The 143334-nt window shown below is 38.0% G+C and overlaps 13 protein-coding genes, 1 long non-coding RNA gene and 2 pseudogenes across 17 annotated transcripts; 9 read left to right on the top strand and 7 right to left on the bottom strand.

Annotated features, from left to right (window-relative positions):
- The first annotated feature begins 3680 nt into the window (after window positions 1–3680).
- LOC116198934 (cytochrome P450 78A7-like) lies at window positions 3681–5775 on the top strand. The gene is made up of 2 exons (XM_031529208.1): window positions 3681–4900; window positions 5008–5775. The coding sequence occupies exons 1-2, from the start codon at window positions 3905–3907 to the stop codon at window positions 5623–5625; spliced, it is 1614 nt and encodes a 537-aa protein (XP_031385068.1). The 5' UTR covers window positions 3681–3904; the 3' UTR covers window positions 5626–5775.
- Window positions 5776–24598: 18823 nt separating this feature from the next.
- Window positions 24599–30375, top strand: LOC116200369 (annotated as a pseudogene).
- A 6423-nt stretch (window positions 30376–36798) lies between these two features.
- On the top strand, window positions 36799–39887 carry LOC116199160. 2 transcript variants are annotated; one of them, XM_031529449.1, is made up of 5 exons: window positions 36799–37076; window positions 37430–38294; window positions 38622–38780; window positions 38965–39219; window positions 39556–39887. In XM_031529449.1, exons 2-5 carry the CDS (start codon window positions 37458–37460, stop codon window positions 39568–39570), a joined length of 1266 nt encoding a protein of 421 aa, XP_031385309.1. In that variant the 5' UTR covers window positions 36799–37076; window positions 37430–37457; the 3' UTR covers window positions 39571–39887. The 2 variants fall into 2 exon arrangements, with proteins under 2 accessions (XP_031385309.1, XP_031385310.1); XM_031529450.1 differs by having other exon boundaries at window positions 36833–37081.
- On the top strand, window positions 36944–50252 carry LOC116199161. 3 transcript variants are annotated; one of them, XM_031529452.1, is made up of 5 exons: window positions 36944–37076; window positions 47830–48694; window positions 49021–49179; window positions 49368–49622; window positions 49961–50242. In XM_031529452.1, the coding sequence occupies exons 2-5, from the start codon at window positions 47858–47860 to the stop codon at window positions 49970–49972; spliced, it is 1263 nt and encodes a 420-aa protein (XP_031385312.1). In that variant the 5' UTR covers window positions 36944–37076; window positions 47830–47857; the 3' UTR covers window positions 49973–50242. The 3 variants fall into 3 exon arrangements, with proteins under 3 accessions (XP_031385312.1, XP_031385313.1, XP_031385311.1); XM_031529453.1 differs by having other exon boundaries at window positions 36951–37081; XM_031529451.1 differs by lacking the exon at window positions 36944–37076 and adding an exon at window positions 47198–47454 and having other exon boundaries at window positions 49961–50252.
- A 2613-nt stretch (window positions 50253–52865) lies between these two features.
- On the top strand, window positions 52866–53672 carry LOC116198579 (S-norcoclaurine synthase 1-like). The gene is made up of 2 exons (XM_031528763.1): window positions 52866–53121; window positions 53211–53672. Exons 1-2 carry the CDS (start codon window positions 52941–52943, stop codon window positions 53519–53521), a joined length of 492 nt encoding a protein of 163 aa, XP_031384623.1. The 5' UTR covers window positions 52866–52940; the 3' UTR covers window positions 53522–53672.
- Window positions 53673–61168: 7496 nt separating this feature from the next.
- Window positions 61169–66132, top strand: LOC116199623 (developmentally-regulated G-protein 3). Its single transcript, XM_031530061.1, has 10 exons — window positions 61169–61412; window positions 62224–62277; window positions 62629–62802; window positions 63043–63114; window positions 63200–63259; window positions 63741–63850; window positions 63935–64234; window positions 64881–65072; window positions 65401–65452; window positions 65580–66132. Exons 1-10 carry the CDS (start codon window positions 61371–61373, stop codon window positions 65628–65630), a joined length of 1107 nt encoding a protein of 368 aa, XP_031385921.1. The 5' UTR covers window positions 61169–61370; the 3' UTR covers window positions 65631–66132.
- A 374-nt stretch (window positions 66133–66506) lies between these two features.
- LOC116199622 (probable 20S rRNA accumulation protein 4) lies at window positions 66507–69093 on the top strand. Its single transcript, XM_031530060.1, has 8 exons — window positions 66507–66667; window positions 66912–67014; window positions 67104–67187; window positions 67276–67373; window positions 67475–67776; window positions 67876–68110; window positions 68507–68714; window positions 68853–69093. The coding sequence occupies exons 2-8, from the start codon at window positions 66922–66924 to the stop codon at window positions 68973–68975; spliced, it is 1143 nt and encodes a 380-aa protein (XP_031385920.1). The 5' UTR covers window positions 66507–66667; window positions 66912–66921; the 3' UTR covers window positions 68976–69093.
- Window positions 69094–69185: 92 nt separating this feature from the next.
- Window positions 69186–71361, bottom strand: LOC116199624 (DNA-directed RNA polymerase II subunit 4). Its single transcript, XM_031530063.1, has 7 exons — window positions 71202–71361; window positions 70847–70896; window positions 70580–70688; window positions 70151–70228; window positions 69901–69934; window positions 69700–69768; window positions 69186–69442 (listed from the first exon to the last, which is right to left on the bottom strand). Exons 2-7 carry the CDS (start codon window positions 70893–70895, stop codon window positions 69365–69367), a joined length of 417 nt encoding a protein of 138 aa, XP_031385923.1. The 5' UTR covers window position 70896; window positions 71202–71361; the 3' UTR covers window positions 69186–69364.
- Window positions 71362–76015: 4654 nt separating this feature from the next.
- LOC116199215 (alkane hydroxylase MAH1-like) lies at window positions 76016–78374 on the bottom strand. Its single transcript, XM_031529499.1, has one exon. It carries the CDS (start codon window positions 77768–77770, stop codon window positions 76220–76222), a length of 1551 nt encoding a protein of 516 aa, XP_031385359.1. The 5' UTR covers window positions 77771–78374; the 3' UTR covers window positions 76016–76219.
- Window positions 78375–79589: 1215 nt separating this feature from the next.
- Window positions 79590–80926, top strand: LOC116201603. The gene is made up of 2 exons (XR_004155906.1): window positions 79590–80375; window positions 80483–80926. It is a non-coding gene; the product is annotated as an uncharacterized LOC116201603 (long non-coding RNA).
- Window positions 80927–83136: 2210 nt separating this feature from the next.
- Window positions 83137–84933, bottom strand: LOC116201602 (alkane hydroxylase MAH1-like). The gene has a single exon (XM_031532885.1). The coding sequence runs from the start codon at window positions 84876–84878 to the stop codon at window positions 83355–83357; it is 1524 nt and encodes a 507-aa protein (XP_031388745.1). The 5' UTR covers window positions 84879–84933; the 3' UTR covers window positions 83137–83354.
- Window positions 84934–95145: 10212 nt separating this feature from the next.
- LOC116199203 lies at window positions 95146–97211 on the bottom strand (annotated as a pseudogene).
- A 4002-nt stretch (window positions 97212–101213) lies between these two features.
- On the top strand, window positions 101214–101979 carry LOC116201283. The gene is made up of 2 exons (XM_031532458.1): window positions 101214–101523; window positions 101641–101979. The coding sequence occupies exons 1-2, from the start codon at window positions 101267–101269 to the stop codon at window positions 101825–101827; spliced, it is 444 nt and encodes a 147-aa protein (XP_031388318.1). The 5' UTR covers window positions 101214–101266; the 3' UTR covers window positions 101828–101979.
- Window positions 101980–102024: 45 nt separating this feature from the next.
- Window positions 102025–105750, bottom strand: LOC116201282 (small GTPase LIP1). The gene is made up of 7 exons (XM_031532457.1): window positions 105152–105750; window positions 104548–104639; window positions 104292–104433; window positions 103368–103672; window positions 103056–103109; window positions 102809–102939; window positions 102025–102475 (listed from the first exon to the last, which is right to left on the bottom strand). Exons 1-7 carry the CDS (start codon window positions 105240–105242, stop codon window positions 102277–102279), a joined length of 1014 nt encoding a protein of 337 aa, XP_031388317.1. The 5' UTR covers window positions 105243–105750; the 3' UTR covers window positions 102025–102276.
- A 4853-nt stretch (window positions 105751–110603) lies between these two features.
- LOC116201422 (probable WRKY transcription factor 75) lies at window positions 110604–114322 on the bottom strand. Its single transcript, XM_031532664.1, has 3 exons — window positions 114045–114322; window positions 113773–113922; window positions 110604–110934 (listed from the first exon to the last, which is right to left on the bottom strand). The coding sequence occupies exons 1-3, from the start codon at window positions 114269–114271 to the stop codon at window positions 110772–110774; spliced, it is 540 nt and encodes a 179-aa protein (XP_031388524.1). The 5' UTR covers window positions 114272–114322; the 3' UTR covers window positions 110604–110771.
- Window positions 114323–125089: 10767 nt separating this feature from the next.
- Window positions 125090–126102, bottom strand: LOC116200370 (cytochrome P450 71D8-like). The gene is made up of 3 exons (XM_031531219.1): window positions 125905–126102; window positions 125609–125710; window positions 125090–125212 (listed from the first exon to the last, which is right to left on the bottom strand). The coding sequence occupies exons 1-3, from the start codon at window positions 126100–126102 to the stop codon at window positions 125090–125092; spliced, it is 423 nt and encodes a 140-aa protein (XP_031387079.1).
- Between the last annotated feature and the right edge of the window lie 17232 nt (window positions 126103–143334).

Consider the following 143334-nt stretch of genomic DNA (forward strand, 5'->3'; position numbering starts at 1 on the left):
ATAACAATTATAGTACGACGTCAAATTTTTTATTATTTTGGACGGAATCGAGGTCGCACAGGGTGTCGATAATCCCAATCGGGAGAGGGCACCGGCGACCCCAATTTGGAGGTGGTGGCCAGAACCGAGGTCTCCACCTCTCGGGATCGGGAGAACCCTCAAATTGGGAATTCTCCCGATTCTGACGAGGTGGATTCACGACCCCAGCCATCACCCTCCGATTGGAGTCACCAATGCCCCCCCACCGATTGGAGTCACTGGCGCCCCCTGTGGCCCCAATTCTGTTCATATTAATGAAAAATTTGACGCCATGTTAAAATTATTATCAAGTCGAAAGTTTGTACATTTTTAGGTTAAAGGGAAAAATTCGTGTTAAAATTATTAAAATGTGAAAAGTTTATGTTTATTTTTTTTGTTATTAACCCATTTTATTAAAAGAATCATTTGGGTTTAGTTTAGTGTATAAAAAATCAGCGTGTTTTTTTTAATTATATTTTCTGGATAGATTAGTATCACATTACAGAAGGACTAGCAAAACGGGGATACAATTCTCAACAATGGATTGTGATTTTTATCTTCTTCACATGTCAAGTCACTCAAATTGTGCGAAGAAGCATCCTTGGCAAAATTGGAGTGGAGATGATATATTGGAGGTTTCATCTAAAGTTAATTGGGTTTGTTCTTTGAAAGGAACGAAAGTGGATGTTATCATTTTGAAACTTCTATGAACATGTATAAAGAGAAATGTTCAAGCCTTTCAAAAGAACAAATCAAGTATTTCCGCTATCGTCAATCATATTATGCAGGTAATGTAGATGAAGGCTGCTAATTTCCCAAATTTAGAGCACAAGGGCTACAAATTCAGTTTAGGCGTGAGCTTTTGTTTTTTTTTTTTTGCTGAATAAAAGGGGTTATTAGGCTGCTGTGACTATCCCAACTAAGGGAACCTATCCGTCACGGAATGTTCCTTTCGCCTTACTTCGATGAGATTTTAGCCCAACTTGATCATTGCAGCCCCATCAACACACTAGTGAATTAAATCCAAGGTCCACTGAATCAAGTATTGTGGGCTGGTCACTGCTATCCCGTAATACATCCACATAGTGACGAGCTCTACATCCTCAGTAAAATTCGAACTCATAATGTTCAAGTGGAGTGCTTGATATTTAACCACTGAACCACCGTGCTAGTGGTGACGGGAGCTCGTTTGATTTGTTCTGAACATGTTTTGCATTTTCTGCTATTGTACAATGGACTTACAATGAATTATTTTTTTATTGAACAATTTATATAAAAAGGTACTGTAGTGCAATTTTTAAAAATAGTTATACGCAGGAAGGACAAGAATCCCTGGTGGCCCACTTCCAATGCTCCCTAATCAAGATGTACATATCATATACGCATATATACACAAATAATATAATATATATCTATGCATAATATATATCTATATTCATGGTGTTATTTATCATATACACATATAGAAAATGTCAGCCGCTGAATTTATCATATTTTTTTGGATGAAACACTGAATTTATCAGTTAGATTTTCTTGTTCCATGCTTGCATGAATCTGGAAGTCTTTATTTGATATACAAAGAACAGTTCCCAAATAAATTTTCTTCCTAGATATTGCCTTTATGGTCCTCCTGCTCCAGAAGATACGAGAAAGTCTGATAGATAATTAATATATCACAAAACAAATTTTACAATTCAATGATTGCAGTATAAGTGGTTACAAATCTGGTACATAATATTGTTTATATAAATAATCTTTTTATTGAGTCTTGTGAAGCAATATTGAGTGATATATTCGTTATGCAAAAGACCGTTTTAGAAGATATAGAATCATCGACACTCGAGAGTTATTTCCTCAGCAATCAAAGTTATTTGATTTATATGTAGCCACTTGCATGCCAAGAAATAAGCAATCTATCCGATCACTCAATCCGAATAGTAATACATGAGACAGATTCCGTGAAATAATATTAACATGACATATTATATACGGTAAAATAATGTATTTCAGTATAATAAATCGATCCGTCTAAAATTATTTCTTCAGTTGGTGATTATGTGAAATTTAATCATCCTTATCCGTATAGATTCGAGCTGAATTGACGTCTTCATGCAAAGAGTGAGCTTGTATTTCTTCCCTTCTATTATTTTTTCTTTTGTTGGTTTACTTTTCGGTTTAAAAAAAAGACATGGATTTAGTAAAAAAATAAAAAAATAACTAAAAGAATACAAATCATTTCACGAAAAAAAAAACTCAATTTTGAAATTTTCTTGATTATATGGCACCATGCATATTCCATTTTATTTGTTGGGTTATTTTTTGGATGGTGGAGGGGGAGTTGAAGAGAGAGACAAATATACCGCCGAGCCATCTTTGAATGCTCCCCCCAGTTGCACATTAAAAGCACACCTTTAGGGTCACAATTTAATTCGATGTCGTCTCATGAATTCTTATTTAAATACATATAACGGTAGATGATAGAAATCAATATAAAGACTTCAAATATTTTCTATGCCAAACAAGCCCTGCTAATTAATTTTGCATGTCCATATTAGATCGATCTCCCAACTGATATATTTACGATAAGATGATATTAATATACTCCACACCCAGGCCATCTTGCTCTCTCATGAAACCTATTCCTGAAGATTCGTTCGACTGCATCGATATTGTATGTATATCAAGGTATGTACATCGATTAACAGGGGTTAATTTCTATAGTTAGATTTCGTTTGGACGAATCATTATACACCTGATTAAGGTTAGAAGTTTCCGATATATACACCATCACACGTCGGACAATATCTTGACGTTGTAATGCGAATCATATGATGCACGTATCCTAGCTACTCATAACCATGCTCAGGTTGTATTATCTTCTCCTCCAGCCTTTAATTGAACCAAATGGCATGTTCTCTCTCTCTATCGAAGTAAATTGCTATTCAATATTTTTTTAGTGTGCAACATTGATATCTCAAAGTTTAATTAAATATTTAATTGAATGCTATATGTCAATTATATATATATATATATATATATTCTGCCCAGCTCCCTCGTAGAGTAAGCATGCACTCTTCATTGTCTTAACGGCCTTTCATTATCTTACCACACATTCCTCATTTACTCTCACACTTGAATTTTCTCGTCTCCCAGCTCCCTTCCTCCCTCTCATGCAAAACCCACGATCTTCCTCTTCCTCTTCCTCTTCCCACTAATTCATACCATATAGTCATATACCCTAGACCTATAACACGCGTGATAGGCCTAGTTTGCAATTTAATTGAATATCACACCATGACATTTTTATTTAGTGTGGTAAGTATGTATATTATGATAAGTCTATTTACATAAATGTATATTGATATATATAAACCATAACAAGTTACGAATCTCAGAAAATTAATTGTCTTATCTTATAATTAGAGCCTCGTGGCCGATATTACTATATATATCATTGATGATTACATCCCATCTATCATGACCTAAACTTTTGCACATATATATATATATATATATATATATTGTTGTTGTTGTTCTACACACGACAAATTCTTTTACCCTCCTTCCCTCCCATTGGTTCCGACCCCTTTAGTTACCCTAACAGCCCGAACAATAACCGCTTCTCCCCTTCCCCTATATATACATGATATATCCCTCCATCATCTTCTCTCACTCACGAACCATCTCTCTCTCTCATCCACTTCCATAACCATTAACAAATCCTTCCCAAGAAAAAAAGGGGAAAAGGAAAAGAAAAAAAAGAGCCAAAGACTGCTAAGAGAGAGGCTCTCACTCACTCCATCACTTTTATTTCCTTCTACATTCTCTACCAAACCACTCCCCCCCCCCCCCCCCCCCCCCCCAAAAAAATCCGAACTTTTTGGTCATGGAGATGGCCATGGTCTCCAAGGACACCACCTGGTGGATCTTCACCCTCCCCGCCTTTGTCGGCTTCGACAACTTGCTCGACCTTTACGTGGTCGGCTCTCTCTTGTTCGCCTTCCTCTCAGTTGGGCTCCTCGCGTGGCTCCTTTCCCCCGGCGGCCCCGCCTGGCGGGACGGTCGTGTCCGGGTTGGCCGTGTCGCCATACAAGGCCCCAAGGGGCTCCCCATCCTCGGGAGCCTCCTCACCCTCAGCCGCGGCCTAGCCCACCGCTCCCTCGCGGCCGCGGCCAGGACCCGCCCCGAGTGGCGCCAGCTCATGGCCTTCAGCCTGGGGTTCACCCCCGTCGTCGTGGCCTCCGACCCTGTCACGGCCCGGGAGGTCCTGACTTCGCCTCACTTCGCCGACCGCCCGCTCAAGCAGTCTGCCCGGGCCCTCATGTTCGGTCGTGCTATAGGGTTTGCCCCCAGCGGGACGTACTGGCGGCTCCTGAGGCGGATCGCCGCCTCCCACCTCTTCTCCCCAAGGCGTATCTCTGCCCACGAACCGGGCCGCCGGCTGGACTGCGCCAAAATGATCCGGGACATCTCGAGCGAGCAAGCCACACTCGGCCACGTGTCTCTCAGGCGGCACCTCCAGCTGGCGGCGCTGAACAACATCATGGGAAGCGTGTTCGGGAAGCGGTATGATCCGGCACGGGACGGGGCAGAACTCGATGAGCTCACAGGGATGGTGAGGGAAGGTTTTGAGCTGCTTGGCGCATTTAACTGGTCGGACTACTTGCCGTGGCTGAGTTACATATACGACCCGCATCGCATAACTGAGCGATGTTCCAAGCTTGTTCCGCGTGTTAGAAATTTCGTAAGTTCGATCATCGAAGAGCACCGGGCTCGTGGGTCAGAGAAGAAGTTATCGGACGGCTCTGATTTCGTCGATGTTCTGCTTTCACTCGACGGTGATGAGAAGCTCCATGAGGACGACATGATCGCCGTCTTATGGGTACGTACGTTGGTGCAATTTGCAAATATTAAATTTGTGGAACAAAGTCGTTTGACTGAATTCCTTAGGAAATTAATTAATTAATAAAAGAAAATTAATTATCGCAGGAGATGATATTCAGAGGAACCGATACTACGGCTCTATTAACTGAGTGGGTCATGGCCGAGTTGGTCTTACACCCGGAGGTTCAGCGCCGGCTTCAGTCTGAGCTCGGCTGCGCCGACCTTGGAAATCGTGCCCTGACCGACTCTGACGTGGCAAGGCTCCCTTACCTGCAGGCAGTGGTCAAGGAAGCGCTCAGAGTCCACCCCCCGGGCCCACTCCTCTCCTGGGCCCGCCTCTCCACGTCAGACGTCCACCTCAGCAACGGCATGGTGGTCCCCGCCAACACCACTGCCATGGTCAACATGTGGGCCATCACCCACGACCCCGCTGTGTGGCCTGACCCTCTCGAGTTCAGGCCCGACAGGTTCATTGATGCTGACGTGGATGTCCGTGGTAGGGACCTGAGGGTCGCTCCTTTCGGGGCGGGCCGGCGCGTCTGCCCAGGGAAGAACCTAGGCCTCGTGACTGTGACCCGGTGGGTTGCGGAGCTGGTGCGCCATTTTGAATGGGTCACGGAGCCGAATCACGGGGTCAACCTGTCTGAAGTTTTGAAGCTGTCGTGCGAGATGAAGCACCCCTTGCACGCGATTGCCTTGGCGAGAAACGGAGTTCCGTCCTAGAAGTGAAGGATGTGCCTTAACCATTAGGAATATATTATGTATTATAGAGGAGACTGTTTTTGCTTCACTTAATTATTAGGGTTTGATCAATGCTGAGCTTCCATTATCCTCTTAAGTTTGATATATTAGGACTAGGTTAATATTATGTTATATTATATATAATTTGGAGGCAGGTTGTGTATCTAATCAAAAATTTAATTAGCCGTAATAGTCACAAAATTGAACGATAATTCAAATAATAATTCGGACAAATAAAATGCTATAAAATTAAATGAATTTCACTAGTGTAAGAACTTGGAAATTCAAATCGAAACAAAGGCGAAACCGAAAAATACGAGAGAGTCGAGTCCTGTGTTAGACACAAATTCCTTGAAACAGAATTGTCCTCTTCTGGATGCTTGAGGTCACGCGGATAATCGTTTTCCAGAGTAAAACGGTAACAAGCGAAGCAGCAGCACAAACAGCAACGTTTCAGCGAACTCGAAGAGAAACGTGAACCCTTTTGAAGTCGAATCCTTCGTAGAAAAAATTGTAGCCAACTACTTGTGCAATTTCCTTTTGGTCTCAGTAAAATGAAGTTCTTCTTCTCTAGGGAATTGCAACTAAGGGAAGACTTTTCTTCTCCTTTTTTTTGAAAATGGCTACAGGAAGCAAATGGCATGAAGCTCTTATCTTTTTCCTTTTTGCCGTGTGCCCCTCTTATAGATTATGGGATCAATGCTTCTATGACTCTTCCTATTCTTCTTTTATGGGAAATAACTCACATATATTCAATATATGTGTTAATGGTATTTTGATTATTCATGAATGCAATCCATTCATTTCTTGTAACCACCAAGAAAATCAAGAGTCATTAGCTTGTGAATAATTTCCTTATTCACCCATTAATCTTATTTTCCAACAGTGTATGATGCCTAATGCTTTGATTATATATATTTCCACATATATTCTGTCTCTAAGGCTGAGGACTCCAATTTTGGACTTTAGGGGTTGTAAAGGAGTCCTATATATACATTTGTATTATTCATCGTGTGAAGCCTATATATAGTTCACTATAAATATGTGTTTTGGTCCTTATTTATAACTGCTTACTTTTTTACGTATAATTTTCATAATTCAATAACTTACACTGTTAATTATAGAATGTGTCGGATATGTATCGTGGATTTGATCATAATGTTTATGTTATATATATAAAAGAGGGCCATCTCTTCATATAGCACGCAACATTTCCCACCGGTCGAACCTTGAAAGGTCTACACCTCATATTTCATGGAAAAGACATGCTACCAGGTATTAATCTCTTGAATTTATTAGTGTCGTGTATCATCCATGAGATGGAGGAAGATCTAAGGTGCAATCATTTTAGAAATAATTACTTCATACACGTAAGTGAATTGTTCAAAATTGAAGTAAAATAGCGCAATTTTCAGTAAATTACAAACCTTTCAAGTAATGTATTTAGAGAAAATTTACTGGGAGTAAATTACTTGGTTTTTTTAGTAAATTACTTTCATTTAAAGTAAAGTATACGGATTTCGAAAAATCGTTACTTACATTGTTAATAAATTACATGAATTTAAATTCACCGAACAAATTACATGGATTTTAGTAAATTTCCCATGAGACTGATATCTTTCGGAAGTTCAAAACAGGAATTACGAATGACGATTTGGAAGTTTTATCTTGCGAATTAATAACGTTAGTTGAGAATGCGGCTGCAGTGGTCCACGATGATTAATCCGGCCGTAAACTTTAATGAATAACTCAAATTACAGGTTAGGTGTTAATTAAATGCTTGAGAGAGGAGAATGGCAGAATATTCCAAGTAATAAAAACCGACCCATATGGGAGAAGCTTGTTTGTTACTCGGAATTTGATTTATACCAAATTATTAATTAATGCATGGCTAGCCAAGAGCTTAGGAAGGTGGACTGACATCTAAATTTGCCTAAGCAGGATCAGCAAATAAAGTGAATCTTAGCTTTGTGGTCGACGAAAAAACTGCAAAGAATTAAATTGGCTTATTTTACTCAACTTATCACATCATCGCAGTGGAGAGATGCACATGCCATATCTTCTTTCTGCATATATCTAAAGGCTTAGATATATGTTGCTAGCAGTCCAAACGAATCATGTTTATCAAAACCAGGGAAGTACTGCCAAAAATTAGTTGGTTTCGCTAATTTCGTATCTCTTTCTCTTAATTAAAATTTAATGCTCGAATTTTAAAAATAGAAAAAAATTCATGATTAGAAAAGTTTTATTTCTTAGTGGTCAATTCGATTCGAGTACAAATAAGTATATGTTTCTTAATAGGTTGACCGACTTGAATTGAATTAATTGGATCATTGAGTTTTTGAATACGAACTTGCATACACACAAAAAAAAAGTCACTTATTAAACGATGATTTATAATTGAAAAAATCACTTGTTATAAAATAAGAGAATCTTACTATATAGTATAATTAGCAACATTAAATGAGGCTCAAATTCTAGGGCGTATAATTCTATGCTGTACAAAATCAATATAAAGTGTGTTTAGTTTTAGAATTGAGTTGAGTTGAGTTTTGATTTTAATTGAGTTGTAATGATTATTTTGTTGAATTATGAGACAAAGTGTGAAAAAGTAATGAATAGTTTAGAGAATTTAATATTAAAAATTGAATTGAGTATAATGGAGGTGTATGTGGATTTATATATGGGCCTCACCTTTTTTACTTTGAAAAGTTAATTTTTATTGGGTAGTGAGTATAATTAAAGTTAGAATTAAAATTTTAAAATTCGATTGCGAAACCAAACGGAGTTATATGAACTGTCCATTTTAAAATCTCTCTCATTTAATATGAACCGTCCATTTTATATAATTATTTTTAAGTATTTGTATTCTTTACTTTCCTATTTTTATCCCATAAACTTTCAATAGTATTACAAATCATCACTTAGTAGTTACACACTCTGCCGAGGAAAAAGAAAACCAAAAGAAAGAAGAAATTAATGAAGAGGAGATCGAGATCGGAGACATGTCAAATTGAATGATTATATTTTCCTTTCGGTCCACTCGGTCCACTCGCCCCTCCTCTTCCTCTGGTCGTCCCACAATCACCTTAAAAGAAGTTATTATTTTTCAACAATACATGTTTTAGATTTACCGCATAATACAAATTTATGGCTTGAAATTTCCGTGTTAATCAATCCTCAATCATGTTAATATGCACGCATTCTGACATTCATGCAAAACAAGTTTAGTCTAGTTTACGAGCAATTACGTACGAGGCTGATCTTACGGAGCACTGCTGTGACCTGACGATCACTCGCTCTCTCTTCTCTAGTTGCGATTAAACTGTATGGTTGAGAGAGTGAAAAACCGTTTCATTGAGCTTCTCATAAACCGATTTGCTTAACTAGTATTGTTTAATATTACACGTGGCGCAATAATAGGAATCCAAGTCATCAATCCGAATTTATGACGGGACTTAAGACTGATGGAAAAAATTGTGGGCAATAATCACATTTTATATAACAAGGGGACTAGATTGTGATTTTTTAGAGATGTTTTTGAAATTTTAAAATTTATAAAAATGGACGGTCCAAATTAAATTGAGAAGAATTTAATGGCTCAAATTATTTATGTCCGGTGTAGAAAAACAAAAATATATGCACTAAAGAAACAATCCTAAATGAGGGCACATTAAATAGGGTTAAAATAGTCAATTTGTACATAAATCAGAAAACGTAAATAATTGGCAAAAAGAAGAAGAAAATATAAATAAATTATTGCAATTAATCATTTAACAAGTTACAAAATTAAAGAAATAGCTGTAAGACTAAAAACACAAAATTATTATTAAAATATTTAACTTACTCTAATTTCTAATAAAAGATGAAAATTTATTATTTGAAATTAGTAATAATGACTAAATATTATTGATCTCAATAGAAAACTTGGTCTTTCGAGAAAAGCGTAGCACATAACTCCGAATTCAGAGTATCCATTTTCAGGGTTGATTTTCATTTTTCTCACAACTCCTCGACACCCCCAAACAAGAAGAGAAGGCACAACAGGTAATGAAAAGAAGACCCTATGTTAATAGAAAAATTGGTCTTTCAAAATAAAAAGATTATCGTATAAAAAATAATATAAAAAGTATATTAAAATAAACTTGTGTAACTTACGAAATAAAAGGCTAGAAAAAGGTTGTTTCAACCTGATAGAGTTGGACTGGTGGTTAAATGGTGTGACTATTAAGGGGAAGTTTCATGTTCAAATCACACATCGAACGTCATGCTGTGGCTGAACTTATTGTTATTAAAAAAAGAGAAGTTGTTTCATTGGGATAAAATTAAAGTCCATAGCTACAACTTTTAAAATATTTCTTTTTTTTTTCTATTAATTATTTTAATGCACTTTCATCCGATATATCCAATATTAAAGCAAAAATTGTGTTTGGTTTTAGAATTGAATAGAGTTGAGTTTTGATTTTAATTGGTTTGTAATAATTGTGTCGTTGAATTATGAGAAAATGTGTGAAAAATCAATGAATAGTTAAGAGAAAATAATGATTGTGTTGTTGAATTGTGGAAAAAATAATGAATAGTTGAGAGAATTTAGTATTAAAAATTGAATTGAATAGTTAAAAAATTTGAAGAAAGAATAAAAACTAATAATTGTATTGTTGAATTGAAAATAAATAAAATTAGAGTGGAGTAAAGTTGAAAATTTTTCTAAAACTAAGCATGCACTTTTATTGATTTAGACGAATTATCTTTTCATAATAGCTGTGGTTTCCCACTACAGTATGCCAAAGTATAAAACAAATATAATTATAAGACTCAGCGATCAATATTGTAAGCCTTTTATTATTATTTTTTTTATCTTTTCCGGTTGCATAAATTTAGTACAAATTAATAGGAACTCTAATAACCATTAAAGGTGTAAGAATATAGTTTTTTTCCTCTATTGGATAGACGCCAAAAACTCTTTAGAAATTACTATCGAAAAAAACTATATAAATTTTGAAAATTCTATGGTATATGTATGGAATGGACCGGTCTTTCCTTTCGTAAGAACGAACTATACATTATATGATCATATAAATATATACAAATTTTTTGTAACAAAATTTTTAATAATTATTCTAAATATACTATTACTTCTAAATTCATAATTAGTTGAATCAATCGCGATCATCTTAAGTTGATCGTTGCAAGTGGTCGTGATCCTTTGATCCTTCATCAAGGGCTAAAGATTTTGCTTCTCCAAGCATATAAAATGCCAACTGGAAAAGCTATAGGAAATGGTTTTTTGTTTGGTTAGTTTTGGTGGGGGTGGGGGGTGCTGCTCTAGTTGAATTGGAATGGAACGAGAACAGTCCATGCAAATATAGGGAAAGAAACGAAACGAATTGGAATTTGAGTATCAGACATGTCCATGCAAAAGGGCCAAAATAAAGAAAATTCATCATTGTTTCACCGTTTTTGTTTTTCTCCCTTAGGGCTCGCCCTTCAAGATAAAAATGAATGTCCAATTGCGCGTTTGTCACTTTGTCTGTTTTGTTTTGTTTGCTTGCCCTGCCATTTAAGTCCCATCAATCGGCTAATGCAGTGATACATGTCTTAATTTAAATCAACAGTCTTAAGGTATGATGATAGTCGGTAAAAAGTTCCTCTGGTCTATTTATTTCTCTTTATTTATTATTGTATTAGGTCTTTTTATTAGGTTAATAGGATTCCTTATAATTGCAAAAGAATAAGCCCCGTCAATCTTGAATGATGAGTGATATTCATTAATAATAAAAATTTAAGTAATTCGAGTGTTTATTCCTCTCAAAAAAAATTTTGAATTGTAAATAGAGAAAATTTTTTATTAAAAGCATTTTATCCTTTTATAGGTTGAGTTGGTTAGAATTAAATTAGTAGGTGTTTTTAGAATTTTCGAATATTAGAAAAAATAATATAATAATAATGAAAGAGATGGGAAAAGAGGGAAATAAATGGTCTGTGCATTTGTCCGTCTACCCCGACCGTAGGATCTGATCATGTTCAGAACATATTTGATGAATCATTTCTTTCCATGATATCAACCTGAGCTAACAACCTAAATGAATCCCTAGCCAGTGGGTGCGCGTGGGGTCTGTCAGCCAGTCACACGGTACAGACACTGAATATATTGCACGGCTGTGGACACAGCTGAGAAATAATAATCATGCTCTCTATGACGACGTATGTATATATATATATATATGTATGTATGTATACAACGTTAATATAAGTGATTATTTTTTCAGTGTGTATCCTGAAATCCGATAATTCAACGGTATCCATATGTATATATATATATATATATATATATATTTATAACTCATATGAAGTATCAATTAAGAAAATATTACAGAGTACACCAAAGAGATTAATAATGTGTTTAGTTTTAGAGTTGAGTTGAGTTGAGTTTTAATTTTAATTTATTTGTAATAATTGTGATGTTAAATTATGAGAAAAATTGTGAAAAAAATGATTGTATTGTTGAATTGTGAAAAAAATAATGAATAGTTGAGAGAATTTATTACTACAAATTGAATTGAATGGTTAAAAAAAAATAAAAAGTAATAATCATATTATTGATTTTTGTTGTGTAGTGATTAGAGTTAAAATTAGAGTTAAAATCTTAAAATTAGATTGCGAAATCAAACGAGGTTTAAGGATTTCATATTTTACACAACAATAAAAGTTAACATGAAACAATTGTGATGATAGCATTACATCCAAGCAACAAAATCCACAACTCTATTGACCCTAATCAGTCCGCGAAAGTATTCAATTCCTAGGAGATTGCTGGTGTTGAAGTTGAGCAAAGTGAAAGGAGAACAGGTGAAAGTTTTTGATGAAGCTATGGTATACCCATGGAAAGCCTGCTGACTTATTAAACCAAATCACGCTCTTAAAGTCAGATTCAATGATGAGAGAGGAGCTGAAGAGTGGAGGATCCGATGAAGAAACTTGAAGAACTTTTCTTATCGCAAGAAGCTCAGCTTGATTCGAATTAATTATGCCCGTAGCGGAAGAGAACATGCACATAATGCAGCCATCAGACTTCCAAAGAACTCCCCAGATACCAGAAGGATCGGGTTTGCCAAGAAAAGATTCATCAGTATTCCATTTGATCCAACTTGCAGGAGGAGCAACCCAAGAGATATGAAGGTGCATTTCCATGCTATTTGACCATCTGCAAATACCTTCTGATGAGCGGGACCGTAGTATTATGCTTCGTGTCTTAATTCAAGTGGCTATTGTGTAATAGAGCTTTATTGACCCTTTTTTTGGAGAAGCTTTTTACTGATACTTTGAAATGATACTCTCGTTCTTCGCCCGTGTCTGGGATATTGTAATTTTTCATGAAAACCTTCAAGCAAGTTTCGAAAACAACCTGAATGATGTTCAACCAATCTTAAGGGGTATGTCTTTTTTTTTTTTTGATAATTCATTCAAATTTCATTCATAAATGTGATCTTACAAGGCGAATATCACAAAGAGGTTTACAAAAGGATAAAAAAACAACCCCTACAATCACAAACAAGAGAAATGACAAGGAGATACTTACAAAAGGATACAAAGTAATCCCTACAATTAGACAATAAAATGTTAAGGCCTATCAATACCCGATTTGACTAAACAGTCGACAAAATCATTGGATTCTCTAGGAGAGTGTTGATACCAAATTAAAGTGAATTGCATAGTAGACAACTGAATGTCCAAGAGTATGCTCCGATATTTTCATTGTGAGTTGGTAGCTTTAGTAATCTAGGATAAAGTGATCTTTCAATCTGACATGATGATTAGAAGGAAAATTAAGTTTGAAGTGGAGATTTGCAGGGCACTTCTAATACCAACTCAGAATGTATAATGCTAGAAGAAGAAGAGAATATATCGATAATAAGACCTTTTGAATCTCTTAGAACATTTCTAATACTTGCGGGACCAGGTTTGCAAGAGAAGATATGTCGGTATTCCTTATTCTATTGTTGATCTTTATCGCTTTTCGAAGGGTATTCATAGTTGGTCCACTATGAGGAAGAGTCGTCCTCAAGTCTCCTAGTCAGCCCCACCTACTGACTCTTCCTCATAGTGGACCGGCTATGAATACCCTCCGAAAAGCGATAAAGATCAACAATAGAATAAGGAAAATCATCCTTGATTGCTTTTACCCACATAAGAAGAGCATACTTGTTATATTCTATAGCTAATAAGACCATTTATTGGGTATGCAAATGAAAACTGTTATATGTCACGATTTATTATTTTTTCGATGTGTACCCTAGTAAGCTCAAATATCCCGATTAATCCAGTTCCAATAGGATCAGTCTTTTAAGGAGTAAAGTTTTTATAATTTGAATTTTTCTATTAATAAAATTTGAATTCGAAATCTTATTTAAAGAAAATAAGTGTCGAACCACTTGAGTCAAGTCATCTTTATTATTAGATTTAATAACGGTTTCAAAGGGCATTGTATTGCTAAAATTACCATGTTGGCATTGAAACGTGATCAAATGTACTAAGGAATAGAAAATAACTATATAAAGAGGTTTGCATTCTAGTCATTTTCGGGGCCTTGGTATTCACCCAAGAAAAAGGACTAGTCTATGCAAGTTTTTATTTGATCATTTAATGGGCGCATTCCTTACATGATATTAAAGAAATCAATATCATGATCTATCTGTGTTATTATGAATACGGAAAAAGATACGGATTAGTTTCATCTGATATTTTCTCGAAAGTTAAAGCTCAGAGATCGAAAAGTAACAAAACCACGTGATAATGCCAATTATTTTCTGTACTCCGCATTGATTAATTCTGTCCTCTCTCTCTCTCTCTCTCAATTTTTCTTGGGGTTTGAATGAATATATGCATGAAATTATACGTCCCACAGATCATATTTACTTTCGACTTACTCTTTAAGGGATGGGGCTATGTCTATACATAGACTGGCAGTAGCAGCTAAAGGCTCTTTGCCAAGTGGCTGGTCGAGGAAAGCCTACTTGCAACGATCATTGCAACGGAATTCCAGAGTGATCAGGAGAGGGGGGAAAAAAATCAAAGAGCAAATTCTGGAATAATTCTAGAGCGCTAGCCATGATTTTTTTTTGATATTGAGGTTGATGGATTTGTATAATTATTGATAATATTTCGTTCCAAAAAAAAATATTGATAATATGAATATTCTAAAAAAATTTTCGAATATCTATCAGAGCACTTTATGAAAAAATAGTAATATTTCGTTCGAAAAATCTACAGAATAATATATGCTAGTAGGATATCTCTTACCTTTAATTAGGAGTGAAATTCAATAGAAAACTTGAATCCCCTCTTTCAGTGTTAGGAGGGTTTTTTTTTTTGACTTTTTTTTGGTTCGGTAGTAACGAGGATTTCATTCATTTCTCTGAAAAATATAAGAGAAATGCTTAAGAAAAATACAAGTTGTTTGGACGAAATTGATAACTAAATAATGGTTGAATGAGAATTAGTCTTATTACGTTGCAAATACCGACCTCACCGGAAAGAAAAAGGTCATGCACTGCTTTTATTTTCTTGGTTTTTTGTTTTTTGGTTTCCTGTAGTGTTTTGTAGGGTTTTATTCCTGTGAAGTCGGATAATATTAAACCTAAGGCCCACGTCACCTCTGAGCTTTCCATTAATGAGGGAGATGATAGTATCTGATGAAATGTGTGCCAAAGTTGTCGGGTTCACAACTACCGATTGTGCATGCAAATTATCTTCTCCTCTCAATGCCATTTTCCATTGTTTAAGTAAATTATTAAGAGCTCTTGTTATCAGATAAAATTTTCTGGCTTTCTTTCCCGTACAAAAATTTAAGTGTTCATGTTACTATCGGAAGCTTAACATAGATGACGCCCGCAATTTACCATATAACTCAACATGTTATGATTGGTACACCATCTTCATGTACGTAAAAGCTTTTAGGAAAATGGGCAATGCTTGATATGGTATTGGAACATAGATTTTGGTGTTGGCGCGACCATATATGCCTCCACTTTGAGTTATTTTGCACGTATTAAACTCGAACTGCATGTGAAAAGAAGCTTTAAAAGGACACTTGATATGTTTTATTGTTTTCAATCTTAATTAGAGTTGAAGGGAAACAGTAAATCTCAAAAGCATGTTCATACGTTATATACACTGCAGGTAATGAATTGGATATAACACGTAAGCAGTTTGCTTGGGGGCAGAGACATGCATGAGGAAATAGATTTAGGCATTGATGGCAGCCCCATCATGCGTTCACGTGAATGCGCATACGATCCCCTCAGTTGGCCGGACCGTTCATGACCCCCTTAGGACCGTTGAATCTATACAGGGAACCCTCCAAAAGTGTTAATCCAACAGTGTAGAGAAGATCGAGATTAGTTCGGCTAAGAGACGAAATAAATTATTTCTATTTCTCGTGTTTCCTCTTTGGGTAGGAAAAGAAAAAAGTAACATCCACGACAAAATGATTTCCAATTCCATTTAATAATCTCTATGTGCATGTATGAGGCATCGATACGGTGCACTTATTTATGTATTTATTTATTTTGGTGAAAAAGAGGAGTGCAGCACGAAAATTTACATTCTATTTATTTATTTATAAAATACATTGCACTTAAGAAGCTAATAAATCAACTTGAAGTGATCTTTTTCTTTTCCAATGACATTATTGATTTTTTTTTATTAATTGAGAGTAATCTCGTTCAAATCTTTCACTTTCTACTTAAGGGGATCTAACGGCTGACCTCTCTGAGGGATGACGAAGTAAGTTTTTAAAAAGATGGTCATATAGTGGTTTCTTTCCTTGAAAAGTAATTTTGAGATGGCCATACAGTTACGCACCGTAGACATGCACGTATAGTATTATTATTATTATTATTGTATTGATTGGTCTTTGGCATTCGCCCGTTGAAGAGGGACAGCAGCTCAGAATAGCACGTGCGTCAATGAGGCGATGTTTCGTGGCCTGAAAGTTATGGTTTTTGGTCCTCAGCTGTAATAAATAGCACGGCAAGCACCAGAGAGACGATTGATTGAAGAAAAGCTGCCAAAATGCAAACACGAGAGATACGTACATAGATACACACACACACATATACATAAGAGAGATACGTAAATACATACATATACATATGTATTAGTAATATAGATATGCACTTGCACGGACGCACGTTCATACAGTTAATACGGTGGTTTATTAATTTGTGAGTGAGAACTTTGTGCAATTGGTAATATAGATATGCAAATGCACGTACTCACACAAATGCACGCAGCACACACATCACGAAAGAGAGACAGGGCGACTCCTTGTTCTTGAGGGGTCTCTAATGCATATTTGAGAAAACGATAAGTTCGATAATACAATAGATCAGTTTTCACTTGATATCAAAGTGACCTAATTTCATATATATGTATCATGTGTAGAATCGGCAAATGTATGGAGGGAGGGAGGTAGGTTTATGACAAACTCGAGCATAACTACATATGATCTTCATTTATTTTCTTTTATTTGGAAGAGTTTTTTTTTTTTTTTCCTTTTTGGGTTACTAAGGGGAGACCAAGAGTTTTTAAATAGAGAGGGGAGGAGAGATAGGGGTGTTTGATGTCGTCCGTCAACTCAACTCAAGGCCAGCCAGCCAAGCCCAGGTTAGGGTTTGAGCTTTTTGAGACTGTGACCTCCCATGCAGCATGGGGAGGAAGAAGAAGTGGACAGTGGATCAGTACGTACAGTTGATGTTGCTTATCGTCGAAAAAGCAAAGTGAAAAGGAGATTGAAAATTTGGGGAAAGAAGAAGATGTCACTGTTTGTTTCCCGGTCAAACTATGTTTTTCTGACCATCCTTCATTCACCCATGGTTATGGTTGGTTGGAGTTTGGACCCATCCATTGCTGTCGGATTTCTGTTGCATTGCTCCCACTCCACTCGGTTTTGGATTCTTTGACTGCCTGGACTCTGAGAGGGAGAGAGAGAGGACATCCCATCTACAGTACTTCCATCCCAATAGCAATAGCTATGCTGCTCCCCCTTTGCCCTAAAGTGTTGGCTTCTGTGTCAGTAGAGAGAGGAGTAAGAGGTGAGAACTCCATTTACCCGCAGAACATTAACGTTTGCTGTCTCCCATTTTCCCATTCCATTTTATTTATATCATTTAGTCATTTAAAATGAAAGATACAATATTACAAGCAAATGGTAGATCCAGCCAATGGCCCATCAAAACATGAGTTCCTTTCTAGGCAAAATATAGATAGATATATGAAAAGTTTCTCAATCAACAAAGACATGCCCATTTTGAATTTTCTTCCCTTAAGTTTGAAAAAATATCCAAGAAAACACCAAAATTAAAAAAATTAATATGAATTGGTTTAAACAGTTCAACACTTGGTATCCTTACATAAACTCTTGGGTTTGAGTAATGTAAATGAAGAAAATTCATAATTGGGGGGCTTTTTACCTTTGCAGTCCACCCGACTCGAACTGGATTAGTAGTGACTGATTGTATTAAAAAAAAAAAACTGAGAAAGCCTTATTCAACCAGATGATGCATCTAGGGTTACAAGTTATAGGTGGTCGGATTCATGTATTTATTCAATAAGTTTAGATTGTGGAATCCTTGCCCCTTATATATGACAACTAGGTATATTAACTCCCTTGGCTGGTGTAGGACATGGCCATTGATTGCCTCTCAACATAAATGTCTTTGAATTTGAGCATCATCATTCATCAACGACAGAAAGAAAAGTTTTCGACAAATTGATATATAAGCGAATGTATATCACGCGTTGGAATAGATATTGGATTGTTCTCAAATTTCTTATTCAAGTGATTCTACATTCGTCAATTTGTCGAAAACTTTTCTTTCTGTCATTGATGAATGATGATGCTCAAATTCAAAGACATTTATATATATGAATTGTGATCAGTCAAATGAATCGATACAAATATGGGACAATAACAAAAAAAAAACATTTTAATAGTTCTAACATGAACTTTTTTTTCCTTAACGTAAAAATGTACCACCTGTCTATTTGATAATAATTCTAGTACATCGTCAAATTTTTCGTTAAATTGGACAGAATCGAGGTCACAGAGAGCGCCGACGACCCCAATTGGGGGAGGATGCTGAAGACCCCAATAAGGAGGTGGTGGTTAGAATCAAGGCCTCCACCCCCCAGAATCGGGAGAACCCTCAAATCGGGGATTCTCCCGATTCCGACGGGTGGAGCCAAGACCTCGGCTATCACCCCCCATTGAGGTCATCGACGCCCTCTGTAGCATCGATTCCCTCCAAATTAATGAAAAATTTGACGCCGTGTTAGAATTGTTATTAAATCGAAAGTTTATGTATTTTTAAATTAAAAAAAAATTCGTATTAGAATAATTAAAATGTGAAAATTTTGTTTTTTTTGCTATTAATCCTATAAATATATATATATATATATATAAATATAATAATCCTCCCACTCTTCCATAGTCATCGATAACCCGCAATGCAGAGAAGCTGTAAATGGATCTAAAGGCATCCATTGAGTAACTACCTCTGTAAAAAGAGAAATTCTAAATCTGACATAAGATCTTCTCTCTTCCTTCAAGAAGGCTTATACATGCATTCACTTTCCTCTCATTTCTAACGGTCTACTTGTGCTTTGTTTTTGGGTATGCCGATCACATGTTCTCTCCAATTCAATGAATCAGATAGCTAGTGGAATTTAATAATTTATCTACATATAACACATATAACATACAAATACATAAACTATACGAGAAACTTATGATTATTAAAAACTCTGTACGGTGCGTGCATGATCTCATTAGATTCATGTGATATTAAATAGCTAATCCAAGATCGTTTTAAAATGATACCACTTGTGTGTGCACACATTGTTGTGATAAATTTAATCGATTTACGCAAGTGCACATATCGAATAAGTAGAGTATCATTCTAAGGAGGACTGAAGACTTTTGCTAAATACTATAATTAAAACAATTGACTTTTATTCAGACAAATGACTTCTGAGATTTTTTTAACTAAACTAAGATAAAGCATAAAATTGATAAAAATAATATCCTAATGGTGATAAGATAACTAGAGCATACAACTTCTCTTAGGGCTATTCCTAATCCGATCACCTATTTCACTTACTATTAAATGATCCATTTTCTTGTTAACCTAGGATTTCTATCTTCTCGCACGTTTTCCGCTAGCTACAAGAACGTATCTTCATGTATCAAATAGATTACACTATTCCTAGGCAACCGGCTAGTGAAGACCCATTAAGATAGAACCCTAATTGGCTACCTAAGACGAATGATTATTCCTAATCCTCTCGCAAATTAATCTCATTTTCCAACTTGAATTAATCTTAGGCTATCCTATCCCGAGCCCAAACTTGGAATCCATTTCCCAGGTTCATCTAAGTTGCTAGAACAATCTAATTGGTGGCCAATCAATCAAATAGCATTAAGAGTGGAATAAAACAAACACGATCAATCAATCAATAAGCAAAGTAACAAGATCACAAATTAATATTAAACTCTAGGCTCCATTGATACCCTAGCTAGGCAAAATAGATTTAGCTCATGATAATGGAGTTCAACAACCAAGAATTCGAAGAAAACATAATAGAACGTAAGAATGAAGAAGATTTGAAAGAAAACACGGCCGGTCTCAAGCTCGGGTCGTCTCCGTCTTCTCCTTGGTCTAATGACGCTCTCCACGTTTACTCTTTTCTCTGAATCAACTCACTTCCTCACATTCAGCCAAAAGGCCTTTAAATATCCCCAAAAGAATCCCAAGAAATTCTCCATAAAATCTCCAACTCTAATATCCTAAAAATCCAAATTTAATTTCCTAATTTGAAATGGAAGCAATCCCTAATATATTATTCTTTAGACTTGGTCCACAAGGTATCTTATTGCACAATACTTTCCACGATGTTATATGGCTTGAAGTTGCCTAAAATACTCAAGAGAAATGAGATATGCACTCAGCTCACATTGCTGCTGCAAAACAACAATATTGCCACGACAATTTCACCTGATTCGGTTGAACAAAATTACTATGGCAATTTCAGAATTTTGCCACAATAATAAATACTGAGATGACTCCATGCGGCATCTCGAACCTCGAACTTAGTCCTCGAATTCTTCATAGCTCCATAATCATTCCTAAAATACAAAACTTGACATCAATAGAAAATATTGGCATAACATTCTCGAAAACTAACAAGAGACGATAAAAAAGTACCTAACCCTACTAAATCCAAACTAACACTAAAACTACTAAAAACTAGCCTAAGACACGAATAACTCAAAGTCCTAGTATGCAAATATAGCCCAAAATGTGGTCATTTAACTCGGTTTTCACCGAGTTATCACACATATATACGAAAGCGCGAGTATTTTTAGTTTCTTTGATCTTCATGAAGCACCCAATCATTCAAGGGGCAACATACATATATTATGTTACCCTCCTCGTTTCCTTGGATATGATTCAATGGAGCTTATGAGTGTCATAAATAAGTTGTTTGGCACAATTTTGAAAGCCCGTCTTCTCGGGCTCACCAATAATATAATTTTGTAGATGTATCATTCTGATGAGCTCTAGGTGGATGGGAATTTGCCTAGAATGACCCCTTTTCATATCTCGATTCCTTCTACTGTTGGTTGTTGCTACAAATGAAATATCATAAGAGACATCTGTTAGGTGTTGTTATATCATACTACAAATCAATGGGCCCAAAAACGAACTTAAGAAATCAGATTAATGGAAATTTCATGGAGACATTCACTGGGTCTTCCATCCTTGCTAGGGATAGGCCCAAAATAGAACGAAAATAGAAAAGTAAAAAAAAAAGTCAAACCAAAAATATAAATTAGAAATTTATTTTATTCAAAAAAAGGGGGAGAAAAAAAAGTTTTGGGAATTGAACCTGACGTGAATCGAGCACATAATCTTCTGATCCGGAGTCAAACATGCTACCATTGCGCCACCGATCCACTTGTTGCTTATCGATATTTTCTGTTTCTTATATAAAAGGATATGTAATCAAGCTTTGTGTTTTACACCTATTTTCCGTAATATGTGAAAATAGCCAAGCCATGATATGTGTGTGATGATTCAATAATTTTTCCCGAGTCTCGGAGGAATTTCGGGTCGAATTTGGAGGAAGTAGGCCATGTGGCCGAACCAGTCAAAGCCCAAGAAGATAAAGCCAGCCCGTTGGAAGATCAAACCCAGTTCTTGGAGCCCAATTGAGGAGAGCCCATTATGGAGGTTGTATGCATATACACATTCATCGGGGGAGGGCAGTGGAATATTTTAATTTTCCTTGGTAGCCGATTACTTAGTGATCAAACGAACAATATTCATGCGATATCTCGTGTAATCTCGGATATATGACTCGGAAATATCTCTGATATATTTTGTTATTTTATCTTTAGGTAGGCTAGGAGATAGTTTCATATTTTGATAATATCTTGATATCGTATATTGTGGCGTATCTGATTTAGATATATTCTCTAAGGTTTCTATGTACACGCCTATATATAAGCGTTGTCTAATTTGTTGTAATTCTCTGCATATCAATCAATCAAACTCATACTTTTTCAATCTTTAGTTTATTGCACTTTATTTATCCCGCACTTTCAATTATTCGCACTTTTGTTTATCGCACCTTTCAATACCCGTACTTTCCATTCCCGTATCTTTATCTTCAATTGATTCCTCGTGAATCAAACTATCATCATTTTTGGAGCTTCTGGGCACCGAGGCGGGATCCTATCATCCTTCGGTACCACTTGCCGAAGCGTGTTTAAGGTTCGGGTTCACTTGTATGGTGCCCACCATGTTTCTACTCGTCATTTTGGTAGAATGGTCTCGTTAACTCGACGAGTAGCGTGCCCGTGATGTTGACTTATACTTCGGCTAGTACTAGTGCACCTTCAACATCGGTGTTTCCTTTAGCTTCGCCATTGGTAACCTCAGCTAAGGTCCCGAACACATCCTCCGTACAACAACAAAGTGCGACAAGATGCTTATAACATAAGATGAGATAACAAAGAAAAATAAATCGAACACCGCATATACGTGGTAAAACTTTTAACGTGGAAATATCCATGGACAGAACAAGAGAATTCACTAGATCGATAAATAGGAGATTACGGCCCTTAGAGATGTCTTTCAATCCCAGCCCTCATTACAAACCTCAATCCATTACAAACCTCAATCTCTATAAGAATCTGACTCGATCTCTCAATTTTCTTAATCCTCTCATTTTAAACGGATACTCCAAGAAAATAACCAAGAGAATTTCTCAAGAAGATCATACCATCACCGATACTATGATTGCAAGCTCTTGAGTCTTCTAGAACCTCGTGAGCTCCCTCCAGGGGAGGCACTAGAATATCCTATTTGCTTCCTATCAATTGCGTTGATACACAAATGCTAATAGTATCTCCGACGCTAACTATGTCAAGGAGGACCTATCCGCTTTTTTCCTTTTCTCTTGATAAACGGAAACCTATAGAGTTTCCCTAACACATGTTACTAATAATGAGCGACATTTTCTGATAACTAATCGTGTTGAAGCAACCCGAGCTTATCTCTATTTTGTAGCTTTTTGCTGTTAAAGTCTGACTGAAGGAGAAGATATTGAGTGGTCTAGAGAGGTAAAGGATGTGTCCATGATATGATCGTCGAAGGGTTTCAACTATTGAGTAGATGGACCTCGCGCATTGGGAGCAAGTGCGTGGAAATTTTCTTGCCCTTGCATATCCTTTGGAATCAAATGAAATGAAGCTTTCACATAACTCTCCAACTAAGAGAGGTATTGTTATTGACAACTCGAAGTTGACGATCCTGAGTGGTGCTAGATGAACTTGTTAGTTAGAGCAGTCTGATTATACTGGAGACCACTGGCTCCTAAAATAGAAAAAAAGCTGGAAGATGAATACATTTGCGTCTAAGCTAAGCTTAGCTTTATCTATTTATGTTGGTGAATTGCTTATTGGTGCCACTTTGGCTAGTTTGGAGCTAGTACCTCTTATTTCTCTGGTCTTTGAGGGCATTGATTCCCCTTAAATTTACTTATCTTTGTCTTTAGTTAATGTTCCGTTGGAGTTAGACTTGATCTTGCAAGTATATAATATATATCCTTCAGGTATCGGGTAGTCAAGGAGCCTATTTATATTTTAGTTGATGACATGTATCATTTTGAACATTTTCGACATTGCAGGTAGTTCGTTATAACGATAGTACAGAGGAAAGGAAAGCACTTGTTGAGTAGCTTGTTAGCTACATAAAGAGCATCGAGTCAATGATGCAACCAACGATGTGATGCTTTGTCAGCTGATGATGCCTTTGTGGGGAACAATTTGTGCTAAGGTCCAAATTTCGGCTAAAAACACCTAGGTAGCAACTATGTTGAGAACAACATTACCTTTCGGAAGAAAGAAAAAAGACCTGTCAAGGCTAGAAGCGCACGCTTCTCTGATCTCAATCTTAGTTCCAATTTTGATCCTTTGGCAGCATAAAATCTTGATTGAAAATCTTGATTAGTTTGCTGCTGATAGGCATTCTCATCATATTTTTATCTTTACTTCTGCAGGATCCTTTCAGATACGAGAGCTCTTTTAGCTAATCGGACGGCAAATATACTAGCAAGCCTGAGACGAAGTTGCAAGCTCTACAGTGTAGAGGTAACGAAAGTAGAGCATATTCCTTGTAGTCGCGTCGTTGAGAAAGTTGCTCCATCTGTTGGGATAGAAGGAAGGAAATAAGGAGGGAGCCCGAGTTGCATAACTAATTGAAGAGAAAGCTAACGGGATTGATATATATGTCAACGAGCAATCTGACGGTTGGAAAGCGAAGTGCCTGGAGATACTGCAGCACAAGTCTATAACAGGGAGACCAGGTCTTTTGCATCGGAAGGCGAGATGCTTGAAGCTCTGAAGCTAAGGAGCGTAGGTCAGTACTCTAAGCGGCTTCAAGGAAACCCGAACGTTGTGTTTACCATTCTTGAAATTCTTGAAGGGCAAGATCATCGCTCCCCCGTTTCAAGCTCCGGATCTCGAGCTTCTGTTTGGAGATATGGATGTTTTCCGAGAGAGCCTGGATTTAATCAAGAGGTAAATCGGTCTTGAAGAAATTGAAATAGAAGTCTGCAGCAGATCCTGATGTTGTTTTGGTAGCCTGCACCTTGGCTTCAATGTTGAATCTGAAACCCTCGTTATTGGGAAATCCAACTGCTATCTTCATCACAATTTGAATAATTTCTATGTAGGAACTTCTGACATATCACTAGCTCGAGAGACCATGATGTCATCTAAAGGTTTTGATGCAAATCTAGTTTGCTGGTTTGATTTTTTTATTTGATAACGTTCCCTTATTGATTAGCGGATGCTCGTTGAAATTGCACGCTCACGCTCCAGTGACATTAAGGCATGATCTTAGAGTTCATGCTTTTCATGGTTTGGAACATTTTAATCAGAATACTAGGAATTTGTCCAACTTCAGGAATACATTCTCGATAAGTGTGACATCCATCGACTTTGCAAACATTTCAATTGGATTATGCTAGAAGTTTTGTATGCCGCAAACAAAATATCATTCCAAAATCCAAAAGGATAAGTATGATATCCAAGATTGTAATTGCTCCCAGCAGAACAACAGAGACGATATCATTCCATAATCCAAAGGATAATACTAACAGTTACTCGACCAAAATGAAAAAAAAGAAGAAGAAGCTAATACGATGTCTCATAAACATATAAGGATTAAACTAAAGTAGTACTATACTGATATGATAAAGCAGACTCACGAGAAGGGCAAACCATCATAATATCACTCATGATCAACCGGGAGGTAAGGAACCTTCCCCTGCTTGATCCTTGCCATGAGTGTCTGGTAATCTTTCTCTTCCAGCTTCACTCTAATCAGCCCACGGAAGCCATGCTTGGCTCTAAGTTTCTCTACTATTTCGATGTGTTCAAGGTTATTCACGTAGATGATCCCAGTCGAGATCAAGTCTTCGCAAAATTTCTTCATTTCAGCTCGGAGCGCAACCTGCTTCCGTCTGAGAATTCCATATTCTATGCAAGTCTTCCTGGCATCCGGGTCAGTTTCCTCATTCTTCTCTTTATAAATGGGGAAATCCTTGATACGTTAAATTCCATATTCTATGCAAGTCTTCCTGGCATCCGGGTCAGTTTCCTCATTCTTCTTTTTATAAATGGGGAAATCCTTGATACGTCTTTCAAAAGAAGCTGGCTCTTGCCGCTTCTTTTCTGTCTCAATGGCGAGGTCGATATACCTGTTAAGTTTGCAGGCCATCGAACCTGCGGTACATCAATTGCTCAACTCAAGACAAGACAGACACCATGGAATTAATGAACCAGTAACAGAATAGAACAAGGAGAAAATGCAAAGATAAACTTAATTCAAAGAGATCAGAAGAGGGGAAGAGTTCAATGACAAACAAATAAAAGAAGAAATTGGAGAGAGGAGACTAGCTCAGAATTCTCATTAGTTAGAACCCATTCCACCCATTGAGTCTGAGATGATATGGCATGTAGCATGAAGAATGACTCATCCATTATTTTAGATTTTGTTTCCCTCCCAATAATCAATCCAATCCCTCATAACAGATACGATAAAAGTTTGATCAGATAAAAGAGTTTTTGAGAGGAATGAATAATCAATCTCACGTTACTTAGAATTGCATTTGTTGGTATAGATATTACATACAAGTTACTGTATATACATTTTATACAAGTTATTGGAAGAAAAAGTAATGCTAACTCAACTGTCCACCCTATTTCCATGGTCGATTAGATGATTTACAGAATCAACATAGAGATGAGCTGTTTTAAAAACTAGGCATTGATTTAATTAAATAAAGGGTTGTTTCAGGCCAACTATATGCGAATCTAGATAATTCTATAAGTAAGATGGAAGATATCACTCATATAGGAACTGCAGACCATAATTGGCATCTTTAAAGGATTCTTTGTAGTCTCATCATACAAGGATTTTGGGGAGTATCGTAAGAGTGACATTTGATTTCTATAGTCACACTCTAACTGAAGCAATTCATTTGAGATTGTGTGGAACTTGTAGTCTTATAATGTTCAGTTTTTGTTGCACAAAGGAATTTGTGTTTTCATCATATCTATGATATGACTGTTAATCTATTCTTTGCTTCCCCTACATGTCCGTCCTTTCCAAATTCAAGGAGAAGTTGTTTCCCTTACTAATCTATTACTGTAATGTTAAGCAAAGAAAACATTATAGTTTCTATATAAGTAGTATGTTGCATGATACAGCCGATATTAATTTAGATTACTCAATGGTTCCACCATCAATGTTCTTCTTCATATTATTTGAGCAACTTGGATTTAACCTCATGCATAAGACCCTATTCGTTGTCAACTGCCAATAATATATCTAGACGCTGTCAATGCCTTCTTATATCTGCTACATCGAGGTATGTATGCAATGCTCCTATCTCACATGTGATAGGAGGATTCTTTGATGATTACCAGAATTAGTCATTGTTTTCCTTACAAACTACTTAAAAATGATCTACATATTTTAGATAACAGTGTTTAATGAAACATTACAACAAGGGCTCTTGGGAAAACTAAAAAAAATAGATTGTTCTTTTTTGTTTGCAAATGATTGTGCATGTATATTCTTGTTTTTCTAATAGTAGTGTCTACATATTCTATGATCTGGTGTATCTATTCGAAACATGTTTTTATGATATTCTTGCCATTGGCAATGCTGATGTTGATAAACTAAAGAAGTTGATTCTTCACAACCTCGACATATTGACATTGCCAGAAGTCAAAAGATGTCAAAGATGACGTGATACCTAAAAATGTCGAGCAATTTTGGGTAAATGTTCTTCTCATCTTCCGTAAATAAAATCAAATACACCATGTGCTTCACCCTTTCTTTTTTGGAAATTTGATTGTTATAATATGGCTAATTACTTTAAGTAATTTCTTGTGGTTTAGATATCATGTGATACTCATGACAAGTTACTTTCCAGGGCTCTTGAAGCTGGATTTGGTTCAAAAGAAAGTGTTGATATTCACTAATAGTATAGACATAGGCTTTCGGTTCAAGTTATTTTTGGAGAAGGTATTCTCTTTCCACTTGTGCTCAGATGTACATTTAGATGTGCTTTCTCCTCTTGATTTTCTTTTTCCTTGATAAGTTCTCCTCCTCTCGGGTTTGCATAATTTGATCTGTAGAGATCGTTGTGGAAGAACTTGTGAGATTTTAAAGATGCATCTTTATATTTCTCTTTCTTGTGTAAATTCATTTTTTTATTTTGTGCCAGTTTGAAATCCAATAAGCCGTTTTAAATGCCGAATTGCCACAAAATTCCCGTCTTCATATGCTAGAGGTATGTTATCTAGAGATTTCTTAAGTGATAGTTTCTACTTTTGCAATTGACATGTGAATACTTCACTGGTCTAAGAAGCCTCTCTCAACTATCAAGTGTAGTTATTCTGCATTCTTCTCTTCGAATCTTAGGCAAACTTGATATACTTTTGATCTACTCAGAATAAGTTTGTTATGTATGGTCTTCTGTTTTCATCAGGAATTCAATGCTGGACTTTTTGATTATTTGATTGCCACATATGGCAGTGAAATAAAAGAAAATGAGAAAGCTAGTGGGGAGAAAGATTCAGACCTGAAAAAGTCACGCAAGTATTCAAAGGCTAAGTTAGACTCTAAATTTGGAGTAGAAGTGGGAATTGATTTCAAGAACGTCCACACAGTACGAGGAATGCTCTATGTTGTAGATCTGCTTAGGCTTTTGTAGTTCGAACTAAAGTTTAGTATATGTTGGACTATGTATCCATAACTGATAGCACCATTGGAATTTCAGATTAAATGAGGAAGTTATTGCATCATAGGGAAAAGCTCTTGCTTTATATTATGATGATTCAAATTGTTGTTGAATCATTTAAAAATTTGTAAGGGTGCTAAGTTGAAGTCCTTAACTCTGATAAATTCCAATTATGTATAATGATCTAAGTCCCTTTTGGACCCTCTTTTGGCTTGAAAATTTATTCTATGGTTTTGAGTATACATTCATATAATTTTTGCTTCCTGCTTGATTATATCTTGGTGTATTAGCATAATCTAGCACGATCATCTGTGAAACCTTCTCTTGTGCTGTCCTCTTTAGAATGGGGGCCTTGGTGCAAATTGTATTATACTGTCATAATGCAACATGCCATTTCCATCATCTATGTATTCTGAGAAAGATTACGCATATAATTTTTTGTAGGTTATAAATTATGAGATGCCACTAAGTGTGGCAGGTTATATTCATCGGATTGGGCATACAGGAAGAGCATACAGCAGTGGTTCATCAATATCCTTAGTATACTCTTTCTAATAATCTTTTAGCATAATAAATATATATCGATCTTCTAGCAAGGCTGTCCTTTTTAATGAGGATTTAATCTTCGCTATCTGATTGTGACACCTTTAACGGTTGCAATGACTTTTTGTTGACAGGTTTGTTCTGATGAGATGGATATTTTGGAAGAAATAAAATCCTTCCTGGAAGAGGGTGAGAACAAAGAGTCAAGCTCAATTGTCCCATTTCCACTTCTAACTGAGAAAGCCGTGGAATCCTTACGTTGTAGGGCTGCGGTGATCGACTCTATTCTTTGATAGTTTACTTCCTAGTTTAATCCTCCTCTTAGTGAATGGAAGAATATGTTGTTGGAAATTAATCCAAAAGAGATTCCTGTTTTAGATTAAAGTGATTGTATAATTTTAACTAATAAAGTCACACTTTATTTGACCATTCGTCGGGAAGAATGCTTTGTGTTCCCTCATAATATAATGATCCCGAATTTATCACCCTAAAACCTCAAAAACCCTTAAATCTCTTAAAAGACAATTAGACCTTCCTTTTCAAATTATCGATGGTCAAAATCCGGATGCAGGATGTTGCAAAGAGTGTGACAAAAGTAGCCGTAAGGGAATCAAGAGCTCAGGATCTAAGGAACGAGATTCTCAACTCTGAAAAGGGAGTTTCTTTGACTCTTTGACTTTTATTTTATCAATTGTTACCCTTTTCTGCTAAGCTTTTAATGGAATTTGCTTATTTGCCATTTGGGTTGAAGGCTCATTTTGATGCGAATCCAAAGGATTTAGGTATTGAGATCTCTGCTCGAATTCCTGTTGTTCTCATCATCCCCTTGTTATTCAATGTGCATCATTGAAGAGTTTAGAGTTGTAATTGAGCAGATCTATTGAAACACGACAAGGTCTTGAGCAAGGAGCCTCCCGCTCCTCACCTTAAAGACGTGCCTGAGTACTTGTTGGACCCAAAAACCCAGGAAGCCAGCAAGATGGTCAAGCTTGCTCGGGCTCCTATGGGGCAGGACAAGCCAGCTCGAAAGAAGGGACCGAAGAAAAGGTTTGGGACAAGCAAAGATCCTCTCAATGTTAATATATCTCTACTTTAGTGGAGTTGAACATGCATCCCTTTGGTTTTTAGATGCTTTTACAAACCACGGGAGAAAGAACCGCTTTTTGATGGTATTATCAGGATTTGCTGTTCGTAGTGATTAAGACAAGGAAGAGAGGTCAAGGGGGGAAGATGAAGGGAGACCAAGCAGCCGGCAGTGCTGATTATGCCCATAAACGGAAGAAGAGAAGAGCTAACTTGATATGAGTGCTGATTGTTCCCTTTTAATTTCTGTATGTGAAAATCTTTTGTATGCCTCCCAATTTTGTATTCAAATATTTAGTCAGATGTGAGTTTATCATCATAATTTCAATTTCTTCCCTCTTGTGGAGATCGGGTGGATTTTACGTCTCCGATTAAGAAGGTCGTATACAATCCTGAGTCGCTGGCTGAGCATGGTAACCCCACATGTCGGCTCCGCCTTTCTGCTATGGCCGAGCCTAGCTCAGGCTTGGCAACAGGGGGTTGGATCCAATGTCAGTTGACCAAGAGGCCCAAGACATGCCTCCTCAAGGGATGAATCAGTCCAAGGCTGAGTCCTACCTTTGGCGGCCAATGCCATGGTCGATGACTCGATGGTCGATTCCTTGTTCAATAACAAGGTATTAGTTGGTTGAGTTTGTGGGGTTCAGCAATGTCCATGCTGTATGTCGTCACTAGGGGAGGCGGAATTGCAAAATGCAGCCACTTTCTATCAAATAGGGAATTTTAACACGACTTCGAGTGATTGTATGTAACACACTCGGTATATCAATTCAAGTATATCAATTCAAGTGTTGTATTTTAGTTCAAGTATTTAGTATTATTTATGATGAATTATACGAAATACTAGGTATTTAAATTAAAATACTAAACACTTAATTAATCGTGTAGCATGGAGGGAATTGTCTTGGAACTTGTTTTTAGATAACTTTCCAATTATCTCTCCAACAACCATAGTTTCTTTTATTATTCAGCCCCCAACTCAGCTGCTAAAAAATTGCATTGATCCTCTTATCTTTCTCAACTTACGGAACTATTGTGCTTTATACATTGTGGAATTTGAGAAATTCTTGCTTATTTTCAGGGGCTCGGGCAGATATTGCTTGTATGTTACAACGGATTATACATTCTTTTTACGAGCAAAGGGGAAATGCACAGCAGCTCATTACCAGCCCTGGCCCAAGATATGTTTCACCCCCACGACCATGGATCACACTCAAGTTCATGTTTCAACCCCAGAATGGAGGAAGATCAATACAGATGCAGCATGGCGGGATTTCAAAGCCTACGTCGCGGGGGTGGCACCAAATCAAAATGATGACATCATTAACTCATGGTGTGCACCTGTCTTCCCTGGAACACCTCTCAAAGCCGAAGACCAGGCAGTCCTCCTTGCTGTTTCCTTAGCTCTCAACTCTGAATGGTCGAAAATTTGGTTAGAAAGCGATGCCCTTATTGTTGTAGAAGCCTTAGCTCATTCACGGCATGTTCAGTGGGATATAAGGACTATTATCTTGGACGTTAGGCACCTTCTTTTATTTATTATTTTTTTTTTTGGAATGGCGTTGTACCTAGATCTCAAGGTCCTCTAATCCCATGTCCATGCTCTAAGCCAGTTAGGCTTCTCGGCAAATTTTGAGTCCCTCTGTTGGTTTGACGGCCTACCATTGTAACAATGTCTTGTATTAATAATATATCATTATTCATCCAGGGAAAGACCATCATTCTATAAGCTATTGGCAATAAACATAAAGTTTATTTTCCTTCTATATATGTTGCTTGTATCTGCAGCATGTATTGTATTCAAGGGCTCCAAATCTCGATGAGCATTGTTCATCAGTCTTGCAAGTTCGCTATGAGCATCATTCATCAGTCTTGCAAGTTCTAGAACAAATAGGTGTTTCTGAGGATAAACTTCAGAACATGATTAGAGTTTGGAATAAGGTACAGAAAATTAGTCCTTGCTCTTTTCCTCTTTACTGTTTCCCGGAATTCTCAGAGTTTGAAAAATAAAAAATTGAAAGGCTTGCTTGGACATTTTCTCCTGCTAGCATTGAAGGTCGAGAAACTGTCCTTCAAGAGGGTATTTGCGAGATGGGTTTTTAAGTTTGGTTAAAATTCATATGAATTTCTAGTTCGGCGGTTTTCTCATAGTAGACAACACAGAAAAAGGTCTTAGATAACAGTTCAGAATGCCGCTATGTCTCCACACCCCAGCATGGTCTCACTGTTTTGAGAAAGACAGATGAAAAATTGGATAAATTCTAACTATTTTCTCGAGCAAATAACATCAACTACACTATTTTATTTATCATCAGCTCTCACATACGTGAATTCATTTAAATCTTGTTATTCAAAAACTACCCGAGTTATGTGCTCCGAATACAAGTTTTTTTTTCTTTTTCCTTTTTTTTGGGTTGGAGAATAAGGAAGCTTGAGTCCTGACATCTGTGGTATTCGGTGATTTTTTTCAGATTGATCTTCCAGAAGACGATGAGATGCATGCCTTACTTGATGCCGAAGAAGTCGAATTTGAGAATCTCTTAGGAGAAGCTGATGGGAGTGTCCTGTCTGAGACATTGTCTCAGGACAACAGTGGTGAGGGGATAGATCCCTCGAAAACTGTCTATGGTGATGATGAAGATGTTGCCGAACAATCAGCGGGAGAACTCGAGTGCGAGGAAGATCAGGACTATCTTTCTGAGCTGTCATCTGGAGAGCTTGATAATTTGGAAATCACCAGCAATTCTCCAGGATCATCTATTGGGCAGGCTCAGAGCGCATCCAGTGACGAACGTCATTGGTCCTTCAAGTGTGGACCTGATGTGAAAACTTATACAGTGACAGGAGTGGGCCTACAATAGCTTCTGGAGCTCATCGATGGAGGCGCAGCACGAGAGAGCCAAGTCCGAGAGAGTAGCGGAAAGGGGTGTTTTCGATAGAAAATGGAGACCACCCCGAGAAAACGATGCAGGCATTGCAGTTGAGTGGTAACTCCATTGGTGGAAAGGAAGTCAAGAGACGCTTGGCAACAGTGGAGGTGATCGGTTGTCTTCTCTTGAGGACTCATGACAGTGCTCAGGAGTTCGTCTCGGCCAGGCAATGGACAGAGGACTCATGACAGTGCTGGTTTTGGTGCTCGTGTTGGACTTTATGGAATGGTTGGGACATGAAATTCTGGCAAACTACCATCAGTTAGTTCCAGCTTGCAGTTGGTGATGACTCCGCACTTCCTGAAGAAGAGAAATCTTCTGGTTGTTGACAAATTCTTGTGGGAACTAATAACGATTCATAGGGCGACAGGTATAGAAATTTCAGACTGAAATCTCAAGGAGAATGTTGGATGCATCTAACATCGAACATCGATTGTGCCAATCATGGAATTTGACTGTATCCGATCAAGTGACAGGAGCATAACAATAAGCCTCATTCCGATGCCGTCCTGCTTCTAGTCATCTCTGATGTTTGATGTTCGATTGAACATCGTTTTTTTCTTTTTTTTAATGTTCATTCTCCAAGGATGTTTCAGAGAGGGTTCTGCAATCTACTCAGAGGTCGGCCAAAACATCTCATGTTTGTTGCCTAGACAATGAATGCAACGCCGATATTCCATGTTCCATAAGGTCCTCTTTGTACAAATTTGCAAAAACTGAAGTCCTCTCCTCTAAAGATCAAGTTATTAAGCTAAACTGATGTTGAAGTAGTACAGCTATTCAGTAATTACAGTATTGGAGATAGAGACATGCTTCGACTCTGCAAGATATAAGGTCAATTAATACCAATGCTTTATACTCGAACGTACAGTTCCAACTTCCAACGTCATCTCTAGCAAGTGCTCTTTGCATTTAAGCATATTAGTCGTTAATTCATGTCTGCCGATCGAGGAGGTTGGGTGGGACGACCTCGTCCGGTTGGGTGATGAAGTAACAAACAGTTCTCAGCTTCCGCGCCTTGTAAGATCCACTTTCGGACTTTTAAACATCGAAGTAGTCCTACTCAGAACATTTCTCTAAACCTGGCTCTCCTTTTATTTTTATGGAAAGTTAACTTTGCGATTTTGTCTTTTAGAGATAAATCAGGAAGAGTGCATGTCGCGGAGGTTCGATTCCATGACAGCGTTGGATGTGCACCAACTATCACAGCTGTTCGTAATATCTCCTTTTACAGCATTTGAAGCTTCCTTCCCTCCAAGGCCAGAACATCCAGTAGTGGGCCTCTCCTTGAGGCATCCCATATCTTCCCAATATCAAATGGTCAGCACACTCGAGGTTAAAGGATGTTCTCGTTCAGTTTGGAAAGGTATATTTCATTATTATATTATGTGAAGGAAAGGGAAAATGTTCATATCTTCCCTAACTGGTCCCGATCAGGGTCTAATCTAAACCAAACTCTTTTGTAGTAGCATTAGGAGAAGCTTCAGGAGTTTTGGTCGATATTAGATGAGACTGACAGATCCCTATGTTATGGCCCCAAAATTGCCATCACGCGCATCTATCAGCCAATCGCCAAGATATTATTAATTTCTGACAATTGCGGCAGATGTTGTTTTTTTGGGACTACATTTTCGCAGAAACAGCAGAAAGTGGTATTTCCTCCAATATCCTTATGCTCCTAGTCCTATGATAGTTGTGTTTTATTCATAGTGCCCGTTAAGTCCATATCTCCCTAGAGAAAATGGCTGCCATTAAGGAAATGATAGTTGTCGTCTTATGACCGCAACTAGTCCATGTGCTTTTGTCTCGAAACTCATCCATCGATCCTTTCTTCGAATCTATTTTCTTGAGATCGCGATCGCGAATCAATTTCGAAGATTATGCACGTACATACTCTAAGAATGAAACGAGAACAAGTTAGTTATTATTATTATGCAATTTTAAACCATTAAAATCTACTATATATGATGGTCGGCCATGACACTGGAAGAGAGGAAAAGGTAACATATATTACAATTTGATCGCGACTGGCGTTATCCTATCACGATCACAAATATTATGATGGGCCATGCCAAATATTCGACAGGCTCAAATGTTTGGGGGATGTGGGGAAGAGCAAGAACACCATTTAATTTGTCATTTTGTCGGAAGGAGCATTTGATATTTATGAGTCCCATATCTTTTTTTCTTTTTTTTGGTACTTTAGTATCCGAAATCTTAATGGATCCCAACTAATTTAATTCGAGTCGGATTAATCCATTATGAAGTAAAATTCTTCCAATATGGATTTTCTCTATTTACAAGACTTGAACTCAAGAAATGGAACAAGCATCGAACTTGCTTAAACCAACCTATATCAGTTATGCTTCCCATGTCTTAACTATATGCATATGCTTTACTGGACGGGAAATAGCTCTATACATATATACACACAGACATAGAAGCGGACATCATCCAATTTGACCACTGTTTGTGGTGCGCGCGGATTCTCGGCGCCAAGCAATTAATGCCTAGCTTGTCACTGTTTTGAAATTACTAACAGTGTCTTCTTTGCTTAATAAATGGCAAAAGCGATGACAATATATATCAAGATTTTTCCATGATGCTCGTTGAGAAATTATTGCAGGACCTTGAGGAAAGACTCCGGCTTAAAATCATTGCTAAAAACACGTAGTATTGACATCAGCCTGACCTGAATTCTTATGACAACGATCGACTCGGAGCGGCAGATCATTCGTGTTATGAGGGCATGCATGTCATGATATTTCCAAACCTTGTCTTAATTAAGCTTGCGCTATAGATACTATGAAGAAAGTTGTTATCGGGCTGGCTGATTTATATATATATCTCGTGGCCTGGGATGTCAGAAGACTCATCAGAACCTTGGGCCTCAAATAGGCCCGATTACCATGATAATCAATCAGTTCAGGGGAAGGACAAACGTCCCCTATATTTTTTCATTCTCTTGATAAGCGAGAACCTATAGAGTTTCCCTAACACATTTTACTAATAATGAGTGACATTTTCTGACAACTATTCGCGTTGGAGCAACCCGAGCTGAGCAAAATGATTTTGCAATTCAATTTGTTTCTTCACCCATCAATCGGGTTCTCCTCTTCTCAATACATAAAATGCTTTTTTCTTGCTTTATGTTTGTAGCATATATCGATATTGTTCGGTGGGCCTCGACCCCAGAGTAGGACATCGAGAGAAGAAGCCAGTCTGGGGTCTATGTGGGCCGGGCTGAGCCCCCTCGCCCTCCCTGATCAGGCTTTCCTGGAAAAGCCTTCTTGGGCTTTAAAGAAAACGAAAAAAGCCCAGAAGGATCGATACCTCCGTTTAATGAAGCAAGAATAGGCCAAGAGGGAGACGAACGGCAATATGACGGTGGAGTGAATTTTTTTTACTTCCTCTCCCCAAATTCACGCGTTATCCCCCCCTCGCAACTGCTGAAAAATATTGGTTGCGCGTTATGATGAATTATAATCGATCACAATATCTATAAACGAAAATTTGTGCGTCTGTCAGTAATTTCTCACTTTCGAACATTCTTATTAAGTAATATATTTACTCAACACCCACCAAGAGGCAAATAATGGAGTTTTCTTCCATGGTTGAGGTCATGGATTGCGTCATCCCGAATGATAAGGATAGGCGCGCGCGTCACTATCAGAGGAAAAGTCCACATTGAATTCAGGGGTATATGGGAGATAATGTTAGATTGGTTGATTCGAGGAAAGGAAAGAACAACGATGGTTCCTTCACTCATCGCAGGGGAAAATGATTAAAAAAAGAGGAATGAGAGGTGACCCGAGACAGAGAGAGGGAGAGAGATACGATCGAGAAGACCGCAGCAGGCTAATAAACACAAAACGCAAACCGTCCCTCATCTATTCGAGCGAGGGGACTTCTTCTCCGATCAGCTGCTAGTGTTACGAGATCTGCTCTTTCCCCCTAGCCTCCCGTCCCCGGTGTAAACCTCGACAAGATTCTGTCGGGTTCTTAATCTTCTTCTTGTCCTGCTTCTTTTATCTCTGTTTGGCCTGCTCTTGCTCTGTGATTGCCCTTGTTTATGTGTATAATGCGGTGTCTTCTTCCTGTTAATTAGTACCTGTTTTTCGGTTACAATGGAGACCTGTGGACTATATATAATGAAATAGAAATCGTAATAGTAGATGAAGAGTCACAAACTCACGAGTAGTCGTACAACGAGTATTGGATCTCTTGGTTTTCATGCTATTAGAGAAAATACGTACTATTGATTTTCCTGCTTTGAGGGAAAGTTCTTTGATACTCCGAGACTGCGTTATCTCACTATATATGTATATGAATAATCGTCCTTGCAGGGCAGAAAAATAAAAAGAAAGAGAGTGAATGGAAGCTCTCATGGCACTCCCCATTTGGTTTCTGCTGTCAGTTTCACTCTTAGTGGATTTAAGTAGTGGAAGGGCAGTAATAGAAGAAGGCAACGATAATGGAATGAAGTCTGCCACGTTCCTGTCACCAGTGTTTGAGCTAGGACCGGGTTCAGTAGAAAACAAGTATTACTTCGATGTCGACTTCCCAAGAGGCCATATTGCCATCAAGAACTTCAATGCTGAAGTGGTCGACGATCAAGGGAATCCCGTCCCTCTTCATGAAACATACCTGCACCACTGGGTCATGAGCAGGTATTATCAGCGTGACGATGAGAATGGGACTGCTCAAAGTAAGGAACATGTCTTTGCGAGAAACAGCGGTATATGCCAGGGGAACGCCCTTGGGCAGTACTTTGGCCTTGGTTCTGAAACAAGGAGGACGGCAACGCACGTACCCGACCCGTATGGAATAGAAGTAGGGAATCCTCCTGCTGGGTTTCAGGAGAAGTGGATGCTCAATGTGCATGCTATAGACACAAGGGGCGCAGAAGACAGGTTAGGCTGCACCGAATGCAGATGTGACCTCTACAATGTCACTTTAGATGAATATGGCCGACCCCTGAGGCCTGATTACAAGGGAGGCTTGCACTGTTGCTATGACCATACCCAGTGTCGAACTGCACAAGGCTTCCATCGCACCAGACGGAAGCTTTTCCTCAGATACACAGTAGTCTGGCTTGACTGGAATATCTCATCCATCATTCCTGTCAGGATTTACATATTTGATGTCACGGATACCTGGAAAAGACCAGTGAATGATTCAACCGAACCGCTTGCAGCACATGAGTGCCGAGTAAGTAAGATGGCTTCTTCTTCAGCTATTGCTTTGCTGCTTCTTCGCTCCTGGCACCCTATATTGAGTTAAAACCCATAGTGCTCTAACAGAAAGTTCCTATGCTACAATCGTTTGATCGATTCCACCAAATAGGCGACCCCAACCCAGTAGTGCCATATTGAAAATTCTAGCCATGAAAGTGAGAACATTGTTCCTTTGCTAATCTTGAGTTAGAAGGAGTTGCCTATGATGCACCAGCAGTTCATCATTCGGTTAAAGTATCTTCATGACCCGAATCTTTGAGACATGCTTACGAAAGAAATGTTTCAATGTGATATTTTTCAGGTTGAATACGAAATTAAGGCTTGCAGCAGTAATATCGAGGCTCATGGCAGTTGCATTGAGACAAAAAAGACTAGCCTCAGCCTGCCTGATGGTGGCTATGTCATATATGGTGTTGCCCATCAGCATTCAGGGGGTCTTGGATCAAATCTTTACGGACAGGTGATATTTAGTTTTCATCATAATAGCTCCTGGTTTGTTATGGCATACTTCTTATATTTCGAGAAACCTTTGCAATTTATTGTCTTTCATGATCTGCTAAATTACTCTCTCGGTACCCCCTAATCCCCTTGCCTTGTCCTTGGTATTGGGTAGTAATTCTATCACAACTTTGTTGCTATGTCAGGATGGACGTCTCATATGCTCTTCAGTACCAACGTACGGTAAAGGGAAAGAAGCAGGAAATGAGACTGGTTATATTGTAGGGATGTCGACATGTTATCCTCAACCTGGATCAGTCAAGATAGCCGATGGGGAAACTCTCGTTCTGGAATCCAACTACAGCAGCTCTCAAGGCCACACAGGAGTTATGGGTCTTTTCTACATATTGGTCGCAGATCACCTGCCAAGTTCCTTACCTTATTCACAAAGCCCTGTTCAGGTAATGGTTTTCCTCTTCCGGTTCTAGTGGTGATTGATGCCTTTAATATATATACAGCTTGCTAAACTACCGTGGAAGCAAGTTCGTTAAACTATGGAAGAAGGATCGACTTGATCTGCTAAAGCTGGTTAATGACTTATATGGAAGGCCATAATGTGAATGTGTAGTAAGAATCATGGATGGACAACCATTTCTTTGACTTCTCTGTTTCATCATAATTTTGATGGCCAAGGAACATAGTTTACTTATGGTTGCCAAAACGAAAACCTACGGCGGAGCTTAATGCTACCCTTAAATGTCGAAGTAGGTAATCACACACTTCTGGTGTGCTTGCAGGTCCAGAGCCAATGACTATTAGGTCTAATTCGCTGGAGTGGTGGCTTTTGGTCGGGGTAGCAGAAATGCCATCTTGGCTTACAGGGTCCATCTCTTGCCATGTGAAGTGGACTTACATATCACTACTTGTAAGCTACTGTGTTCTAGAGATGATATAATAAGGGAAAATCACATCATATCTCATGATGAGAACTTGTTTCATAATGGCTTGTACTTGGTGAACAATAGTTTGGTTTTCCGAACTATATTGTTGGTAGTATCAAAGAGTGTATTGTAACTGAAATGGTATGGAAAAAATAGATATCTATACAAATTTATGATGTTTTGTAATACTCGTATTGTTTGTGTAAATGATAAAATAATAATGTTAATATAATATAAGAAAGGCAAAAAGGCAAAAAAAGTTGAGAAACACTTTGGTAATATTATACTTTTATATAGTATAGATATAGATTCGGGTCTTTTTGATTTTTTGAGTAAATCGGAGGGCCGAAGCCCTGCTTTATTAGAAATGTAAATCAAGCAATACAAAGACGAGGCATGATGGCCATAGAAGATCTTCAAACAAAACAGGATGAAGCCCAGATGGGCAAGAGTTAAAACGGTGAACAGCAACGGAAGCGCATAATTAGCAAGTCAATCTGCACAACGGTTACCCTCCCCTAAAGACGTGCTCCACTAATACCGTCTAATCTCGATAAATCAATGCAAGAATCTCATGGATTAGAATTCCATTAGTGCTTCCATGATGCTTACGAGGTGATCGAAGGGACGGAGCTATAACCTTAGAATCTACCTCTAACACCAACCTTCTGATTCCAAGATCCCAAGCCAATTCGAGGCCAGTTCGAACTGCCCATAATTCAGCAGTCAGAGAAGAAGTAATCCCGACATTATGGGCAAAACCCCCCAACCGTCTGCCATCTTCATCCCTCAATAAACCACCCGCACCTGCTCTACCACGATTCCCTTTCGCTGCACCATCTGAATGGAGTTTGGCCCACCCATGGACCGGCCTGATCCAACCTACACATCTCCACACCTTCTGTCTCTAGAGCTTGCACAGAATTAATCTCTGCTGCTCGAACGAGCACCAAAGCCATTTTAACCATCAGGATAGCACAATCGGGCGGACCGGTGAAGTTGGGCTAAAAAATCATTTTATTTCGCCACTTCCATGCAAGCCAACAACCAACGGCAAAAACCATGGCCCAAGCATTGTTCTCAGATCCCTTTGTGGTAAGGGAGAGGTTGTGAATCAACCATTGCTCCAAGTTACTGAGAAAAAAAGACGACGATATGCCATTTGGTACTATCCTTCTCAAAACAGCCTCTGTGATTAGGCAATCACGAAGCACATGTAAAATTGATTCAGGTCCCGAGTTGCACAGAGGACAGATCCCCGTCTCACCCAAGCCTCGCCTCGCCTCACCTCAAACGTGCTTCATTCGCGAATAATCTCCCATGAGCAACAACAGTCCATAAAAAATTCCTCACCCTTTGCGGTCCTTGCCAGGACTATATTAATTTCCATACAACCTTCTCCTCATTAAGCTGACCGTGGGGAAGTAGATCGTAAGCAGACTTCACAGAGAATTGGCCATTTGTCGTAAGCTTCCAAATTGCACTGTCCTCACCCCTCTCAGCCGACGGTAGAGGGATCGCAGCAATGGACAATACCGAGCTGTGTGGCAGCAGACTAGCAAATAATTCCCATCCCCATCCACGCCCGTGCTCGATTCGGGTTTTTCAATTGGTACCTTCGGGTCGAGCAGTAAAGAGCTTCCACCTTGTTGGGGTTAGGGATGTACTCAACCAAACAATAACGCAGCGATTAATCTTCCTCCCCTTCTAGTGTAATCGAGATAGGAACTAATCAAATCAACCAACAAGCAGTAAAGTAAAACAACACCAAGAATTTTACGTGGAAAACCCCAATGTGGGGAAAAACCACGGGACCAACTCCGAATCAACGATCCACTATGAAGATTATACAATGTCTTTCATCAAGGGTAAACCCTTGGATCACCAAATTCAAGAGAAACACTCTCTTGGATCACCCAAATACTAAATTCGTCACCCACACCGGGTGGTTCACAAAATCAGCTGAAACAGCACCTACAGAGCTCGAATAGAAATTCTGACCGTTCAGAAGTTAGCCCCACGTGTTGTGAAGCTGCTGTCAAAATTTCGTCCCAATCGGAGTTCGTTTGATGTCCCGATCGAGGTTTGATCTCCAGCTGCGCGCTGCCCCTGTTGAGCAGAATTCTCCTCTGCTCTTCCTCTGTTCTGCTGTGCTGTTCTGCTGCCCCTTTGCTGCTGCTGTTCTGCCGCTGCGGCTGCTGCTTCTGCTTTTATACCTCAGCTGATTTGCTGAAGAATAAACCCTAACAAAAATGGGTTCTTGGGCCTATTAAAGCCCGATAAAAGCCCAATACAATTTGAGCCCAACTTCCTCCAAATTGGAGGGATACCCAACAAACTCCCCCTCCCGACTATTTGGAGGCTTCAAGCATACCGGCTATACTTCGGCAAACATGAAGTTTCTCCCTAGCGAGAGGTTTTGTCATCATATCAGCTCCATTCTCATCAGTGTGTACTTTGTCTAGCTTCACCAGCTTAGACTCCAACACATCTCTAATCCAATGAAACTTGATATCGATATGCTTCGACCTCGAATGGAAAGTGGGATTCTTGCAAAGATGAATGGCGCTTTGACTATCACAGTGTAGAACATACCTTTCTTGCTTCAAGCTCAACTCCTGCAAAAACTTTTGCAACCACAACATCTCCTTGCAACCTTCGGTCACCGCAATGTATTCGGCTTTCGTTGTAGACAAAGCGATGCACTTTTGAAGCCTTGATTGCCATGAGATAGCTCCCCCTGCAAAAGTCATCAAGTATCCCGAAGTGGATTTCCGGGAATCGATATCTCCTGCCATATCTGCATCCGTGTAGCCCACTAACTCCGGCTTACCAGTGCCAAAGTGTAAACACACCTTGGATGTTCCTCTGAGATACCTCAGGATCCATTTAACCGCATTCCAATGCTCTTTCCCCGGATTGGAGAGAAAACGACTTACCACACCAACAGAATGAGCAATATCTGGCCTTGTACAGACCATGGCATACATTAAACTTCCTACAGCTGATGAGTAAGGAACTTTCTTCATCTCTTCTTTCTCCTTCTCACTTGTAGGACATTGCTTCGAGCTAAGTTTGAAATGAGAAGCAAGTGGTGATGAAACTGGTTTAGCATTACCCATGTTGAACCGATCCAAAATCTTCTCGATGTACTTCTCTTGAGAAAGCCAAAGTTTTCCACTTGATCTGTCACGAGAAATATGCATCCCAAGGATCTGCTTTGCCGGTCCCAAATCCTTCATGGCAAAGGACTTGTTGAGCTCCTTCTTCAACTCTGTAATCTTGCTCATATCATGACCAACAAGTAGCATATCATCCACATATAACAGTAAAATGATAAAATCACCATTCGAGAATTGTTTCACGAACACACAATGATCTGAAGTTGTCCGTGTGTAGCCATGGCTCAACATGAAAGAGTCAAACTTTTTATACCACTGCCGAGGTGCTTGCTTAAGCCCATACAAGCTCTTCCTCAGCCTGCACACCAAATGCTCCTTACCTTTAACTCGGAATCCTTCAGGCTGCTCCATATATATTTCTTCCTCCAAGTCACCATGTAGGAAAGCTGTTTTTACATCGAGCTGCTCGATCTCCAAATTTAGACTAGCTGCCAGTGCGAGAACAACTCGGATCGATGACATCTTGACAACAGGCGAGAAGATCTCCTCGAAGTCAACTCCTTTCTTCTGGTTGAAACCTTTCACTACCAGCCGAGCTTTGTATCGAGGTCGCGAGTTCTCTGTCTTCAACCTGTAGACCCATTTGTTCTTCAATGCTCTCTTACGTTGCGGTAGCTTCACTAGGTCATACGTGTGATTTTCAGACAAGGAGTTCATCTCCTCATTCATCGCCTTCAACCAGTGCTCCTTGTGCTCATGTGCCACAGCTTCATCATAGCACTCAGGTTCTCCCCCGTCAGTCAGTAGCACATATTCATGAGGCGGATATCTTGTAGATGATCGTCTTATTCTATCAGATTGTCTAGGTAGATCTGCAGGCTCTAACTGTAACTGCGAGCCTGTATCATCCGTAGTCTCATCATCATCTACCTGAGGAATCTCACCCCCAGTCGTGGTTTCTTCATACTCACCAGGTACCTCTTCCATTGGATGCTCTACATCAACCGGTACAGGAATAGAGATCTCGTGAGGATTGCCTACACTGGCCTTCTCTAACTTTTGCAAATCCTCGATTGTTTGGTCCTCAAAGAAGACAACATCCCTGCTTCTGATGATCTTCTTGCTATCAGGGTCCCAAAGCCTGTACCCGAACTCTTCATGTGCATAACCCAAGAAGATGCACTGTTTTGCCTTGGCATCAAGTTTTGATCTTTCATCTCGAGGAATGTGAACAGATGCCCTGCACCCGAATACTCTGAGATGCTTGTATGATACTTTCTTGCCGGTCCACACCTGCTGGGGTACATCTCCATCAAGTGCAACTGACGGTGTAAGATTAATAAGATCAACCGCTGACCTCATTGCCTCGCCCCAGAAAGGCTTAGACAGTTTCGCCTGAGAAAGCATACAACGAACTCTCTCAACAATTGTGCGGTTCATTCTCTCTGCAAGCCCGTTCTGTTGTGGTGTCTTCGGTACCGTCTTCTCAAGTTTGATACCGTGAGTCCTGCAATAGTTCTCGAAAGGACCTCTATACTCACCACCATTATCAGCTCTGACACATTTCAGCTTCATGCCTGTTTCTCTTTCCACTGCTACATGGAAGTTCTTGAAAATCTCAGTCACCTGATCTTTAGTTCTCATAGGGTAAGCCCAAACTTTCCTGGTGTGATCATCTATAAATGTCACAAAATAGAGAGCACCACCAAGAGATCTATCCGACATAAAACAAACATCTGTATGCACAAGATCAAGTATATGATGGCATCTAGAGGGACGACTTCTAACAAAAGAAACTCTCCTCTGCTTACCAGCTAAACAGTGATCACAAGTGCTCAAGTGCATACCTTTAACGGGCAAAGACTGCTTTCTAGCAAGAATTTGAATACCTTTCTCGCTGATATGCCCAAGTCTCCTATGCCATAGCTCGATAGGATAATCCTCAGCAACATTAATTTGACCGGAATTGTGTCTGGCACGCAGCCTGTAGAGAGTGTCGGTCTTCTGACCCCGTGCCACAATTAACGAACCCTTGGAGAGCTTCCATCTCCCATTGCTGAATTCATTACTGTAGCCTTCATCATCAAGTTGACCCGTCGAGATTAGGTTAAGGCGAATTTCTGGAACATGCCTCACCTTCTTCAAAAACAACTTGCAGCCAAGCTCGGTCTCTAGACAGACATCACCAATACCGACAATCTTGCATGATTGTCCATTCCCCATTCTCACATAACCATAGTCCCCGGTAGTGTAAGATGAAAAGAAATCCCGATGAGGAGTGACATGAAACGAGGCACCTGTATCTGCAACCCAGGTAGAGTCCTGACATGTGAAATTCACATAGGCTTCATCACAAATGATGTAGGTCTCTCCATCAGATGCCACTGCTGTAGTACCTTCTTCCTTCTTGCTCTCACCGTTGCCATTCTGATTTTTCTTCAGAGCTCTACACTCCCTTTTGTAGTGTCCCTCCTTTCCACAGTGATAGCAAGTGACCACTTTCCTCGTCTTCGACTTTGATCTACCCCTCGATTTGCCACGTGAGTTACTATGCTTGGAAGAGAAATTTCTGCTTTGACTTCTCCCCCGTTGTTCAGTAACCAAAGCTTCAGACTGAATGGAAATCCCCGAGCCTTTCCTTCTAGTCTCCTCATTAAATAAACTGTCTGTCACCGTGGCCAACGATAGCTTCCCGTTTGGCGCAGAATTGCTTAATGCAACCACAAGTGTGTCCCAATTATCCGGTAGAGTCCCTAAAAGTAGACAGGCCTGCAACTCATCGGGTAATATTATCTCCAGATTCGTCAACTGGTTAATAATATCCTGGAAATTACTCATGTGCGCAGCCATATCACCTCCATCCTGAAAACGAAGATGAACCAGCTTCTTCACGAGGAATGCCTTATTTTGCGGCGTCTTCCTCGCATAGAGATTTGTCAATTTATCCCACAAAGCTTTTGCATTTGTCTCCTGAGCAACATGATGATAAATACTATTGTCTATCCACTGCCGAATCAAACCAATAGTCTTCCGATTTGTGCGTTCCCAAGCCTTGTCATCCTTATCTTTGGGTTTCGCGGAATCCCCTTCAATAGGATCGTACAAATCCCTGCAAAATAGAAGATCCTCCATCCGAGACTTCCATATAGAGTAGTTGGTTGCATTCAACTTGAACATAGATCCTGTAGATTCCTCCATCTCGAAAACACCGAAAAAACTCAAACTTCTCTAACCCGAAACTCTGATACCACTTGTTGGGGTTAGGGATGTACTCAACCAAACAATAACGCAGCGATTAATCTTCCTCCCCTTCTAGTGTAATCGAGATAGGAACTAATCAAATCAACCAACAAGCAGTAAAGTAAAACAACACCAAGAATTTTACGTGGAAAACCCCAATGTGGGGAAAAACCACGGGACCAACTCCGAATCAACGATCCACTATGAAGATTATACAATGTCTTTCATCAAGGGTAAACCCTTGGATCACCAAACTCAAGAGAAACACTCTCTTGGATCACCCAAATACTAAATTCGTCACCCACACCGGGTGGTTCACAAAATCAGCTGAAACAGCACCTACAGAGCTCGAATAGAAATTCTGACCGTTCAGAAGTTAGCCCCACGTGTTGTGAAGCTGCTGTCAAAATTTCGTCCCAATCGGAGTTCGTTTGATGTCCCGATCGAGGTTTGATCTCCAGCTGCGCGCTGCCCCTGTTGAGCAGAATTCTCCTCTGCTCTTCCTCTGTTCTGCTGTGCTGTTCTGCTGCCCCTTTGCTGCTGCTGTTCTGCCGCTGCGGCTGCTGCTTCTGCTTTTATACCTCAGCTGATTTGCTGAAGAATAAACCCTAACAAAAATGGGTTCTTGGGCCTATTAAAGCCCGATAAAAGCCCAATACAATTTGAGCCCAACTTCCTCCAAATTGGAGGGATACCCAACACACCTAAGCCTTTTGAGTAAATCTTCAACTTATGACCAGCAGGCCCTTCGCATTCCCTACATTAATATTTACATACATTTATATAATTACTCAATAAAAAATTTACATTATTTTCCCTCAAACTCCAAAGGTTAATGTAAAGTATACTACCAACAGTTTTATTTTCCTCGAACTCCAACGGTCTTTCTCGTATCACTATAATTTATTTCTCTCATTCATATATATATATATATATATAAATAAAAGCGTAAAGAGAATTTCATGAGTTTAATATAATAAAATAATTTTTTTAATATCTAATGAATGCACATAGGTAAATCCTCCACCATAATTAGGTCTGCAACCGCTAGATTATACTCTGTGCTGTATTCCTCTTTCTTAGTGGGCCCTTTTATTTTACATGTATCTCCACAACCCCAAATTCCCAATTGAATTATTTACTTGGAATGAGAAGCTGGACGGACCTGCCGCCAGGGAGATATTTGGGGAGTATTATCTGAAATTACTCTTACATCCGCCAATAATCGATGTGCATGTCTAATGCTTTGTTTGTCTTATTCTATGTTGCTATCATATTTTCAATTCAATGTACACCAAAGCTTTCTTCTCCGATCAGCTGCTAGTGTTACAAGATCTGCTCTATGCCCCCTAGCCTCCAGGCCCGGGTGTAAACCGCGACAAGATTCTGCCAGGTTCTTAATCTTCTTCTTGTCCCGCTTCGTTATCTCTGTTTTGCCTGCCCTTGCTCTGTTATTGCCCTTGTTTATGTGTATGTGTATGTGTATGTGTATGTGGTGTCTTCTTCCAGTTAATTAGTACTTATTTTTCGGTTATGATGGAGGCCTATGAACTTAATATAATGAAATAGAAAGTAACAGCTGATGAAGAGCCACAGATTGACAGAGTATTGAATCTGAAAACTCTTGGTTATTAAGCATAGGCGAAGTACCCGTTTTGATGCTATTATAGAAAATACGTACTATTGATTTTCCTGCTTTTGAGTGCCAGTTCTTTGATACTCCGAGACTGCGGTATCTCACTATATATATGACTAATCGTCCCTGCAGGGCAGAAAAATAAAAGGAAAGAGAGTGAATGGAAGCTCTCATGGCACTTCCCATTTGGTTTCTGCTGTCAGTTTCACTCTTAGTGAATTTAAGTAGTGGAAGGGCAGTAATGGAAGAAGGCAATAATAATGGAATGAAGTCTGCCACGTTCCTGTCACCAATGTTGGAGCTAGGACCGGGTTCAGTAGAAAACAAGTCTTACTTCGACGTCAACTTCCCAAGAGGCCATATTGCCCTCAAGAACTTCAATGCCGAAGTGGTCGACGATCAAGGGAATCCCGTCCCTCTTCATGAAACATACCTGCACCACTGGATCCTGGGCAGGTACTATCAGCGTGACGATGAGAATGGGACTGCTCAAAGTAAGGAACATGTCTTTGCGAGAAATGGTGGTATATGCCAGGGGAACGCCCTTGGGCAGTACTTTGGCCTTGGTTCTGAAACAAGGAGGACGGCAACGCATGTCCCCGACCCGTATGGAATAGAAGTAGGGAATCCTCCTGCCGGGTTTCAGGAGAAGTGGATGCTCAATGTGCATGCTATAGACACGAGGGGAGCAGAAGACAGGCTTGGCTGCACCGAATGCAGATGTGACCTCTACAATGTCACTGTAGATGAATATGGCCGACCCCTGAGGCCTGATTACAAGGGAGGCTTACACTGTTGCTATGACCATACCCAGTGTCGAACTGCACAAGGCTTCCATGGCACCAGGCGGAAGCTTTTCCTCAGATACACAGTAGTCTGGCTTGACTGGAATATCTCATCCATCATTCCTGTCAAGATTTACATATTTGATGTCACGGATACCTGGAAAAGACCAGTGAATGATTCAATCGAACCTCTTGCAGCACATGACTGCCGAGTGAGTAACATGGCTTCTTCTTCAGCTTTCGCCTTGCTGCTTCTTTGCTGTGGCACCCTACATTGAATTAAAACCCATAGTGCCCTACCAGAAAGTTCCTATGCTACAATTGTTTGATCGATTCCACTGAATAGACGACCCCGACCCAGTAGTGCCATATTGAAAATTCTAGCCATGAAAGTGAGAACATTGTTCCTTTGCTAATCTTGAGTTAGAAGGAGTTTCCTATGATGCACCAGCAGTTCATCATTCGGTTAAAGTATCTTCATGACCCGAATCTTTGAGACGTGCTTACGAAAGAAATGTTTCAATGTGATATTTTTCAGTTTGAATATGAAATTGAGGCTTGCAGCAGTAATATCGAGGCTCATGGCAGTTGCATTGACACAAAAAAGATTAGCCTCAGCCTGCCTGATGGCGGCTATGTCATATATGGTGTTGGCCATCAGCATTCAGGGGGTCTTGGATCAAATCTTTATAGACAGGTGATATTTAATTTTCATCATAATAGCTCCTGGTTTATTATGGCATACTTTCTTCTTATATTTCGAGAAACCTTTGCAATTTATTGTCTTTCATGATCTGTTAAATTACTCTCTCGGTGCCCCCTAATCCCCTTGCCTTGTCCTTGGTATTGAGTAATAATTCTATCACAATTTTGTTGCTATGTCAGGATGGACGTCTCATATGCTCTTCGGTACCAACGTATGGTAAAGGGAAAGAAGCAGGAAATGAGGCTGGTTATATTGTAGGGATGTCGACATGTTATCCTCAACCTGGATCAGTCAAGATAGCCGATGGGGAAACTCTCGTTCTGGAATCCAACTACAGCAGCTCTCAAGGCCACACAGGAGTTATGGGTCTTTTCTACATATTGGTCGCAGATCACCTGCCAAGTTCCTTACCTTATTCACGAAGCCCTGTTCAGGTATTGGTTTTCCTTTTCCGGTTCTAATGGTGATCGATGCCTTTAATATATATGCAGCTTGCTAAACTACTGCGGAAGCAGGTCCGTTAAACTATGGAAGAAGGATTGACTTGATGCGCTAAAGCTGGTTAATGACTTATATGGAAGGCCATAATGTGAATGTGTAGGAAGAATCATGGATGGGACAACCAATTCTTTGACTTCTCTGTTTCATCATAATTTTTGATGGCCAAGGAACATAGTTTACTTATGGTTGCCAAAACGAAAACTTACGGCGGAGCTTAATGCTACCGTTAAATGTCGAAGCTGGTAATCAAACACTTCTGGTGTGCTTGCAGGTCCAGGGCTAATGACTATTAGGTCTAATTCGCCGGAGTGGTGGCTTTTGGCCAGGATAGCAGAAATGCCATCTTGGCTTCCAGGGTCCATCTCTTGCCATGTGAAGTGGACCTATATCACTACTTGTAAGCTACTGTTTCATAGAGATGATATAATGATACCTCATGATGAGAACTTGTTTCATAATGACTTGTACTTGGTGAACAATAGTTTGGTTTTCCAGTTCCAATATACCTTAGCAACTCAATTCTGTCCTAATAAAAGAATTTTTCCTCGTGATAGTTTGATGGTTTTGCTTGAGGGTTGTTCGGAGGAGGGGACGCTGGAAGGGGCGCCCCCGCCACTTCTTCGATAACTTTTCTTTTAATATCATTTTATTTATATTTATATTATAATTTAAATTTGATTGCAATGAATTGTATTGTAACCGAAATGGTATGAAAAAAATAGATATATAATTGATTTTCCTGTTGGAAACGGATGAAAAATGTCATGATATTAAAATTTTTGATATTTAATCGCACTCGTATTATTTGAATAAATAATAAAATAATAATATTAATATAATATAAGAAAGGCAAAAAGGTAAAGAAAGTTGGAGACACACTTTAGTAAGATCATACTTTTATATAGTATAAATATAAATTCGGGTCTTTTTTTTTTTGGAATAAATGGGGGGTCGAAGCCCTGCTTTATTAGAATTGTAAATCAGGCAATACAAAGTCGATACATGGTGGCCCCTACAACATTTTCAAACAAAACATGATGAAGTCCATATGGGTGTGAGTTAAAAACGGTGAACTCCAATCAGCAACTGAAGCTCGTAATTAGTAACTCAACTCCACAGCGGTTACCCTCCTGAAAGACATGCTCCACTAATACCTTTCAATGTCGAAAAATCAATGAAAGAGTCTCATGGATTAGAATTCCATTAGTGCTTCCATGGTGCTTACGAGGTGACCGGAGGAACAGAGCTACAACTTCTAACACCAACCTTCTGATACCAAGATCCCAAGCCAATTCGAGGCCAGTTCGAACAGCCCATAATTCAGCAGTCAGAGAAGAAGCAATCCCGACATTATAGGCCATCTGCCATCTTCATCCCTCAATAAGCCACCGGCACCTGCTATACCAGGATTCCCTTTCGCTGCACCATCTGTATGGAGTTTGGCCCACCCATGGACCGGCCTGATCCAACCTTCACATCTCCACACCTTCTGTCTCTTGACCGAACGCACAGGATTAATCTCTGCTGTTCGAACCAACAACGAAGCCCTTTTAACCACCACGATAGCACAATCGGGCGGACGGGTGAAGTTAGGCTAAAAAATCATTTTATTTCGCCACTTCCATGCAAGCCAACAGCCAACTGCAAAAACCATGGCCCAAGCATTGTTCTCAGGTCCCTTTGTTGTAAGGGAGAGGTGGTGAATCAACCATCGCTCCAAGTTACTGAGAAAGAAAGACGACCATATGCTATTTGGTACTATCCTTCTCGAAACAGCCTCTGTGATTGGGCAATCACGAAGCACATGTAAAATAGGAAAATTCACCATATACCCTAACGTCGACATTTATTCTTAGATCTATCTCAACCTTGATTTTTTTCCTGAGGTATCTTAACCTTAATAGTTTGATTTTAAATCTATCCCGCCTTAAAAGTTCTATCTATTTTTAACAGAAATGCTTACGTTTATCCCAACCTTTTTGTTTTTTTCTCAATTTTATCCATTTTTTTATAATTTCTCAAATTTATCCCATAAAAATGGAAAAATATTAAAAGATTGTGATAGATTTGAAATCCACACTCTCTTCACATAACGGGCCACGTCAGCATTCTGTAAAAAATGGACGGAAGTTTTATGGCGGGATAGATTTGAAATCAAATTATTAAAGTTAGGATACCTCAGGAAAAAAAAATCATAGTTGGGATAGATCTAAGAATAAGTTTCAACGTTAAGCTATATAGTGCAATTAATTCATGTAAAATTGATTCAGATCCCGAGTTGCACAGAGGACAGATCCCCGTCCCTCCCAAGCCTCACCTCAAACGTGCTTCGTTCGTGAATAATCTCCCATTAGCAACAACAATCCATAAAAAATATCCTCACCCGTTGCGGTCCTTGCCAGGACCATAATAATTTCCATACAACCTTCTCCTCATTAAGCTGACCGTGGAGAAGTAGATCGTAAGCAGACCTCACAGAGAATTGGCCAGTTGTCGGAAGCTTCCAAATTGCACTGTCCTCACCCCTCTCAGCCGACGGTAGAGGGATCGCAGCAATGGACAATCCGAGCTGTGTGGCAGCAGACTAGCAAATAATTCCCATCTCCATCCACGCCCGTGCCGATTCGGGTCTTTCAATTGGTACCTTTGGGTAGCTTTCACATAAGCGTTTTGAGTAAATCTTCAACTTATGACCGGCAAGCCCTTTGCGGTCCCTCCATTAATATTTACATACATTTATGTAATTACTCAATAACAAATTTACATTCTGTAAATTATACTCCAACATTTTTTTTCCATTAGACTCCAAAGGTAATTGTAAAGTATACTACCGACAGTTTTATTTTCCTCGAACTCAAAAGGTCTTTTTCATATCACTATTATTTATTTCTCTCTCTCATATATATATATATATATAAAAGCGTGCCCTTTTATTTTTTTAAGAGAATTTCATGAGTCCTCCATATAATCAATGGGCCCTTTTATTTTACATGTGTCTCCACAGCCCCAAATTCCCAATTGAATTATTTACTAGGAGATATTTGGGGAGTATTATCTGAGATTGCCCTTACGTCCGCCAATACTTGATAATGTGCTTGTCTAATGCTTTGTTTGTCTTATTCCATGTTGCTATCCCATGTTCAATTCAATGTACACCACAGCATTCTATTATACAGCTGAATTAAGCAGAGAATAGGAAAAGCCTACCTTAGATTTTCTGTTGCAAGGGAAGAGAGACTGACTAAGAAAATATGTTTGGGGAGATGTCGCATGAGGTGGAGGTTCAAGTGCCGGCCTCCGAGGCCTGGGACCTCTTCGGCACTCTCCGCATAGGAAAGCTCGTCGCCAACCTCAAGCAGCTGCTTCACGGTGTCGAACTCGTCCATGGCGACGGTGGAGTGGGCACCATCTTTGAGCTGACCTTCGCTCCCGGTAACTTCCCATCACGGCCTGTTCTCTACGCCTTGGAATGATTACGCACGGTTCTTTAATTAGTTCTATACGACGGTCTCTGCTTGAAGGAGTTTCGGCATTAACATCTTACAAGGAGAAGTACACCAAGGTCGACAATGAGAATCGAGTCAAGGAGGCGGAAGTGATCGAAGGAGGGTTCCTGGACTTGGGATTCACCCTGTACCTGGTCCGCTTCCAGGTCTTCGAGAAAGGTCAGTCCTCCTGCTCCGTCAAATCCACTATCGAGTATGAACTCCCCGACGAGCTGGCTGCTAGTGCCTCTCTGGTCAGCATTGAACCGTTCGTGATGGTCCTAGATCTCGCCAAGGAACATCTCCTGAGCCTCCATGGCAACAACAAGGCCGGGCCAGTCAGTTAACTCAGCTCGTTGTCACACGGTGCATCAATCGATGAGTTCCCATAACTGAGACCTATTATAATGAATCGCTGGTACCTTGTACTCCTTTATCTCCCACAATAACATTAATTAACGCATCTCCTATCTATGAACAATATTACCGTGCATATAATATTTGTTTTTTTTTTCTCATACTGTTAAATCGAGTCGCGATACCAAATGCATTAATTAAATCTCGACGTCTATATTATGATTGCCAACTGGATTGTCGATCAATCCAATTGTTGGGGTTTTGATTGTATCCACTGTTGGAAATTATGGCTAATGGGTGAATGAGGAAATTGTTCACAAGTTAATGACTCTTAATTTTCTTGGTGGTTACAAGAAATGAATGGATTGTATTAATGAATAATCAAATACCATTAACACATATATTGAATATATGTGAGTTATTCCCCATAAAAGGAGAATAGGAAGAGTCATGGAAGGATGAAACCCGTAGTCTATAAAGGCACATGCATCAAATTAAATCAGGAGAGCCTCCTGCCATTTTGCTTCCTGTTGCCGATTGGAAAAGGAAAAAAGAAAAGTCTTCCCTTGGTTGCAATTCCCTAGAGAAAAACAACTTCCTTTTACTGAGATCAAAAGGAAATTGCACAAGTGGTCGACTACAATTTTCTACGAAGGATTCAAATTCAAAAGTGTTCATGCTTCTCTTCGAGTTCGCTGAAGTGTTGCTGTTTGTGCTGCTACTTCGTTTGTTGTCGTTTTACCCTGGGAAACGATTGTCCACGTGACCTCAAGCACCCAGGAGGAGACAATTCTGTTTCAAGGGGTTTGTGTCTAATACAGGACTCGGCTCTCTCATATCTTTCGATTTCGCCTTTGTTTCGGTTTGAATTTCCAAGTTCTTACACTAGTGAAATTCAGTTAATTTTATAGTATTCTATTTGTCCGAATAACTATTTGAATTATTGTTCAATTTTTGTGACTTATTACGGCTAATTATAATTTTGATTACAATCTTGAAACAGAATTTGTTATTTGAACGATTCGAATGGCGTCGGGGAACGATGGAGATACGACCAACAGAAGCCAGACTACTGGCTCCGGCCCTGCTCCTATCTTGCCTAACCATTTGGTTAGCCAAAACGTGGCTGCTCCCTCGATGGTCCCTGTGAACCATGTCGAGAAGCCTGAGAAGTTCAATGGGTTGAACTTTAAGAGGTGGCAGCAAAAGATGCTATTCTACCTCACAACTCTGAACCTTACAAGATTCTTGACTGAAAATGCTCCAACCCTATCTGTGGGGGAGTCAGATGTGCAGGCTCTCAGTGCAGTTGATGCTTGGAAGCACTCCGACTATCTTTGCCGGAATTATATCATGAATAATCTTCATGATTCCCTGTATAGTGTCTATCAGGGGTTTATGATTGCAAAGGAACTATGGGAATCATTGGACCGTAAATATAAATTAGAGGATGCCGGTGCGAAGAAATTTCTCGTCGGACGATTCCTTGATTTTAAAATGATGGATTCAAGGACCGTAATGAGTCAACTGCAGGAATTTCAAGTGCTCTTACATGAGATTCAGGCTGAGGGGATGGCTCTAAGGAAATCCTTCCAAGTGGCTATTGTCATTGAAAAGCTACCTCCTGGTTATAAGGATTTCAAGAATTATCTGAAACATAAGCGAAATGAGATGACAATGGAAGATCTTGTTGTCAAGTTTCGAATTGAAGAAGACAATAAAAACTCCGGAAAAGATCTCATCCTCCCTGCTGCTAAGGTAAATGTCATGGAGTAAGGGCAAAGCTCCAAGAACAAAAAAGGCAAGAAGAAGCTGGGTACGAATGGAGGAATCTTCAAGCCCAAGTTTCAGGGGAAATGCTTCAACTGTGACAAGAAATGTCACAAATCTGCTGACTGTAGGCTCCCAAAGAGGAAAAAGGACCATGAAGCAAACGTGGTTAATGAAATAGCTTAAGATGTGGCAGACATCAACCTATCTGCTGTGGTTTCAGAGGTGAACCTCATTGGGTCCAACCCAAAGGAATGGTGGCTTGATACCGGTGCCACTAGACATGTGTGCTCAAACAGAGACCTATTTACAATGCTTGAACTGGTCATTGGGGAGAGGATCTATATGGGAAACTTTGTCCATTCTGCTATTGAAGGTCAAGGAAAGGTGGTCTTAAAGATGACTTCAAGAAAATAGTTGACTCTAAACAACGTATTGTACGTACCTGAGATTCGGAAGAATTTAGTCTCCGAATCATTGCTGAACAAACATGGGTTCATGATGATTTTTGAGTCAGACAAAGTTATTTTTTCCAAGTCTGGAATGTACGTAGAAAAGAGATATGTTTGTGATGGGCTTTTTAAGCTCAATGTAATGACCATAATCAATAAGAATTCTGATTCTTCTGCGTATTTGATTGAGTCTCCTGATTTGTGGCATGGAAGACTAGGTCATGTCAGTTTTAATACTTTGCGTAGATTAATTAACTTGAATCACATACCTACATTCCGAATTGATTCACAGCACAAATGTGAAATTTGTGTTGAGGCAAAATTGAAAAGGTCACCTTTTCAAACGATTGAAAGAAACACTGAGCCACTTGATCTAATTCATAGTGATGTATGCGATTTAAAGTTCGCAACAACAAGATGGGGTAATAATTATTTTATTACCTTTATCGATGATAATACAAAATACGGTTATGTATATTTGTTGAAAAGCAAAGATGAGGCCATAGAGAAATTTGTTCTCTATAAAAATGAAATTGAGAATCAACTCAACAAGAAAATCAAGAGATTGAGGAGTGACAGAGGAGGCGAATACATAACTCCTTTCGGGAAATTCTGTGCACAATACGGAATTATACACGAAGTGACTGCATCCTATTCACCTCAATCGAATGGTGTTGCTGAACGCAAAAATCGCACGTTGAAAGACATGATAAATGCGATGATATTAAGTTCAGGATTACCTCAAAATATGTGGAGTGAAGCAATATTGTCAAGCAATTACCTATTAAATAAGGTACCTCGAAAGAAAGGGGAAAAGACACCTTATGAATTATTCAGAGGTAGGAGACCATCCTATGATCACTTGCGAGTGTGGGGGTGCTTGGCAAAAGTAGTCGTTCCGGCACCAAAGAAAGTAAAGATCGGTCCTAAGACAGTGGACTGGATCTTTATTGGCTATGCACATAATAGTAGTGCTTATCGATTTCTTGTGCATGAATCTAAGATTCCCGATATACACAAGAACACGATAATGAAATCAAGGAATGCATCGTTCTTTGAAGATGTATTTCCATGTAAATTGAATGAGGCATCGAGTTCATCGAAACGAACCTCACATACTATGAATGATGGACTTCATGACGTAGATCATGAAAAATCATTCGGGGATGATTTTCTGACATATTTGTTAGAAAAGGAACCACAAAGCTATGCTGAAGTAGTGAATTCCTCCGAGGGACCTCTCTGGAAGGAAGCAATCAAAAGTGAAATTGATTCGATTCTGCGAAATCACACTTGGGAATTAGGGTCCAAATGGATCTTTAAAAGGAAAATGAAAGCAGATGGATCCATTGATAAGTACAAGGCCAGGCTTATAATTAAGGGATACAAGCAAAAGGAAGGCTTGGACTATTTTGATACTTATTCTCCTGTGACGAGAATAAATTTCATTAGGATGATACTTGCAATTACAACACTGCGTAATATGGAAGTTCATCAAATGGATGTGAAAACAGCTTTTCTAAATGGAGATTTAGATGAAGAAATCTATATGGAATAACCGAGGGGTTCATGGCTCCAGGAAAAGAAATGAAAGTCTGTAAATTGGTCAAATCATTGTATGGGTTGAAACAAGCGCCAAAACAGTGGCACGAAAAATTCGATAATACAATGATTTCCAAAGGATTTAAGATCAATGAGTGTGATAAATGTGTATACATTAAAGAAACAGAAAAATGGTTACTTCATTTTATGTCTCTACGTGGATGACATTTTCATTGTTGGTAGTAATGATAGAATGATCAAATCTACGAAGAATATGATGAATTCGAGAATTGACATGAAAGATATGGGACTCGCTGATGTGATTTTAGGAATTAAAATCATGAGAATATCAGATAGACTAATTTTGAGTCAGTCACACTACATAGATAAAATTCTGGAAAAATTTACCAAAAATGATTCTGGAATTTCAAAGACTCCAATAGACAATAATCTTCATCTATCAAAGAATAGAGAATAGAGTATTTCTCATTTAGAATACTTGCGGGTCATTGGAAGTTTGATGTATCTGATGAGTTGTACTAGGCCTGATATTGCATACTCGGTTAGTAGACTCAGTAGATATACGAGTAATCCGAGTGGAGACCATTGGAAGGGAATTATAAGGGTACTTAGATACCTTAGATACACTCAAGATTATGGGCTGCACTATACTAGATATCCAGTTGTCATAGAGGGGTACAGTGATGCAAACTGGATATATGATATAACGGATTCGAAATCCACTAGTGGATATGTGTTCACACTAGCAGGTGCAGCAGTTTCATGGAAATCCTCGAAACAAACTGTTATCGCTAGGTCTACAATGGAATCTGAGTTTATTACTCTGGATAAATGTGGAGAAGAAGTTGAATGGCTGCGCCATTTTCTAGAGGACATTCCTAAATGGGAAAAACCTGTGCCACCAATTTGTATCCACTGTGACGGTCAAACGGCAATTGGAAGGGCATAGAGTAATATCTATAATGGTAAGTCTAGACATATACATCATAGACATAATATCATTAGACAATTAATCTCAGTTGGAATTATCTCTATTGACTACGTGCAGTCAAAGGATAATATAGCGGATCTGCTAACCAAAGGGGTAAGTAAAGAGCAGTTTGAGAAGTTGTCAAAGGGAATGGATTTAAAGTCCATTAGAGGAAATGTTTTATAGCGAACACCCAACCTAGCTGACTGGAGATCCCAAGATTTAGGTTCAATGGGACAACCAAGTTATAGAACCGAATTAAATCACTGTGGGGGAAAAAATTCCTGGACCATTCCTTGATGAAACAGTGATAAACGGATAAGGCTAGCAATCTAAAATTGCTTTAATGATATATGAAATCACCTATGTGAGAGAGAAGTGAGGCTGCTTTAGAGGAGAATTTCTATGGACTTAATTCTTCAGAAACTCTTGCAGAACCAGGACGGTGTTCCATGGCAAAAATGGACACAACTATGAGAACCGAAGGAAGTCAGTTGACTCCTGTGTGAGGTGTGTGATATCTTTACACAAAACAGCGGAACAATTCAAGGACTTCGTGTCTATTGGACTGCCAGTAAAGTACATGCATTTTCACAAGGGAAGGTTCAAGAGTGGTGACACCTACCTATCCTATACAGGTTCAATTGGTGAACACTATCTACGAGTCGAAACAAAACAATTTCCATTCATGTGGGGGATTGTTGGAAATTATGACTAATGGGTGAATGAGGAAATTGTTCACAAGCTAATGGCTCTTGATTTTCTTGGTGGTTATAAGAAATGAATGGATTGTATTCATGAATAATCAAATACCATTAACACATATATTGAATATAAGTGAGTTATTCCCCATAAAAGGAGAATAGGAAGAGTCATGGAAGGATGAAACCCGTAGTCTATAAAGGCACATGTAGCAAATTAAATCGGGAGAGCCTCCTGCCATTTTGCTTCTTGTAGCCGATTGGAAAAGGAAAAAAGAAAAGTCTTCCCTTGGTTGCAATTCCCTATAGAAGAACAACTTCCTTTTACTGAGATCAAAAGGAAATTGCACAAGTGGTCGGCTACAATTTTCTACGAAGGATTCAATCTCAAAAGTGTTCACGCTTTTCTTCGAATTCGCTGAAATGTTGCTGTTTGTGCTGCTGTTTCGCTTGTTGCCGTTTTACCCTGGGAAACGATTGTCCACGTGACCTCAAGCACCCAGAAGGGGACAATTTTGTTTCAAGGGGTTTGTGTCTAATACAGGACTCGGCTCTCTCGTATCTTTCGGTTTCGCCTTTGTTTCAGTTTGAATTTCCAAGTTCTTACACTAGTGAAATTCAGTTAATTTTATAGCATTCTATTTGTCCACATAACTATTTGAATTATCGTTTAATTTTTGTGACTTATTACGGCTAATTATAATTTTGATTACATCCACAACCAATTTCGGATGTCTCAGAGCTCCGGCAACCTAAGCTAGCTATATATGGGCTTGAGCCGGAAAATAAAAACTATTGCAAGGAATGGGAACAATCATCACAAATAAAAATTGATAAAGGATTGAAATACGACACATTATTTCTATCACAAATACCCTTGGAGACTTTATCGGTCGATGAATCACTGAAGCTCCTAATTAAAGTTAGAAGAGTACTCGTGTTCTTCGAACATTGGCAAATCAAGAAAATCGTAACACCCATTATAACCTAGTCATCTCAATGTCCTTAATTGTTTCATATATGATCAATGTTTACTTAATATTTTTTTAACTTTATTAATTTGTAAATATTACCGTGATATTTTCTAACGATATTGTTCGGCTCCAAATGAGAATACGTTGTAGGAATTCTACGGTGGTCTTCTAGCTAGGTAAAAAAAGCCATCCATAAGTGAAGCAGTCATGGAGAATTTTTTTTTTTTTTTAAAAAGCTTTAGGAAGCCAACTTTGTTGGGCACAAATTCCTATTGGAAAATAATAACCCAACCCCATTTGTCTTCTAACAAGATAAAAATAAATGAACTAGAATATATTTTTCTTGCCAAACAAGCCCTTTCGGGTCGATGAGAAGATAGTTGCCAAACCCCATGTCTATACATTTTCTAAGCTTTCTCTTAATGGACATGAGAAGCTACCCTCATCAAAAGCAGGCAACAGAGGTACAAGTTCAAGTTGAGACCGTCCACCAAACATATTGATTTCTTATAGAATATCAAATAGTTCATAAATTTCAATAGCGATTGAGAGACCGTATTTTCAAATGTAAATTCTAGTATTATCTCTTGATATAAAATATGTTCCTCGCACCAAACGTGCTGTAAATTTTCCCACTTTAGCATGTTCATGAGAATCTTGCTATCTCATGATGGGGAAGGATTGTTTGTTTTTCATTTGAGAGTGCTGCTATTGATGCCAATTTCAATATATGTTAACGTGTGTTTTAGACTTATTATTTTAAGACCGTTGAAAAGACACATGATTGATTAAAGTATGAAGAATAGGACAAACAAAAGTATTTTCATATATATATATATATATATATATATAACATATATAGCTATCGATATCTATAATACCTATATTTTTTTCAGTAACTAATGATTGATTAAGGCATAAAAAAGAAATCATAAATAACTTTTACATTAAAGAATCACTTGGTGGTGTAACTTTCAACTTCCCAAAGTATTCTTTAGTAAAATTTTTATAATTAATAACAACCATCAAATTATAAATATCCGCCTGTGGGATCCGGGCCGGGCCTAGCAAAAGCAATGAACTGTGATGGACTTGTTTCTTGGGCTAAAAGTAAAAGCTAGGCCCAAAATTATTACGGCTATAAAATACGGCCCATGAACAAAAAGACCAAATTGCCACTCAACTGGTCATCCCCATAGCAGAACACTGCACGGAACGAAAACCCCTTCTCTCTCTCTCGCTGTCGGGGCTTGTCTGTCTCTCTCTGGTACCTTCTTCTTCGCGTTCGACTTCCTGAGCAATCCTCACCACCACCGTCGCGGACCGGTCGCAGCTCGTCCGTCCGGCTAATCTCTCCTATCTTCGATTTGCATATCTGAGTGCGTGGGGCGATCCTTCTGCCCTCAGCAATGGCGACTGTGATGCAGAAAATCAAGGACATCGAGGATGAGGTACTGTGTGCTGTGTACTCTAAATGCCGCACGAAGTCCGTTTATGTTCAATGTGCTAGTATTATTGCGTGCCCTTTTGAGGTTTAGTCGATTGTGTTCTGGGGTGGCGGATGTAACACTGGCGTTCCTATATCCCGTTTAAAAAAAAAAGGAAAAAAAAAAAGAGCAAAGCTTGTTTAGAAAATGGGTTCTTGATGATTTCCTCAGCTTTTAATGGTCGAGGTATGATGTTGTCCCAACTTAGTGGAGTTTTAATGGTTATGAGACAGGACATGTTGGTTTCTTAATCAATTCATGTTCTGAAAGGAACGTTTTTGCTGAAGGGAGCTCAGCATGAGGTTTGGATATCTTCAAATATCTTCCCGCAAGTTAAAAAATGGGATATTCTTTCGTATAAAATTGTTCTTTGTGCGGGGTGGTAATCATTTCAGCCAGAATTGGCGTCCATGGTTTATCTGTGCAATGTATATGTAAAATGTTGAGGTTTGAGTTTCTTTCCCTTTTTGTTGTAATGATCAATGAATCTTTTTGGACTTATTTTGCCATTTATTTTGTCCCTTTTATCATTCGAGTGTTTATTTCTGCTAAATGTCCAATCATATGCACGAACTTCATCATGCTGGTTACTGAATGCCTGTTCTATATCATTCTTCCATATGGTACCAGGATGAAGTTTCAGTGATAGATTCATGTTTTCGAACTTAAACGATGCAATTCAATCTGGAATACTGTCTTTATGGATATTTCTGTTGATAGAGTATGAAACTAAATGATTTGTTATTCACTGTCTCGCTGTTATTCCTTTCTGCAGATGGCAAGGACCCAGAAGAATAAGGCTACTGCCCACCATCTTGGCTTGCTTAAGGTACTTTTGCCTAGTAATACATGCTAAAATCTTTTCAGTCGTTTGGAGAAACTTGTTTGTCTTTGACTATATTTAAATTAATATCTTCAGGATTATACTGTTTGTTTATCTCTTACATCGTACTGGTCTAGAGTTTTCACTGCTTCTAGCTAAGTTCTGGTGTCTAGGTCCACTTTCTTCCGTGGTTATTGAAAAACTAATTAGAAATAATGATTGTTACATACAGGCAGCGAATATCTTTTTAACTTAATCCATTTCAAAGAGATCTGACATGGACCTTTCCTGACATAAATGTTAACCATTAATCTCTTTAGGCGTAAACTGATCTTTTTGTCATTCCTTTTGTCTTAGGCTAAACTTGCTAAGCTCCGGAGGGAACTCCTTACACCTACTACAAAAGGAGGTGGTGGCGCTGGAGAAGGTTTTGATGTGACTAAAAGTGGAGATGCAAGAGTTGGTCTGGTTGGTTTCCCTTCAGTCGGGAAATCTACTCTTTTGAATAAGTTGACAGGGACATTCTCAGAGGTAAAGTTAGTGATATGAAGTTGCTGTATTCTCAAAAATAACTTTGATACAGATAGACAGAGACGTTACCATGGTAATGTACGTTTGCAGCCTGAATAAAAAAATCAAATCCCTAAGGGCTGGCCTTGTGGCTATTAATATTCCGAAACATTAGCAGCACTTATTGCAGCCTGCAGGTGCTGGTGTGTTTTGTATCTTGTGTGAATAATATCTTTTTTTTGGGTAATATCATGCATGCAGGTTGCTTCATATGAATTTACTACGTTGACTTGCATCCCTGGTGTGATCATGTACCGAGGGGCTAAAATTCAGGTATTTGTCCTTTTGTTTTAATGTTCACCAAGATATTCCAGTCAATGACAAGATCTAACTGGTTGCCTTTACGTTAAATTGGCAGTTGTTGGATCTTCCTGGTATTATTGAGGGTGCCAAGGACGGGAAGGGTAGAGGTCGGCAGGTAAAGTATTGCATTAGGTTTCCACCTTATTTGCCAATTATTCTCTGAAGGTCTTTCTCCAGCTCTATTGTCTAGAATGTGAAGGACAACTGGCTGGCCATCTACCTTTTAAAGCATGTTCATACTGTGGGCCCCTTATTAGTGATGTTCTGTTTGGGAATTAAAGGAACTTCTTTTTGTCGTGGAAACTGGAAAGAGTTGATAAGAATGACACCACTGATATATGAGACAATAAAACTAGATGAATGCATTGATAACAGAACTTTTAGATCAATAAAGACAGTGATGGTTGAAACTCGAGAGGAAAGTGCACGATACATCACTAATAGTTTCTTACAGTGATGCTGGTTTTTCAGTAGATGAGCTCTTGCTGTTTAAATAATCCTTCATCACAAGCATGTTTGTGGAGGCAGTCTTTGAGGCATTTTATAGAAGCAAGCGGTCTGTGACTACTGTTAACAGTGTGTAAATTGTCTTTCAGGTGATTAGCACTGCAAGGACATGTAATTGTATTCTAATTGTTCTTGATGCAATAAAGCCAATAACTCACAAGCGTCTGATAGAAAAGGAACTTGAGGGCTTTGGAATAAGGTAAAGTTTTACCCAATAACTTTCTTCATCTGTGGATCGATGTAATGTCTAATAGGGTATGTGATTCATTGCTTTCTATGACAGGCTGAACAAGGAGCCCCCTAATCTGACATTCAGGAAGAAAGATAAAGGTGGAATTAATTTCACATCGACTGTTACGAACACCCTTCTGGATCTTGAAACTGTGAAAGCAATATGCAGTGAGTACAGGATACACAATGCGGATATCACTCTGAGGTATGACGCTACGGCTGATGACCTTATCGATGTTATTGAAGGAAGTAGGATATATATGCCTTGCATATACGTTGTAAACAAGATCGATCAAATTACACTAGAGGAGCTGGAGGTCCTGGACAGACTGCCTCATTACTGTCCTATCAGGTAACTCTCTCCACACCCCCCCCCCCCCCCCCCCCCCCCCCCCCCCCCCCCCCCCCCCCTCCCCCCCACAACATTCTCTCCCTGAAGTATTTAACTATTCCTAGGTCTTAATTTATGGAGATATTTTATTACTTAAGTCGCACTTCTTGAAGGTGTCAGGCTGCATGAAATTGGGCATGGGAGTATTGTATACTGGCTGATCTTTGAACTTGATTTTGATACATTTTGCTCTTGGAACCGTATGCCATTAAAGGAAAACATTGAACTTTGTCTATTATATTTGGTGAGAAAAGGAATGATAGAGTATTTAAGAAGAAATCCTCATCCATTCAAGCTATTGCCCTACAGATTTCCCGAGGTGTAAGGGAGAGGGTTGCCTCCATCCTGAAGCTTGATGCTAAGTTGAATTCTTGTTGTTTTACTTCTTGTTTGAAATTGTCAGTGCTTGTATAGGTCTTTCACCTTTTTAGTCCCAGTCTCTTTTTTTAAAATTGGGGTTTCCAATAAACTGATGTACAGTTTTATGCACATGGTGGAATGATAGCTAGACACTTATTAAAAAAAAAAAAGAGAGAGAGAAAAATTGAACGGTGATGTCCTCTTAAGTTTCTTGGCAACCTCCGTAATCATTTTGATGGTTATGCAGTGCTCATCTGGAATGGAATCTTGATGGTCTTTTGGAGAAAATATGGGAATATCTTAATTTAACTCGAATCTACACGAAGCCGAAAGGAATGAATCCTGATTATGATGACCCTGTAATTTTATCATCGAAGAGGAGGACGGTGGAGGACTTTTGCCACAGGATACACAAGGACATGGTCAAGCAATTTAAATAGTAAGTAACCATTCTTGCAGAGTCTTTGGTAATTTATTTTTCTACATTGTGAATCGAACTATCATAGTTATCAGTGCCATGCATCACTGTTCGGTGTTTTGAAGTTGTCCTCAGTGTTCATATGCATGCTCTATGTTTCATTTTGTTCGGGTGTGATGGATAGATTATCCCTATAACAGTTGTGCATTTCATCGCATTTCCATTCCCTTGTCATTTGATCATACTGAATGGGCCAAGACTACTCGAGTTTTTATTCAGCAACGCGGTGATGAAGTTACTTCGCACTGTTTCCCACCTTATAGAGCCTTACTTTGTTTAAATGATGCAGTGCTTTGGTCTGGGGATCAAGTGTCAAGCACAAGCCTCAAAGAGTCGGCAAGGTGACTACTATCTCCTGAACTATCAAATTGTCATCCTCATAATTGTTATTTCTTGTTTGCCTTTTTTCCTGAACTATTGCCACTAATCTGGCTACTTCATAACAATTTGCATATATTTCTGAATCAGGAGCACGAGCTGGACGATGAGGATGTGGTTCAGATCATCAAAAAAGTTTAAGGACTCGAATATTCGAGAGGATGGGAACCTATATATGTTAGTTGCAGCTGCTGTTTCCTTGGAGATGGTTTCTCTGAGTTTCTGTTCTGCCCTTAAGGCACTTTTGAGTTACTATGTTTAGCAAATTTTGAGGGAGCATGCAGGGCATAGTAGTCTAAGGTACAAGTATGAGGCTTTGTAGTGTAAATCCAATCCCCACATGATGAAAAGCCCCTTCGAGCTTGGCTTTGGTTTCTCTCTGATTCGGTCTCCGCTGAACCTTTCTATATGGATATTCGAAATTCTCGAAGAGTCGAAATAAGGTCGCACTTTGAATTAGATTTTTCTGCTATAGTTAAAGAGTGATCTATCCGTTTGAATATATGTTCTCTGTATAATGTACAAGATGAAGTCGTGATTATTGAGAAGGTAAAACTTCCAATATGTATATGTCGGATTCGGGTTCCAGAATATTTCAGTTACAAGGGGTGTCTATGGAACTGTTGACCTCTGGAATTCAATAGATCATGAGTGCATCCATATGTTCATTTCCACTGACTAGTGATTCCGCCGCTCGTATTCGTACGGAACATATCCCTCAGCGGCTATGGATGTATGGAGCTCAACATGTTCAGGGCATGCCCATCACTATTGAGGGACTTCGAATCCAAAACTTCGATAGAAGGAAGCAACTTTTTGGGTGATGGACTTGTAATGTCACGATAAAGGAGCCATAATAACTCGATGCAACAAAAACACGATAACTACGCGGCTCTGACTACGGCTGATCTTCTGGGGGCAGCTATCAGATTCCGACCAGTACCTCGAGACTGAACCGAACAGGTTCGACGAACACAGATAACATTTCTCTCATGGGCGTGCCTTAACTATTGTTCCCCAACATTCAGGCCCAGCCCATATTTTAACCTTCTGCAAGGCCTAAAGCACATGTAACGCTGCTTCTCTCCTTCTCCGGCGTGCGGCGTGCTCTTCTTCCATTGCCGAGCTTCTACCCCCTATGCCGCTGCTAACGTCGTCGCCCGACTGAAACGCTAAAGGTGCCAACTTTCGTGTTACTGTCCCGTAAAATTCGTCGGTTTCTTGCTTAATTGCTGAGTATCGTAGGTTGGAGATGGTTTCTCTGACGGTCCGAGCAGCTTACATATGCGTCTGTGTTGATTTTGGTCTTCTAATTAAGCGAAACATTTGTCTGATATAGTAGTTTTAAGTCATAGGAAGCTGTATGAAGTAAATTTATTGTTTGCCTGCTCCAGTATTGACTGCTTGTTATTTGTTCTTAAGGTAATAAGGGATGGGTGGAGTCATTCTCGGCATGCCGGGATCATGGGCTAAAGTCTTCCGCGAAGCGTCTGATCACTATACCACGAAAATCGGGGGACTCCCTGTTAGTAGTTCTCTCCCCGTCGGTCATCGTTTTTGTCATGCTGTTAGAATTGGACTGCCACAGTTATTGTGCTTCTCATCCTTTCGTAGGACTGGCCTTTTCCTCGGGAAGCATTGGAGCTGAGCTTGCTCGAGTGCAGAGTTTGCGGGAGTAAACTCTCTCTCGTTGCGCAGGTTTTACCTAATAATTTCGATCCGTCAATTACTGGACTGAGGAACTTTATTTGCATTGAGACTGTTGATGCTGTGTTGGTCTTTTCAGGTTTATGCTCCCATTGCTAACGGGGCTTTGATGCTCGAAGAGCGTGTCCTATATATCCTTGGGTGCTTGGTGCCGACATGTGGAAAAACACCCTTAAGGTCTTTATTGATAGAGAATTAGTTCAATTCAAAAAGAATATGCAGGTAAAGACGAATTAAATTTGACTTGGTAGTTCTTTTTTGTTTCTTGTGACCTGAAGTTGGCGAGCTCTCCGAGTTCAGAAATCTTGCTCTCGAGAGGACAAATCAGATGCTGCTCGCGGGACTGCAGTACCTGACTCTGAACCATCAGGCTCAGTGAGGGGGAAAAACTGGTGGGAGGATTTTGATGAGGACGATGATGACGAAGACGTGGATTTGAAGCAGCTGGGAAGAGCACTTTCAGAAGCCACCATTGCAGCATCAAATCATAAGAAACAAAATGGCCATTGCGATTCTTCTACTGCTAAAAGGTCCTCAACATCGAACTCAAGTCTGCGAGGCAATGACTCTGATGCAACTGGTAAGCTGGTTGCTTCAAACTATTTTATGGAGATATTGCTCTCCTGTTTGTCTAGTGTACATCTACTCATGAGGCACACCCTCTCGGGGTTGATTGCAGTTGTCCCTTGCTTTTATATATACTCCCAAGAGGAGACCTCAAAGGCTGTCGCATCAATTTCCTTGAACTGCTCCTCTCTCTCCATCATGGAGGAGAGAAGCAGTAAAGATGATGATAGTGCACGGGAAGAAGCATGGGAGGAGGAACGTTATGAATATGATAAAGCCTTGACAGCTGATCGGACATATCTCAAGTTCAAAAAACGATTGGATGCTAATCCTGAGCAGTGTTTCAGGTACCATACCCTTTATGGTGTGCTAATTTTTGTTGCTGTATTGATAGTTGAAGTTCATCTTCGGTTTGTGGATAACTGAAGATGTTCAAAAGACGTGCTTTAATTTTAATTTTATGTTTTTCCCTTTGCTCCCCACTGCTGAAAGCTCCCAAAGGATAGTCAACCCGATATTGGTGTGAAAGCAGTACACATATGCCAACAGCAAAATCTTGTAAAGTATTTTTTCATAGCAGAACAGGTTTCGTGAAAGATCAATGGAGAAATGTGGAACCATAAAAACGCTCAGGAGAAAGCTTTATTTAGATTACCTGCTAGTATTACGAATGTCGAGTTTTCTCTGTTTCATTTTCCAAAATTCTATATTCATGTCTCCCATGTCTCTCTGATGTGTTTTAGATACTCATATGGAGGAAAGCCTCTACTGGCTGAAAAGGCAGACTTGAAGAATCCCGGCAGTTGTGGGCTTTGTGGTTGCCTGAGACACTTCGAGATGCAGCTCATGCCCCCATTGTTGTACTTTGTACAGGAAGAGGCTGATGGTCGGCTAAAAGACGGACTTGAGAACTGGAACTGGATGACCCTAATGATATATACTTGTTCGCAGGTGAATTTTCTTCTTTCCATGTCACTTTCTTTTGCGTTACGAGCTTTGCACTTGCCTGAGCTATGCTATAGTTTTACTGCTTCTCGCATCCCTCTTCTGTGTAGCGTTATATGTAACCCAATCTACTTACAATCACAGAACTGTCATGTTTCGCAAAGCAAGGACTCCCGTAGAGAGGGTTGGATCATTGCCGAGGAAACTGTCCAAGTACAGTACGAGAGAGCCATGTCTGAACCAGCTCAACTTGGTTATTTTTCATGATGTGTATTTGTATAGAAGCGAAACGTTCTGCACCTCGGGAGAATGAGCAAGTTCACATTTTTTTAAGCTAAGTTATTACTTGTATGATGTTAAAGAAAGTATAAAATTATTTGAGAAATCTGAAGTTTGTTCAACATTGCTCATCACGTGTTCTTTCAGCAACTACACAGCTCTCAGTAATTTTCCTGGAAGGGATAAAAAATAAAGATCTAACAACAATGATGGAACAAACGCACATCCATTAAAGAGGATGAGATGCCATCAAAGCATCCAGACAGGACTACAGTAGGAAGATCTTTAGCTCATACATGGCATGAATATTTGAACCCTCTAAGTGGTTTAAATTCAATGTTTATGCACGTCGAACTTTCTTAAATATCTCAAACACACTATTCAAATGTCTTGATAAGTGAGAGGTCATTCAGCATTTTCTCAATTGCCTCCTCATCGAGACCCCGACCTTTGGTCTGCACATTGATAGAGGCGTAAGATCAGCAAGATATTTTTTATAAATAAAAGACCAGACTCCCATGTATCTTCTACGATGCAATGACAAATAATGCAAACACGCAATTGTCCAATCTTGCACAAACCAAATTTAAATCAAAGAAGATAGTTAACGTCTGGATATGTTTGAAAAGCAAGCCATGGTAAATACCAACTATCATATGCCACTCATGGAACACATGGAGTGGGGTGAGTTTCAGCGAAAGTCCTCGTTTACCTTCATTGATGGCACCATAGCAATTGCTTCTTCCACAGTCTCAGGGCAAAGATTGCCAAGAACACAAAGCTGCACCGTAGAACATCATAATATTGTCAGATTTGCCTGTCAAAAAGATGACCTATAATTTTATAAAGCAAGGTGCAATATTTTTGGAAAACAAAAAGAGATAATGCACAAAAAATCAAGTCAGCACATTACCTCGAACTCAGTCAGGTGATATCTACTGAGGATTCTGGTCATTGGTTAAGGCTCCAACAAGTTTTAACAAGACATTCAATGTTCCCATTGGTACTCTCCATGATGTTAACTAAATAATTAACAAATAATGAAAGTAACGTGTTGATTGACATAAGGTTCAAAATACTAATGCCCAAGTTATCAGTACAACTTTTATGTATCAGACCAAAAGTTACAAAGACCAAAAAAGAAATGTCCAGCTACAGGATACTCTCGCACTTGTCTGACAGCATCGGGATTTTTATAGCGACTGAAGCGTTTCACATACTGCAATGACTTCTCAAAGACCCTGCAGGAAGGAGATTAGGCACAATAATGCGTCACATTAATAACAACCAGCTGGTCAAAACGTAGTATTATCTGACACAAATCCTACATGCAATTAACAATTTTTGTCTGTCTCACTGCAAGTAACAAGGTCTACATTAACAAAACCAAAATCCTGATGGGTGACCTTGGTAACCATTTTATTTGAGCTCAGACAAGTTAAAATTTTACTCAATACGCTCTACCATATAAGAAGTTAAGAGATGATCCATTGTACTCACGGAGCAAAGAAGCTCAAAAACATATCATCCTTTTCATGATAAAAGCAATTCCAAAATTTCAATGATAATATTAAAAGGATTTAGATACTCACTGGGAAACTTGATTAAGTGGATCCTCTGACATCTGCCGAAGCTGCTCATACTTGTGTTCGAGAATTAAGGATACTTCACAGTTCATCAGACATTTTGCCTTCAAAAACTCTGCCACCAAACAAGGTAAAAAAAAAAAAAAAAGAGTCATCGCCACCATTGCAGCACCAATCACGGAACCTTATATCTTATGGTCGCATTATTTGCAATAACCTATTAGATAAACACATTATTGAGCCCCAAAATTTGTAGCAGTAAGAGATAATTACCGTCCCCGATTTTGAGCTCAGCGGCATTTTCTTCCTCTTCTCCGGACATTCTGCACATCAATGAAGGAACCCTAGGTCAAATCGCCCAATGAAAAAGAACCAAAATTGCCGCAAGCACCAAACTTCCCAATCAATACATCAACTAATCCACTCAGAAAGCTCTCGAAACATCTCCAAAACCCCATCGTTGTTCGCCACTCAAGAAGGGGGGCCCGGGAGAGGTCGCGACACTGGTCGATCAGGGGACAAGATAAGAGTAATCCCTTTTGCTAGATTTCTTCATGAATTGCATCGGCAAGAAATGTACAAGGATCGGAGGCCAAGCTCGACAGGATCGCTAAGATTCATAATTTACCTGATTCGCAAGACCTAGGGTTTTGCGCGCGCGAGGGACAGAGAAGGAGCGCGCAGTACTGCTATGTGCCAAAGTCCGTCCACTGCCAAAGGAAGAGAAGAGACTGGTGCTTCTGGAGAATTTATAGGTTCCAGTTTGCCGGTCGGAAGCTTAAGAAGTTGGGCCCGAGCTCAACACATGTGGGCTGGCCCAGGATTCATTAACAATCCCGTATGCCTTGGCTTCGACCGGCGAGTCGCGACTTCATGTGCTTGATCAATCAAACTAATTTTTCAGCACTTAATTGAGTTCAACTTGATTGATAATACGAAAGAAAAACTGACTTAACTTGATGATCCAATAAAAAAAGTGCTTGATGATTAAGTAGGTGGGGAGCTACTTTTTTCTTTTTCTATTGACTTGCTTAACTGGGGCTTTTACACCATATTTACAGTGAAGCCCCTAAACGTTTACATGATTTGCAAATCAATCCACTCGGCTTTGGGATAGAGAAAGGGGAGAAGGAATTTTTTGGGGGGAGGGATGGGGGGCTCCGATTCTGGACACCATCACCCTAATAGAGGCGCTAGTGGCCGGTGGGGGCCATCATCGCCCGGGATCGAGTTTCTCTCCCTTCGACCAAAGAGAGAGAAAGCTCGGCTGCCAACAACTTCTTCTTGGGCGGTGGTGGCCGGGATGGAAGCCACCACTGTCCCCTTCTTCTCCGATCGAAAGCCCTTGATCTTTATTTTTTTTTTAATTTCTTGCAATTGTCAATATTTTTAATTTATAAGATTAAAATAAAATGTGGGCAAAAGTGAAAAGATGTTAAAATAGTGGGCATTATCTAAATCTAATTTTAGCCATTATAATTTTTACCCAACTAAACACTTGTCACTTAATCAAATAAACACTTATTCTATTTAGATCTTAAATTTTTAACTCTTTATTTTCAGCACTTCAAATTAAGTCCAGACAAATACAATTGAAGTATCTGTATCCTAGTGCTGCTCAGGCTAGGTTGATACTCGAGTTATAATTCGATCCAAGTAATTAGTCATCTATGTCATGAGCTCTCAAGACTCATCAGCTCAGAGGCTACGGAGCAGCAAGCAAGCTTCTTTATGTTTGAATCAAGCTTCTCCTCGTCCTTGAATTATACTGCGAATCAACGGAGAACAATGTATCAGGTGGAATTGCGGTCCTTCATATCAGTATACTATACGTATAACTAAGTAACTGATAAATTTCGTGCTAGATCTCAAATATAAATGAAACAAATCACTAGATTAGAACCAGACATTAGGCCCCCATTAGTACACGAGAATGTAATAGAATGGAAAGGGAATGAAATAAATCTCATATAGTGACACTGTGATCATATTTATAGAAAAATAGTGATTTTTAGGTTTAAATAGAGAATATGAAGGAGTATATTTAATTGGTAAACTTATTCTTTAAGATATTATTCTATATATTATATTTCTAGATATGTATAATTAAAAAGAAAATATGTATCATGCATATAAAACTTAGTAGAAATGAACAAATAAGCATTCCTTAAGTTTTTGGTCATTCTATCATTTGAAGAGAAAATGCCTTCCAAATGGAGTGATCATTTTTTAACTCATAAAAATGTCACCATATAAGTAAAAGGAGTGAAAGGATGAGATTTTCATTCATTTCATTTCCCATTTGATTATTGTCGATATAGATCTATTTTTTTTTTCCCTTTGTGCAACAAGATTTGATTTTTTTTTTCTTGTGAACCTTGAAGATTCATTCATAAAATGTAAACTATTACATGACATGAGTATCAAGATAAAATGTTCAAGAAACGAAGACTACAAGATCAGAATAATCAAACCCTCCTAGGCACACTACATAGGAAAAATAAAGGTCAAACACCTAGCAATATATAATAGATACAATGTAGCAGTAATTCGAAGTCCATATCAAAACCCTTTGTCGTCACACATGAACTCCAGTAGAAATCAGGAAAGGATCCTCAAACCATATATTCATGTAGAACTTAGCCATCTGATATTGACATTCCGAAGAGGCATCGACATCAGAGCAATCTATGAAATTTGATCTTGTTGCAAACCCTTTTACCGACAACAATATATAAACTTTTTCCTCGTCACGAATTGGTTCCTGCATATTTGGACCAGAGTCGCTCTCTCTTCCTAAGCAGCACTGGTCGTAAGCAAATCAGTCCAATAGTCAAATTCTGGTTGGCAGATGAAAAGATTCATTTGTAAATCAAGCTCATCAATGGGTGTTAAATTCTAATTATTGCTTATTGTCTTTACTGGGTTTTATTATATATTGGAATGATTTAGACGTTATGGGTATTATGCGTAGTTATTTAACGATTGTTATTCGCATTACGTTTTGGGACTTAAGGTTTTAGAACTCTAAATATCGATGTAATCTCAGTTTGTGAGATTGTGTGGGAGAAACCTCCACCACCATATTAATGAACAAGTCAAAATAAAAGATTTAGTTTTCGTTTCTAGAATTCTCTGTTATTTTGAGTCGTTACTGTCTCAGTTTTAAGGAGGGGAATAAGAAAACAAAAGATTGTGATATAAGAGAGCTGCTAGGATAAGGAGCCTCTTTAACAGTACACTTTTAAGGAGGTTCTAAAAAACGATAAGTTTATTGCTATTTAATAAGAGTCTTACTGTATTCAAAATAATAAGTTTTTTACAAAATAATAAGTTTCTTACTATTTAACAGTAGTATAATATATTTTGGTACTCATTGTTTTCCATAGGTAATATTTTTACCATGTGTATATGCTATATATTGCGACACCTCCATGTATCAATGTGTGAATATATATATATTTACACATACATATATACATACATACAAAAAATACTGACCCATATTGGATTAAGCCTTCCAACATCCATATGGTATCAGAGTTAGGTTATTTTTTTGCCCCAACTCTACCGCTTTCGTCCTTATCTCAAATCTTCCAAACACCCAAGGACCCGACTTTCTACTTGTAGGCTGCAAAGGACTCCAATTAGCAAAATGCCATGGTAGAAGAATTCAATACTCTAATTTAGAATGGAACATAGAGCATGGTGCCACTAAACCCTAGGGTCAATGTGGTTGGGAGCACATGGAAGTTTAAGGTAAAGTATCAGGTAGATAGGTCCATCAACCGTCGGCTGGTAGCTCAAGGATTCCGCTAGCAACCAGGTATTAACTACCATGACACGTTCAACCTAGTGGTAAAACCCTGCACCATTCGTCTTATGTTATCATTAGCTCACTCCTCTTCCTGGGATATTTGTCAGTTTCACGTCAAAAATGATTTTCTTCATGGCAATCTTCAAGAAGAAGTATACATGAAACACCTCCTTGGCTTTGTTCATCAACTGTTTCCTAATCATGTATGTTGTCTGCATAAATCTCTTTATGGTCTGAAATAGGCTCACGAGGCTTGGTTCACATAATTTAGTCTATTTCTACATTCTCTTTGATTTGTCTCCACTTTAGTTGACTCTTCCCTATTCATTTATCATAATGGCAAGCACACCATTCTCTTATTATTGTATGTTGATGACATCATATTAACCAAGAGTTCCCCCTCTCTTCTTGATCGATTCATTAGCATTCTTTTCGTGAATTTGCCATGAAAGACCTTGATCCTCTGCACTACTTTCTTGGAGTCCAAGTGAAACAATCACTAAATACACTTTTTCTTTCTTAGCAAAAATACATTTTTGATATTCTAGCTCATTTTGGTCTAGAGAAATCGGTTGCGGTTAAGGCACCTTTACCTCCTCGTATTAATCTTTTGTTGGTGATGGGGAATTATTAGATGACCTTATTGAGTATGGGAGTATGATTGGTGCACTTCAATACATTACCATTATTAGGCCTGACATATGTTTTGCAATCAACCTAGTCAGCCAGTTCATGCATGCACCTTGAACTTAGTCAGCCAGTTCAAGCATGCACCTCGGACGATCCATCTCTAAGCAGTTAAGCGAATTATGTGGTATCTTCGCGGGACCTCTTCTCATGGGCTAATTCTTCGGCGATCTACTGACCTCCAAGTAACTGCATACATTGATGCCGATGGGGCCAGATGTCCAACACCAGGCGTTCTACTACAGGCTACGCCGTCTTTGTTGGGCCCAACCTCATCTCCTAACGGTTCAAGAAACAACCTACGGTGTCCAAGAGTTGTACGAAGGCTAAGTAGCAGACACTTGCTTATGCCGTGGCAGAAACATTATGGATCCGGCAACTCATCATTGACAGTGGCCACTCTACACCGAGTCCGATTATAGTGTGATGTGACAACATCAACGCTACGTGTCTTGCTACAAATCCCATATAGCATCAGAGATCCAAGCATATAGCTGTCGATTATCACTTCGTGCGAAAAAAAGGACATTTGTGATTTTTCGTTCTTATTACATACAATGGGCTTAATCCAAATCATGACACTGAGCTGTAAGCCCCGAATAACAATTCAGCATTTTCCGGGATTGGGCCGATCCGTATTATAATTCAGGCCCAAAATAACAAACAAACAAAGGAATGGCAACCCGGACGTAATTGGGCCGGATCCGGATCCCTATTCATGCAAAACAAACGGGCCATAATTTGTCCAATAGACGAACTCTAGGTCGAAATATTCCCCGGCTTGTTTTCTTGGTGTTGTCGGCTTATGTTAGCCATAGAGAAATAATTAAGTCCAATTTTGATGCATGATCTCTCTTTAGATCAAGATTGAGCGAGTGGCTAGAAGTTTTATATATGAATATTCTGCAGACTCAGCAATGGATGACCAAACCAAAGAAGGATAATTCCCATGAACACATGAACATAAAATGACTCCCAATTGAGACTAGTTTTATATACTCAATTGAGCATCTTCATTCATCGTTGTTTTCAATGATACATAGACATATTATTTCTTCAAAAAGAAAAAGAAAAAAAGAGAGAAAAAATTGACAGTTCACGCTAATGCAGTGGTAGAGAAGCAACGATTGACATTTATATATTTAGAAATTGGTTATCCTGGAGATTCGAGCCTTCAATCCATGCTTCATGTGAAGAATAACTGAAACACGAGGCCTCACGTCTTGATCTTCCTCGACTCGAACATGGAAGTTCCAAATTATGGTGGCCAAAACATACTTCATTTGCGTGAAAGTAAAGTTCTTTCCAAGGCAAGTCCTAGGTCCCGCATTGAAGGCAACAAACTTGTAAGATGGTTCGTGTCTGACTGTACCATTGTCTGAGATCCACCTCTCGGGTTTGAACTCTGCACAGTCCTTTCCCCAAATTGAGGGCATCCTCCCCATTGCATAGAGACTCCAGAGAATCCTTGTGTGTGCTTGCACATTATGCCCGCTAGGTAACTTGTCGGGTTTTGCTGGACTTTTGTGCTGCAACGGGATTGGTGGGTATAGCCTTAGGGTTTCACAGATTGCTCCGTGCAAGTAAACCAGCTTCTTGTTGTTGTTGAACTCTTCAGTATCGAATATATCTTCTCCTTGTGTTAAAAGTGACCTTATCTCTTCTCTGATCTTTATTTCCACTAGTGGGTGGTTCGAGAGGTTCCAAAAGAACCAAGTAAGTGAGGATGTATTCGTGTCTCTTCCTGCAATAATGAAGCTTAAGATCGTGTCTCTCAAGATTTTGTCCTCATGACTGCCTGCACCTGACATCTTGTTCTTTTCCATGGTCATATATGACGTTAACAAATCAGAATCCTCTTCGTCTTGTCTGGATTCCTCCCCTCTCCTTAGCTTCTCCCTCTTCATTTCAATGTACTTCCCGATGATCCGATCAATACACTTCCAAGCTTCACTTAACTTCTTTTCTCTTCCAACTCCTACCCACCCCTGCAGCTTCCACAGTAATCCTGGCATGACATGGCGGAAGAAGATTGCTTCCTCAGCATCATCCAGTGCCCTAATGAATGGAACGTCCGGTAGATCAGGGGAAAGGCACTCGGGATCAAATCCAGCGACCAATTTAGAAATCGAGTCGAATGTGTATCTCTCGAACAAGTCTTGTAGATCCACCACTAGACCTTCCCTAGAGGCGTGATCCAGTATAGGAATCAAACCATTTTGGATCTTGTCCTTAGTAGTCCTCACCAAGAAACAGTGGAAACTTTTGTGATTTATAAACGACATAGCAACCCGCCGCTGCTCCTTCCACAGCTCATGGTCCACATTGAAGATACCGTCTCCCAAAATATCAAAGATATTTTTGAACTCAGGCCCTTTTGGGAAGTTCACAAAGTTTGTGGTCATGATATAGTGGATGTTAGCAGGGTCCGCCGTGATCAACATATCCATGTTACAGAACCATGGGCCTCGGAAGAGGAAGTTGCCGGTGCCAAGGTGCAGCAGGAGCTCAGTGACCCAATCATGGACCCGCGAGACTTGGTTCAGAAGGGTCGGTAACATTCCAACTAGCGGCCAGTCTGTCGGAGCCCCTTTGCTGTTGCTTGCTAGATGGCAAAGGACAATGAAGCAGATGAGGGCAAATAGTATCACCAAAAGCCCCATTGAGTCCATGTATGAAGCTCTGGCACACATGTTTTTTTACGGGTATGTAATATCAACAGGCGGGAAGAGTGATCTTATAAATAAATTTCCCATATCAAAAGAAGGAGACAGCTCAGGGGAGACTGAGAGTTAGTGTTGTGTGTGTGTTTGAGCGGCGGCGGAGCTACTCCGACTGGAATTTGGCACTGAGGAATGGAGAATAGATAGCAGAGAATGTGAGGATTGGAGAGTTGTAACTATGACAAACACAGAGGACCGTATTGAGTCGTAGTTCGGTGAAAACTATGAGTGAGGGTCAATCTTATTATAGCAGTTCACCGGGAGCTGTTACTCTGAGGGCGTGAATTGCATTGTAACAGATTTATGTAAACCATATTGGGGTATGCGAGATGCCCCAAGGGCATTCATATGATGGGTTAATTTCAATTTAGTCCCTGTATTTTGAGAGCAGTCTCAAAATGCTCCCCATAAAAAAATGATTGACGTAAGGAAAAAGAAAAAGTTTGCCCACATATGTTAAGTTTTTATTGTCCCCATGATTAATAGTCGAGTGAACTGCGCCCAACCTTCATTCCTTCCAATCCGTAGACGGTATTAGAGATTTGGAGTGGATTGAGACGGTTCACTTATTCCTAGGGATTATGTTGAGACAAACAAAATTTTAGGATTGTTTCGAAAGTGTCTTCAAATTACTGGGTGTATATCACGATTGACCCTCAAATAATTATGCATGCTCGTTAGGGTCAGCGAGAATATATGTATATTTTTCTTCCGATAGCAGGGGAGACCCATGGCCTAATAACGTGAAGAAAAAAATAAAACAATATGGAAAGTTAACGTGAAATGAACTCGACATCTCTTAGTTTTAGACGAATACGTATGTAAGATTAATCATTGTTAATATCACCATTCCATTAAGATACCTTTGTCTATGTTATGTTAACATTTATGCTTTCTAGCTCTTTTTTTTTTTAAAAAAAAAAAACATATACGCTTTCTGAAATGCCAAAATTGGCAATTTTATCTCGGGAGATGATCATACATTAAGCATGTATGGTAGTAACAGAATTCACGGAAAATGAAATCTACAGGGAAATGAATACTGGAAACTTTGAATAGCGCTGATTGAATGACCCAAATAAGCGGAGAATGAAAGCGCATTGAAGACAAAAGGATAAACATGCCCTTCATGGATGGACCAAGAGGGGGTTGGGGTATCAATTCTCCATCCCCTAAAATTTTGATGTGATATGTAAAATTGGGCATGCTTACTTTTAGAATATTAAATTCCACTTTTCATCTATATTTTTCTTCTCTTTTTCTAAATTTATTTGCACTTAGAAAAATATAAGAATGTATTTACTACTGTTAAACTTGAAATTTTTTTAATGTGAGAATAATTGAAGTAATCACCATACAAGGATGATATAAAATATATTTATGAATAGAAAAGTCAATAGAATAGTAAAAGGAAAGGTATTAATTAGAATATAAAAAAGGAAATAATGGGCAAATGGAAAACCAGAGAATTAAAGAAAGAACTTCTCTAATCTTATATAATTTAGAATAACGGAGAAGAAAATTTTCTTTGGAAAATTATTTCTATTTCAATATAAGTAAACATATTCTTTGCAGTTTTCTAATTTTAGATAGGGAAAATAGCACCCCCTAACACAATTTGAACGGCATTTTCACATCCTATCACAGTTTTTAAAATTGGCACGTCATAGCACAAAATTACATTTTCTTGGCTAAACTAGCACGCTGTTAGATGTCCGTTAGGTTGCTGTTAAAAAGATGAGCTGGCCACGTTAGTGGGTCCTCTTGCACCATAAAATTAAATAATTTATAAATATAAGAAAAAATAAAAAAAATGTAGGGGCAGGTCGAAAGAAGGGATCCCCTTTGCCAGCCGCCCCCCTCAGGGGGTGGTCGTCGAGGCTTGTGGACTTCCGATGACCTCCCCTAAGGGGCGGAGCCAGTGGAGGGAGCCTCGTCCCCACACCTCCCCTTGTCTGTTTCATGGGGAGGTTACCGGGGGCTTAATGAGTCCCCGGCGACCTCTCTTAAGGGGGGGATGCCGGTGGGCCCCTCTCCCCCAAGCTCTAATCCTCTCTTCTCCTTCTTCTTCCCCTTGTTTTCCACTCAATCGACCTCCTCCCACTAATCTTTTCTGCAACAGAGTAAATGGGTAGCCAGAGATAGCATTAACATGCTCAAAGCTTGATCCTTTTTTGCTTTGGTTTCAAATGGGTTCCTACCAAAAGGTTTGATTTTTGTCCTGAGTAGTTCTGGAGCTGTTGGGGTTTTTGATTTTCGAGATGGGTTCTCACTATTTGAGCTCGAGAAGTGTTGCAGTGGGGCGAGAAGCTTCAGGAAGAGCAGCAAAAACAACTGTGATTGGAGCTCGTCCTCTTCGGGGAGGTGGAACAAGATTGAGAGCATTGGGAAGATGAAGTTTGGTTCTTCTGGTACTGTGAGGGGGCTCTGAACCAGCACGGCAACCAGAGCTAGATTTATGTTGCTGGGAAGATGTGCTCCAATGGAGCTAGTGATGTCGCCTGAGGGGGGACGTCGCTAGAAGTTCGATAGGCCCTCGACGACCATCCCCTGAGAGAGGACGGCTAGTAGAGGGGTCCCTCCTCCGACCTGTCCCTCAATAAAAAAAAATTATATTTTTTATGGATAATTTATTTATTTTTTTATGTATAATATTTTCTACGTGGCGTTCCACATGTGCAGAGAGGACCCACCTTGAAGGCCAGCTCAACTCACGGTTATGGTTTCGGATGGAATTTAAACGGTGTGCTAGATTTGAAAAGAAAATGGTGATTTGTGCTATGACGTGCCAATTTTAAAAACCGTGTTAGGAGGTGAAAATGCCGTTCAAATTGTGCTAGAGGGTGCTATTTTCCGTTTTAGATATTTTCTTAGAAAAAATAGAAGAATTCTCCAGAAGTAAATAGATTTCTTCGATTTCTAGTGAAATTACTTATATTTTCCCCTTAGCTTGGCAAAGTTACTATCCTTTTTGCATCCCCAAAAAGTCGTCCCTAGGCTAAAATCTTGAGTCCGTCCCTGGTGCCCTTCATATATGATAATTGTAATTTTTCTAAAAATAGTAAGAATTTATGTACTTCTGCTAAAATAACTCTCCATGTGGTGACAAGTGATCCAATTTTTACCCTTGCCTTTGTCTAATCTTTTTCTTCGGTCGCGTGCCTTTTTCTATTCTTTATTCTTAATGTCTTTTCCAGTGTTATCAGAACCGGACCGGATGATGAACCGGAAGGGGTACGGGGTCATGGGTTTATGGGTCCAACCGGGGGTTCGATGGGTCGGACCGCTCGTTTATTTAAAATAAAATAAATATTCATATTATTAAAAAAATTATGATAATTAAGATAAAAGTATGATGATTTTAAAGAAATATAACAATAGTATAAGAAAGTATCTATATTTAATATTTCTTACTTCAAAATAAATATTTTATTTTAATAAGTACTTAAAAGTAGAGTTAAAAGAATAAAAAAGTGGTGGTGGTTTGGTTGGTAGTATGCTAATATGAAAAGTAAGAGGTCATGAGTTCAAATCTTTACACAACCAACCAATTTTTACATTAAATAGGAAACCCATAGAACCGGCCGGTTTAATGAAATTTTGCTTAAAACCGGCCGGTTCAATGGGTCCGGCGGTTCAAAGCTGTCATTTCGGTTTTTAGGCGAACCGGACCGGACTTGGTGCCGGTTCCCGGTTCGACCGGTCGAACCGGCCGGTCCGGTCCGGTTCTGATAACAATGGTCTTTTCAACTTCTATTTTATTTTTTACTCTCCAAATCTATATTCACGCGAAAAGTTTTTGAGGATTAAATGGTGACAGGCCCAAAACTTTAGAGACCATTTAAATAGTTTACTCTTCAAATAGCTCTTTTCATTTTTATGACTTGAAAATTAGTTTGGAATCACATCTTGCAAATCTAAGCGATAATGAGAATACAAACTCAATTTTACTTTCTTACATGACGATTTATTATGCCACAAAGGGTCGAATTCTTGTAGTGTGAGACGGGGGGAATTGCGATAGTAAATTAAGCTTGATGACAAATATGCCTTGCGCTTCTCTTACATTACAAATTTGCCCCTTAACAATGGAGGAGGTCACCAGCAGTCCTGCAGTGGTGGCCGGCATCAGGTGACCATCACCAGGATTTCTTCCCCTTCAGAGAGAAATAATAGGGAGACAGGGGCAGCTGATTGCTCAACCGCGACCACATCGCCCTAATCGAGGTTGATGAGGCTTTAGAGGTTGCCACTTACCTCGTTTGAGCCCATGGTACTTGGCATCAGGCCATCACTATCCCTCTCCCTCTTCTTTTTTTTTTTTTTTTTTTTTTTATTGGGGAAAATCCTGGGCTGTGGTGACCCAACGCACACCACCATTTGCCCCTCTCTCTATCTCTACTCTCGTTCATTCTGTTTTTCATTATTTTTTTTTGAAAATCTGAAGCTGGAAAGATACATTTTAGTGTCACGTTAGTCATTTTGATGACTTCGCTCTGGTTTTCTGTTTACAAAATCCAATCCCATTTCAACCATATTATCTTCTAATTTCGAAATGAACATGCATCTGTCAGTCCATCATCAAAATAATTAACTTTTGTGAAGCCTTGTCCATATAGAGGATCTCTTCATACCTATATCTAGGGGCATGTCACATGTGGTCTACACAATTATTCTTATGTTGATGGGATCCATAACCCACTCTTATCCTGATTTTTTTTTTCTCGGACAAGATAATAGAAAGTTGGAAGTTTCTGTGAGCCATAGATTTTGCAATTTGATCACATGTTTGGGGCCCTTCTTTATTTTCTTTTCTATTATAAAGAAAGCCTATGACCTTAATTATAACAAAGCGAAATAATTTTAACACAAAAAAGTTCTTCTTGCGAGAATCGAATTCAAAACCTCTTCGTTTTGAGTTGGTGACTCGTGCTACTTTAGTCTTCCTCATTAGGGATCGATTTTACCCATGTGGGGCCCTCCATTTACTTTCTAGCATTAAGTCAGTGTACATAGTTTCAGCCTTCCGGTCGGGCTTCTACAACTTCGGAATATACAGTCGAGACCAGTACCACAGGGGACCTCCCAAAAAAATGTTTATCATAACAAATCTTTCAAGTTTTTACATAACTTCTTTTGTATTCTTTGAGTCATCTGAAGCAAAACCAAGTAGTTTATACCCACTGCAAGATCTCAAAGTCATCTGAACAATACCCCGTAAGATATCGATCTTTACAATCTTACTTAGGTCTCCATGTTTCCATTAATCTCTAGCTACCCTGGGATGAACTCGTAGAACTCGCAATACTGTAGTAATTGTTTCAACTAGTAAGAAATGAGAAAAACAAAGTCTAACGATAAGTTCATTGAGCAGACGATCCCAAGATGACATGAACTTATATAATTCACGATTGATACAAACTAGAGGCTTATGGAGTTCGGCTTCTTTTTATTGTTTACGATGATACACAGTTGCCACAAGACTTTAGAACACACCATATGGCAAAATCATACAGTCGACAGTGTTGGAGAAGCCTGACTCACATTTTTATATTTAGTATCCGGATATCCTGGAGATCCGAGCCTTTAACCCATGCTTCATGTGAAGAATAATGGAAGCACGGGGCCTGACGTCCTGACCTTCCTCAACCTGAACATGGAAGTTCCGGATTATGGTGGCCAAAACAGTCTTCATTTGTATGAAGGCGACTTCCTTCCCAAGACAAGTCCTAGGTCCTGCATTGAAGGTGAGGAACTTGTAAGATGGTTCGTGTCTGATTGTTCCTTTATCTGAGATCCACCTCTCAGGTCTAAACTCTGAGCAATCTTCCCCCCAGATTGAGGGCATCCTTCCCATCGCATAGAGACTGAACAGAATCCTCGAGCGGGCTTTCACACTGTGCCCGCTAGGCAGCACGTTGGGTTTTATTGGACTTTTGTGCTGGAATGGAACTGGTGGGTACAGCCTCAGAGACTCGCAGATCGCTCCATGCAAGTAAACCAGCTTGTTGATGCATTCTCCACCCTCGAGCATTTCTTCTTCTTCCATTGCAAGTGAATTAATTTCTTCTCTGATTTTGATTTCGACCGATGGGTGCTTCGAGAGGTTCCAAAAGAACCAAGTAAGTGCCGAAGTAGTCGTGTCTCTCCCTGCAAGCACGAGGTTCAAGATCGTGTCTCTCAAGAACTTGTCGTTGTTACAGTCTAGACCCGATATATCATCCTTCTCCATATTCATATATGATGTTAACAAATCAAAACTCTCTTCTTTTGATGTCGACTCCTCTCCTTTTCTTAGCTCCTCCCTCTTTTTCTCGATGTATTTTCCTATGATTCGATCAAAGCACTTCCAAGCTTCGCTCAACTTCTTTTCTTCTCCAATCCCTATCCACCTTTGTAGCTTCCAGAGGAATTTTGGGAAAACATGACGGAAGAAGATTGCTTCCTCGGCTTCATCCAATGCCTTAGCAAATGGAACTTCTGGGTAATCACTAGAAAGGCACGCAGGTTCAAACCCAGTAACCAACTTGCAAATTGAGTCGAATGTGAATCTTTGGAATAAATCTTGCAAATCCACCACAAGCCCTTCCGTGGAGGCACGATCAAGAATAGGAATCAGCCCATTTTGGATCTTGTCCTGACTAGTCCTCGCCAAGAACCGGTGGAACTCCCTGTGATTTACCAATGACACGGCAACTCTCCGCTGGTCCTTCCACAGCTCATAGTCCGCATTGAATATCCCATCTCCCAAAACGTCAAAGATCTTCTTGAACTCGGACCCCTTGGGGAAGTTCACAAAGTTTGCACTCATGATGTAGTGGATGTTCGCAGGGTCCACCGTTATCAACATATCCATATCACAGAACCACGGGCCTCGAAAGAGGAAGTTGCAAATGGCATTGTGCGCTAGGATCTCAGTGATCCAATCATGCACCCGCAGAACTTGGCTCAGAAGGGCCGGCAACATACCAATGAGCGGCCAATTTGTTGGAAGGTCATGGCTGTTGCTTCTGAGATGGCGAACGATGATGAAGCAAAGAAGAGCCAATAATATCTCCAAGAGCCCCATTAAGTCCATGATGGATACGATGGAGCTATGGAACTCTTATCTTCTATATGGAAATTTATTAGGCAGTTGGGAGGGAGAATGGTTTTATAATATCAGAAGACTTTTCAGATGCAGACAACGACAAGCTCAGCACAAGTCAGCTTTTAATTCTGGACAGCGATTTGCTGATTAAAAAGTAATATTGAATTATATGGTTAGTTCCACTAAAGGGATCTTGCCTTTAACTTAAGCTCTTGTCCAGTCTCTGTAGTCCATGACTCCATATCCGTTTTGCTTTTCGTCCAAGAAAACCGATAATTGAAATTTGTACCCCAAACCTCTGCCCAGTTGCTGCAGGAAGAGCTCGCTCACCCTTCATAAGGATAAAGTCCAAGGGACGAAAAGAATATGGAAAGCAAAGCTAACTGATCCTACGGTAATGTTAGGAGGCTCAGTTTAAATTTTGATAATCCCTATTAAGAAAGCAACTCTTATCTGGATGCAGTTCACAATAAACTCGTGGACCGCAGCAATCTCAGTAATCGGTTGCTGTGGGTTCCAATAATACTGTGATGGGATGGCCATACTATTACTAACTAATAAGTAACGTCGATGCTGCAATCCATGGAATACTGTTGGACTGTTCCAAGTAGTTAAAATGTCAGACCACGAGGGACCCTCCATAAGGGGATCTTATTTATAACTTCTTTACATCAATGCTGAAGTCCATGTAATCCTTTTGGACTGTTCCAAGTAGTTAAAGAATCGGACCACGGGGGACCCTCCGTAAGGGGATCTTATCTGTAGCTTCTCTATATTGACAAGACTATAAATCAACCATAAATGTTATATCTGACAAAAGCGTTGCTCTCAACTTGAAAACAATCCTAGATGGGGCATAGCTTTCTATCGCGAAACAATCCTGGCAAACAAATGAATGATGTACAACCAGTGGTCCTCCTATCCACGACGTCTCAAGTCTGGGTGCAGCTCATAGAGCATCGTATGCTTTCATGTTTGGCTGGACTGGATGTGATGCCACTGATGAGATATCCTTTTGTTTGTTTCTTTTTTTCGGCTCCCTTCCCTTCCAAATTATTTGGGAGCCGGATCGAATCTATTTTTCGAATCCAAACCATCATAAGGCACTGGCCCATGAATTGTCTGGCAGCACCATTCCTCTTATCTTCTTTTTTCATCAGAAGAAGACAATTTCTTCGTCTGCCGAGTTGCCAGTTTGTATCACAGAGAAAGTTTGTCCAATATCGGTGATCAGTAAAGAGCGGAACTTGACGAGCATTTATGGCTACGTTTCGTCCTTGGGTTAGAGATAGGGATGGGGACGAGATGAATTAGGATTTTAAATTTAATGAATCATCAACTAGGTGATAGCCCGTACGTTGCGTTGGAAATATTTTAATTTTTTAACAATAAGTAATATTAACATTAAGTACATTATAAACTTTTATTTAACAAAAATATATTGTGGATTAAAATTGTTTAACCAAGAGTGGAATTTTAATATCCTAAATACATTGTGGAGAAAATGAAGTGATGTGCTGATTTTTCAAGTATAAGAAAACAGAAATTTTAAATAATTATTTTAAGAAAGTAAATAATTGAAAAATGTACCTATTCGAAAATATTCTTTTTTCTCTAAGATAATGATCGATATTATAAATTATAATATAATTATTTTTTACTATCAATATTCTATACAACTCAAATTTTGACGGCTCACACAATCGCATTTATCATCTTAACAAAATCTACATCTCACATAACAATCACAATTGTTCAATAGAATAAAAAATTCTTCAAACCAATAATACAAAAGGAGTAAGACAACTATTTAAATGCTCAATAAATAGGCATTGTCAACTCATAACAATAGCATAGGATAACAATTAATTCTTAATGCGATGGAATGATTTTACCAATAAAATTAATGAAAAAAGGAAAACCTGATGAATGTGCAAAAAACATAAACAATTTTTTGTCCCTTTCATTTTATTCGCCGGCGACCACTTACATCGCATATATAAAGAGAAACAAAGAAACTCATATATAAAGAGAAACTTGCACATATATACATATATACATTAAGAGAAACATTGACATATGAAAAGTTAAAATTTAAGCTTATCTTATTTATTTTAAGAAATTAAAACTAATTCTTTCTCATAAACACATATATACATATATATTATGATTTCATGGAATCAGGTGGCGGGAAAACTTTGGATGATGGATCATCAAATAAGAGACACATGCACATATATACATATTATAGAAGCATGTAAAAATTCGGGATATTTCATTCATGCAAAGAACAGCAAAGACTTGAGATTACCTATTAATTTTGAGATTCCGGAAGTGTGAGACTCTTGGGGATGTCGTCTCATTCATGAAGGCATAGGCCAATTTGAAAGAAATAGTATTCTAGCTCAAATCAATAAAATTATGCATGAAATAATGAATCTATTATGAACCTCATTGAAAATGAAGAAAGAATCTACCTTCAAGTATGCATGAGCAGACAAAATCTACCTTCAAGTCAGATTCCTAGTGATAGACGACCAAATATATATATTTACTTAATAATTATTTAAAACAATTTCCATCTATAAAACATTGAACTGTAATTATAGTTAGGTAATAGTACGATATATCCAAACGATGTACAATATTTCACTACGTATTTTAGATGTCCTTCTTAGAATATATTCCACTAATATGCTCCTATCAGAAATATTCCGTTGTATCCTCCACTTTCCCTAACTGGGGATATAATCTATATACATAATTATTTTCTTAATATTTCTTTACAAAACTTCCCATCTATTATAACATTGGACTATAGTTAGGCAATATTACAATATATCTAAACGATGAACTATATTTCACCACTTATTTCAGATGCCCTTCTTTGACTATATTCCACTAATATGCCCCTATCAAAAATATATTCTGCTGTATACTCCACTTTCCCCAATTGGGGATATAATCTATATATTATACTATAAGAGAATTTTACGAATATATATTTTTTCGGCGGATAAGTATTTCTTGACAAAAGAATATTAAAATTTTCTTACTATATAAATGGTGACATGACATCTTGAGAGAGCTTTTTTTTGATGATGTGGCGGCGTGAAAGATTCAGTTCGGGACTTTATTTATATATAGATATAGATACAAATATAGATATCTCGATTTAGTGTGTGGAGTTTTCAAGGTTTGGGATTGGGATATTAAAAGGAAAATGACCAAGGTATCCTCATTACAGTTATTTAAGTACAAACTAGATAAAAACTCGCGCGTTGCGTGAGAAGTTTTTTTTTATAAATAATAATGCCAAAATTATTAAAAAAGTAATTCTTTTATACAAAATATATAAAACAATCAATATCTCATAATTGTCCTATATTTTCTCAATTTAATATTGTTAGCGATATCATTTCCCAAAAAAAGATATGATTATCTCTTGTAAAAAGTTTAATTATACCAATAATAAAATTTAATTTTACCATTGCATAAAAAGTAATATGATATATCAAGTCTATCTATAGATTTTTCCTAATATAGATAATATGAAAGATATTTATTGAGTTAAATAAATATAGATTTTTTATACTTGATTCGGCTAAATATATATATATATATATGTTTGAATACATATATACTTAGGAAATATTTTTCCTAATATTTATAGTGTCAAAGATATATAGATTATATGTATGAAGTTATAGATATAGTACTTAATAATTTATGATATGCAATAAATATAAATATATTTACTGCATAATTAAATTATTAAAATATTATCCTCTCTCGTATAAATTTATATATTCACTTTTCTAAGTATATACATATATATATATATATATTTATTGTTCATAATGGCATGAAGTACTTTTATCAGACGATATATATTATGTTTTTCAGTTTCAAATAGGATGATCTTGAAATTCTTATGGTTCTTGATGGTGTGTATATGTCTTCTTCACAAAGTAACGATTTCAACAAATCGATTTGAGATTTTCTTACGGTTGCATGTATTAAAGAACCTTGATTTCATTAGATACAATGATAATTAAATGAATATTATAATAACTCAAAAATAACAAATCATATCAAGAGTAATGACTTCTTTAGTTTGTGTTTACGGTATCCCGCAGTCATGTCAATCTCACTCCAGTGGTTCATATGACTTTTTTCGGGGCCCAGTTCTTTTATCATGTGATAAATCATTATAGCGTATCAAAATCAACAATATTATATATATTAAAAAGATAAATGAATCAAAAGAAAAATATCAAGTTCAATGAGAAGGAAAGGTCATACTTCATATAGGTCTCGCTAAACTCAATAATAAAACCCTGCCCGAATAATACGTATAGGTCTTTTTGCAAATTCAACCTAACTTCAAACGAAGCCAAAGCTTGCTCATCCTTTTTCCCTAGAGTAAAAAAAATGTGATGAGATATTACGTGTGACTATAATTTTTAGTAACAACATGACAACAAAACAAAATAAAAAGAAAATGACTGAAAGATATAGGTCCCACAATAGTTAGGGAAGCTTTGGAAGAGGGTGTGTTACTAATGATGAGCGTAAGCTTTGAATTGAAAGTACGTAATCAACCAACTCCAGATCTATTTATAGAATCGACTTTGGATATAAAATTGGAAAATAACAAAAATATTCTTTTTAACAGATTAGGAAATATAAATATTACATGTATGTATAAGAACCTAGTCTATATATATTCAAAATATATTCTTTTTGCCTTTTTCAGAATATCGAAGATCTTATCCTTATATTCTCCCGAAACGGAAGTCTTATCAGACTAACCCAAATTTATCCTCATAATAAGTGTAAAAGTCACCCCAGAATTGAACAACTAATATTGCTAGTCTATATATATACATATATATTTCAACTATACTATTTTGTTTATTCTGAGTCTTTGTGCGACATAATATATATATATATATACATGTTGAATTTCACAAATACAAAATCTTGAGATATATTGATTCTTATTGAATAAGAAACCGTATAATTTAAACATAAAAAAAATTCAATACATAAGTGACGATATGACAAAGCGAGAGAGTTCCACTTGATGAGGTGGTGGCGTGAGAATTGGACTTGTGTTTTGTTTTCATATATATATATATATTAAATACTTTCAAATTTCTCAAATTAAAAATTAATTTCATAAACTTTTTTTTTTAAAAAAAGAGAATAATATGTAATGAAGAGAACTAGAGGAGCAGTGGCCCCCCAATTCCAGCGACCACTGCCCTAGCGTGGTTGCAGAATACTTTTGCTTTTTCAATAAATCTCATAATTATATATATATACATAAAAATAATATGGACAAATATACGAATTCGTTGAATAAAGTACAAATAAAATATAGTAACAATTCATTTAATTGAAAATGAAAGGTCAGATAATGTGAAGTTGTGGTTTTACAATTAGCCTTGCACCTTGCACGGTGCAACCACGTTTTTGTCTTGGTTTTTATATATTATAATGATGAATGACACAAAATATAAGCAAGGGAAGGCGGTTGAATGCAACTTTATTTTGCCATTGACTTGAAAACAAGATGTTAAGGTTTCAAATTTTATGAGTAGGACTTTTCCTGTCGCTTTTGAGCTTTATTTATAACCCCGAAAAATATGTATAAGAATTGATTATGAGCTAGATAGAAAAATGTTTAAGAAAAAATAATGAAAGGTACAGGTGTTGGTATAATTGTTTGAAGTAACTTCAATTGTGTAAACCATGATTCACGATGTGTCAATAGGAAGTGTTAAGAGTTAATATCTCACGCTGGAAAATCAAAGAGAAAATCCTAAGTTTATAAGAAATTGAATACCACAATCTATCAACTCGAATTTTTGAATTGAAGATGACAATATATAACATGAAGTTAAATTTAGTGTTTGCGCAAAAGTTCCTTCATCTTTTGTTTTTTTGTTTTTTTATTTTTCCGGTAGTACTCAAGCAAAGTTCCTTCATCTATATCTATATACAATTATAAAAGTTAAAACAACTCATAAGTCGATGCCACATAGGATATACAACAGTTATGGTTGAATGACTTTTGAAATTCCAACCAATCACTTTTCGACAAATGCACACTAATCATCGTTCTGCGTTATCCACGAAACTCCAAAAAATTTCAGTTATTGAAGTCGAAAAGTATTTTTGTGCATATTTATTTATGTAGACATCTATAGTATACGTAGAGTTTATTTTTGATAGGTAATATACATAGTGTTTAAAACATTAAAGAAATCTCAATTTATTGATGTACACCCTTAGTGTCTTCACAAGAGTAAAACATAAAACTCTTCTACCTTTAAACTGTGGGATTTCTCATTGTCATGAAAGAAAACTTTAATCAAAGTAAATTGTCATCATCGAGAAAGAATATGGAAATTAACTTTCTTATAGATAAAAATTAGTCACGATAATATTTACTACCTATATATCCGGCCAATTACTTGATCTTTTAATAATATATATGCGCAAAAATTTTAGCTCGTACATATGTGCAGTCATTTGTCTAGTCTTCGTTGAAAAAGGCGGCAACCTTTCTATAAATGCCCCCTAATTATTCAGTTGTCTGCCCCATCGAAAGAGCAAACGAAAAAAAAATAAGTCCAACGCTTCACGGTTGAATCGTCAAAATCACTGTCCTCACGAGTTGGCCATAGCTGTGTGCAAACATTGGTGACCGACCTGACTCGAATTGAATTAATCGGGGTCTATTAGACTTTTAGATATTATGGTATATATAGAAAAATTTAGATAAAATTTATTTTAATTCCTATTAAGATTTACAATAAACTGATTGCAATACCCATTCAAAAATTTCGGAAGATAATTAGCTCTCATATTAATCTAAATAAGAGACATATCGGATTCACTTATAAGGGAATAAACTACACCGTATCTAACAACGAAGAAACTCCTCTATATGGCATAGTGATCAAAGATCATACGTACACTCAAAACTGAAACGGGACAGAGATTTATAGGAATATCATATCGAGCCAAAAACTGAAAAGGCAAGTGGTAGCTAGAGATACTGATTGCCATTGGATTGAATGAGATTGCACTTGGTAAATACACATTAACCACATGAAAGAATCTCGTTACCAACTTCTGTTAGTCGTTCTCTCGGGCCTCTATCGACAAGCTTTCGATATTCGACGACCAGTGGCCTTGAGAGAGGCTTCTTCCAGCCAAGATAAAGGGCATAAAAGTCTCAACCGAGATGTTGAAGTTACTGGTCGAGATCGGGATTCGTCAATGGATGACTCCAGCCTATTGGTACTTCTCACGATAGTGATTGAATACTACTAGCTAATACTAACCTGACAAGGAAAGACAACAACCATGAATTATGGCTCAATTATAGGTTCTGTCCAAATCAATATCACTTTCGTCTGTTAATCTGCAATTATGTTAGCTAAAAGAACATTTCTGAGAAAGACATTTTCGAGCAAACAATTCATGTTCGTATATGACCGAAAATGATTTCCATTGCCTTTCCAAGTTTCTGGCAAACTGGAAAATTGGGAATTCTTTTAAAAAAAAATTGTTTGGTGTTTGATACTTAAAATTGATTTTTCAGCACTTAATTTGGTTCATCTTGTTTGATAAACTCAAAGTAGATTGACTTGATTGACTAAACTAAAAGTAAAAAAAAAAAAAAACCTTTTGGTTCATCTTGTTTGATAAATTGAAAGTAAATTGACTTAATTTACTAAATTATGTTTAAAAAACCTTTTAACCATTAAGTCATTTGAAACCTACTTATTTATTTTACTTAATCGCTCAATTAGGGTGCGGTGGTGGCTACGGTCGTGACCTCCACGGCTCGGAATCGGCCCTTTTCTCTTCTCTTTTGAATAGAGAGAGAGGGGGGATCAGAGCCACGGAGTTCTATCGTCGACAATCATTTCCACTATCACCAGCGACCTATAACGTCCCAGGTGGCCTAGACTAGGGCAATGTTGGCCACCACTGCCCCCGTTCCCCCCTCCCCCCCCCCTCTCTCTCTCTCTCTCACAAAGCTGTGCTCTAGTTTTTTATTTATTTGTTTATTTAAATTTTCATTTGTTTTTAGATCTGAAAAGTAACATCTATATTTAACAGGGGTCAAAGTTGAAACCACAAAAGTTCTGTCGCTTTAAATGAATACATCAATAACTTAAGGGTATACTCTTCCCCCAACCAAACAAAATTTACTCAATTTCATTAGGCAAATTCTACAATGGAATGTCAAATTATATTTCATGGTGGAACACTAGTTTTCTCTAGTGCTTTTAATATTAAAGATAATGTTTCGGCTCATATATCTTTCAATGGCGTCACAAATTCATCGAGCTCCATGTAAAGTATAATAAAATTGGAGGATCGCTTACGTGTTATGAAAATGTCGTTGACGTGTATGTAAATTAAAATCCGCTTACATGTCGATGACGTATCGCTAACGTGTTTGGCTTATATAAGACCGGTTTTCTTTAAAAATCGATTTTTATGGTCCGGTTTAATGACGTGCGATGATGGGTGACGTGACGGAATGTAATTGTTACGTGTGGTGGGAAGATTCAAGAATAGTGGTATAGTATTGTACGCAAAAATTGTGAAATGAAAATATAAAGAACTAGAAATACTATGGCAAAATATATAAATAATGGACGGATGTGATTAAAAGATAGTAGGATCTAATGATTGAAATTAATGTTTCATTGTGGAGTACAAGTTGGGGTTTCATTTTAGAATCTACCATTTCATTGAGAGGTTATTTCATTAATCACTTAAATTATGTCTAAATTTTCCAGCACTTAATAAAAAGTTCAAACAAACACCACCATCTATTTAGTCTCCCTGCTCTACGGTATCTATCAAGTTTCATCTTTGAACCATAGTCCATATACGTAATAAGCGCATGATTCTGCAGATTTACATATTTGGGGAAAAGGATGACTGCGTACCATTCCTGATGGCATGGAAAAGATGCCGAAAGCCATCAGCTATTCAATAATTGGTTATTGAGAGATTGGCTTAGCTATCGAGTTCTAATAAGATGGATGAAAGAATTTCTATAGAGTTTGAACGCCTTACATAACAGGAAAAAAAAAAAAAGACCCCATATATTTTACGCCAACGGAGATAAAAGAAGTGCTCGAGCTGTGTGCTGCACCTTGCTTATGTTGTCTAGGCCTCTGCTTAAGGAAAAATCAATTAGGCCATGTTCTCCCAGTAAACTTCAAATGCACTGCAGGCCCATAGCATGCATCTTTCTCTCGTTGCTTTTTCAGGCAGCTGACATGTTGTTCCTCCCTCAAGTCTTTGTCTTGTTTCATCGATAACGTTGCAGCTCAATTATTGCCTCCAACTAGGAGAGCCCTTTGCAGGCAGTTATGTGTGATGACTAACTAATTGCTGTCTCGCTCATTTCCAAGTAATCTTCATAACTCCCATATGCATCTGCTTTTCCCTTCTATACTATCCCCAGTAACACGTAACTTGGGCTCGGGCAATTGGACTTGTAGGCATGGGTTGGTAAGCTTCCATGTTTGGGTCAAATATCTCAGCTATACATACACCAATACGAGAGCCATAGCTTAGTTTGTGGAAGGCCTAACTATCCATATTAACTAGGCTTCCACAACACATATCATGAGACCAATTTCAACTATATAAGATCAGCATTACTGTAATGACATCAATCGAGCTTATGGAATATTCATGGCCTCATCTTCTTTGTCATAGTCCATCTCGGCGACATCAAAGGGCTTCCTATGGAATATTCATGGCCTCATCTTATTTGCCTCAATCAGTAGTCCAGCCCAAGTCTTCATGATTTTTCTGTTTGCCTCAACTACTAGTCCAGCCCGAAGCAATAACGAGCTTTGCTAAATGCCTGGTGAGGAGGCAGAACAAAGCTCTCTGCGCTCTCAAAGTGTATCAACCAATGGCTCTAATTACCCACCATTTGGCAAGTGCATCAAAGATGTACTTCTTCATTTCTAACAATAGGCCATAACTACCACGAACAAACATTTGAAGAATGTTTTTTCAGCTATATACTGCCAATATTTTAATTGCTATAACAGGTTATTGATCTTCTTCACGCCGTAACATTAACATTACTTCAAGTTCCCAGCCTTTATCTCCAGCTTTGGTTCTTCTTAACATGAAGGTTGGGGCTATTCAAGAAGGATGGGGTAACCGTTAGAACCCAATTAGGCCTTGAATTTTGGAATAGAATGTTGCCATTGCTAAGCTGGAAGAGTATCGACTGCTGCAACTGGGAGGCATGCACAAGAACAATCCGTTTCATTTATGTGAATGAGGAAATTCTCTAGTTTGTTACTGGTTCACCGAGAAGAACTGCAAACTGTATTTAGAACTCAGGTAATAGCTATTCTGGTACACCTTCTTTCTGACTAATGATTCTCACAGCACATATTATTTTAAAAACAATTTGGCACATCACGTTGAACTTTCAAGAGAAAAGCAACCCGATCTCTTGGTGACCCGAGCCCTCAGGCCATGCTTCATAAGAAGAATAATTGAAGCGCATCCTGACCTTCCTCCACCTGAACATGAAAGTTCCGGATGATTGCGGCTGCAGCAATCTTCAACTGGGTGAGAGCCACTTCCATCCCGAGACAAGTTCTAGGTCCCACATTGAAGGCTGGGAACTTGTATGATGGCCCGTGTCTGATCGTCCCCTTCTCAGAGATCCATCTCTCCGGTCTAAATTCCGAGCAATCATTTCCCCAAATGGAGGGCATCCTCCCCATTGCGTAGAAACTGAAAAGAATCCTGGTGTTGGCCCTGACGTTGCGCCCGCTAGGTAGCACATCATGTTGTAGTGGACGCTTGTGCTGGAGCGGGACCGATGGATAAAGCCTCAGTGACTCGCAGATTGCTCCGTGCAAGTAAATCAGCTTGTTGATGGACTCTCTGCTCTCGAACATTTCTTCTCCATCCGCAGCAAGTTAACTTATTTCTTCTCTGATTTTCATTTCCACCGATGGGTGCTTTGAGAGATTCCAAAAAAACCAAGTGCCGAAGCTGTCATGTCTCTCCCTGCAAGCATGAAGCTCAAGATCGTATCTCTCAAGAACTAGTCCTCATTACAGCCTAAACCCGACATCCCATCCTCATCCATTTTCATATATGATGTTAGCAAATCAGAACCCTCTTCTTCCGATCTCAAGTCCCCTCCTTCCGTCAGCTCCTCCCTCTTTGTTTTAATGTGTTCAGCTATGATTCGATCGAAACTCTTCCAAGCTTGACTTAACTTCTTTTCTTGTCCAATCCCTACCCACCTTTGCAGCTTCCACACGAATTCTGGAAAAATATGACGGAAGAAGATTGCTTCCTCAGCGTCATCCAATGCTTTAGCGAACGGAACTTCTGGGAATTCATCGGAAAGGCACCTGGAGTCGAACCCAGTAACCAACTTGCAAATTGAATCGAATGTGAACCTCTCGAACAAATCTTGCAAATCCAGAACAAGCCCTTTCTTGGAGGCCTGATCCAGAATGGGGAGTAACCCATTTTGGATCTTGTCCCGACTAGTCCTTTCCAAGAACTGTTGGAACTTCCTGTGATTTATCAACGATACAGCAACTCTCCTCTGGTCCTTCCCCAGCTCATAGTCCACGTTGAAGATCCTGTCTCCTAAAACGTCGAAGATCCTCTTGAACTCAGACCCTTTCGGGAAGTTCACAAAGTTTGAACTCATGATGTAGTGGACGTTTGCAGGGTCTGCCGTGATCAACATGTCCATATTAGAGAACCATGGACCTCGGAAGAGGAAGTTGCAATTAGCCTGCAGTAGTAACTCGGTGATCCAGTCATGAATTCGACCGACTTGGCTCAGAAGGGTAGGCAAGATCCCGACGAGTGGCCAATCCATTGGGAGCCCACTCGTGTTGCTTCCAAGACGACGGAGGATGATGAAGCAGACAAGGGCCAAGAATATCTCAAAAAGCCCAAACATTGCCATCAATGGAGAGCGGTCACACTTCTCCACAAAGAACCAGAGAAGCTTAGATATATGTCACCAGGCTTTTCACTGAGTAACCATGCAACAGAGATGAGTGCGGAAGATAGCACTGATAAGTCAGATATTGGGTGTTAAGCTGGGATCGACTAAACCCGTAGTGCTGGAGCACGAATCAGAGTTTTAGATTATGTGATCACCTCCACCGGAGTGTGTCCCATTTATAAGCTCTTTTCTTGGCTTTTCAGTTCACGCCTTTGGTGTTACTTCAATAATTTCATACTGAAATCGGAGATAAGTCACTTTTCCTGTCACATTGTTAGGAAACTCAACCAGTGATTTACAGATTATAACAGCTCTGCACTGTCTAAGACCGAAAAGCTCTTCTTGGATCAGTCATTATCATGTTACGGTATCTCAAGCCTAAATCTGAAAAGATCAGGCTTAAACCCCTAGAGATAACACCCAAGAGGACCACAGCAGAAGAGAAAAGATTCAATTTTATTAAGAACAAAATAGTAATACTATCGAAAATATTCATGGGACTACAATGACTTGGATAGAAAATTCAAAATCACAGTCATGATAACGATAAAATCAAATTGAAAATCAAATTTTATATGTACTACCTTATCGCATATTTAAAAAGAAAATCATAAGCAAATCAATATTTAAATTTAAAATAAATAAAATCTCTTAAATTTAGCCTAGGAGATATTTCCTCCCAGGTCATATAGGATATAAGGCCGATCACATGGTCCCAGCTTAGCCCGCGTTAGTTTCTCTGCGCAGTCCATTAGAACAGACGAGCCAGAGGGGAAAACAACAGATGCTTGCCTGTGTCTCTTTCACGGGAAGTGTAAATTTTCCACCCGGTATATTGACAGTTGGGCACATCACCATTCCAAAAGCTTAAACTGATAGAATAGTGAACCCAATCTTCTTATATATTCCGGATTTTTATTATACTTGCTTTTTTTCTTAATGTGGAACAAAAGCTCTTTACGGGAAGAATACGATTATTGGGAAATGATCACCCTGTAGTCTTCTGAAATCAAATCTGCACTCAACTTTCTTTGAACGAAGGATCTTTGAGTGATCAGCGAGGACATAATAATTCAATGGACATGAGAAAATCAAGGGTCGTCTTCTGTGACCAGAAAGCTTGTCTCCTCGTGCACATGCTATGGAAGTTAGCATATGACATGAACCATTTGGATCTTTTCCAGGAGTAGCAACAATCATTACTTATTTTATGCGGGTAACGTAAATATGGCAAGTGGCATGGCAGCATGACGGATAGTTTAGATCAGAGGGTCCGGTTTTGAAATCAGCCAGATCTTCAGCGAAGTTAGTGGCTTGTATTATTGAACGTGGATCCGGGCTTTCAGATGATCCTGTGTAGGATCCCGGTTTTGATAATCTTAACAGTTTCTATGCCATGTATCATATAGTCACAATGGAGCTTGGTCTTCTCGAGCCCACGAACACTGGCACAGCACATAGTTCTAGGCACATGCGTCGCATGTAGATGCTGACACGTGTCACAATTGCTACGTGACCCTTTAACTGTTCATACCCGAACCATGACAAACCCACCCCGACCTTTTTCAACTGAACGATTTTTCAAGAAAACCAGTTTAACACAAAGCCGTTAATAATTAAATCGACTCGGATTTATCGATTTAATTCGTAGACTCGGTTTAAACATTTTGTTATTCTTCTGAAACAACAATGTCGGCCATGGTATCCATCATCACCGAAGAATAGAAAGACAGACTTAGGTTTTCATTTAGAGAATTACAACCAAATGAAACAATATATGATCAAGTGAATCAAACAAATGAATTTTGTCAACTTATAAAGTTCCACGAATGATTTATGTCCGGCCACGCTCCTACGTGCTAAAGACGACCATTGGTGGTTGTCTTATTGTGCAGTTGGACGAACACAGCATGGCAGAATACAAATTTATGAAACGGCAATGAGATTGTAGAAAGGAAATGAGATTGTTGCAATAAGGCTCAACATATTTTAAAGATGATGAACACCGTTGTCGATGGCAGCTTCTGATAAACAAATGGTTGCTTTTTCTTTTCAGCTGTCCGAAAAAAAAATCCAAGAAAAAAACCTTCCCTAAAACTTTCTAAAAATATGGAATGTTAGTTTTTATGGGGATCATTGTCCCTAATATTATGGAATTAAAGGGTAAATTAAATTTAGGAAAATAAGTAAAAAAATCTGAAAAACATGATTCCTCAAACCACCATTTACCTCTAATCGTACAATAACTCGCTGCTATCCTTTTAGTTAGATTTGCTTAAGTGGATTACAGAATTGGACAAGACAAATATATAAATATATGAACTCATTAGTTTTTCATCAGGTCCACTTCACTGATATTTTTTTTTCTCTCCTAAAGAAATTTATATTTCTAAGATTATTTATAGCACAAATGAGTTTTGACAAACATGACAATTAGCTTGAATCAATATGAAGAAATAAAATAAAAATTAGTTTTGTTCAAATATTTGTTTCTATCAAATGATGGTCATCATTGCTCCATTCGTCAACAATTGAGATTATAAACAAGAATAGAATATGAAGGTCACCTTTGACAAGTCATTCAATCAACCAAAATCAGTATTGCTCGAAATCTTTAATAATCACTCGTTGTTTTTTCTTTAGTTAGATTTGCTTAAGCGGATTATAGAATTAGTATAGGTCAATATATAAATATACGAACTTATTTTTTATCAAGGTCCTATTCACTGATACTTTTGTTTTTCCTCCTCAAGAAATTTATAGCCTAAGATTATTTATAGCACAAATGAGCTCCGACAAATATTACAATTAGCTTGTTCCAATAGAAGTAAACAAAACAAAAGTTAGCTATATTCCAAATATTTGTTTCTATCAAATGGTCGTCATCATTGCTACATCCATCATCAATTGAGACTATAAATAAGAATAGATTATAAAGGTCGGTCTTGGCAAATCATTCAATCAATAAAAATCATTATTGCTCAAAGTCTTTAACAATTACTCGTTGTTATCTCTTTAATTAAATTTGCTTAATCGATTTATAGAATTGGCTTAGGCCAATATATAAATATATGAAATTATTAGTTTTTATCAGGGTCCTATTCATTGATACATTTGTTTTCTCTCCTAAAGAAATTTATATTCCTAGGACTATTTATAGCACAAATGAACTCTATCAGTCAAGACAATTAGCTTGAACTAATAATACAAAACAATTTTAAAAAGAAAATTTAATTAACAAACGAACTATCATGGGAAAATATTAACTTACCGAAAAAAAATTGCAAAATATCCCTCCATATAAGGGAATAACATAAAAAACTTATCATTGCCAAAAAGAAAAATTATTCGGAGGCAGAGAAAAAAATTAGAAAGATCAACATGGCCGACCTCTGATGAACTCTTTGAGAATACCACAGGAAGCCTTGAGCCATGGCGCGGTTTGACGAAGTGAAGCAAAACATATCGATAGGAATTGGCCATCGTAATCGAAACCAATTTCCAGTCACAATAGCGAGACGTCCAGCGGGGGACTCTTTTCATATTGAAAGCATAGCGAAATTGATGATTGTGTTGAAGTTTCAATTCCGGTGAGCAAAATTTTCAACTAGGTATAAAGAAATGTGAAAGCCAGTTATTTGTGGAAACAATTTGATGATAGAAAAGGCAGAAATCTCCATTTCAATTGCTAGATGATGATCGAACATGGTGATAGGAATTGAAAACGATAGAATGAACCAATGAAAAATCGAAGAAACTAGTTAAAAAATGATAGAATGAATCGATGAAAAACCGAACAGACCAGTTGAATAAATAAGATCAAATTGGATTTGCAAAAAACCATATTATCGGTTTGGTATTAGTCAGATTAATTAGAGTTGGGATTCGCCCATTACCCTGTTACATTTTATCTCGCGTGTGGACACGTGTGACGGTGTGATTGGGCCATATGTCGAATGAGTGAGGGACGAGTACAAATTATTGTAGACAAAAACTGCTAAATGAATAGTTGAAAGACTATAATTTGAGGAGCAAAATATGTAAATTATGAATTACCAAGATTTCACGTAAGAATATTTAATGGATAGAATTAGTATCCCACCATAGCACATTATTTAGTGTCAGATGGTAGAGCACTCAAATTTAAAATACCATAGTTTCAGTTTGAAGTGTTCAAACTTCAAAGCAATAACCCCTCAATGTAGGAAGGGATCAGTAATAACTGTACAATATATAAATGGAAAACAGTGAAAGAAAAAAAAAAGAATGTTATTTTAACCTTAAAGTTCTCATTTCTAAAAAATATTTCAAAGCCATGAATCCAAAATTTACAGAACTCACCACATTCTTCTTCTGGTTCATACTACTCTCCTCTCAATCTCTCTTAACTGTGGGAGCTGATAATGGAGCAGAGCACCTTGCAGAAGAACACAACAAGAAACAGGAGCCATCTCTTGCAGAAATAGCCACCGACACAATCTCTGTGATAAGATATCCTCACCGAGTATCCTGGCACAAGATCAAGACCCTGTTGAACAAAGTGCAGCTCCGGCTCTCTCCTCCGGATCTGGAGTAAGTTTGATAATTTCTGGAAACAACTCGATAGAAGATGACATTTTGCATATCTGGTGATTCTGTTTGGAGGCATTTCCTCGAGCTGATTAATTGTATTGGTTTGTTCTGGTGAAGTTTTAGAGGCTCAAGTGATAAGGCGAATGCAGTGCAAGAGATGAAAGAAGCAGTGGAAAAGAGCTTCGGGTCGAGCAAATCCACGGTCGAGGGCTCGGCTAGATCCGCTGCCAAAGCAGTCCAGAAGACAGCTGAGAAGGTGAAGGAGAGCATGCCTGATGAAGAAGTGCCTAGATCAGAGCTTTAACCATCAATTGTTCGACTCGTTCAATTGTATTTCAGTCGTTAGATTCCGCATTAATAGATATGAATTGTGTTCTCTTTCCTTTACTTATTTAGGGTTGATCTTTTACTATTCTACAAATTCAGAAAGAAAAGTTCTGATCAACTTAAATTCAAGAAATTGAGATGAAAGCAACAGTGCTAAAAACATAGGCGCAAAACTTTTACGCAAAAAATACTCTTTATACTTCATGGTGATAGCAACCTGTTTATGATACATCCCCATTGAACTTGTGCACACGAAACCCCATACTTCGCGAGGAAAAGAATCGACTATCGACAGATTGACTGAGTTTTGTAGTAAAATGAACCCAGAAAAAAAAGGGGGAAACAAAATTGAATAAAAGATTCATCCCGGTATTGTGTCTCTCATATCTATTGAGCTGGAACCCAGAGGGTGGAGATGAAATCCTCTTAGACATTAATGTCCGAGCGCTTCGATCGAGAGATGCTGCTGATTTCCGGGGAACTGCCATAGGAGGAGAATCTTGGGAAGCTGTGGTTCTCAAGAACAGTCACAGGCTGCTGGGGATATAAAGTGGGAGGTGGCGTGAGATTCCTCTGTGCCGGGAGAGGAGGAAGCGTGTTGTACTTGTAGTGATCACTGCTCAAGCTGCAGAACGCATAATCCTGGTAAGTGATTCTTCCCAATTTCCAGAACCAAACACTGCCATTGCATCCCAATTTTCTGGGAAGCGGAGTTCCCGGAAAAGTTTTAAGAAACCACCATCCACATTCTCCAGTTGAGAAAAGAAGGAAACCGGAACTTTATAGATTACCATAGTGTTTTCTACATCTCAAGAAAACAGTGAGATGGAAAACAAAATATAAAATCAGAATGTTGGGAAAGACGTACGCATGGTTTCTGGAATTAGAAAGTCCGTAAAGGAAATCACGAGGAGCTGACTAAAAATTGAAATGAAACTATCAAGTGCAAGAAGAGGACCTTGTGCCCCTGTAGAATGGGTCCTCATCACCGAGATTATCGTCTAGACGATGCGCAGGTTTTGGCACCGGAGACACAGACCACGGGCTTGGTGAAGGCAAATCATCTGAGAAATACCTTCTCCTGATTAACTGTACAACAGGCATCCCAACCGGTACTGTCAAGTACAAATTTACCGATAAATGAAGTAAACAGAGGGACGGTAGAGGCAAACAATCATTCAAGGCAGGGATGAGTGGACACGGACCATATGAAAAAACTTTATGATAGCTTCCTTGTCGTACCTCGCTTCTTTGGCAGCCTGTATTTTGCAAATTCATCTATTGAGATTCTCTCATTACATGACTGTACTATTATGCAGTAATATGATTGCAGGCCAAAATTTCAACCAATAGCACTATTCGGAAATGTCCAAGATAGTTAATAACATGATATTTGGCACACAAAAGTGGAACCAAGATGAAATGGAAACTACCCACGATGGCCATAATTGTTATCGACGATTTTTTTTTTTATGCCATAGTAAACATAAACTAAGATCTCAAGAAAGGATCTTTACCGCGGGCAGGCTCCCACTAGAGGGGAAACTCTCAGTGAGTGGAAGCTCCTCACTTGAAGGAAGCAAGCCCTGTTTCTCTACCCATTGACGAGCTACATCAACAAGATTGCCACTGCTTACTCTCATTCCCTCTTTTTTAGCAATATCAGCCTTGTTACTTATGACAATGTAAGGGACAGGTAGGCCACCAGGCCCACCTGATTCTAGAGGGGCAGAGAAAGTTCCGGTAGCAGCAACCTCAGTGGCCCATTTCTGCAAACTAGTCTTCGTCCTTCTCTGGGAGAGATCATAAACGAAAATAACTCCTGCATTTACACAATCATAATTATCACTGGACAATAAAGGTGACATCGGTTTGTTCAACAAATTTTATTTTCTTTTTCTGTGGTTTGATCAAATGCATGGTGCTAACTTCTGTATTGGGAATGGTATACAAGATCTTCTTGCGCAAATATTACTCTAGCAAAATGATCAAGTCAGGGACATGAGACGTAAGTAATTTGATCCATTCTCAAACTGGTCTTGCTCCAACCTCTGAGGATGTGCAATTACTTGCTCCCAGCTATGTACTCTTCACCTATATTCTGCTAGGAGAAGTATCACTAAGATCTTCCTAAGATATCATGTATGCTGTTAGATAGTTTGACTAGCAAAATATACAATAGCAGTTCGCCAAAATGCAATAAAACTGCTAATGAAAATTCTAAATCAGGAGACATAATACTTAGGTCTTCTATCAGATAAGTCAACACAGGCAATCATGGCTCTCAGGAAGAAACTAAATCCCATAGACATAACATGGTTTATTGTATTTGAACTAATCATAAGGCCCAGGTAAAGCAATCCTAAAGCTATGGAGAAAATTTGAGAAATGTCCAGCAGCAAGCAGTAATTGGTACATATAAACGTAGATTTCCTTCTTACCATTAATCTGTGAATAGAAGAGAGAACGGCAGTCTTTGTAACGGTCATGCCCCGACACATCCCAAAGTTCAACAAAAAAATCTCGTTCAGCATCCCCAGTAATGCTACTTGAAGAGCTTCCAGAATTTCCATAAGTTATATGCTGAATGAACAACAGCAAGAAATTTTACAGACTAAAAAAAAAAAAACAAAACTGTTGATTTTAGTAACCACAGCAACTAAACAGTAAACTGTGGGGAGACTGTTAGGGCCGCACCTTTACCCCAACTGTACAGCCAATTGTCTGAGAAGGGCGAGAGATAGCAGAACCATTAACAATCAGATGGACCAAAGAAGTTTTGCCAACACCTAGCAAGAGTAGGGCAGAGAAATACGAGACAGTGAGCTACAGATAGACGACAAATCATGCTCAGAATAATTCGTCAAATTGGACTATGTCATTGTTTTACCCTGCATGACACAATCTCCAGAAACGACGCACAATCCACTTTAGCATAACCCTTGATGATAAAAGGAACTAGCACATCAAATTCGATGTAACAAAGGGATCTAAAGCCACATTCCTTAACATTTTCAGACGTATCTTTATTTTCGGTAAGTTCATAATCCCGGACAAACTCCCATCCAGACAAACGATACAGCCCCATCATTTTGAAGGATGATCTATAGAGCTTTCCACAACTAAAGCTACACAATCTTGCACCAGCAATAAGCAGCGGCTAGAAACTCGAATCTCCACTGAAGGGATTTCAGTACACTCAACGAACAACATCACATAAGAGAGCTCGCAGAAATTAACACATTACAGAAACCAAAGTTTATGAGCAAGCGTTGCTGAGTATAAGATCGCATCGTATTACCCGAATCACCAACGACAAGTACCCGAACCTGCCCACAGGGCGGTCCGCCGTTCTGGTCCTTGGGCTCCCTCTCGCGTTCTCTCCAGAACATGTTCGCCCCCCAGAAAACCAACAATCACTCACCAATACAGACTCAGTAGCAAACAACTCTATCCTCACAGCTCAGACCAGAGGATTCCCCCATTCAAAACCCTCAGCATCAATCAACCCCAAAAAGAATCACACACTCAGACCCGAACTAACCTAACATCTAAGCTAAAATCCGCACGCCCAGCAGCAAACATTGCGAGAAGGAGAACCCGGAAACATGAAGATCTGACGAGACACGAGGCTTCCAGTATGCGAATCAAGAACTCAAAGGGGCTAAGATCGAAGATGAAAGCACTCGAATTGGGTCCGAGAAGAAGAAATCTGCAGAATCTCTGATCACGAAGAGCTCGAACGGATCGGGAGAGTGAAGAGGTTGTGATTAGGTGATGGAATGGTAAGAAAGAGGAGATCTTGGAGATGAAGAGGAGCAATTAGGCGCTCTTTTTCACTGTGCAGATTAGATCTTGCGGTGTTTTGGTCGTCGCCGTTCACAATTCATTTCTCTTTCTTTCTTTCTTTCTTTCTTTTTTTCCCCCTTTCTTTTTCTTTTTCTAATTAATAATTTTGTTTTCTTTGCTGCTGCTTCTGCCGCCATAAAAATTGGATTAGTAATTAAATTTGCTCAATAATGGGAAGAAAATGAATTGTTTTAGGATTTAGTTTATTGATTTTATTTATGTCTAGCGCAAAAAAAAAATCGTAATTTATGACAAATTAAAGTTTTATATTGGATATATATTTAACTAGTGGTAATTTAATTTCACTAATAACATGAAAAAAGATTATATTGAAGAAGACGAAATAATAAAAAATAATGTGTTAGTATATTGATACGTTATCATGTTAAAAAAGTACTTAGAAAAAATATAAAATCATAGCTCGTGGATAAAGAACCTACTTTACGTCTATTAGTAGCAGTATTTCGGAATGACCACAATATGTGAGTATTATTTCTATTTATAATATGGAGATGGATCAAATATATAAACCCGACAAAGTATTGTGAGTAATTAAAATTAAAATTTCAAAACTTTGTAATTATTAAATAATATCATTAAAATTAAAAACTAAAATTCCTAGATTTCTCTATGAAAATTCAAAAAATGGTTGGCAATTCCCCTTCCTATATGTAGATAAAAAGCTTGCGCGACGCGCTATATAGAGTACCTTTTTACTTATGATGTAGTAATATATCAACTAATAATTTTCACAAAATATTTTGTCGATGGCCATCAATGCACCCGAAAATATGTATTTAAAAAATCTAAAACCTCAATATATATACATACTATATTGTTACAAAATTTGATCAGGAAATAATTATTTACAAAATTAGAAAACTAAACATACATATGTGTGTGTATTATCAGAAAATATTTGTTATGTCCACATCTTATTAGAAAAACATTTCATCGGATTTAAAAATACAAAAAAAATATTTTGTGTTAAATATTTCGTAACTAATAGCACTCATGGTCATGAGAAAGTCAGAAAAACATTTTATTTTATGTGATTCTTTTAAAAATACTTAAAAAAAATAAAAATTCCATCTTATTAAAATTATTCTTCAAAGAAAATCATGCTTTATTAAATATTCCATAACTAATAGCACTTCATGAGAACATTGTAAAAAAAAATTAAATATAGAGTAGTTTTAGAAAATTTAAAAATCTGTTTTAAAATTTAAAATTTTATTCTTATTAAAAATTATTTAAAAATATAAAAAGACAACTTAAAAAATAAAGAAAATTCTATTCGGTAATCCAAATATCTCGAGGCCATTAAGTTCATCTCACCACCCCCTTTCATTTATATATATATATATATATATATATATTTCTCATATTTCAAATGATAGTATATTTCTAATCACTTTTTGATTTTTTTTTTGAAGATTTCAAAGTATATTTCATCTATTGATCACTTTTATATTCAATCGGTGAGGGGAGGGAGAGCAGGGAAGAGGAGGAACAAGGCCACGCTGACTACCGTCAGTAGAGGTGAGGCCTTGGACAAGTGAGGCCCCGCCTTGCACAGTGACGAGTGATGCGAAGCTCCTCGTAGGCATAGCTTCGTTCTTCCTACCCCTTTCTCTCTAGGGGTACTTCACCATGGGGCGAAGATATCAATCCCGACCTCCCATCTCTCAATATATCCCGATTGTATGGAGCGCATTACTTCTATTAATATTTTCGATTGTCATGGTTGGTTCTTGCATGTTAGTTATATCACTACAGAAATTTGACATATATCACTAAATAGGGATAGTTGTCGCATCCAAATTTGATTCGTGGTGGTATAATGCATATTGAGAATAAATTTTGCATATATTTTTTACCCGGAGATGGATGCGAAAAAACGAAAGACAACCATAAAACCTCTCAAAGGATTTGAAAAAGTTCCGCAATAAGCATGGGTGATTGAGTTGGAATTGACAGAGTTATGTATAAAAACGGCAAGCAAAGCTCCCTTGCGATGGTATTGACCTTCATTTAGCCTCCACTATTATTTAGCTTTTGTTTCCCTTTACTCGCCATCGTCCTCCTTTATACGTGAAAATTTATATATATATATATATATATATATAATTTGCGGGAGGTTATTGGGACATATTAGTTTTCTGATGGTTTGGGTAGTTCATATACCTAGTAGAGAATAAAGAGGAAAGGAAATAGAGGAGCATGCGCAAATTATTTTCTATGGTATAGTCAAAAAGAAGTGTTGAGCTCCCTAATTAAGTAAATGATTGTGCAAAATTCATAAATAATTGGTTTTCAAACCTAACTAAAAATTATTTTATTTATTTCTGCAAAATCGACAAAAGCTTACTGTGAGATTTTTGAATGAATCAACCTCGTCATTCATCCTGGGATGGGGATGCTAGTTTTTCTTTTAATTTTATTTGTCGCATTTTCTTTTCTTGATTTATTATACTTGATTGATGCATTTCTACATCATTGAATTGTTCGGGTTTCCAATAATCGGGTGTCTTTTTCCTTCAATATGTGAATTGATCATGTTCAGCAAAAGGACCTAGCTAGGGATATGGTAGATCCGTGGAGGAATCGGGTATGCCATTAGGCTACGTTCATAAGATTTGTCCTTGTTATTCTCTGACAACTTTATATTATCAATCTTTAACTTAGAAGGCTTATTCTAGTATTCAGCATTTTACGCAACTATGCATGTTTTCGTAGGGTCTATGCCTCTCCAACAAAGATTTTGTTTGCTTAAACAAAAGCCCATATGAAGAATATATAGGATGAAAGAAAAGGCTTTTTCAGTATACTCCGATATCCGAAAGTTCAATGGGTCCCGAATAATCCAGTTTGAGCCGGATCCGCCGACTAAAGGATAAAACTCTCACAGAATAAATATTCTTCATTTACAATACTCAAACATGAGTTCTTATTTAAAGGGGAATAAACACCGAATAACTTGAATAAACTCACATTTGAAAAAAAAAAACCATGATCCTGTATTTGCATCATATTGTGCATATTTCTTTGCGAGGTACTATGGCCCTTTATCTATCAATTATGTTTTTCCCGAAAATGCAGTTGCTTTTGCATTAGAGGATCATATGTCCTTGCCAAAATTACCAAACAAGCCATAAAAGTTATTAAAAAAAAAGAAAGAAGAGAAATTAATCAAAGTTAGAATAATAGAAAAAAAACAAAAATAAAGGAAAAATCTGGCCACTAATTATAGTCATTGAAGAAAAAATATCAATATTTTTCTTTTAGGGTCAAGACACTGACTCAAAACAAAAATGTTATAGATTTCATCATCACTAGTGAGATTTAAATGCCCATTTACTGTGCTTTATTTCATATTCTTATATTAAGCTTATGAATTTTTCTTTTGATTAAAAAAATAAGTGAAGTATTTAAAAGAAATCAAATATTCTTAACTTTTTCCCTTTTTATCATTATAAAAAGATGAAGATGAAATATTTAATATATTTTTGAGGTTTTTTTTGTTTAATTTAAGTATATTTTCGTGCATAGCTGCGTTAGAGAGAACAATCGGGAAAAGAGGCAATACAACTGCTGCTGGCCTGTTGATCCACTGGTCCCATTCGTCACTAGCAGAGACAACAGGGGAGTATGCCAACAATGTTGGGGACGTACGACATGGTTGTTAAGGTGCGGGGAATATTATAACCTAAAAGAATGGGGACTCAATTGTAATAGAGACATAAGATAGGGGTTTGAATGGCAGACATAAGAAAAAGCATTCTTCTTTTAGTAATTTCATGGGCATTTCATTTTTTTCTCTCTCTCTTTTTAATTAATAAATTTGTGTTGTTTGCTGCTGATCTTGCCGTAAAAAGTCAAACTTTTTAAATTTGACATGTTAAAACTTTTAAATCAAATTGAGTAAATAATTGAAAGAAAATGAAGTGTTAATGCCAGTACATTCACGCTCCTCCTTAACAATGTCAATTACGACAAGTAAATCAATCATAACAATGTCAATTACGACAAGTAAATCAATCATAATAATGTCGTTTTGATGCATTGCTTTTGTAAGTTGAGAGTGATGCATATTTAGGTAAATAAATTAAGCCCGTTTATTTTCAGGATTAAAATCACAAAAATTTTAATTTTAACTTTAACTCAACACACTATACAATAAAAATACACATTTCTTAAGTCAAAAATTTTAACTTTAACTTTAACTTTAACTCAACACATTACGTAATATTTGTCATTTTTCACAATCAAAATCAAAGTTACTTTAACTCTGAAATCAAACGCATCGTAAATGTCAAACCCATACCACTGTACATATCCAATCATTGTTGAAAAGTAATTGCTCATGCACGAGAAAATCTATTCAGTGTTCTATATATGAACTCATCTCGAGGATATTCAAACTAGAATGACCATCTTACTTAGTAGCAGTTCAGCCATTCTTAATTTGTCCCAAACATCCGATATTATTTGGTTTCATGAAAGTCCATATTAAGTGAAATACAAAGAAAGAAAGAATCTTTTTTTCCCTATTTTTTTGCTATTCTACGAGTGTTGATTTGCCATCTCAATTAAGTATACAATTGGATACTCATCTTTTTTTTCCCCCTCTTCTTAAAATATGCAAGAGTGCATGTTACTATGTGATGAAGCAAATCGAAGGATCATACAACAATAGTTCACTTGAATTTGGACAATGTGAAGTAAGGGTTACTCATGTGGTCTTATATTGCTACAAGTGGATTATTGACTGAGGATAAAAGGACCACATGAATAACCCTTACTTCATAACCCTTGTGCTCCTAGGATTGAACCACAATTTTCAAGAACTTAATAAATTTTCCTCTCAGCGTTAGTATAAATTGTATAAAATCACTCTCGAATCAGTCTCAACTAAAAACTGAGCTGAAATTGTACTAAAAGAGAGCTGGTCTTAGTATATATATTCACCATTGACAATGTACGTATGAGTTTCTGTTTATAACAAAGTTAAACATACAAACTTATGATGAAATGGAACTTAAATTAAAAAAAAATATGAGCTGTGATGATCATGTGTGGGCATAATTATTGTAATTATGCATGAGGAATGGGGCGGGGCTCGGGTGAGTATGGACACCCTCATAAGTTGTGATCACGTAGCTTGAGTCATCCCTGTCCCTCTCCACCCTCTTCTTCACATTGCATCCCCCATTCGTGCATTTATAGTAATTCCTGCACATTAATTTATCACCATCATCACCTTGAACTTTATTTTATAACTCATAAAAATTGTCAGTTATAATGAGAAGAATCGAAGGTCTTAAAAGAAAAAAGAACATTAAAAGAGAGACGTGTTAATCATGATCACCATCTCAGAAAATGCAGTTCGCCTTGATAATCCAATATATATTATAAATAATCGCACTAAAGTAAATACATTTCAGTACACTAAAAAATATTGCCACAAGTAATTATACTCATCCTTATAATGGAGGAGAGTACATACAAAAACCGAAGGGAGAGTATCTTTTGTAATATTGTCGTAGAAATATATATAGATAGTTATATTATATATGTCAGTTTGTGTGACTTTATGACATATGGCTGTGCGTACAGATTATATCTGCATCTTGATCAATTAACAGAAATTCATAAGAGCCTTGTTACAATAGGATTATTGCTTATGAAAAGTTGTAACTGTAAGCATTAAAGTTCGTCTTTCGTAATAATTGCACGATGGATGAATGTTATAATCAAGCTCCCTTATTTCGACTAATATATATAGCTTATGAAATAAAATGTGCACTTCCATTTACCCAAAAACAAATGGGCACTTCCTTTTTTTCTTATGCCTTTCCATATGAAAAATGCAACAAGGACGAACTGTATATCTAACCACCACTAATTTATATCGCTGATGTTCATGTCACTAATTACATAGTTATTGTCTATGTACGTATCGTGGGTTGAATCTCCTATTAGAATATATATAACCCGAGCCCAGGTGAGGCCATCTATATAAGGGAAAAAGTTATAACTTTGGAATTTCTATATTATATATTTGGATGCATACGAAATCAAGAGATGAGATTTTAAGATGCAATTAGATCTAAAATTAGCTCACGAGCCCGGAACATGTGTAGTAATGAATACACCAAAACCTACGTTTATTTCACCCCCCCCCCCCCCCCCCAAAAAAAAAGGGTACATTTATTGGTTCACCAAAAAAAGAAAAAGTACGTTTACTGCAGTCACATAATTTAGATATATAATTGTTAGGTTTATATAACTTTCAACGATCGATTTATACACCATCATGTCGTAATTAAATCTCAGATTCAAAACAAACTGAAAATTAGTCTCATGAAGTGAAATATTAGTCGTGACGAGAAAACAACACGTGACTGTGACCCCAGAAAAATGAAATATATAAATATGTATATATTATGAGATTTAATGAGGCGGATAATTTTCATAAAGCAGGGGAGGCCAATAAAGGAACAGCGTGTGGGGTCTCTATAGGCGGCTCCGAGGAGAGGCTGCTAAATCATTCAACCAAATTAATATCAAGCAGCACCTGAAGTCGTTTTCGCTCCCTCGAGTCGACAGACAAAGATGGCCAACATTCTCACAGGAAAATTACCATTAAAATCCAACACCCAGAGAGGGATCGATGTTGCAATCATATCATATCATATAGACATCATCGTTCAATGCATAGGTATATGTAACGGGGGCACAATTGCTGTATATTGTATGGATATGACCGACATTATTCCATTTTAACGTATCATGAGCCTCACATACACCTTTGATTATTCTTCGAAAATTCTTTCAACGATAAAAATATATTTCATATTATTTGTATGATTCTTCAGGAAAAAAGCATATATATTGTTTGATCAAAAGAGGGTGTAGCGCAACGGTGCACGTCATCGCACAACAACTAAGAGATTGCAAGTTTAATACTCATTAGGATTACTCGTACCTCTTTATTAACTATTAGAATTTCTATTTCACTGTACGGGATCCATGAGCCTCCCTTGTAATAAAAAAATATATACAAGAACATATGTTTTTAATTGGTGACAACGAATGGACGGGTGTTATAGACTTGTAGACACGAGTTCATTAATATTGGAGCATTGTAATATCCATGGTTCGGTATCAATCATGCATAAGCCCAATTTCCAGACTGCAATATATTTTTATAACTACTGCAAAAGACAATTATCTCTAAGAACATATAGCTAACTGTATATAATTTTTAGCTTTTAAGTAGATCCTTAAAATGCAGACTCTCTAGCTAAGAAATACACTGCTAGAAGCAAGGGAATAAACCAATAAATCAAGGGAAAGTGTGAGGTGCAACACTTTAAGTTATGGTGATTGCACCATGTAAGGTAAATTTCACTTAATCTTGTAATAAAGCTGCTAAATGTTAAGTAAATTACACATCTATCAAGTAAGTTACGCATATTTTAAAAAAGTTTTTGGTTAAATTACTTAACTTTCTAATAAGTTACTTAGAATAAAAGTCAATTACATGGATGTAGATGCGTTTTTACTTATATTGTATGTGTAAATTAAATTAACTATTATGATTTCTATTTCATTGTACTATGCACATGTATATCATTTGTAACAGAAAAAAAAAGAGTAAATTACATGGATCTGAGAAAATTTTACCTATACTTTTAAGAAATTACTTAAGGGCACCACACCATCGCTTTGGTGATTGCATCATAGAGTATCTCATAAAACCAATGTTACGAATTAGCAGATAATTCATATAAGGTATTTTGTATGTCCACAATAAAACTTTTTCTTTAAATTCTTTTCCAGTGTCGAGGATACTCATAGGCTTAGTAGAAAAGAGGAGAAGCATTACCAGTGTAGCATGCCCACATCAACTATTTGGTTTTTCTCTTCAATTAGCATGTTTTGATATTAATGGAATTCACTGTTATTTCTTTGGCTTCACAAGAGGATCCATAGAAGGATTATTACCAAAAGAATTTACCCGGCGGAAAATTACCATTGAATGAAAAAGCAAGAGAATTTAATTACCTTGGGTTTGGGCTGTTTTTTACTGACTTTTTCCCATATTTTCTCCATCTAAACCCATCATCCAAGATCTCTTGCTCAGATTTGGTCCTGAATGCAATCCTACACCCCTTACCTACCTTCCTCTTCCCCTCAATCTCATTTTCATTCTCTCTGCACATATAAATGTAAGAAAATCAATAACAAAATACGTCATATTCTTCTATGTTACAATTAATTACTCAGCTAGAAATATACCCAAAAGAATGGGTTGTATATATGTTTATAACACTTACATGCCAGCATCTGCTGCTCTAGTATGAGTGGATCCACCCAATGTCGTCATGGGAATCACTTGCTCCGGTGCAGACTTCACTTCCAGCAGCGGCGAAGGCTCCAAGAGACTTCCACCTCCGAGGATGAGATAATCGGATAACCCAAGCTCATCGGGATATGGATCGGAGTGGTTTCCAGGAAAAAGCGAATAATTAGGGTTAGGGTTCTCTGCAGGGACGAAGTTCATAATTTTCCAAGGAAATGTTGGGGAAGGTGAAATTGGTTGGACTCTGCATACATAAGAAGAGGAAACTAGAAACTTATGGCCATGCTAAAAGTCAAATATAGCTTGGCTACATATTCAAACGCTCTTTCGTACCCACTTTCCTATATGGAAGATTATATTGGATATTGGAGCGCAGTGTTGATCGAACTAATATTTTCTTTTCCAGATCTATTGTAATAATATTAATTTATGTGTTCGAGCACTATACGCCTAATTAATCGTAATAAATCAACAACAAAAATGATGCGGCAGACGACCTGACAAGTCGGTACTTTGAGAAAAATAGGTTTTGACGACCCTATCTTAAAGGAAACGGCCTCCAGAGCAAAACTCACAGCCTTTGCCTGTGATAAGACGAGATTTTGGCCGAATTCGGTCGTTTAGGGCCTCAAACGGGTAATTTTATGTTATTTAGGTGTTTTTATAATTTTAGGAAAAGTTTATGTGTTTTGTGCAATTTAGGCATTTTTAATTCTATTTAAGTGATGTAAACCCTAGGGTTGAACGGTTCCAGAGCAAAACTCACAGCCTTTGGCTGAGAAAAGACGAGATTTTGGCCGAATTCGATCGTTTAGGACCTCAAACGGGCATTTTTATGTTATTTAGGCGTTTTTATAATTTTAAGAAAAGTTTATGTCTTTTGTGCAATTTAGGCATTTTTAATTCTATTTAAGTGATGCAAACCCTAGGGTTGAAGAGTAGAGATTCGACTTTTGGATTATCAATAAAATTCAGAACTTTCGTGCTTTGTTCAATTTCGGATCGATTCGAGTTTGATGCCTATTTCCTGGTATTCGTAAAATCAACAGGTATAGAAAGTCGTAGTTCCAGTATTTGTACGCGAATCAACGGGTCTGTGACGGTTACTCGCGTTGTACGCTGCGTCAAAAAACAAATTTTATTTTTCGAATTTTACAACAATTAATAGTTGTAATTGATCTGAATCAGGTCGTCCAATTTACGTTTTGCAGTCACATATCAAGCACATAATACTTTTGTAAGCTGGGGGTGACATCACCTAGCTGCTGTATGCTATCATACATTTGGTGTTTAGAGTGATATTGGGACCACATTCATCTGGTGGACTTGGTTTTATGGTTTTGCTGGCGGCGGAGACGACACACACATCATTTATCATTGGGTATATTGCATCACATAGTCTAACAATGACAGATATTTTTATCCATATCCTATAAATAGTAAAACAAAAATAGCAACATTGGAATACCTCAAACAAAAAAATAACGTTGGAATAAATCTAAAAATATCTGTCAACATTAGACTATACGGTGCAATAAACTCTTTATCGTTAAATACAATCATTTCATTTAATACAATTGAAACAAATGTATATGGGTGGCGAGTAGGGCGCGTTTTCCACCCTCGCCACCCATCCCACTTTTTTTCTCTCTTTTTTTTAATTTGTTATAATTATTGAATTGAAGTATGTAAATATCTTATTTTGATGTGTATCATTTGATATCAAAAGTTCACTAGATCTGACTAATCAAGATTCGAGCAAAGTCAATCTACTAAGGGATAAACCTCTCTCAATCGTGAATTTTCTCCATTCACAATACATGCACTCGATACCTTACCTTAAGATAACTAAGGCCGACTCCCCTAAACCTAACCAACGTTGATAAAAAGTCTATTTCAATTTATAACCTATTTATTCTTTCTATTGTTTTTTTTTGTGTGCACTAGATATTTGGAAGTCCATTAGATCATATTAATCTCGATTGGAGCAAGGTCGACCTACTAAGAGATAAACCTCTCCTGATCATCAATTTTCTCCAATAACAATACTTAAACTCAAGGCCTCACATAAAAAAACAATCCACATTGATAAAAAGCCTATTTTAATTCATCACTGATTTAAGTAGTCTTTTTTTTTTAATTTGTGACATTAGAAGTGAACTTGGCCATAGTATGTTTTATGTAAATATTAAACTTACTACAAGAAAGTTCGTCCACTTAAAATTAGTCGACCATTTAAGACATATTATATTGCAATCATGATACTCTATCTAGATTGAAAATTCAAATTAAGACTATTAGTGAGAAATATTAACTTTTATACCATAGAAAATATTAATTAGTGCAATCCTTTGAGAAATATGGATAATTTATTATCAATCCAGTGTTCATAATTTTTGCACATAAATAACTTTATCATTATATTAGATATACTATATATTAGTTATTAAATAAATTATTATGACAAATAAATGAAAAATTTTTCCGGCCCGCAGCATGGCGTGGGTGCAAAACCTAGTGTGTGTATATATATATAGCAATTTCCCGAACTAATAATGTATATTCTTATATATTTTTAGCTTGTCCATTTAGTTTATGCATAATAGAGTGACAGCAATGTTTCGCATGAAATCCCCTTGTTTATGTTTTCTATAATAGATGCAAATCTGAGATACGGAAAAAATTTATGAAATGTACTAGTTATATACTATTGATTTTAAATTTATTAATAAATATAATTTCAGTAGATCTTTTAATTAAGAGAAATTCTATAGTATAATCACCAAATTAATGGCTTGGCATACTCAAGTAATTTACTAATGCGAGGAATGATATTAGAGCTTACAGGCTTCATACATAATAACTAGAAAGTAACCCACGCGGTACGGTGAGTCGAAAAAAAATTTCGTCAAGTTTTTTGGCTATTCATACTAGTTTACGTAATGTAGGGTACATACATAATGATAAAACTATATACGAATAAAAATTATGATATGTCGATTCATATTTTCTAAAAATATTAAACTAATTAATATGTCATGCATAAAAACTGGCATTCCTTCCACTAAATTTCACTTGAATTTTTAATATTTCTAATTGAAAAACTATGATAACAACAAAGTAGACCTTAAGTAATCCCAATAATCTTTTAGTAATGTACTTGCAATGCACATGTTCAATTTTCATTAAAAGCATCTCCTCATCATGGTCAAATCAATGCCCATGCCCATGTTAGGATTAATCTTACTCAATATGTTGGGTAACCTTGTGGTTTACTTAAACTTAAAAAAATGACCTTTTTAACTTCACAAATAAAAAGAAGCTAGTTGACATTGATTGATTTAGATGGTTCAACGCATATTCTGTTAATTAAGGTTTCATGTTTGACTATTATTGTGAATGAAGAAAATCTATTCTCCTCAAATTCGAGTATTGTGAATAGAGAAAATTCATTAGTAGGGTAATCTTATCCCAAAACAATTGGAATATGAATTAGCGGGGTTCAAGTTTGGATTCAGAACGGGTGTAAACCCAGGAAAGAAATAATTTTAATTAATTAAGAAAAATTTTAAAATTCTTTAAAATAAAAATAGCAGCAGCAGTAACAGTAGCAATAGCAACAGTAGTAGCAGCAGTAGTAACAGTAGTAAAAGTAATAGGGTGGCTATGGCCGGTGGGCGGGGCGGGTCCCCACAAGTGGGGAAATCCACCCCATTGGCCCCCTCCATATAGGAAGGGGCAAGAGTTTTAGTTTTTTTTTATATAATATAATATGGCCATATGAAAAATATAATATCCTAGATTACACTAAAGAGCTGATTAATAAGAATTTTACAAATTCTTTTGAGTTGTAAAATCACTAAAAATGTGACCTGCACTACTTGAGTTGCCAATTTAATTTAGTTTGAAAATTTTAACTGTGCTACGCTCGATAATATGTTTAAAATTAATTTATAACTAGGGCAATATGCCTGCGCGATGTCTCGGGGTCGAAATTCTTTTGACAAAAAAATATAGGGGAATTTACCTAAATTCTTTCTTCATTTTTTTAATAACAGAAAAGAAAACCAATGAGAAAGTAAGGGTGTGTTTGATTTTTTAAAAATTTTCAAACTCTACTTAACTCAACTCCATTTATCTTCAATTCAACAATACAATAATTACTTTTTCCATTTTTAAATATTTTTTTAACAATTCAATTCAATTTTTAATATTAAATTTTCTAACTGTTCATTTTTTTTTTCCATAATTCAACAACATAATCATTAATTTCTCTCAACTATTCATTACTTTTTCACACTTTTTCTTATAATTCAACAATACAATCATTACAAACCAATTAAAATCAAAACTCAACTCAACTCAATTCAAAAACCAAACACATTCTAAATGCGGACGCGGGTTTGCTTCAAAGTGGTATACGTGGATTTTTTATTTATTTTTTAATTTCTCTTAAAAAGTTTAACAAAATAATAAAAGATTGTGTTTATAATAAAGTTAAATTTGAGCGGTAATTATAATATGAAAAATTTGCTTAAATAATATTATAATACATAAGATATAGGATAAGATAAAATTAAATAATCTCTTTAAATAGTATTCTCCCATCAAATTGCCGTGATGAATTTATCAAATAAACTTACAAGCGAGCTCAATTTAGTACTATATCTTCAAATTATATTTCAAACAAAATAAATTCCTCAAAAGTCAAATGCTTATTTTTCACCCAAAAAAGCTCAAATGCTTATTCCATTTCAAATGATGTAATTGATTTCATTAGACAGATATCTATATTCCCGTAAGTTAATTTGCTGGGCCTAATGCGACCCGAAGTCCACCCCTGAAGGGCTTGACAAACCCAGCCCAGTGGGAAGAATAGAGAGCCGTTGCTCTTTCCCTCATCTCCTACCGTTGACTCCATTTAATGATTGTCCATTTAATGGCATGTATATGCGCAGCCCAATCTACTTACCATTAGCCCAGACCATATCAATGTCAAAGACCACAGTTCACTCAATTGAGCAGGATGAACTATGGAGATTGAATGGAGGATTTACGGGGAATTGAATTTCAAAAAAATCAATTCCATTGTAACCTCCCACGATGTGGAGCCTATGAAAGAAGAGGCAAATTTCATCAAACTTTCCATTGCACCTCCACTGTACATTAGAGAGTAGAGTTCAAGAGAGCTAGCAAATACAAGAGTACCCGGGAATTCTTTGAGAGCTTTCCCGAGAAAGATGATATTGGAGTTGTGAATAATGAACGTCTTCCGCTTGTGATTACATGACTCGGACCTGCGACAATTGACCGATGATTTAACGTTTCTGAGGTGGTCTCGGCATCCCGCATATCAGCTCAGTAATTTCCAAACAATATATTGTATTTACCAACTTTGTCATTAATAACAGTAGAAAGTTACCAGCTTCGCGGATTGTGACTACCCGAATGATATATTGCCAAATATACACCACCGAAACCCGAATAGATGTGCTCGATTTGCCGCTAGCACAGCTGAAAAGCATCCAGATACCAATGACATAGTAGTAGACAAATAAATCTAAATATAAATTGAATCTAATATTTCAATTTCCTCTAAGTTACATAATTATCAAATATTTTCTGGTAACAGTAAATATGCCAATAGCCCAAATAATTTTGTATTCCAAAATAATTTCACAAACCAGATCACTTAAAACCCAAGCAACAGAATAAGACCACAAGTCAATAAAGTCTTGGTACTTTATCCTCATTTCAAATAAAATAAAATAAAAACTATTCTCAGGGGGAATTCTTAACTGAATTTCCTCAATCTTTTTTTGAAAAAAAAATCGATATAATTGTTTGAGAAAAATCATTAGCAAATTTTAAATAATAAGTATTTTTTTGAGGAAAATTTTCACCTTAAAATATGGTTTTGACTTTCTTGACATGAGACAACGCACTTTGGAATTATCATCAGCCAAATCATAAAACAAAACACCTCCAATTTTCTATACAAAAATGGAAAGCGGACGTGGCACAGAGGTGGGTCCTGCACACTATGTCAGCAATGGACATATCCAATAAGTGAATGACACGTGTAAAATGGTCCCACTCATAATCTCAAAGCTGCCCCAAAGTTTTTCTCAAAATTTCGAAATTCCTCTCGCTACTCTCTCCTCTCTCCCTCAGCCACCCTCCCCTCCCCTCCCCTCCCCCCACTCTCTCCTCTCAGCCATCTCCCTCTCTTGATTACTCCTTGTCATGACTCTTCCCTCTTGCGACTCTCTATGACCATCCACTACAAGAAAACACCATTATTACCGACAAATAATAGGAGGTCGTTACAAAATTTGCCTCTAAAACTCTTATATTGAGACAAATACAGTGCATGTCTCTTATATGAATTTTATTTGTCTCGAGAGCACCATAAATTAACACTTTAGTAAATAATAAATCTGTATCCCAATTACTAGCAGCAAATAATTCTTTATCTCCAAAAAATAACTCTTAGAAACATATAAGTAGAGGCATATAAAAAATTTGTCACTAAATCCTCTAATAAACATTTGCCTCCAACTTAACAAATATTTAAATTCGCCCTATGATGTTGGATTCAGAAAGTCCAAACAATTGCTGATTAGTTATTAGACCCCTTTGTTTGTTTGATTGGGTTAATCAGAATAATAAATAAAAATCGAAATTAAACAAACTTCAAACCATGTATTTCACATCAGTCTCAGAAACTAATCAAGGATAAAAATTTCTAAATTATAAAGATATATTGACTATCAGTATGAACTCTGCTGGAATATATGAACTCAACGTACCTTGGTAACTGTGCGCATCCGAATTTCGTCTCGTCGGGGCACGCATGCGCGCGCCTAAATGCAACGCGGCTTGGGAGTGTCCACCTTCCCGGGGACGAGCGACGGACGCACGTGAGAAGGAGTCGCCACTACCTGTTTACGACCCGAAAGTCGAGGGCCGGTGAGTTGCCCGGGTCTAGGGATATGGGATTCACCTAGTATGCTAAGGCAATGGTTTGTACGGAATCGGAAATTCCGAATTCGGGGGTTCTATTACGTATGGGCCTATATCCCATACGCCCTTTCGGTACTCTATCTTACTAGGCTTGCCATTTCATTTATTTACCGCATGATTTAGGGTTACACTCGACTCGCCTGTTTTGATACCGTAAATTCGAAAAAACACTCAGACCGTCCACTCTCCGACTGGGATTCTTACATTAATAAATGTACAACATAAACCCTTATATTGTTATCTCAAATAAATAAAAATAAAAATTACAACGACTGAATCCCGATTGGTTCGCGTTCGGTTATTATTCCACTCGTGCTCACCATATGGTTTGGATAAGACTGAAAATTAAATTAAGATACGCACTCGGTGTATGGGGGCATTGGACCCCGTGATCGACGGTTAAGGGGCATTGGACCCGTGTAAATCGTATCATAAGAGTTCGGACCCGAACCGCAATAAATCAACAAATAAAAGTGAAAAATAGAAGAAAACTGAATAAAACTTATATAAACAGATAAAAACAGACAAATAACGGATAAACAGACAAGTGCAGACAAGTTGTGTATTAGACCGAATTTACGTGATTTAGTCAATTATTAACCGGGGTTACTTGATAAACAATTTCCCTACCCTAGGCAAGCAGATGAATATGCTAAAATGCAATTCTTAAGTCAACTATGTGTGTGAGTTTGTTTTAAGACTTTACTCTGCAAATGACACTGAGATTTCACTGAATACGCCAAACTCGTGTTTTGACTCTAAATTTGGAAACTAGAATTCCGCCTAACCATTATCTAATGTTTATATAAGCCGAGTGAATGATTAGTTCGGTTTTACACGTTTTGTGACAAAAATAACAACGCTAACTACCGAATCTACGGTAAGATGACAGAAACACCGAAAGTGGATGAAACGGGCCATGCGAATAAGACTTGCACCTGAACGGGCTGCCCCTTCCTACCCATAGATCAAGGTGTTTCGACCTCCTTAACGCCTAGAATGTCGGTGAATCACGAAACAATAGTTATACCCTTTGGTTTGCGAAATGTGTAAGAGTTAATGAAAAGTTGAGATTGCGTGACACGAAGGGGTCTAAAGGAGACTTGTGTGTTTCGACTTGAACCGCCTCAAATCGGGCCCGAACTCGAGTCAAAGTGCACAAATCCACCCTAGACATCGACTCTATTCGTGTTACGCGTCTTGGCATTTTGAAATTGTGAATGTAAAAAGGGCATTTCCGTCAGTTCATGATTCGTCGACGCCTTTATAAATTGATAGCCGGTTCATACAATTTTATTTAAGCCGAATGATTTAATTAACCAAATGATACATCCCATTTCCCATTTGTGGAGTGGTTTAGTGATTGAGATCTTGAACCTCAATTGTTATGGATTAATGAGATGGTTGTTCGAAACTACGCTCCTAACATACAAACTAACACGAAACTAATGATTAAACGAAAAATGTAATTGCAATCAATTCCAAGAATCGGTTTTAACCGGTTCTTGCATGCATAAGATATCAAACACGATAATAACGCACATTTTACAAAACCGATGCCGCCATGTTCTTGGAGATGCACACAAACACACAATACAAACGCAAACACGATATTTAAAGAAATTGATAAAACGGCATCGGCACGGAAAATCAGGTAAATCGTAAACGCAATAAACATGAAAACAGAGTTGAATCGGGGTCAAGGGGCCTGTTTTGGATCTAGATTTAGTCTGGAGAGGGCTGCATTGGACCCAAAAATCAATGTGATCTGATCTATCGAATAGACAAAATGTTCGGTAAATAATTTTTATTCGGAGTTGCAACACCCAGAAAAATATGAAATTTTGTGTAGGACCTTAAAATAACATCAAGAACCTGTGGTAAAAATTTCAGCTCATTTTGAAGTCGGATGGTTCACGAGACCTATCAAAATCAAACCAAAAACACCGAAATGATGGGTAAACATTTTTTATCTGGAGATCCAGTGCCCAGAAAAATCTGAAATTTTTTGTGGGGACTTAAAATAATATCAATAATTTTTGGTAAAAATTTTAGCTTATTTTGAAGTCGGATGATTCACAAAATTGCTCAAGGGCCAAACTCGGGATCTAAGGAAAAGTATGTGAAATGAGTCATTGACACCCATCCAACACTCCAGCAGTAAACACACATACAATAAGTCGATATTTACATGCAAAACAAAAAAAATAAAAAATAAAAAAAATAAACTTAGAACATGGAAGTTAAGTCGAATCAGGTCCGCCTTATCACCCCACAAGCCTAGATAACTAAGAGACCTACTTCTCTAAGTTGTAGAGAAGTTATACCTAGCCTCGGAATGCGAGAAAAGATTCGGAGAAGTGGCAAGAGAGTCGGAAGACTCGGTTGCACAGAAGCTGTCCAGAAAAATAGCAATGGCTCCTGGGTAGAAAGGTGATGGCTCGGATGGTTCGATGTGGTTGCACGGTGTAGGCACGGGCCCTCTCGACTCCCAAGGGACTGCTTAAGGTGGTCGTGACAAGCTTTGGGCGTGCAAGGGCCTGAACGAACCCAAAAATGACAAAAGAAAACCGGTAAAAACTGTGATAACCCGGGGAGAAGGAAAGAGAGAAATGGAGGTTATGCGCGGTTGATCGGCTCTCGGCACGTGACCACCTTATCACGAGGGAGAGTGAGGGTCGTGAGGAACCCTTAGGAGGTGTAGGCACAACTCGCCATGATCGTGAGAGGAAATGGCATGCCTAGGACCCGGGAAGGGCTATGGAAACCCGATTCTGTGTTGTTTCTGTTATCTGCTGAAACGCGGGGTTGGAGGCCTCGAATGCTAAAACTAAGCTCGGAAATGGATTTAGGAGGTCAAAAATAGGTAGGGTATGTATTTTTTTTTGGGATTTGGGTGAAGGTGGATGGGTGGTTGTCGGAAAACGACGTTTTTCCGACAATAACGGTTTTTTCTTTGCTCTCTTCTGTACAGCTCTAATCTGGACGAATTCTCTCTGTCCTCTGCTCACTCTCCCTTCCCAAAGTTCTGAATGAAATCCCCATCAATGAGAGTCATGGTTGAGAGAGGAAGGAAGAGTTTTGATTGGAAAGTAATGCAAGACGGGAAAGCGGTTTAATGACTTTTTTCTTTCTTTCTTCTGCTCTCCTTAAACCTGGACGAAATTATTCTCCTATTCCCTCTGTTTCTCTGCTGAATCAATGTGCGAAGGTGAGGTAGAGTGGCAAGGTAGGAAGGTGGTCCAAAACTGGAAAATTGTACAAGACAGGAAAGCGATTAATGAGATTTTTCTTGCTCTATTCTACCCCGATTGTACTTGGACGAATTTTGCTCTTTTCTTTGCAGTTGAACTTGTCTCCTATTATGCTCACCATGCTGACCGAATTCTTTCCTATCTTTAGTTCCATGAACTAAGCCGATATTTCCCCTAAAATGCTGACTGAATTTCTTTAGCTTCTTGCTGAAAATGAATGAGATATGGTTGGCCCTGTCGATCTTGCCATGAATACTAAACTGATTTTTGTTTGATTATCTTCGGTTGAAGCTCATATTATGACCCGGTTGGTTCAAGACTTTGTTGTAGCCGGTGGACCAAAATGGGGTGCTGACAGTAACTATTCTGTGGAAGCTGCAAAAGGTTATAGGAACATATAAATTATCAAATTAATCGTCAAATTTGTAGTAATCTTACAACAATTGACAAGACTCTCAAAATCTTTTTATTCAACAGAATATCTGATATTTGGGACATGCATAAAATGGAAACTGAACGAAAACTCACAAGTTGATGAGTATGCTAAGTCATCCAATACAACTTCTCCGTATTTTCCGACATGCTTGAAGACACTTCTTACTGAAATTTGATTAATCATATAATTGTTATTCAACCAGCAGGGTCGTTGTATGGCCATGATCCATTGGATTCATCAGCAGGCCGTTACTATGCTCAATCGGCGTTGTATATGACCCAGTGTCTAGACAGGAATTGTCCCTTAGTCGGAGAACTTAATGCGGGTTTTCGCAATCACGGTCAGAGGGTTCTTCCTCCGTGTAGTGATCCCATAAGCCTCCTCAATGTCAAGTTCTTGGGGCGATTTCGTGCCGTCACCAATTTCCTAGTCGAAATGGTAAAGCAAGAGAGCTAGAGGGAGCTCAATGTTAGCAATCCCAAGGTTAATCCCGGGGCAAATCCTTTTCCCGCCTCCAAAGGGAACGTACTCAAAGCTATTCCCTCTATAGTCCACCGAAGATTCCGAAAACCTCTCCGGTTGGAATTCTTCCGGGGTTGGGCCAGTAGGCCGGATTCCACCCAACGCCCCAATTGTTGATGATAATCATGGCCTTGGCGGGGATTTCGTAACCCATTACTTTGCATTTCTCTCTCGCTTCTCTTGCCATTAGTTGGCCTGGTGGGTGGAGCCTCAATGTTTCCTTGATTAATAATTGAGGTACTCTAGGCCATTGACGTCGGGTTCCTCCACCCTGGACTTGCCATTTAGGTGGTTTCGGACCTCTTGTTGGGCCTTCTGCATCACCCTTGGGTTTTGCAGTATCTCCGACATTGCCCAGTCGATTGTCGTGGAGGATGAGTCTGTTCCCGCCAAGAAGATTTCCTATATGCCGAAGATTGGGAAAATTTTGAACCCATCTATGAATTCTTTAATTGTCAGTATTTTCATTTGTAGAAGCAAACTTAACGAAATGTAAGATCAAACCAGAAAAAATATATTCTAATGTCTTTCTAATAGGAGAAACTAAAGTATGTAAGTCATGCAGAATAAAATAAAGTTCGTGCCAAGTGGGTTACGATGATAACATTTTTCATGACATCCATTGTGACGACAAACTTGAGGTCGCTGGTCTTCTGCAGGTTTAAGAAAACATCGACTAAATCTTCCCTTGCTCGTGTCTTATTCTCATCATCGATGGCACTTTCGTGCTTGGCCTCGTGATCTTCGATAATATGGCCAAGAATCACGTCGATCTTGCATGCAGCCTCTCCCATGCAGGCTTCATCCTCAATGTGTAACGAAGGATCTTAATCGATGGGAATAGATCAGGCAACTCAAGTCCTCCGCCAACCGTGGTCACCTCCTTTAAGAACGAAAGGAATTTCTCTCGATACTTGCACCTTTCACCAAGAAATCAGAATCATACAATATACATGGAGTTAGCGCCCCCATGTTGTAAATTATGCAATTCGTTTTTTTTTTTTGTATAAAGGAGGCCTATGGATTTAGTACAATGAAATAAAAATCCTAATAACTAATAAATGAACACGGTTAGTCCTACTGAGTATCGAACCTACAACATTTTTGTTGTCAGGTGAGGGTGTAATGTGTGGTGTCAATTATGTAATTTACAATTACTATTCAAACATGTTATATGTACATCATAGCTTGCTACTTCAGCTTCTATGTCTAGCTGGACTCAATTAGTGACATCTGGTGCCCCTTCTCATTGTCAATTATTGAGAAGGCGCATGGCATATGAAGTCACGAGTGAAGGACCACATGCACATTACCACGGGCGAGCATTTTCTCCTCCTTTTTTTAGTGCACCAGATGGTGCCTGAAAAGGTCCTGACTAATTAAAGATAGCTGTTGATCCACTAAAAAATAAAATACTTATGGAGTGACTTTTCTACATTTATAATAATGGAATCTAAGACATTATTTAAAATCAGGAATAAGTGTAACTCATGATATTGATAGCAGTGTGTAATGTTAAAAATAATGTCATAACGAAAAGCCAATAAAAATTAATTGAGTATATAAAAGGAAAGTGGGTTTCCCATTCTGACGGCTAGAAAATTTTCCCTCGATTTTCCCTCGAAAGTTTCAGGAAAAAAAAAAATTTCCAGGACATCACCGGCGTCTTTACTACACGCGCCGGCGAAATGCAGATCTCTTTAAAAAAAAAATCACAGCTTTAACGAAAAAAAGTAAATTACTGATCTGGAGCATTGCAAATTTCTTCATCGAACAAAATGTTACAGATCTCAGATATAGCATAACAGCTCTAAAAAAATCACAAATTTCATAAGAATTAGAAATTTCGTAAGTTTGAGGTAAATGAGAATTAAAGTTAGAAAATTTTGTATTTTACCTCTAAAAGAATATATTAGGGGCAAATAAAATTGGATTTAAAAGCAATTAATTCTTTTGCATTCTAAAAATATATTTAGTGACAAATTTTCTATATGTCTCAACTGATTATTATTCTTTAGTTAACTAAAGTTAAGAATTTTATATTTTTGGATTTTAAAATTATTTTTCAATAAATCCGATTGATAATTGAGATCATGTATATGAATTATTTACATGAATTATTTTACGGAGCTCCTATAATATTATTTTGCATGAATTTGAAATTTAACCTATTAAAATTTATATAACATAAAAAATAAATTTTCTATATACTAATATAATATAAAATTATGGTAATTAATTTCTTAATATTTAACTTTTCATATTAAAATTTTCTTTATAAAATTCGTGTAACAAATGGACTCAATCAATAACCTAGTTAGATATATTGTGCTTCAATGGAGCATTTAATTTTGCTGCAGGACACTATTTGAGGACCCACAAAAAGCCATGTTCAAAATCAATTAGAACCCGCAAACTTCATCAAGATGGTTCGGGCCCCGTCAGACCAACGACATTGACCAAGATTGATTCGACCACCAGTCTCCCCGCGGCGTAGTGTAGATCGAGCCATCGTAAGACTCAGCAACCTCTATCATTGGCGGCCTCGATCTTGTTGAGGCTAAATGAACTCGATTCAAATCAATTAGGACCTATCAAGGTATATCATGTCATTTGAGTCTACTCAAGACTCCACACATTTATAGAGAATTATGAAATTCTATGAATAATAAAAGATAAAGATATTATAAAGGAAAAGTATAGCATTCATTTTTTTTTCTTTATGTGAACTTTATTATTCAGAAGTTCATTAGGTTTCTAACTAATTCAGTCGATTTAGATCGACCCACTAATTGATAAATCTCTCTAAGCATAAATTTTCTCCATTTAACTTGAAATATGAAATATGTACTTAACATAAGTGCTATCGTACAAACATATTACAATCCAATAATAGCAGAATTATAGTCCAATCAAATATCTTCTGTTTTTGCCACAATAGTCCAACCAAATATCACTAAGCAAAAGCTGACCCATCTTCTATAATTATCCATTAAAATTTAGTCTCATTATACAACTTAACCAACCCATAAACATGATAGAGATCGAGAGCACCATCATATATACGCTTCGACATATCATCACTATCTACTAGGGATGGCAGCGGGAAGGGTTTGGGACGGCCGAGTCCATTGTATACCCGTATCCATTAAGAAAAAACAATCTCAAACCCTTCCCAAACCGGTTAGTATTTTGAAGGAAAATTCTCAAGCCCTTTGCTATTTTAACGGGTTCCCACTAGGTACCCGCTTTTCGCTTGCTAGCAAAAATTGTAAAAGAAAAAAATTATTATATGGACTTATCATAACATTGTACTTATATAAAATAGTTTAAAATAACAATAAGTATTCAAATACAATAAATAAGTTCCATGGCCTATGTTCTCACCATGCTCAGGCATTTCCAAAATCCGCGGCAAAAATTTCATAAATTTATGTTGGAATGAAATATCCAAATGCTCAGACATTTCACAAACACAGTGAGCTCCACTAATGAAGAGCATTAGTATCAAGCTTATCAAGGAAGAACGAGCCAAGTAGCTAAAGCTGAAGGAAAACATACAAAGCATTCCAAATGGAAAATGAAGAAATATATGCTTACTACTCAGAGTGATAGACATGAAATAGAAACATTAAGATATAAAATTCTTTCAATAATAGAGTTCATCATTTAAAAGCAAGCCACGCAACAATAATAGAAGCTCAAAACAAAATGCAGCATATCCAACATGGACCATGACTAGAAAGATATAGAACAATCAATTGAGACGAGCAAACATTGCAATCCTATGTTGACGACAAGGTTGCTTAGTAAATATGGATAAATATGAATGACATTTTGGTAATTTGATTGCTTAACGGGTTTGGGAAGGGTTTTAGCATAAAATCCTAAAACCTTCCTAAACCCTTCAGGGTTTTCACCAAAAAATCCAAAAGCCTCCCCACGACCCAACGGGTAGAACCCTCTAATAATCTATGAAGATTTGGGACTGATAAAATTCCCATTTACATAAACTCACAGCCATCCCCATCTACCCTGTATATTTCCCTTTACACTAAATTTTAATATACTGTCTCCATTTCTATAAAATAAAACAAAGTGAAAAAATGAATGACAAGTGCCCTCCCATAAGTACCCTTTGGCTAGGAGCAAAATGAAAGGCAAAAATAGGAGGTTAAAGGATTCCAAAATAACAAACTGATAGATAGATTTTTCAAAAATATAACGATAAAACAAAATAAGAATATGCAAATTTTAAACTAAAGATAAAAGCTAGCAATTGACAGCATGCTAGAAGCATTTACAACCAAGGTAGCCAATAGAGAGGATCCAGCATAACCTTGCAAAATCAAACTGATGGTCCCATGCTAACAGGCATTTACAAACAAATGAAATCATAAAGTATTAAAGCTGGACTGAAAAAAAAAACAACTGAGGCATTCGCTTGACAAACAATAAATCTACTTCTCAGCTAGTCCTTTTATCTCATATTATTTAAAACAAAAATAAAGAAGATACAGACAACAACGGATTGAACAATTAAACTAATAAAGCATATTAGTCTTCACCTTAAATTGCCTTGATATTCAACAAAGAAACCAGCACATCAAAGTCCACGCGTTGACATAATACGAAACTGAACTGTAAAATAGACACATCATGAACACATTCACTTGTCCATGAGTTTAAGGGGAAATGGCTTGAAAATATTAGAAAAGAACTTAAGATTCGAAACAAAGAATCACGAAAACATAATTGAACCGCTGAGATAGAGAGGGATAGACCATGCTGTTATCCATAAAACATAGATATATAGATGGAAAAGATGTCACGGCTCAAACACTCAAATGAGAAGACTTTTTTCACCAAATAATTTAAGCAAAGTATGAAGATTTTGTAGTCACGGAAACAAAAAATGGCATGTAAGTCATGAATTGGGTAGGCATCAATTCTTGGGAAAATACTTGGCAGGGGCACTTGGTTGATAAGTTAGAAGGCATGGCAAATCCATGGCAACAAACCAAATCTCAGAGACCACATAATATACATGCAGGTCCAAAAAAGAGAAAAAGCGCAACAGAGAGCATTAACAAGGATGAGTTTGGGTACAAATTATAGCGATTTCAACCTGAACACCAATCTAGCACCTTAATGCACGAGAGCACAAGCACAATGACGAAATAAAATTCTTGATAAAGGACCAAATAAAATTCACACAATTATGCAGAGCTTGAAAAGCATTGATCTTTGAATTTTGTAAAAGGCAGAATAACTGCATTCCAACTGAAGAGAATTACGAAACCGGGAAATTGCATAATTACACAAATTCAGCAATGACTAAGGATGATAAAGAGGAAAAGTGTCGAACACCAAGTCCAGTTGCCAACAAGTGATTTCAGTACCAACTAAATCAAAATTAACTCCAAACCTCCTTCAGGATCAGAAATTTTTTGAGAATATAGTAGTGACTTCACTATATACAAAAACTCGTGACAAGTTAAATCTAGCTATTCCAGAAAAGAAAAGTATAAGAAATAGGTATAAACAAAGCCATGAAAATCTCCATTAATGTTCACAAAAGATTGAAAATTTCACTCCCAATCAGTCAAAATCCATTAACAAACTCACTTTATCAAAACATAAGTTGTAGAATGGATGCAGTTCCTTGCAACAAGTTAAAAACAGAACCAATAAAAAAAGGCTCGAACCAATATGAAGTGGCCGTCTTAGTATCTCATGACTGAGGGTAGAAGGGGAAAGACTCCTTGGCAGCAGTAATTTTCTTCCATTTTTGTTAAAGTGCAGGTTCAACATGGAAAATGCAATTATGATCTGCATGATAACCGTTTCTCCTAAAAAACATAGATACATAAGGAGGCCGACATTAAAGAAGCTCTTATTAACAACTAACATGAATCAATTAATTACTTTAGTAGTTGCTTTACAGAACAAGTTTACTTACTATTGTAGTATGAGAACAGGGAAAAAAAAGGAGTTTCAAATCCTATCGAAGAAAGGTGGTACAATAAAGATTATGCCATGACTAAGACCTTCGAAATCGCAACTATTAGCAAGACATTTTCTCAGCTAGCATATGTTAAATAAAATATAGTAGGAGTAGTAATGCTCTATTGCAACACAGAGGTCCATTGCTTTTCTGAGATTTTCAAATGGCTCTCGATCATTTTATCGTTGTTCACGCCATTCGGTTCCATAAGAGTAGTTTTCTTAGGTAACAGAAGATGGTAAATGTTATTGCATATTAGTCGCTTCGTTCCACCATGAATGACGGGGTGAACTTTTGTTTTTCAGACTTGGAAGCAGGCCCTTTTTTTTTTTTTTCTTTTCCTCTGGTGCTGTATACCCACTGAATCAACGCCTGTGTATCCATGGCATTTAAAACAGTTGGAGACGGAAACAAGGAAAAGAAGTTGTGGATATATGACGATGAAGTAATCCAGCACCGGGCTGGCATAGAGATCACAACATCTGATCAACCCAATTAGATATCCGGAACTCCAAAAAGAGAAAAAGAAAAGAAATGAATCAAAAGATCGAATAAATCATACTTTTTCCTAAAAAAATACACTACTGCAAGTATATGAATGTAGGTTCAACATTGAATGAGTAGATTTTTGGGCTATTGCTATTATCCATACTATATGGAGTTGTATGGCTCAAGCAATACTTTCCAGATGTCCCATTAATGGCTAATTGCAATAGCTACCCCACTCTATCCAAAGGGTAATAATAAATAGTCAATCTCTGTAATTATTTATTTATCATTTTGGATATTTATTCAAAGTTCCATTGATTAAAAGTGAAAGAGAACGGAAATGCATTCCTTGACTGAAACAATAGATGGAAAGAAGGAGATACTTTATTCGCGAGACAGCAAAGAAACCGTCATGGACATTCTGCATAGCACTTTATAGGCGTTAAGAGAAACCAAAGAAGGGCCGACTAGGAGAAAGGAACAGAAAGGAAGCCTTACGTTTAAACCATCTGGTGTAGTGGCATGAGGGACAATAGGAAGCTGGAGCTTTCCGGGGAGATGTTCGACAGACAAGGAAGGACGTAACTCCTGGGGCAAAGAGTGAAAGCTTCGTACTGTGGAGGCTAGTAGGAAGGCAATCGGTGGTTGAGATGCTTCAGTGGGCGATGGATTGAGGAGGAGCGGAGCAGCGGGCGGTCGAGCGGGAACAACAGGAGTTTGGGATGGGAAGTTGGAGCGGCAGTTTTATTTGGCTGAACAGTAGCGTCCTTCAACTGGGGTTGCATTGCACGTGTAAACTGCGAAACGCTACTAACAAAGAGTAAAGTGTAATTTAGGAAATATAAAAGTATTGGAAACATCTTATATTTTTTTTAATTAGAAAAAGTGGAGAAGAGATAAGTAGAGAGATATGTGTGCGATTACGGATTATTATAAATTTTTTCTTGAAAAGTAACTTTAAAAGTTTAATTAATACTCCTTTTGTAATGAACAATTATACGGTTCGTTTTCTATATACTCTTTGAAACCTTTTGTATTTTTTAATGTGGTACAAGTTCATAAGTCACAATTTACACGTAATTCTCATGACTCATACCCAAATATATGTGATAGAAATTATAATGAGACAGAGTGAGGTAAAGGTAAAGAGAACTGAGGGTCGTAATTATCTTAATAAGAGTGAATTGGTGCATGAGCGAGAGCTAAAGGGACACCAAAATATAAAATTGTAAGATAAAGTGTACGACCAAAAGTCACAAGTAGAAAAAGTGCGAGAAAAAGTCACTAGGACAGAGGGATATTTTTGAAATTATGAAAATTGAAGAAACTCTTTGTACTTTTATATATAGTATAGATGTAGATATATTAAGTTGAAAACTGTGTAATAAATAGTAGCATAATTGTTAATATATATAATTAGATTAAATATGACTAAATTAATAATAAATGCATAAATTTTACGGGTTTATAAATGAAAATACTTAATAATTTTAATATATATCAAATATATATAATTAGGAATAAAAAACACCAAATTAATAATAGATGAATAAAAGTTATCAGTTTATAAATAAAAAGACTTAATAATTTTAAGGGAAAATTACACAAAAAACCTAAATTTTGTAAAACGTTTCAGTTTTGTCATAAATTTTATTTTGTAACAAAATAAATCATAAGTTTTTTAAATTGTCTCAAAAATTACCTCCATTATAAATTCCGTCAATTTTGCATACGTGAACTGTTCACTTTAGACATAAATTAATAAACAAATAAGATATGTTAAATAAAAAAAATCAAATTTTCCAAAAAATCTCAATTTCATCATAAATTTGGTATGTAATGAAAAAAATCATATGGTTTATCAGATGATGTGTAAATTTTGTGGGTCCCGTGAAGTCTACATAGGCAAATAGATTGCAAACTTAACAGAATGATAACAGGAGGTCAAATCTGAGATGATTATCAAAATATGTGATTTTTTTGTTATAAAACAAAATTTAGGACAAAATTGAGACGTTTTACAAAACTTAATTTTTTGTGTAATTTGCCCTAATTTTAATGTTACACATGAATATGTTTGGACATGAGATATTTTAATTTTAATATATCCTCAAACTTAAAATAATTACAAAATTATCCTCAAAATTTGACATATTAATTTCAAATTGTAGAAATGATAATTTTTTAAAAAGTTACATCACTACTCCTTATCTAATATGTGAATTAATCACAATTCCTTAAGATATTAGGATAATTTTATTAGATATTATATACTATAGAAAAAATAATTAATTCTTTATTAAATTTTAGAAATTTAACTAAACATAATTAAAATTTGAATAAGTAAATACAATTATATTTGTAGTAAAAGTTCAATGCAATGCACGGGTCAAGAAACTAGTTATGCTATAAACTAATCAAAATTCAAGGTTCACGATTGAACTTATTTACAAGCATTACAGCACAGGCACAGTCCAAGGATTTCTATTAATTGCAACAAGGTGACAAAATTTTAAGGCTTCTTTACTACTTGGAAGGCGAATTTTGATGAATTCCTCGATTAAGTGGATTAATTAGGGCGTGCTTGCCGAGGGTTGGGGTTCGAAATATGTATATGCTGAGGAGTAAAATGGGATAAATCCCACATCGGAAAAGAAAAGGAAAATTCATGGGTTAATATATGGCTTGGGTACCACCACTTATCAGCTTCAGCTTTTAAGTGGATATGAGCCCAAGTCCGTATAAGCCCAATGGAAATTTAATATGATATCAAAGCCTAGGTTACGCGTATGCGTACTTACGCGCGTGTGCGCACCCACACCACGTCAGGCCCAGTATGTCCGAGTGCAGCCAAGAGTGCGCCTCGTGTTAGTGTCCCCCCTCGCCCGAGCACGGAAGATGAGCCCGGCTCGAGGTCAATTGTTGAGGGCGGGTATTTAAGGGCACGTGACAATGTGTAGGCAGAAATAGACCACACATTGCACGTGAGGGCGGGTGTTGAGGAGTAAAATGGGATAAATCCCACATCGGAAAAGAAAATGAAAATTCATGGGTTAATATATGGCTTGGGTACCACCACTTATCAGCTTCAGCTTTTAAGTGGATATGGGCCCGAGTCCGTATAAGCCCTACTGGCCTGAACCCTAGAGCTTCTATTTCGACATGGCAGATACTTCGTTGGAGATCGACAACTCACCCAAGAAGAAATCTTCTGTTGGTTCTCTTGGAGAGAATTCTTCGGGCGAAAGGAAATCGTTGAATCCTTCGTCTCCCTATTATCTTAGCCCATCAGACAGTCCAGGAGCCCAGCTGGTTCCGACCTCAACTGTTCTGACGGGCGACAATTATGCAACCTGGGCCAAAGCAATAAGGCGGGCACTGAGGGCAAAGAACAAGACTGGTTTTATCGATGGATCGATCGTGCAACCAGATTCATTTTCTGCAGATTTTGAAGTCTGGGATATTGCCAATAACATGGTTGTGTCCTGGATTTTTAATTCTCTGGATAAAAATTTGCAGAAAAGCTTGGCATATGTCAACGATGCCGATGTTATGTTCCGACCTCAGCTGTTCTGACGGGCGACAATTATGCAACCTGGGCCAAAGCAATAAGGCGGGCACTGAGGGCAAAGAACAAGACTGGTTTTATCGATGGATCGATCGTGCAACCAGATTCATTTTCTGCAGATTTTGACGTCTGGGATATTGCCAATAACATGGTTGTGTCCTGGATTTTTAATTCTCTGGATAAAAATTTGCAGAAAAGCTTGGCATATGTCAACGATGCCGATGTTATGTGGAGAGAGTTGAAGGAAAGGTACTCACAAGGGAATGCACAGAGAGTATATCAGCTCAAGAAGGAGATTAGCCGACTCGAACAAGGAGGTAATTATGTTGTTGATTACTACACTTCGCTTAAAGGGTTATGGGATGAACTTGATGAGTACACCGAGGCACTGGAATGTACTTGCAATGCTGCAAGAAACCGGTCGAAGGAGAAAGAACTAGAAAAGTTGTATCAATTCCTTATGGGATTGGATGAAGTCCATGCATCAATGAGTTCTCAAATTTTGAACATGGACCCTTTACCGACTGTTAGCAAAGCCTTCTCAATTATTAGCAGTGAAGAGAAACGTCGGGCAGCATTGAAGAAGGAAGAAAAGATCATCGAGGGAGCTGCTTTTGCTGCAAGCAGTTCAGGAGGAAAGAAATTTTTTCAGGGAGAAAGACCAACATGCACCTACTGTAATCGGATAGGGCATTCCAGAGAAACATGTTGGAAGCTCAATGGATACCCACAAGACTGGAACTCAAGCCAGTCGGGGTCGAAATGGAAGCCTAAGGGCCGAGGCCAAGCAGCTGGTGCGAGGGGAGGACAAATGCAGTTTGGTCATGCTCACTTGGTGCAGGAAGGGACACATTCTGGGGTACAACAGATGAAGCCTCAGCCTACTGCACAAAATTCCCCTATCAGTTTTGCAGGAACTGCTCGGGAAAATATGCAGGTTGGAGCACCTCCGGAAAGCTTAAAGGCTGGTGTAAATTCAGCCATTTCGGGCCTATCAGGAGAGCAATACTAACAACTTTTGGACTTCGTTAGCAACATAAAGGGGCAGACTGAGCATCTCTCAAGTATGATGCGACTATCAAATGAGATTGCTTGGATTCTTGATTCTGGTGCCTCTCGACACATGACAGGTGAATGGAGGCTACTTGAACGAAGGAGACGGCTAAGCAATCCTTTCTCGATTACACTTCCCAATGGAAAGGTGGTCGAGGCAATGATGGAAGGCCAGGCCCGACTTAGCTCACGTTTTGTTTTATCAAGAGTATTGTTTGTCCCGGGGTTCACTTACAACCTTATATCTATTGGATGTCTAACTGAAGAACTGAGGTGTGCGGTAACAGCTTTTCCTGGTTTTTGTGTTGTGCAGGACCTCACCTCGAAGAAGCTGATTGGCGCGGGTGAAATGTGGGGGGGGGGGGGGGGGGGGGGGGGGGGTCTATCTGCTGCAGCGTGTGGCTACAAGTTCGGCTTCATCTCTGATGGTGCATTCAGGAACTAGCGAACTTTGGCATCGACGCTTGGGGCACCCCTCATCACATGTGATGAAATATTTATCTGAGGTTGAGAATAATTCATTTTCTGATGTTTGCGAAATTTGTGCTCGAGCCAAACAACATCGGCAACCTTTCCCTATCAGTAAGAATAAAGCAATTCATATTTTTTATCTGGTGCATTGCGACTTATGGGGTCCTTATAGGGTGTCGACACTTTCAGGTGCACGTTATTTTCTTACTCTCGTGGATGATTGCAGTAGAAGTGTTTGGGTGTATTTACTTAAAGAGAAATCAGAGGCATATGATCTTATAGTAGCATTTCATAAAATGATCACTACTCAATTTGGGCGGTCAATCAAAGTAATTAGAAGTGATAATGGGAAGGAGTTTACATCTAAGAAGATACGTCAATTTTATTTAGACAACGGGATTATTCATCAAACTTCCTGCATTGACACACCACAGCAGAATGGACGGGTAGAAAGGAAGCATCGTCACATTTTGAATGTAGCTCGAGCTCTTATGTTCCAAGCAGGACTTCCGATTAAATTCTGGGGGGAATGTGTATTGTCTGCTGCGTTTCTAATAAACTACACTCCCACTCCTCTATTAGCTGGCAAAACTTCTTATGAAGTTTTATTTGGAAGGTCACCTAACTATGATCGTTTACGTGTCTTTGGTTGTTTATGTTATGTTCATCAACGATAAGAAGTCGTGATAAATTTCATGAGAAATCAAGGAAGTGTGTTTTTATCGGGTATCCGTTTGGGCAAAGGGCTTGGAAATTTTTTGATTTAGAATCAGAAGAGATAATTATTTCTCGGGATGTGATTTTTTGTGAAGATAAATTCCCCTTTGTAGTTGAGGAACAACAGAAGAATCCACACGATGATAAATTTTCCCAAGCTCTAATAGAAGTTGGAGATCATAGTTGGTCTCAGGAAGTTGAAATTGGACGTTCTGAAGGAGCTAGGCAGCAGTCCAGTATTATTAGGGACGCGAGAGATGGGCCACGATTTTTTGCCCGACCTGTAATGGACAACACAAAGCCTAGAGAATGGGATGTGCAGGGGGAGAGGGGGAGTGAAGGGCTACTTCCTGCGGTAACAGAACTGCAGCCCACGAACTCTAGCCAAATAGAATCGGAGCCGAGTGGTTCGGGTGAAGTAAGTCAGTCTGAAACACGAACCGGGCAGAGAGGTAATGATAAACGTATGATCAAGTTTCCGTCTAAATATGATGATTTTGTTTGTCATACAGCTTTACAGCCTACTGACCCCCACTCATCATCCTGCGACAACAGCTCTTCAGGTACGGTCTACCCAATTCAGAATTACTTAGGTTATACACATTTATCTAATTCACACAAGGCTTTCTTTTCGGTTATTGATGAAGATGTGGAGCCTAGTACATATTCGCAGGCTGTTCAGGATCCTAAATGGCGAGAAGCAATGTCACAGGAAATACGGGCACTGGAGGACAATGGTACTTGGATATTGGAGAGCTTGCCACCTGGCAAGAAACCCATTGGCTGCAAGTGGGTATACAAAATCAAGCGACATGCCGACGGGAGCATTGAGAGATTTAAGGCACGACTCGTCGCAAAGGGGTTCACTCAGGTTGAAGGGTTAGATTTTCACGAAACTTTTGCTCCAGTTGCCAAAATGGTCACAGTTCGATGTCTACTCACCATTTCACTTTTCAAGAAATGGGATCTCCATCAACTAGACGTACATAATGCCTTTCTACATGGACATTTAGATGAAGAAGTCTATATGCAGCTTCCTCCAGGATTCAAGGGAGCTCATGGTAACAAGGTTTATCGGCTTCAAAAGTCCATTTATGGACTCAAACAAGCCTCACGAAATTGGTATGCTACATTTGCTTCGGCATTGATCGATTATGGATTTCATCAATCAGAAGCTGACCATTCACTCTTTATTTATTCTCATGAAGATACCTTTTTGGTCGTCCTCGTATATGTTGATGACATGATTCTTGCCAGCAATAATTCACATGCTTGCTCTATGTTTAAGGATTATCTAGCTCAACGATTTAAGATTAAGGACTTGGGCAAACTGAAGTATTTTCTCGGCATTGAGCTAGCACGAAGTGAACGTGGCATTTTCCTATCTCAGAGAAAATATTGCCTGGATATATTATCTGAAGCAGGAATGTTGGGCAGCAAGCCGACCTTATTTCTCATGGAGCAACAACATCAGCTCAATGATGAATCCGGTGACTTATTTTCAGATCCTGGACGTTACAGGAGACTTGTGGGTCGGCTAATTTATTTAACCATCACTCGACCGGAATTGTGCTACTCAGTACACATTTTATCTCAGTTCATGCAGGCACCTCGTCAACCTCATTGGGATGCAGCTGTACGAGTCCTCCGATACTTAAAACAAAGTCCGGGTCAAGGACTCTTACTAGAAGTCCCAACTAATTTAAACTTGTAGGCTTATTGTGACGCTGACTGGGCTGGATGTCCCATGACACGCAGATCAATTTCTGGTTTTTTTATTACTCTAGGAGGTTGCCCTGTATCTTGGAAGTCAAAGAAGCAAACAACAGTCAGCAGGTCATCTGCGGAAGCCGAATATCGATCTATGGCGGCCACGACAGCGGAACTCTTATGGCTTCAGAATCTTCTCTCCTCATTTGGGATTTCACATCACAAGCCTATGGAGATATTTTGTGACAACAAAGCGGCTATTCACATTGCAGCAAATCCGGTCTTTCATGAACGAACCAAACATATTGAAGTTGATTGTCATTTCGTTCGTGGTCATCTCAAAGAAGGTCGTATCTCCACACTACATGTGTCCAGCAATCTTCAACTTGCCGATATTTTTACTAAGGCTCTTGGGCGTGACAGGTTCTAATTCCTAGTTCGCAAGTTGGGCATTCTTGACATTCATGCACCAACTTGAGGGGGAGTATTAGTGTATCGTGCATTTATGGGGATTGGATTATTTATTGTATATTTATGATTCTTCCTATGTATATGTATCTATGCTAGGAAATATACTTAGTCAGTTTAGGAGAGTGGAATCTCATAGCTTATAAATATGTATCAGTAGTATTGGTTGAAGTATGTAATAAAAAAAAAATTTGCCCGATTCATTGGCAAATTTGACATGGTATCAGAGCGGGTTACGTTTTCACGCGCATGTGTGTGAGTTCACATCACGCCAGTTGAAATGTCTATTTGTCGATGGGCAGCCGAAGTGCGCCCATGTTTGGCCCGAGTGTGGAACTCGTGGTCTCTTTGAAATCTAAGTGCGGAGAGAAACCCGCCTCGTCTTAGTCCCGGCCCAATCGTGACCTCATTGTCAATTGTCGTCCCCCCTCCTCCCGAGCACGGAAGTCCAGTCCCGGCTCGTAGTTAGTTCTTGAGGGTGGGTTGTTCTAGTCCACGTGGCAAGTGTAGGTGAATGTCAAAGCCACACGTTGCCACGTGAGGGCGGGTGTTGAGAGTAAAAATCCCACACGGAAAAACTAAGAAGAATCCAATGGGTTTATAAGAGATTGAGTATCACAATCTATTAGCTCGAGCTTTTGGGTTGGAGATGGGCCCAATCGCTTATAGGCCCGAAGGATATTTTACAGTATATAATCCCTTGAATTCTCTATCTGCCTGATTGTACACTCAACTAGTCATTATGTCCACACTTTCTGGGGTCTTACTTTTTTATTTTTATAATTGTTTTTTAAATACTAAATATTAAAAGTAATTTATAATTATTGTTGATAAAAATTAAAAGTAATTTCTAATTATTGTGATTATATTTACAATTTTTGTATTGAATTTTGAATTAATGAATTTATTATTTATAGTAGTCATTCATTTAGCATATATTTGATGTTTATGTTTATATATTGTACATATAACGGAGGGGAATGAAAAGTGGATTAGTGAGAGGCTGCCAAATTGCCCAAATGCTGATATGACAGATTTTTAGTAAACGAAAGGCCTCTCATTTTATGATATCGAGGAGTGTACTTTAACTATCTATAATAATATAATAATAATAAGTTTCACCGAGCATGCATACCGAGGTCGATACCATTAAAACCGTACATATCTTAAAAATAATAATAATAATAAGGTGATATTTGGGTTAATTTTTCGGTACTTTGACTGGCCCATCTCTTTGGATTTGGAATATAAATAATGATTAAACTTTTATAATAAATTCTTCTAATTTTCTATTTCAATCAGTTTGAATAAATTTGTATTTGTTTGTTGCCTGCATCAGGATAAGTGTAAAAATTACTTGAAAAACAACTGAAAAAAACATAAAGTCAAAGAGAGAAACAAAAAGAAAAGTTGTCGGTTTATTATTTTATGAAAAGTACGATGACTTGGAGAAAAAAATTAATTGAGTTTAACATTACAAGATATGAACAAATTTGGTTAGAGTAAAGAGGGTGAGAAAAATTGATTTAATTGAGTCTATGAATGATTGATGGATAGAATAATTAGGGATGGGGAAATGCAAGTAATAAATTGGGGAGGTCGATAGAGAGAAAAACTAGGAATTATACTAATATTATTATGTTATGGTAAGCTAATTAATACAAATGAAGAAAAATAAAATTTATTAGGAATTGTTTTGGCAAGTAAAAAATTATTAGAAATAAAGTTAGGTAAAAGTTATTACTCTGAAAGGCCTTGATCTATTATAGGTAACTACTCTATATAATATAGATATTATTCCTCGATTACAGAAAAAAATTATGAATTGAGGCCTACATTACATGGCCGAAACCGGGGGCCTAAGGGCAAGCCTTACCATTGGGCCGGGCCTATTGAATGAAAAGGGTGGAATATCTCACTCGAACTACCGGACTCAGGATATCCAAATAAATTTAACTTCCAATTAGTTAGCTAGGCCCCTTTGTCCATGTGTTCGACTTCGGCTCACTCAATCTTCTAATTTAAGTCAATTTTGTGGATAATTAATCCCCTTAGGCTCAACCAATATTTTAAGTCAACCTGTGTTTGTGGTCGCTGGTCGTAAATGCTTATTAGCAACATGAAGCATATGTAAATTCATGCTACCGCTAATCAATAAGTTTTATGTTGAGATATGTTGTCCCACATCGAAAAATTGAGAAAGAAACCACAAGCTTATATGAGACTTGGGTCCAGTAACCTATCAGCTTAAGCTTTTGGGTTGCAGATGGGCTCAAGTCCGTGTAGGCCCAAGTGGGTATTTTACATGGTATCAGAGCGGGTTATGCTTCCGCGCGCTCATGTGGGCTCACACCACGCCAGATTCGATTTCGAGGTAGCCAAGAGTGCGCCTCATGTTAATCAGGCCCAAGAGTGGTCCGGTCCAGTTCCGAGGTAGCTAAAGGTGCACCTCTAGTTAGGCCCGAGTGTGGAGCTCGAGGTTAGTTTGGTATTTGTCCCCCCTTACCCGAGCACGGAAGAGGATGCTCGGCTCGGGTCAGTTGGTAAGGGCGGGTGTTTAAGGCACGTGGCACGTGTTGGACCACACGTTGCCACGTGAGGGCGGGTGTTGAGATATGTTGTCCCACATCGAAAAATTGAGAAAGAAACCACAAGCTTATATGAGGCTTGGGTCCAGTAACCTATCAGCTTAAGCTTTTGGGTTGCAGATGGGCTCAAGTCCGTGTAGGCCCAAGTGGGTATTTTACATTTTAGTTCAAACGGTTCTACGCTTGTTTCTTTTAAAAAGGTTTCGAGTTCGAGTGTTATGAATGAATGAAAAAAACCTCGATTGGAAGAGTTTTACCCCTTCGCAAGCCGACCCTAGCTTGAACCGAATTAGTCAGGTCCTATTGGACTTCCAAATGGCAGGTATACCAAAAAATAAAATCATGCTGTCATGTAGAGGTGGCAATTCGTGTCGTGTCGTGTTTATACGTGTCGTGTCTAAACGGGTTCGTGTCATCAATGTCATAACCCGTACATGACACGATTATTAAACGGGTTAGGTTTTGGAAATCCATACACGACACGTTTATATCCGTGTCAACCCGTTTAGACACGTTTAAACCCGTTTATCGAAACGTGTCATAATAGGTACACGTATATACGACTCGATTATAAACGTTATCGGGACACGTTAACACAACTTGTTTATCCGATCAACTCAGTTACCCGGATACATTAACAAGACATGTTTATCCGATTAACTCGTTTATCCGAACATGTTAACATGGCATGTTTACACGTTAACACGACATGTGTTGGATTGGATGAAAGAAAGGAAAATAAATTAGGTTAGGGACTTAGGAAGTTAGGATTACATGAGGATATTTTGGTAAATCCAAATACATAAACGAACGGGTTACATGATTATAGTAACACGATTAAACATGTTTAAATAAACAGGTTTAATCGTGTATAATCGGGTTACACAGGTTCAACCCGATAAGACACGCTTATTAATCGTGTTTAAACGGGTTGGACCCGTTTAGACCGATTATC

Source organism: Punica granatum, chromosome 3 (assembly GCF_007655135.1).
Source record: "Punica granatum isolate Tunisia-2019 chromosome 3, ASM765513v2, whole genome shotgun sequence".
Taxonomy (NCBI): Eukaryota; Viridiplantae; Streptophyta; class Magnoliopsida; order Myrtales; family Lythraceae; genus Punica; species Punica granatum.

Bases quoted from the DNA above. Each gene is read 5' to 3' on its own strand.
- LOC116198934 (XM_031529208.1), top strand. From the start codon at position 3,905: ATGGAGATGGCCATGGTCTCCAAGGACACCACCTGGTGGATCTTCACC. The intron at 4,901-5,007 runs GTACGTACGTTG...TAATTATCGCAG, and splicing joins ACATGATCGCCGTCTTATGG to GAGATGATATTCAGAGGAAC.
- LOC116199160 (XM_031529449.1), top strand. From the start codon at position 37,458: ATGGAAGCTCTCATGGCACTCCCCATTTGGTTTCTGCTGTCAGTTTCA. The intron at 38,295-38,621 runs GTAAGTAAGATG...GATATTTTTCAG, and splicing joins TTGCAGCACATGAGTGCCGA to GTTGAATACGAAATTAAGGC. The intron at 38,781-38,964 runs GTGATATTTAGT...TTGCTATGTCAG, and splicing joins GATCAAATCTTTACGGACAG to GATGGACGTCTCATATGCTC.
- LOC116199161 (XM_031529452.1), top strand. From the start codon at position 47,858: ATGGAAGCTCTCATGGCACTTCCCATTTGGTTTCTGCTGTCAGTTTCA. The intron at 48,695-49,020 runs GTGAGTAACATG...GATATTTTTCAG, and splicing joins TTGCAGCACATGACTGCCGA to TTTGAATATGAAATTGAGGC. The intron at 49,180-49,367 runs GTGATATTTAAT...TTGCTATGTCAG, and splicing joins GATCAAATCTTTATAGACAG to GATGGACGTCTCATATGCTC.
- LOC116198579 (XM_031528763.1), top strand. From the start codon at position 52,941: ATGTTTGGGGAGATGTCGCATGAGGTGGAGGTTCAAGTGCCGGCCTCC. The intron at 53,122-53,210 runs GTAACTTCCCAT...CTCTGCTTGAAG, and splicing joins TGAGCTGACCTTCGCTCCCG to GAGTTTCGGCATTAACATCT.
- LOC116199623 (XM_031530061.1), top strand. From the start codon at position 61,371: ATGGCGACTGTGATGCAGAAAATCAAGGACATCGAGGATGAG. The intron at 62,278-62,628 runs GTACTTTTGCCT...CTTTTGTCTTAG, and splicing joins ACCATCTTGGCTTGCTTAAG to GCTAAACTTGCTAAGCTCCG. The intron at 63,260-63,740 runs GTAAAGTATTGC...ATTGTCTTTCAG, and splicing joins GGAAGGGTAGAGGTCGGCAG to GTGATTAGCACTGCAAGGAC.
- LOC116199622 (XM_031530060.1), top strand. From the start codon at position 66,922: ATGGGTGGAGTCATTCTCGGCATGCCGGGATCATGGGCTAAAGTCTTC. The intron at 67,374-67,474 runs GTCTTTATTGAT...TGTGACCTGAAG, and splicing joins TGTGGAAAAACACCCTTAAG to TTGGCGAGCTCTCCGAGTTC. The intron at 68,715-68,852 runs GTGAATTTTCTT...TTACAATCACAG, and splicing joins TGATATATACTTGTTCGCAG to AACTGTCATGTTTCGCAAAG.
- LOC116199624 (XM_031530063.1), bottom strand. From the start codon at position 70,895: ATGTCCGGAGAAGAGGAAGAAAATGCCGCTGAGCTCAAAATCGGGGAC. The intron at 70,229-70,579 runs GTGAGTATCTAA...TCCTTCCTGCAG, and splicing joins CCACTTAATCAAGTTTCCCA to GGTCTTTGAGAAGTCATTGC. The intron at 69,769-69,900 runs GTAATGTGCTGA...TCTACGGTGCAG, and splicing joins ATCACCTGACTGAGTTCGAG to CTTTGTGTTCTTGGCAATCT.
- LOC116199215 (XM_031529499.1), bottom strand. From the start codon at position 77,770: ATGTGTGCCAGAGCTTCATACATGGACTCAATGGGGCTTTTGGTGATA.
- LOC116201602 (XM_031532885.1), bottom strand. From the start codon at position 84,878: ATGGACTTAATGGGGCTCTTGGAGATATTATTGGCTCTTCTTTGCTTC.
- LOC116201283 (XM_031532458.1), top strand. From the start codon at position 101,267: ATGAATCCAAAATTTACAGAACTCACCACATTCTTCTTCTGGTTCATA. The intron at 101,524-101,640 runs GTAAGTTTGATA...GTTCTGGTGAAG, and splicing joins CTCTCTCCTCCGGATCTGGA to TTTTAGAGGCTCAAGTGATA.
- LOC116201282 (XM_031532457.1), bottom strand. From the start codon at position 105,242: ATGTTCTGGAGAGAACGCGAGAGGGAGCCCAAGGACCAGAACGGCGGA. The intron at 104,434-104,547 runs GTGCGGCCCTAA...TTGTTCATTCAG, and splicing joins GCTGTACAGTTGGGGTAAAG to CATATAACTTATGGAAATTC. The intron at 103,673-104,291 runs GTAAGAAGGAAA...GTGTAAATGCAG, and splicing joins CTTCTATTCACAGATTAATG to GAGTTATTTTCGTTTATGAT.
- LOC116201422 (XM_031532664.1), bottom strand. From the start codon at position 114,271: ATGAACTTCGTCCCTGCAGAGAACCCTAACCCTAATTATTCGCTTTTT. The intron at 113,923-114,044 runs GTAAGTGTTATA...TTATATGTGCAG, and splicing joins AGAGCAGCAGATGCTGGCAT to AGAGAATGAAAATGAGATTG. The intron at 110,935-113,772 runs GTAATTAAATTC...ATTAATGTGCAG, and splicing joins AAAAACAGCCCAAACCCAAG to GAATTACTATAAATGCACGA.
- LOC116200370 (XM_031531219.1), bottom strand. From the start codon at position 126,102: ATGGGAGAGGCTGCATGCAAGATCGACGTGATTCTTGGCCATATTATC. The intron at 125,711-125,904 runs GTAACCCACTTG...TTCGGCATATAG, and splicing joins TCATGAAAAATGTTATCATC to GAAATCTTCTTGGCGGGAAC. The intron at 125,213-125,608 runs GTCCGAAACCAC...CATTTCGACTAG, and splicing joins TGCAGAAGGCCCAACAAGAG to GAAATTGGTGACGGCACGAA.